Raw genomic sequence first — 144,179 nt, forward strand, 5'->3', positions numbered from 1 at the left:
TACTTTACCTACAGTATTGTGAAAACATGAAAGGTTTACCAGCTATAAAGTAGCTTCACTGGAGCATCTGGATTTTCTCACTCAAGACAAGAGTGTTAAGTTAATGAATGATCCTTTATGATAATGTATTGTGCCAACCTTGTTTATATAGAACCCTCTCTCGTTTCTCTGTGATGAGGAGGATGCTATTCGTTCACTATTCTCTGTAACTACTTCCTTTCAAAGCTTCACATTCACTTGAACTGTACAGGTGAATACTAGGTTATTTGAGCCACTTCTGAGGAAGAATGTCCCTGTAACTGCTGCAAAATGAACAATGAAAAGTCTTTGTCCTGTTCTTGTAGGAGTGCCAGTCATAAGCAGCCTTGTAAATCCATATTTTTTGAGGTCCTTTTATATGTTTGAAAGCTCAATTTGAATAATAAGATGGAACATGCTCTTTTATGGCTGCCATTTAAAGTATCCATTCCCTAAAGTGATGAAGGAAAGGTAACCTAAATGTCTATGAAGGTGATACCACCATTTATATTTGCATGAATGAGACACGCTGAATGTAAACATGCTCCTATATGAGTCACAGGTGCAATCACACTCAGCACATGGATAATTATACCAGGTTAAAAACATGTACACACGTATGAAATATGCTTCTACTTAGTGCTAAGTAGAACCATATAAAGATGCAAGGCTAAAGCAAGAAAATTAAGCAGCTTGTCCTCCATTTGCTCTATTTGGATTCATCTTGCAAGAGATAGCTATCAGCTCAGTGATGTAGGTAGGATTTATTTATTTATTTTCACCTTTTATTTATTTATATGTAGTTTTAAATACCACCCACGTCTGCTCCACATTCCTCTTGTCTCCTCACTCGTTAAGATCTGAGCACTGCAGCACCGCAGCTGACAGTCTTTTTACCTTTGTGATTCATAGATCCAAAAGCCTTACATACTGCATATTTACTCCTCTAAATGTGGGTTTATGGACATTTAAGGGCTAACAGAGGCTTTATATGGGCCTATGTATAACGTGTATATCTGAGTTTGAAAAATGATTTCTCGATTTCTGAAATAAACAAAACAGCCACAGGTTGTGATATTGTGATTAGTTCCAAATGGGGAATTTCAAACTCTCGTTAGAAAGCAGTTTTTAGTATTTTTATAATGACTTTTGGGCAATTAAAAAAACCTGTCAGAGGCTTTAACATTTGAGATTGTGTGACAGAACTCACACACATTAAATACTCACACACAGTTTGAAACAGTTGGGAAAGCTCTATTAAAAAAAGACTTTAATAGCCCTCTGCTGAGCTGCAGTCAAAATAATGCATAATCGTGACAGCTAATCATACTTGCAAAGTTAAATCTGTTACAGGCAGTCTGGGTCAATTCATTTAAAACACAGAAACTGGGGATTATGATTAAACATTTTTATGTTTCTATAATATGTGTGTGAATCAGAGTGAGACGTTGGCCTTTGTTTTCTTGGATCAACTTGTGTCTCAGATGCTGAAACCTTTTAAGAGGCTACAGAGGAGATGAGTCTGCACTGCAGCTTCCAAAAGGCTTCCCTCTGCAACACACCCTTATTAAGTACTGCAATAAATACAAGTAACACAGGAGAGAGGCTGTAAAACTATAAATTGGACCTAACTGTGACCTGATCTGACTAAAGGCTTGCATATCATATACATCTATATTTATGAAAAATATTTTGGAGAAGGAAATAAAAAGTTAAACACATGCTGATAACCACCTTGAAATCTTTATTTCAGACATACATGCAATGTTGTGTCAGAATAGTCTCTTACTAAAGAAAATATATGCATTTTCATTTTATTCTCTAAAGCAGAGGTAACTTATTTTTAGAACAGGGTCGGTGCAGAATGACTTGCTGAACAAGGACATCTATGGGTCATATAGGATAATGCAAAAATCATGGCAGGCTGATTGTACCTTTTTGTGTGAATGCAATTTTAACAATATCATTTCATAATAATCTAAGTTTGTTTTCAATAATAAATACAAAATGTCACATTTTTAAAGCTTTTTTAATACTATTTATTTGTCACATTAATTATCTGCAAATGCATGATTGTGATATGTATAACATATTGTACCCATCAGAATAAAAGCTCCATATTAAAAAAATTGCCATATTCCATTACATGCATATAGGTCACATCCTGCTGTCCCTTCCACTCATGTCCTTACAGCTCACAGCTTGTATGATAGAAATTATATCATCCTCCAATATAATCTTACACAGTGTGTGGAGGAAGCAGGGATAGTAAACATTAACCTTACTTAAGCTGCTGTTTTTCTCGAGGGGATTTGGAAGGATTTTATTACTTAAAATTGAATGGCACTCCTCAGTAGGAGGAGCGGACATGCATGGGCTTAAGCTACTTACTCAAACTGACACACTAAACTGAAAAAAAGTCATATTAAACGGTTATGAGTGTGCTTTTCTTTGTTTCTGTTTAGATAGACTTTTTCCTTTTCTACTCAGAAATTACATCACACACCACAAAGGCCACTTCATGTCTCTTTAGCCTCTCACTCAAACAGGAAACACTGAGGCACCCTTTTCAGGAACACTAATTTTCCTCATCAGGCTCAATCAGTACGTCGAGTGGTTTTGATTCTGATTCAAGAGGCTGCTTCGACCTTTGAGACCTGAACAAAGAAAGACGAAGGGCTTCTAAAGATAACAATATTAAATGTTGTAGAAAAAAGTTAATGCTATTGCTGTTGGGCCAAGGAAATCACTTTTGAGTCTAGCTTTATGTGTATTGTAATGACAGATTTTAGTACTTAGGTTTGTAAGTGCTGAGTCATAAATGCCAAAAATACACTCTGTTAATAAACACTCCGTTTTCCCTTTTTGCACCATTATGTACACTCAAATTAACATTTCTGTGAGCTTGCCATCTGCAAATGATGTTTCCAATCAAACCTCACTCAAAGCATTTTCTCTTCATTTGCACTCTGACGTTAAACAAACTTACAAGTCTTTTGAGCGCCTGACAGTTGGTGAGACGAATAAATAAAGGAACATATTCTTTTATCCGAGCACATCCCTGTAGATCTGTCTAATGACAGCTGTGGATATTTAACCGTCCTCCTCAAACAGAATTATCTCAGGTCTGCTTGAGCCCGCTCCCTGTCTTCATTACTATTGCATGGCCCATGCACTTTTACTCATCAAGACTGCATTACATTATTTACAAACTGGAAACAATTGAAGGAGCGTTGTATTACTGGACTGGGAGTCACTCATTAAAAACTTAAATTTGAATTATGAATGAGCATTTCATGCACAATGCCATGTTACATTAAGCACCTTTATATGGTGAAGGTGTATTTAAGGGACTTGCCCTTCTCTCCGGCTGCTGTTTGTTTTTGGAAGAAGAGAAGTGGACAGATTTAGGACAAGACTTCTCTATTTGTCTTGATCTGGGTAGACGCTGGGCAAAGAGACACGTGCAAAGCCTGATGGGATTGAAGGATTTCAAGCAGGGTCTACATGGCTGCAGGGATCCCAGAGAAGCAGGGACGGGCTGACAGACAGACGGACTCAATAAATGGCTGGCTGGAGACAACGTCAGTAAGATGAGCTGATATAACCATTGAGGAGATCATGTTAACGCAATTTAAATGACCTAAGTCATGGTTCAGATACTAAATTGGTCTTCCTCCACAATCTGATACTGTAAAATGAAGCAAAATCACATCATACCTTTAATAGCTTTTGTTTCTCTGCATCATGCTGGCATCTGACATTAAAGTGCTGATTAATAACCGAACATGAGATGAAAATCAGCTGGTGAAGAGATGCACTTGTGCTGTATATCTACAAGTTTTAGGCACTGGCCAATATATTCCCTCACAATTCCTTTCAGTTTGGATCTAATTTTAAAAGACTTCCCTCCAGGCCCACTTTCAAGCCAGCTACCCGTGTGTGCTTGTTCAGATTTACATCAATGTTGGAGATAGAGCCCGCTCCTCTGATCTCCTCCATCAGAGGGGAGAAAACTGTGTACACAGAGGATAAACACTTTATTTTAAAGGGCAGGCCCAACCACATTACAAAGTAACATAGTTTCCCCTTTTAACTCTAGTGGTATCTAGGGAGAGACCTAGAGATATCCACTGCTGTTTACTGACACCACTCTGATACAATGGAAGAGATTTGAATTTTTGTTCGTGATGGTTAAAGCATTGTCCCAGTTACTGTAGATAATAGACCTCACTGTGGATACTTTTCGTTGCATCTAAATAGTTACTTTAACAAGACTAAGAGTCTACAGCCTACATGTATTTAACAGAGTCAGCTAAATGTTAAAATGCTCACAATATAAATGCATATATGATTAAGCATGTTAAGCATGTTAGCATGCAAATGTTTGATAATGTGTTAGAGGAAGAGTTGGATAATTCAACGTCTGTTGGATTCATCCTCTGGAGACCATGAAAGCCTGTATAACATGGCATGGCAATCCACACAATAGTTATTGAGATATTTCAGTCTGGACCAAAGTGTTGGAGCCATGCCATAGCTAATGGCTAATAAACACAGAGACAAAGAACATTATTTTGAGTTAACAGTTTAAGCAGTGAAAGAAAGAAAGGGTACCACTTGTAGATTTGCATCATGCACGTTTTCAGTATCATCAATCATATTTCTTTTAGAGATGTTGCTTTAAATGTACTCCTATGCATACTGACATAATGTAATCAAGGTTCATTTAAGGGATAGAAGTTTGTCAAAATTCCTGTCAAATGTCTTGGGTATGTGTAAATGAGACAAGAGAGTATCTAGCCAAAAAGAAAATATATACTTAAGCATGCTATATTTACATAGATTATGAACAGTTGAGAACAATAAACTGAGAATATTCTAATGAATAGGAAACAACAAAAAGCGTGTGTCTTGGGCACCAAAAGAACACACTAAAGATTTTAGTTCATCCCTAGAAGTTGCTACTCTCTAAAGAATTTATTTAGCTTTTGATATTTTGATGAATATCAGCCACTGATGTAAAGCAGCACAATTAGCATACATCTGAGTGATTGGACTGAATGCAGTCATCCTGAAGTTGTGACTAAAGAGGTAAAATCTGTGAGCCTCACTGCCACGTAGACTAAAAATGATAGATACCCATTTTACTTGAGAAAATACCACATCTGGGAAGATAAATTACATCTGTGGCTTAATTGTCTGGTATGTAATTAAATAAAGAGTGGATATAAGCATATGCAAAGAGAATTAGGATGTCTTTCTTTCAGCTACATTGGACTGAGGCTCTATTTGAAAGTCACAAAGCTCGTCACGCTTGCTGTGTGGCAGGCAGGTGCAATGTACCAGAGGTCTGGTGGACTGAGAGATTGAGCTCATTATTGCACTAGAGGTTCAAAAGGCCCTGAGCTTCTGTAGCCAACGCATTAGGTGCTGCAGGAGAAAAGGATATGGCAGCAGAGGCGGACGGGGCCCTGCTGAGTAATGCACGTTCAGAGGTGAGGGAGCTGTTAATTGCCATGCAACATCTCAGCTGAGGGAGCACTTGTGGGACAGTGGCAGTTCAAAGAGTGGGGAGTGTGACTGCAATTCAATCAAAGTACAAAATAATGGCAGGTTGGCCCTTGACCAAAGACAGATTGGAGGCAGGTATGTCATTAATTACATATTGTTCATTGTCTTCTGGCAGTGCAAAATAATCCAAATCAGCAGTGTACAGTGTTAGCTTTCTGTGTGAAGCTCTTTTGTTTTGGATGCAGTGTGAAGCCCATTGAGGCCTGCGAGCAGTAGGGTAGCGTAGTCCATACTGCTCTATTGGCTGTGCTTTCTCCAGATGATCTACAGGGGAACTCCGTTCCCCGTTAAACGACAAACCACCACCTGTTCTCATTTCATCTCTCCCGTCCTCGCTGTGGCTCTTGGACCACTGCGAAGGGCAGACACCCAGGTACTCCGTGAGGAATGGAGGCAAGTTTCCCATTCAAAACCTTCCCCATCCATTTACTGATGGCCACCACCTGTTCACATCACCCTCCCCGCCCTTCTACCACTACACCACATCCACACACACACACACACACACACACACCTTGCTCCCGCGTGAGGGATGGGCAGATTGCTGGGGGATGAGATTTGATTGTCACTGTCACAGGGGGCAAAGGAGGAAAGGAGGTGGATACTCTGTTACTCGATGGCCCCCAAGTTCCAGATGCCACTCTTTTTAATGACATAATTATGACCGTCTTACGACTCCCCTTGGCCTTTAGTCTGTACTGGAGGCTATGCACGCTGCACAAGCACACAGGCACATAAACACATAAAATTCCTGCATATTATTATCATTCAAATCCTATGTGCCTATGCCATTCCTAAATATAAAGATATCTTTCTGAAAGGTAGTTTATTGGCAGCTCAAGTTGCTGTTTACATTTCCTCCTGCTGTCAAATAATATCACAAAGAACACTATAATAGATCATATAAAATCATACATTAATCATATAAAATGTGATCTTGACAGATTATCAATCATATATCAAGCTGGCCAGCTTCTTCTTTGCTGACACCCTGGAGCTGAGGCCATCTGGATCGGCCATTTTCTGGTCATTAACCATGCTCGCTTTTTAGGAATTGTGAAGTATTTGCTCTTTCCTGAAAGAGGGACTGAGACTGGTAACTCTGTATTCACAGTTTGAACCACTTTGTTTGCTAAATTCTATCTTTGCTTGGTGTGGGAGAGATGCTGCTTTTGGAAGTAGACCATGATGAAAGGCGTTTTGATCTGGAAGCCATACAGCCCAACAGTGTGAGACACACAAAGTGGTCGCTACCAAGCTGAACTTCAACAAACATGCACTCCACGAATACACAGGAAACTGTGAAGAACGATCGCAACGAATACCACAATGAGCTGTTGTTTCAGTGGGGACCTGATAATGATAAAGGCAGTCCCTTCTCTAATAGGGCTAATTGGGGTTCAGAGGCATCTAATGCATGATAGATGGAGAAGGAGAGGTTCTCAGTGGTGAATGGCACTGCTGGCACGAGATCACAAGCATTAATAGAGCTGAACCTTTCACTCTGGGCTCAAAGACATCTGTTGCCAGCAGGTAACCTCGGCTTTATCATTACCAGTTAGACCCACCGATGTTTCCCTGGCATGACAATTTAAAGCGATATATATGTTTGCTGGCTAATTCAAGCTGTCAACATCATCCCTGTTTGTAGGTGAAAAATGGGTGCACCACGCAGCGCACCAGATGGCAGGAATGGATCATCAGTCTGAGACAGCAGACGTGTGATGGATGGATTCTCCAGAGTAAACAGTTTCGAACTAAGAACCACACTGAGAAGAAATTTGCTCACAAATGAGCACTTTTGTGTTGACATTATGCACTGAAAGAAATGCAAACGCTGTCTTTGACCATTCATGTTTTTGAATTACAATCTACAGGCATAATGCATGATCCAAATGCAAATAAGAATCCTTCCCACCAGAAAAAATTAAACAAGGAGGATCCACTTTTTGGATTTCATGGTCAATAAACCTAATTTATAAATGGAATTATACCTATTCCTTGAGATAAAAAAGCTGAAATTATGAATTATTTAGACTAATATTAAAGGAAGGATAATCACAGAAGGGGTCAACGTTCAGTCAGGATACTGTTTCGAAACATTTCAATTTCTTTTTCAAATGCAAAAAAATTTAACAAAACACTCCAAATTCAGTGAAAGTAGAGATCCGATCTTTTGTTGTACTTGTGAAGCCGTTGTGTGGAATCATCCATCCGTGTTATTTTTGGGTAATCAAAACTAGGTTGTTAAAAAGAAACTCATGTTTCTGATAGATATATTTCCCGAAGACAACAGGGTTAAAGCAAATATAATCAACATTTATTTTACAATAATGTATCAAAGGGCAATGTTTTAAACAGGGGTCACTCGTAGGGATGGGCCTATACCACCTGAAAGCTTCCTACACCTTCAGCTTTATGGAGCTTTATAGTGAGTTTCAGCTCATTGTTAAGCTTTCTGGCCCGCAACTTTACTGTTTAGGTTCACTCTCACCGCTCTCGTAAAGTCTTTTTTCTGCCGCAGAAGCCAGCTGTCGTCAGCATAAAAACAACCATCCAGACAGACACAGTTAGCTTCTAGCTGGTGAACATAGTGGAGCATTTAATAAAATAGAAATAAAATACCCAATACCCAAAAATAATATAAAAAAAATAGAAAGCAATAATGTTAACCACATTTATCGAGGAGGTAGGCCATTCTGGTAGACATTTCCTGCCTGACAGAATGAGCTACCCTCCTTTTAATCATCCTGTTACACTCACAGATACTAATATCATTTATCCTTGGGGTCAATTTGACCCCAGCAATTTAAGCATCCAGAAAATGATTGTAATTACAATTATCACCCAATTTTGTGTGTCAGGTACTTTATGTCTTCTTTTTGACTACCTAAATACCCCTTTAGATGAAACATAACATAACTAGCTACTGGCGGCAGCTTCATATTTAACGGAAAGATAGTAGTCTAGTATTAATCTATTCAACTAACTCTTGGCAAGTAAGTATATAGGCGAGTATATAAGCGCATTTCCCAACATGTTGAACTGAAGTTAAAATGCTGTCTCCTAAATCCCTATACTACCTTGGCACACTCTTCATATTCAAATTGCTCTGTGTCCCAAACACACTGACACAAGACCCTGCGTAGCCTATATACTTCTGTATATAATTGTTAATAAATATACTGACATGACAGTTGGCCCGGCCATACTGCGTACGTAGCATTTCATGCACATGATGAATTATTAATACGATTTAAACTGAGGGGACAAAATATGCAGACATTTCCGTTGAATTTGTTAAGATTTGTTTTGTTGTTGATGTTTGCTGAAACGGCAACAGATTTGACATTTTGTCACCTTACAGCTTCCCTTCAAAAACAAGAGAAGCACTCTGGGTAAGTAGGCAACATCCTGGGTACGTGGTTGCAAAGTGAGCGCGCTGAGTATCACAATGTCTGCAAATTCAAACCTGCTGACATGCCGTGTCACGTCATGACAAGTTGCACTTTCCAAGCAAAGTAAAATCTCTCCCACTAAATTCTGAGTATAAATAGTTTGGAAAGCTGCAATTAAAAAAAATAAAAATAACAGTGGAAGGCAGAGATGAGTGTTTTTATGATGGAGGCATCTCCATACGACATGCGACCACCAGTGTGTGCCATGAATAAATCATCCTGAACCGGGCAGAGAGTAAACACTTGTGTTTCTTCACCTCAGATGCCTGGAGAGGCCTGTCAGACACAGTAGTTAACAAAGCCTACCTCCTCATCATCATGCAGACCGTGTTTCCACAGATCCAAGTCTAAACCTGACACCATTACCCCACCCCCATCTTCTCCTCTCCCCTCTACAACCCAGGAACTCACTCCGTTTCTCCAGAGTCGATTTAAAGTTAAAGCAAGGATGGTAGCAATGCTAATCTTTCCCCAGAGTCTCCGCTTCACTGAGTTGGATTTAAAAACCGCCTGAATTGTCTTTGTAAATTAGGCAACCAGAGCTATGGGATTAGCTGCCAATTTGTACCCACTGCGGAGAGAAACTCATTGAGACCTCCATGATTTTATCTATTAACACAATGGCAAGCATGATCAGGATCTTGTCAAGTGCATCATTGACTCCAAGCTTTGGCATGACTCAAATTCTGCATGTATGGTGCTTAATCTACAGTAGTCTGTGAGTGATGATGGTGTAATGCATGAGACAACTAAGTGTACACATTTTTTTTTTAGAATATAGTTTTTATTTATAATTTATAATTGGCAGATACAAAAAAAAAAAAAAAAAAAAACTCTTGAACTGTATCCAAAGTGTGCAATAAATCACTGTTGATTTTCTTTCCAAAAGAAAAATACAAAAAGACCATCTACTTTGGAAAGTTGACAACCAATGTAAACTGGAGTGAACTGGTAATTCTACAGAGGGTTTACTAATCACTACTAATGCTCTTTTAACTGACTACAGATGTTAACAAATTGAAAATCTGCTTTGCTCTCCCAAGATGATAACCAAAGTCATTAAGTGTACATACATCTACATTGGTGACATTCTATTTCCCCATTTTAAATACAACAAAAGGCAATCATATCCATAAGCAGCACAAATGTGTATAACACATTAAAATGAAAGAGTTTTCAAATTGTACCAAGATGTTCATGTGAGAGAGGGTAAACAAAAAGGGAAGGGGTGGCCATGTTGAAACATAATATTGTAAACGATCACCTTCACTCACGGAGATGCACAAAAAAATAAAAAAAATAAAAAACAAACAGTTGGAGCTTGTTAAGTGCTAAACAGCTGTTACTAATTCAAAATGCTTCAGCAGTCTGAACAAGCATCACAACCTCTGGAATCAAACATTGAAGGCAAGAATGATTAATGATGAACTAAATAAGTATTTAGAAAACTCACAGCAGCAACACCATATAAAACTGGTTCCTGCTTGTCAAAAATCTGATGACAATTTGCAAATTAAAATGGAAATACAATTAAAAAGACATTGTATTAAAAACAGACTAACATTTTACGTTCACATTTTAACTCAAACACGCATACACACAGCCCCCCCCCCAAAAAAAGAAGTAAAATTTACATCCACGTTCTTGCCATGATCCCATTCCTTGACAGCCCATGAGCATTAGCAGGCTTTGATATGGCGCTGGTGCCTTACCCTTTATTTCCCACAGATATGACAAAAACAAAACAATCTTGTTTTAATCTAAACAGTTATATGAACACAAATATGTGACTTTATTTATTTTTAAACGCCATCTGAAGGACAACTCTAGGCAGGGGAGGATCCAAGCACGTCAGAGAATATTCAAGTGCAAAAATGTGACAATGTTTTTTTTTTTTTACAATTCCCATGCTTTCTGAAACGGGTCTGCAGGCAGATAAAATGGATACCTCAAACAAGCGTACATTCTTTTTGTACAGCCCCATCCCCCAGATAGCAAATGTCACAAAATAAACTCACATAAGGATTCTAAAAAGAAAAATACATGTCTTGTACAGAATGTCCAGCCAATGTTTATGACAGAAAAAAAAAAAACATCCCTCTACACAGCCAAACACACAACCTAGATCCTTCATTCCTATACAACTCAAAGCTTTACAATGCTAAGTCTTTAAACATGCAACACCATTCAAAATTCCTATCTAATTTCTGCTGTGCTAGATTCATGGTAACTTCCTCAGACTCCGACATTTCCAGCTAACTAAAACTAGAACTATGCGCTAACGACCTACCAAAGATGTCCGAGAGACCATTTTCCAAATACTTTTAAAAAAGGACAGTGATGTCAAAAAAGATGCTCATTCATAATGTGAAAACAATTCCCTGTCAAAGTATCCATATAAAGCACTTATGTAGCATACTGTGTGCTCTTCCCTTTACTCTGGCACAAACAGCCAAGTAGAGACAATCTGTGGAGTAGTGCAGCTCTGTGTGAATTTGCAATGGCAAAAATCGTATGTTTCTTTATGTCCTTGAAACCCATACGACACTAATGATGCCATGCAGCTGTGATGGAACTTTTGTCGTATGCTGAAACCGTGGTGTCACGCCAACATGGCTAGGAAAACTTAACCCTGGCTTTCCCCACATCCTTTTACCTAAGCTCACACCATTTCTGGGATTCTTTTGATCTGGATCCAGCACATTGTTGACATTAAGAGACTTAGAAACAACCACCACTACATACAGATTCAGGTCAATTGACTAGAGGTCTGTTTTCAGTTGCAGGTTAACTCAGGGCAATGCAATTGTGCATTAAACAGGCTTTTCCTCAGAGTTGCACTTAAACAACCCAGCCAAGCTCTTTCACCCTTTTACAGTGACATCCTCTCTCATTTAGAGTAACTCTACAGTGCCCATTATCGACTGTCTTAAAGCCTTTACTACATGCAGATTCAAGCATTACAGATAGAGACAAAGCTGTTAGGCCTGAGCTGTGGTGCAGTTTTTTTAACATTCCTAATGCAAATTTTAAATTTTATGGTAACATATTTCGAAAATGGTTCATACATCAACTTGATGCTGTTTCTACAAACAGCACATTCAAATCCAGCATTGTCAGTACCTTTAGACTTGCACATTATTTATTGGCTACATGCAGCCATACAATTTAAAGTTACTTTCTCTGAAAAAACTGTTAAACCCCTCTCACAGACTGGCACATTTTGGACATCTTTTGCAACAAAATGCTGTGGACCTTGTGACTCTGAGTGGGATTTATAAGATTGTATACATTTCTTTTTTTTTTTTTTTTTTTTTTTATTGATATGGTGCCGTGCTTAGTGTTAGAACTAGACAAATGCAAAAATAAAGCCTGCACCAGTCTAAGAATACAAATGTATTTGTAGTATGTCAGCTGTAACATGCCATGACAGAGTCAGATAATACCTGAGGATAAGTTTTTAAGTTTGTAAATTAGCAAAAATCTGGTTAACATGTAATAGGTTTGCCATCATCATTTACTTTACGATGAAACTTTGCTGTTTGACTAATTGCATAGAATGGATGCAGATGTTCTAATTCTCCATCATGTCATGCTGACAAAGATGGTAACATTGAAGGGTAACAAAAAGCAAAAGATGATCCAAATTGGTCAGTTTGCAGAAAGCTTAACATTTGATTTAAAAACTTTGTTGTAGCAATACGCTTACGTATTTGAAATGTACAATTTAGTGGAAATAAATTAAAAGGATTATTAACTTTAGAGTGGAATTTTGTTTTTCCGACAGGCCCATCCTTGAAGCAGATAGCTCTACATGCACAGCTGGATGTTACATCCCAATGCATGTCTAATGTCTGCACTTAGTGTAATCAACTTGGCTGTATACCTCTTCTATATTTTTGCAATAGATTATGTGCTGGCCTAAGTTTCTGGAATTAGAGCATTCTAAAACCAGCAGAAAAAACCCAGAACAGTGGAATGGAGGACTGGACAGTGACGGAGTCACCTGGACACAAATCAAGAGCCACCAGAACCAATTGTTGCAAAACTGTGGTTGTTTGTAAACCTTGTTTAAATCTCTTAACTGAACACAAAAGTGCAAATTGCTGCCACTGTCCTATCTCTGTGTCCTCAGTAGTGCTTCTCCTGCAGATAATCTTTCATCTTGTTAGGCAAGGGCAGTTTCTGGATCAGGTCTATCCTCGTGTACTGTCTAATGACAAAGCGACAGAGATACTGCAGGGAGCGCACTTGCATAAACCGAGATACTGGGTTGGTTAGTCTGACGGGGTAGGTTGCAGACCCTGGTAAGCGAGACCTGGAGTAGCAAAAAGCTCCATTCTCCGAGTCTCTGATAGAGTGTTCGATTAAGTCAACGATGGATGTGTGTCCCTCCACATCGGGCTGCTCATAGAAGCTAAAGCGTCCATTGGAGTGTTCAATGCGGGTGTGGAGGGTTTTGCCTTGGGACCTGAAACTCAGGCTGAGCAGGTACCTGTCATCTGAGCTGTCTCTGACCAGGAATGAGCCATCAGCCAAGTTGACCAGCTTTTCCTCGGCCTCCCAGCGTGTGATGGGGCCCCAGTACCAGCCCTGCCGCGCCAGCTTCTTCAGCTCCTCTGTCAGACTGGTGACGATCATGGGCCCGCTGCTCTGGACCGAGTCGTACACCCGACTGACCCCAGGAGCTGAATTTGGGTCAAAGTTGAGGTGGTGCCTTACCCTCTCAGCTACCTGGCTGTCTGAAGAGCTGAACCCTGAAAAAGTCCTGGGAATAAGTGCGTTACTTATCATGGGCGGTAGGAGTGGAGAGAGGGGAGGTGGGACCTCTACTCTAGAGCTTTGGAGCAACACACCAGCAGAACCGATGAGAAGACTATTAACTGAGGTTTCCATAAAGAGATCTGGAGGCATCCCACTAACCAGTTCATGTTCCTCCTGTCCCTGGTCTGTGTGGAGGGACCCGTTGTCTGCTTCAGTCACCACCTCCATAGGAGAGGAGCTGTCCAGGCAGAAGGAGTGGGACCCTTCTGGGTACATTCCCTCATCTAAAGGCATTGTGTACTGGATGTAGTCCTGGGGAGTCAACCCCAGCACCACAGGCACATCATTTTCATCAATATTTAGATGCAACTCCCCATTTTGTGGCTGCTGGAAATTCTTTAAGGATTCTGCTTGGTCCTGAAAGAGCCCTTCCATTTGGAAATCGTGAAAATCTTTCCGGACACCATTTAAGTTGGGACTTGGGCTGGGAGAGTGGACCATGGCTTTAACTTTTACCTCCATCTTGATACACGCCTCATCCGAGTTGACTGAGCGCAGGGGCCATGGTGAAGGGCTATAATGGTGACTCCGTAGGGATGCAGATCTGAGGGGTCTCTGGGCTTTCACCTCGTTGAAACTGACGGGCACAGAAGATGATGAGAAGGTGTCATCATCATCCACTGAGCCAATGGCAGAGGAGCTGCCTTTCACTTTCGCCTTCTGCTTGGCAGACAGTCTCCTCTTTAGCGAGCCCATCAGGCCCTCGCTCTTTGAGCGGCCCTTATTCGGGCCTCCTTTGTCCTCTTCACCACCGAGGTCGCAGCCAGAAAGCTCTTTGGTGTAGCAGCCCCCAAAAAGTGACTCTTCCTTAGAAAACTCTGTAGTGAGCGAGGGCTGCTGGAGCATGACAAAGTCACCCTCCTCTTTGCCTGACTTTATGCTGAGGGACTTGCGGATGGTCTTAAGGCTTATCTTCTTCATTCTGACGGGCCCTCCAAAGTGGGGGCATGGGTTGGCTCTCCTTGTATCCTGATGAAAGTACTATCCACAGTGTCCTCCCATCAGGCCGCACCAAACAAGTCATACATACAGTGGAGCCATTAAACCCTGCAGAAAGAAAAACACAAGATTATAGATATTATAATTATGTTTGTTCCAAAAAATACTTGAGGGTTTTGCATGCATGCATGCATGTCGTGAATACGCATTGTGGAAGTAGCCTACGTGCTAACGCTGCTGGAGTGATGGCTCAGCCAGCTCCTTCTTGTCTGTTATTGGCTGGAACGCTGTTTGTTATGGTTCGTGGGGCAGGTTGGCCAGTTTGTTTTTGTTGGCGTTTGTGGAGCCTGGGCTGTCTTCAGAGACCGCATTTTTTTACAGTGTGTTCAAGGGACAGGCAGCTAGTGGAAAAATGCTGTAGCCTAAAATACGCATCACATCACTTAGAGCACCTTTAAAATCGCTTAACACATTATTTTTTGGTTGACCAAGTTACAATGGATTTGAAAAAAAAACAATGACTACAAGTGCTGACTTTTTTTTTTTACATTCATACTGGGTGAACAGTGTACTAAATACCCCATTTTAAGTAGGCTAGATTTAATTAGACAAATTACACAAATATAAACAAAATCATTTTGTTTAATATCTGGTTGGAAATCCTTTATTTCATTGACGGCTTGAAGTGTATAATCCATAAACATTAAAGGATGCTTGGTATTTTCCCTGGTCATGCACGGTTAAGCTAAGCTTGTGCTGTTGCCACCATTTTGCCATAAAACATCTTGGTTGTCTGGCTGTGCGTTTAGGAGCACAGCCCTGCAGCATTGTTGACTATGGATCATACAATAGGGGCTAGACTTGGTACACTGCTGCCCCAATATGAACACCTTCCAACAGCCTTCCAACTGAAAGCCAGCACTTAATAAACCTAGTAAATATTTAATTTTAAATCCAATGTGCTAGTATGTAGTGCCAAACAATAAATGTATCACTGTCCAAATATTCACCGACCACACCATATTATAAATCAGGATTTTATGAAATGAATAACAATCATTGCCTTGTCATCTGTCAAATAAAAGCTGTGACAGTTCTGGCAAACCAAGATTAAAACAGTATCTAGAGACATGTGCCACTTAGAGCACCTAAATAAAGCTGCTTTATAATCAAGACAGCTGCAATCTGATTACTCACCATTATGTTCAGGAAAATGGTGACTCAGTTGGATGGGTCAAGTTCCACTTCCACCACCTTTCATTTGATGCTGTGAACAACAAAGCCATCTTATTTGAAAGGTTCTACACATTTAAATACACTTGATTTTATGATCGAATATTGCACAATATTTACCTATATAATCACGTAACATAAAACAGTGTGTATAAATAAAGTCAACGTTAGCAGGGTTTGTCCTGACCTGGCAAGGCCTACGGACACAACAGCATGCCTTTAGCTTAGCTACGGGTGTTAGTTTGTGACTTTAATGACAATATTCCGAAACTGTCTGCAGAAACTACGATTTAATTAGTACACTTTCACGTAAATATTAAGACCATAAGAAACTAAATAAAGTTGTTCGACATCGCTTGCCAATTTAACAGATGTTGGCTTGCTTGTATGCTAACATCAAATAGCTAACAGCCAGTTAACCAGTTTGTTAGCAGGTCTACTTTCAAAGTAAAGCTGTTATCTTTAAACATCAAAAATATACATGCACATTATATTGTCACTTACCCGGTCACTTCAGCTTGTCTCACTATGCAAAATACCCCAGAGTTGTTGGCATCTGTGTTGTACAACACGTTCATGAAGGTTCGCTCCTTCACGGTTGTTGGCTAGCTAAATCAATCAGCTAGCTTTGTTAACGTTTGCTGTCGAAAACATCAGCGTTACCTTCCCTTTGGTCAGCTTCTGCGCCCAAACGAAAGTATAAAGCGTTTATATGGCCGGATGTTCTTCTCTAAACGTGCGGGTTTACATTTCCGATTAGAATGACACAATTAGGTGGCATGTTTCTGTCTAGGTTGGCTAACACTTAGTAGCTGACGGCCTCTTCCTTTCTTCCTTTGTTGCCTGTTGAATTGTGGGAGCAGATTCAGATGCAGCGAATCTGACGCACAGAAGCTACAGCAAGTTTTTACATCCCAGAGGCAGAGACAACCCAAACACTGAGAAATCATGTGCATAGTGTAACTACATAAATGGAGAGAAAAAAAAATAGACAGATAAATAGAGTTTATTCTGTGGGCTGCAAATAAATAAACAAAAACATGGATTAGGTTATAACCAAAAAACAGTTGACACGCTTCTAATGTTATCATTTGGATACATTTGTGTTTGGAATAATTTTTTGTACTTAATAGTTTTAGGTTATAAAGAGGATTTTTAATCAGATCACCTAAATCACAACTTTTGGGGCAGTGAAGTTAAAATCGCCCGTCCCTAAATAACTCATCACTGAATGCTATTAGTAGTTAATTAGTAGTTTCCAAGCTTTCCAATATATTCTACTCTAATGGCTGCATACCTGCAGTTGCCAAAAGTACAAGGAAGTGGTTGTGCATTGCAGCTCCCAGCCATGAAGCAAGGTGTTGCAAAAAGCTCTGAAGCTCTGAACCTCTGCTGAAAAAGGATGTTGAGTTAAGAAATAAATGAGACATAAAGACATATGGTCAAAGTTATTTGGACTTTTCACGAGAAGACCGCATCATGGGTAGACAGTGGTGGCATGTCTAATAAAATGTCTATTTTTCAATTGTCCTAAATCCCTAATATGTAATCGACTAGTCTTTCATCATCTTGAATGTTTTTTGTTTTTTTGTGGATTAATGCAACACTGAAAACATAGATATTTTCAATATGCATTCATTCATTCAATATTTTGTTTGTATCGTTGTTCTGTAATAGTCGTCAATCTGTGCACATACAGCAACTGCATAACTATACTCAAAAGTAGCCTATGTCAGAATTAAAGCTATTGAATGAAAATGTTTTGTTGTTGTAGGTTTAGGTTACAGCAAATAATTTAGGGTTTGCTTGCTTGCTATTTACACTACAGATCAAATACAGTACATAACTTTTCCACAGTACAATAATCAGGAGTCCATTTTCCACCACAGATATTACATTACTGCAGAAATATCAACCATTACACTTGTTTTCCCTGAAGCTGTGCTAGTCTTTATGCTGAAAGGTCTTTCTAATTTGTATTCCAAGAACATCAAGATGACTCTCCAAGTATTTGATATGACAACTAAAACTTGGGCTCTGAAATGATACATTGGTTACCTAATTAGTGTCAGTACTGTTCTAAAGTAGATTGTGTTTACCACTGCCAGGCTAATTTGGTCCATATACTGAACATTACATTGTTTTTCCACACTGTCAAGTGTATGGCAGTCCATCCCCAACCTGCTTAGGGCAGCTGTGCGCAGACAGGCTCTATGCAAAGACTCTAATTACCAGGCCCTATTAGGGTTGATCAGGCTGCCTTCACTTGATGTGTTGGCACAGGAGGGGAGGGCTGGGGGGGGGGGGGGGAGGAGGGGTGGCAGCTCTTAGATATAGCACCAAGGACACTGGGAAGCAAGGATGCAATGATTTTACAAGCTAAATTAGATCTGACAAACAAACTTTAGTTTGTTGATATTTGTTGCCAGAAAGGAAAAACAAGAACGATTCAGTTGTGGGCATAACCCAAGACTATCTTGTCATGACAGTATAAACAGATCAAATAGTTACTAATAGCAGGCTGTTTATTTACATGAATTAAATCGTAATAGTTTGATAGGAATTGAGTATCTGCATGATTTTGTCAAACACCACATGCAGAGCACAATATATGAGATCCTCTGCAGCACCTCTCTCTCTCTTTCTCTCTCTCTCAAGATCAATATTTTCAAAAGAATTTTAATTTATGTATAAGCACGACTCAAAACACTGAATCTCAAGTCAAGAAGGAACATTGTACACATGGAGTAAAGGCCACGCTGTTTAATGAGATACCTCCACATGTGGGGAAGCTTCTCACTTTTCATCTTAATTTCAAATGAACGCTGTATCAGCCATAAATTATTTGCACAATATGTCTGTGCCTGCTTCAGTCTGACTCAGTTCTTTGACTTGACTCCTTTGCTGATAAGGGGATTACAGGGGCCTCTTGGTGCCCACGTTCACATGCTCAACACTTGCAGTGGAGCGGAAGACGGGTACAGCAGGCATGTCAAACAGTGACAAGGCTAGTGGGACCACTTGGGTTTTGTTTCAGGGATGAATGTGGAATACCATAGGAAGAGTGCGACTAAAAATACAGTCTGAGTATTAATGGGAAGTATGATGACCACACCTCTGCCTTATTGGTTTAGTGTCTATGTGATTTCAGTAGATCCATTCATTCATTTTCCTCATTTTAGTGTTGCAGTATTTTAAAATCAATAAGTTGACTCAGTCCATCATATCAATTTTGGCCTCCTGTAAAAGTTCTTCAAATATAGTGCATTAATTACTGTTACACCCGCTGCATCCATATGCAATGTAATGACTTAGCTATAGAGGCTTGAGCTCAGTCCAAATGGCTGCCTGGATAAAACAATAAATGAATTGCCTATGTGCTTGCTTATGTTCTTCAGGTCTGTTATAACATCACCCTTGATGTCACATTATTAATTGTGGAAGTAACTCCTTGTATTTTGTCGCCATATGGGGTGCTGAATTTTGGACAACTACAATATATTAGCTGATTTGACATTGATTTATGCATGAAATGCCAACCAATCCTTTTGCCCAGCAGCTCTTGTGAAACATTTGGTGAAAGCCTTACTGTACATGGCTTTACTTCAGGTTCCTCGCATTTCAATTTACAGTCACTTTTAAAGTCGTTGAATGTGAAACTGTATGAAAGTTATGAGCAGGTCAGAAAAGGGAGAGGGTTATGTATTTTTTTCTTTTCGCTGAAGGGATTACTTTTTCATACAGTCCCTAATTTGGTGATGTTTTAAGCGTCTTTGGAAAAGCTATACATTTATACTACTTGTACAGCTATACAGTATGTAGTCTCTACCAGAAAGCAGTGCTCCATGATGTCTGTCCAGGACAGGTTGGCCAATATGGTCAGGCACATGATGACTCATGATCAGCTTTAACCTTGTTGAGGGTCCAGAGACTGAGATGCTTCGAGAGTAAATCTGGCTTCAAAGTATTTAAATTGGCATGAGTTCTACTCAGAGATCAGGCTTACATTCATGAACAGCCTGAGGTGGTTTCTGGCATATGAGTAATTTAGCCTGAGGTAAAATAAAAGACAAACTTTGCGTATGATTTACAATATTATAAATCCTTGAATTGCTTTTGAAAGCACAGGCAATTAAAGATTGAAAGTGCAAAACACAAAATGATTCCTTCAAACTAAATATATATAGCTTAGAGTCACATGTTTACAAGGTATATATGAATAAAGGCAAAACTGCAGTGTTTAGGACAAGGGAAACATCTGAAAAGACATATGTGAGAAAAGAATCCCTTATGTCTGATGGTCAAAAATACAGGGCTGAAAGACGTACACCATACCCCATGTTTTTTATTGTATTTATTTAAAGGGAAGTTTTGCTTCCTGTCTGTAGTCTATGCTAACAAATGACACACAGTGGTTGTCAAACGAAATCATGTGATGTACCGTTTGAGGCAAACTCAACAGCTATTAAGACCTCGTAGTCTGAAAACATTCATAAAAACTCAGCCTTATATACTGTACCAGAGCTTGGGCAAACTTGGCAAAATACATTTTTTGACCTCCACAGGTCAATGGACCCTTTGGCAGGTCCATCAATATGACTCATGCTGTGCAGGCAAGCTCTGCTCCAACCCACCAAACTTTGTTTTAAATTCTGGTCAAGGTGCACAGTTTTTCAAACAAATATTTCACACAACATTACAGGGATGTGTGTAAATAATAATTTTCCATTCATCCAAGCATCTTGGATTTGAATATTTGGCTCAGTGTGCAGTAAATATGATATATGAAGCTCTGGAACACGCTTAGATAAGCAGTATGATGTATCTAAAATAAAATTACTTAAGGAGAAAATTATAATATTGGTAAAGTATGTGCTGAAGTAAAACAGTCATGGATTATGAAAGCACAAATTAAGATTTTCCTTCTTTCCCCTCAAACTCTTCTAGGTGACAGTAGAATATACAATACACCGCCAAATTAATTATGGGCTTAAATCCCTCCAGAATTCTCAGAGGCGGTGTCATTATATTATTATCATATCAGATCATCATTCGTTAAGTTTGTTAATTATCACCCTGTCGGCTGATCGTATCCACATCCCATCAAGTATGTGGTCTTGTGCAATTGGATTAACTTACACACAGAGCATGAAAAGAATGTATGCCTGCACTTGCGTTAAGAGGCGATGCAGATCAACTTGAATTTTTTTTAAACATTAGTGTATGAGAAGATTAATTTAATGACTGGATAGATAACGTGGCTGCTGTCAAAACTTATTTTAACATTTATTCAATGCAAAGGCTTTTAATGATTTTGAAACATGCCTTGAAACACTAATGATCCTGGCATCAGCATGTTTACATAACGTTTAAAAAAAATCTGATGACAGAAATATGCCACAAACTGGCACATCAAATATGTCTTGTCACAAACACAGTTGAAAGAAAGGCCCACCTACAGACAGGACTCCTTGGGACATCATCTGGTCAGTTGTGATCTATTCTGCATGTTAGAGGGTCCTTGCCAAATATATATTAAGTCCATGCCATACAAAGGTTTGAGGGATGCTAATGGCATTGTTGATGAAGTGAAGGTAAATTATTTACAACCATCATAGCCCTTTACTTTTTTTAAACTAACTTTTAAGGCCTATGCAGCTGCAATAATTTGTCTCTTTGAACCTTTATTGCTGCATGTTGTTTTTATAGTATTGTTAGCAGATCTCTCTGAAAATGCTGCACTGTTTATATATATATGATTACATTGTATAATAATAATTTTCCTTTAGGTGCTTTGTATCTACACTAACTGTGTAAATGTTTTGTGGAAGCAGTTTGTCCTACACAGTTGTAAGTCATGAACGCACCCTGGTCCTCTACAGGAAGTGGACTGACGCTGGCGCGTTTGTTGAAAACAGAGGGCAGACGTTGTTGACATGACACTGGCAGACAACAACTAATTGAACTGACAAGACTCGGTCGTTTATAAAGCCTTTTACCGGATTTTTACACAGGGAGAAGCAAAACATTGAACATGGAGTTATCTCCCCTTATAAAGAAAATAGGTAGGCTGACTCTGGCTAAGCAAATGTAGCTTAGAAGGCCGACTTTACCTGAACTGATGTTAAGAAAACGCAGAACGCTTGCTAACGTTAGCTAACAATATACAACCTCTCTAGCTAGATGGGCTCTACTTCTACCTGGTGGCTTAGCTTTAAAGTAACTATAACTAACTAACAGTTAGTTCAGTATGCAGAGTTGTAATTAATGTCAACACTAACGTTAACGTAAGCTTAATAACCCAAGTCAATAAAACTTTTCTGGACTCCCACCCAAAGTTAGCTAGCTAACAGTTAGCTGTTGACTAACGTTAGCTGAAAACAAAACGTTGCTAGCTCTCTCTCTTCTTAACTGAATACTTTGTGTTTCTGCAAACCTTAGGCCACTCGTTGATTGAGATACGAGTTCGAGCATTGAAGAGCATCATATGTAAGCTGGACCATTCCCTGATTTCCGTCTCTGACATTGTCCAAGAAAAGATGCTGTTTGTGTATCTTCTTGAATGGTTCAATTTCCCCGAGGTGCCAATGCAGGAAGAGGTCCTTGAGTTGCTCTCAACTTTATCAAAGGTAGATACATTTCTAGCTAGATGATAGATACAATACTAGGTGATCCCTCTCGCGGACAGTGGCTAGAAAGGAGCAGTCAACCAACTGTCATAATATACTGATAAGCTTGAAATGTAATTTTGGCTTTGGCTTCAGCCTTTCTTTAACAAGGCTCACCAGACATGAACTGAAGATAGATCAATATTTATTGTGATAAAGTTTCATGGCAGGTTTACATGTCCTCCACCTCACATACACAATGTACTTCAATATTAGCAGGGGCAAAAATGCAGGAAGATTATCCCAGTGACATTTTTATATCAACACCCATGCTTTGTGATTTGAGTTATAGATTTTTCATTTCATGCCCATTTATTTTGTCATTTTGTCTTCAAAGCATCCAAGTGCAGCCCAGATGCTAAGAGACGTTGGGGCGGTGGACTTCCTCACTCAACTGTCTCCTAATGTGGAACCCAGACTGCGAGCTGTCATCGATGGAACCTTGGACCAGCTGTTCCAGCTACCTGAGCTACTCCCTAGTCATATAATGGTCTACTCGCATGGACAGCGTACAGCAACTCCAACAGGTGTTGCAAGTTAAAGCCAAATGATTGTTTGTTTGGATTCTGTCTTCTACAAACCACTAAATGTTCATCATGATATGTAGGAGAGAGGTGGGAGAGAGTTGTGTTGGTTGTCAGTTTACTTTACACCGTTCTTATAACCGTTTGATCAAATGCTTGCAGTATGTGTAAGAATATTTGAACTAAACAGTTTTGTCTGCTGTAGCACCTACAGTTGTTCCACCTGAAGAGCATTTTCCTCAAATGGGCTATTTCCACAAGAGCATGCCAAGCCAAACAGATGTACCACCTCAGAAGATAGCAGGTACCAGTATTTTTGAATACTCACCTTAAAGGGGCTTTCACACCACGTGTGTTAACTTGCCGCTTTAAGTTATTTCCATGAGGGGAGGCGGCAGAGTTTTTGCCACCCAGAGTTCACCATGCTAAACTTCTGGTGGTAACCGCCTGGCTTTGGCAGTAGCCGCTTTTAAAAACACTTTGCTTTTTGGGGGAACTCTATTGCAGGTAGGCAGTGTCCAGGGTGGCTGCTGCACGGCAGTGTAAAAGCAGCTTTAGCTTTATTAGTGTGCTGCGTCTCATCTTAAATTTCACCTGTAGTTTTGTCTAAAGCAGTGCATGATGTTTTTCTCTAATCTACATGTTTTGCACATTTGATCCCTCTGTGTTGTACAGTGCATGAGTCTGTGAGATGTCTCAAGTTTTCTGTGTTTCCATGGCTGTCTTTGACAAACACAGACAGACACATTCTTTCATCCAATGAGAGGTAAGAGAAAAATATATGTATCTAACACATAATATATGCCTAGTTAAAATTCAGTGTTAAATTAACATTATTATGATTTAATTCAGGAAACAATTTATTAAAGAACAAGGTCTTTTTAAGAATCTTACAAAACATTCTGTGCCAACTTTTGGTACTCAGTAGTTTCAGTTCCAAAAAATTTTTTTTATGTGCAGTGATGTAAAATTACTGAGTATTAAATATATCCAATTTAAATCTTGTGAAACAGTTCTCTAAGGAGCAGCAACCCCAACTTGGTGCGGAGCACGTGTGAACTTCTTTCTGATGTTATTATGCAAGACTTTCCTTCTGAGATCTTCCTGCAAAGGCCCAGTATTGTAAAGGTATCATTACAAATAGCGTGTTCTTGCACTGACAATAATATTGTAAATGAGCATACGTTAATGCTTAGCTATACTGGTATATTTTAGAAATATAAGTAGAAAGATCATACCTAATATTATACCAGAAAGAAAGTGTGCTGTAGAGGTTGCAGTTCCCATGCAGTCACAGGTTTGATATTACGCTATAAAGGTAATGCCATTCAAAATAAATATATAATTATGCTAAGTTTTTAAAGGTCCCATGGCATGAAAATTTTACTTTATGAAGTTTTTTAACATTAATATGAGTTCCCACAGCCTGCCTATGGTCCCCCAGTGGCTAGAAATGGCAATAGGTATAAACCAAGCTCTGGGTATCCTGCTCTGCCTTTGAGAAAATGAAAGCTCAGATGGGCCTCTCTCCTCCTCAATAGCTACAGACACAGAAATGACACATACTAACTTAGGAAAGCTCATTGTGGGACTGGCTCTAGTGGCTGAATTTCGGGAAAGAGACTTCACAGTATTAGGGGACCACTAAGGTCTATATAAAAGCATCCAAAAAGCAGCATGTCATGGGATCTTTAATAGTTTATTTTGAAGCTGGGCATTAGAGTGGCTGTCAGTACCATCACTTTTACTTTACATTATGTATGTTTTTTGTCATACTCAATGCTTATGCTTCAAGCCAAAAGCCTGTATTTGATTTGCTGTCCAGACTTGTTGCTGACCCTAACACTTCTCAATGCTTCATTAAACATGAGTGTCCAAAAAGACAAAATTAAAGATGTTACTGTGGAATTCCAGGGCTTGTTTATGTTGTGCTGGTTCTCGGCCAACTGTTCATAAAGTATTCTTGTTTATTCACATCAATTAGATGACATATTGTTTTGAGTGGCTAGCGTAACCATCCCATAATGGAAGTTATAGTATGGTCACTCAAGCCACTGTCAAAATAATAACCTGTCAAATGGTGTCCTTCATCAAAACACCAATTTATAATTCTGTGTCCCTGATCTTGTAGGAGGTTGTGGAGCCTCTGGAGGCTTGCTTTGCTTGAGCAGGCACTAGATTACTGTGAGGCTACAGTTTGGTCATGATGTACCTCTTGCAGGGTTTGAAAGTCCTTGGTGGAATGTTTTGCTTCTTTCCTTTTAAGGCTCCTTGAATATCAGAGATAACACTGTAAAACCGGTCCAAGTTGTCTGCAGGTGCTCAGACTGTCCTCGTCCTGGTCTTGTTGGCTTTTGAGGAATCTAAACTGGCCTTTGTTGCAAATGAAAAGGTCAATGTGCTTGTGTCAAGTTACATTAAGATATATGCTTTCTCCCTATTTCTGTAAAAAAGTGGCCTGCACTTTTTTATGTATCTACCAGTGTAATGTCGGCAACAAAGATGAGCTACTGTGTGAACATGACTATTTTGGTAATAAAGTGGTGCATTACAGTATGTATCGGTCTCAAGGCAGTATTATTAGCATACTGTCACCCAGCAATCTCATCATCAAAAAGAAATCATTATGGGAAAGTACTTTTCTTCTTGTGGCCCTCCTTTGAGTTACTAGAGCTATTAAGCTGAATTAAAAGACTTGGATTTAGAGACATCATTAGCTGCAGAGGGCAGGGAATTTGAACTTTTAACAAATTGTTGCTTCAATAATTCAATTCCACTTGCCTTTTTTATTTAGCAAACTTTATTACAACTTTTCTATCACTGTCTGAGCTTAGGTCTTCTTTTTACACAGTCTTTGTACATCGTCTCAGCTTGGGCTCTGTTTGTTCTGTTTGTTCACAGAGCAACAATAATATCATAATTGGATGTTAATGGTTGTTAATGATGTCTTCTGAAAAACCTTTCCATAACCCAGCTTCTCAGTAACAATACTGCTGTGATATCTCTGTCTCTTTTCAGAGCCTTCTGTCCCTGTTGAGGCTGGGTTCAGGTAAAGGTGAGGCAAGCTACCTCCACTTGCAGGTTCTTTCCTGCCTGCGGCAGCTTTGTGTGGGGCTGAGGAGGAGACTACGCTTTCATCAAGATCCAAGCTTCTACTCTACAAAGCAAGGTAGCCCACCCTATGAGTTGCAGCTGATGATTAGCATATTTTGGATGCTTATTCTGTTAGTTTACATGCGTTCCTTTATTATAAGGTACATTTTATTTGGTTACAATTTTGAATCCTATACTTTGCATGACCAATTCCCAAACCATACCACATTGTTTGACATTTTTCAAGTGGACACTTCAAACATTCTCAACAATTTATTTCAAGGCAGAATGATTAGGATTTGTCAGTTGCGGTTTTTATTTTGTTTTTATTTGCGTTTACTTTGACGCTGTGTCTGCCATTTTCGTAGCTTCCTCTTGAATGTGTGCTTACATTCTGGCACCTGGTTGCTACTTTTTTTTTATAGCGGTTGAGCACAGAAACTTCCCGAAAACAGCAAAATAAGAAGATACAGGCAGGCTCTCTGCAGATAGCGACACCATCACATGCTTCTACTGGGTCATGATTGAGAAGGATTATATTTTGTGTTTATATATTAATTTCCTGCAATAAGTAAACACCACTACATTAATAATCTATTTGCTTTATTAATAGCTAGTAGTGTAACTAGTTACTTTCAGCAGTGAGTAATATAGTAAAGTAAGGCATTACATTTTTTTTTTTTACTCTATTGCTTTTTTGAGTAACTACCCCAACACTGTTTATCATACAGAGTCTACCTAATGTGCAAGTCTGTCTTCTTTTTTTCTGTTTGTGGTTGGTAGATCCAGTGTCCCAGAACTCGTCCTTTTCCTACTCCCAGGAAGTGCAGGGGACCCAGCGTTCCCAGGCCTCATCTCCAGGGGCAGAGTGCTCTCCTCGACCCTCTGTGGTGGGACGCACAGGCCAGAGAGCTAGGGGTGATGGCCAAGACATAGATGCAGCTTCCACCAGGTGTGTGTGTGTGTGTGTGTGTGTGTGTGTGTGTGTGTGTGTGTGTGTGTGTGTGTGTGTGTGTGTGTGTGTGTGTGTGTGTGTGTGTGTGTGTGTGTGTGTGTGTGTGTGTGTGTGTGTGTGTGTGTGTGTGTGTGTGTGTAACTCCACATTAATGTGTAACTGCATTGAAACAAGCGCTATAGGGATTATAGATGAAAAACGGCATCACTTTCAGTACATCGCTTCTTGCTGTTCTTCTGTCTAGGGTATTGATTCTTTTCATGTCTTCAGCATGCATGTTGGCAGTGAGAGCAGAGATTCACTCAGTTTGGCTTCTGTCACACTTCTGAGGCACAAGTGGTGTCTACTTGCTTGCTTGTAGAAATAACTTTCAGCATTCTTGTCAATTCTGTTCATCAGACTGTACACTTAACAAGAGTGTCTTATACTTTTTAGAAATTTGTGCACAGTAGGATGTTTTTGTGGCTTTGATAATGACAAAATTGCTGGTGACACCAGCAACCCCCACACTAAGATAAAACAAACTGAGACAGACTGTGGAGGATTGTGTTATTCTTTTTAAATATAAATAACACCAGGAGCCCTCTAGCGGCTGGTCTACAGTGCTCAGATTCCTGTAATGGCAGTTTTTATGATCCATCCCTATACAGCTCATACGTCACTCCTTGTATTTGAGGGGTCCAAGTACAGATCATGAATTTACAGTTGTCTTTGATTAATCCAGTGGCAGCTCGCACAGAGGGCGAGCAGCAGTCCAGGCCCCCGGGCAGACGCCCCAGTCCCCTGCAGATGTGGCCAACCTGGAGCTTCCTGACTTGGGTGTAGAAGATGTCTTGGAGCTACAGTTTCAGCAGCTCACTTTGGCTCAGTTCACTGTTGCCATCATGGAACATGCCATACCACTGCTTAAAACAGGTAGGAGCCATTGTTGTCATTTTTTTTTTAAAAGATATTTTTTGGGGCATTTTAGCCTTAAATAGACAGGACAGCTGTAGACAGGAAAAGGGGGGAGAGAGGGGGGGAGAGACATGCAGCAGGCGGCCGCAGGTCGGACCCAAACCCTGAGCCGCTGCATCGAGGACCGAGCCTCTGCACATTGGGTGCCCGCTCCACCAGGTGAGCCACCCAGGCGCCCAGCCATTGTTGTCTTTTAGGTAAAGCGGGGAACAGTTTTTGTAAATTAGATAAATCAGTTACAACTGTCTGTCTGTTTTTTGCTTGAGTAAAGGTCATTGATTGCACATAATCCCCTCAGCTGTTTCATTATATTGATTGTATTCTGTCATTATTTGATCTAGTCTCTCACTCAGTTTCTCTCCTCCTCTCTTCTTTCTCAGAGGGTTTGCATGTGTTCCATCGTGTTCTGGAGCTGCTGTGCGACGCCGTCCTCCTGCTCGGGGACAGTGTTTGTGAGCTGGTCTGGGACGATCGCAGCCTGGTGGGGATGGAGCTGGCAAGTCAAAACACAACTCATGACAGCTTCTTATGTAGATGAATGGATACACTTCACTGAGAGGGAGAACTGTGTTGGCCACCAGACAATTTACCACAGGCATACCGTAGTTAACTGTCAAGGAGAACTGTAGGCATGTGATTGAGCTGAATGAATTATATAAGGTTGCAAAGGCTTTCTTTTGGTTACAAAGAGCTTCTCACACACACATGCAAATCTCACCTGTACCCCTGGGTTTATCCAAGTACAGAATAGTTAAGTTAGTAAATTCTCTGTCTCCATTTACTTTGTGTATAAAGTCCACACAATGGATTGTAATAAACTGGTGTGTGTTTTTTTTTTACTATGCAGAGTCATTTGTTATCCTCCCTGACTGTTTAAACAGCATGTTTCTATGCAGGAGGACTTATACACTTGTCAAGCCCAGGCCCCTATGGCCCTCTGTTGTTTAATACATGCCCAGAGCCTTGCAGCCTGAGAACTGTTTTGTCATCTTCATGTGGAGAGCAGCTTTCGTGTGCCAGACCTATGGTCTTTTCCTATGGGTAATGGGGCCGAACTGTTCATGCCAGCCACAGCAATGCACAGGGCATCTACTGCCCCCTGCTGGTTCAATTCTTCTATTGTTCAATTTCTCCTCCCGAGAACAAAGTGGCTGAGAATAGATTGTTCCAATTTATTCATACCGAGATAGGGTGGATCTGTATCTCGTCCCGAAATAACCCTGAAATCTGATTACATTCAAATCCTAACTCCTGGAACGAGCAATTTTTCTCTTGGCCCCCAGCCACTAGGTGTGTGTTGGTGTGTGCGAACATGCACGTGATGTGAGCGCATGTACGTCTGTTGCTGTGTTTCTGCAGTGTGCTTTTTCCACATTTCTGTCTCTGTGTGTGTTTTTAGAAGGCAAAGCTGCAAGTATGCATGGAACTACTGGGGGATATCCTGAACTACCATCAGAGCTATTCAGCAGACACTCCCCACAGCTGTCAGGTTCATCACAGAATGGCCTACACAGGCACTGCTATATTCACCATTAAACTCCTGCAGACCATCCTCCCTCCTGAGAAGGTGTGTGTGCTAATGTGACCAAATCTCAATACTATTTTGATGTTTTTTTCTGTAATTACTTTACTTTTATTTCAAAAATAGTAGAAAATGAAGGCTTCTTGACCTCACGCAGGCTAGTGACAATCTCCCGGAGAACACAGCAACAGCTATTTTCCACCTGTGCTTGGACACGTTATTGGGAAGTTCATTACCCAGCATGCAAGAGACAGCGGTGGCCTACTTGGAGCAGGTGAACTCAGACAACCACGATCTCTACAGGAGGGTGACCCGCGCTGCCCTCTGGATGGAATCTACTTGCAACTTCCTCAAGGAAACCCAAGCTGAGGTATGAGCTGCATGTCATATAATAACAGTTAGCAAATAGCAAAAGTAGCTCTGCAATCTACAGAGAGAAGGCATCTTTTACATACATATATGCAACCCACATTTCCTAATCTCAATTAAAAACCACTCTGATACAGGCTATAGCAAAACCTTTTTAGCCTGTCACTCATATTAAAGTTTTTGTCTTCATTCATTGATTTATTTCTGCATCAAGGGAGAGAAGAACTGGTTGGAGTTGCTGGAGCTGGCAGACCAAGCCATAGACGGCCTCCCATTTCACCAGCACTTACCCATCATCAAGGAATGTGTTCACATCTGCTCTTACCTGTACGTTAAAAATCTTGCAATGTGAAGTCCGTAGGGGTCAGAAATGGGAGGAAAAAAAACAGAAATCATTATGTGTCGCGATGTTTTTTGCGACGATTTATAAAATTGTATTTTTAATTTTTTAATTTTACCAATGATGCACCTAAATATTTTCTGTTTATACGGTACGGCCAACATCATATCCGTTTCGAGCTAAACAGACCAAAAGCAGAAAATGCTGAAAATACATTATTATGTTCTTCTTTACAAATGAAATAAATGTCAGACTGACTGACATGTGATGTGCATTCTTTTTAGAAAATAATTAGTTTTTAGAAATGTCTCATGATATATTATCTCTGGAGAAGTGTATTTTTCAACTTTTGTTTATTTAAAGAAGGAAAAGAAAATCTCAATACTATCGAATCACAATACTACTAGGATTGCAATAAATGAAAATCGCAGTATAAATCCAATCTGCACCCGTGTATCGTGAAAGAATCGAATTGGGACAAAAGGATATCGTCCCAGCCCTAAAAGTCAGCCACTGCATTTATATATTTTGTATTTCTATGCTAGTATAAATTATTTTGCTTGTCCATCACTAGGTGGAAGTTTGATCAGCCCAGTCCCCTCCTCCAGACAGAGAGCCAGAAACTTCTCCTCAAGCTGCTGTCCCATCCTTCACCGCCTGTCAAGACGGAAACATACAAATGCACTTTAAACCTGGTCAAGGTCAGAGCAAGCCATCTTATATAGACAGTCAGTGTTGAAATGAGGGTGTGCAGGTTCATGGCTTAAATTATGGCTACTAAAGCCACAATGTGGGTCTGTTTGGTGGTGCACCCATATGGAAATAAGTAGGATGAAGATGGATTAATCACAGATCATTGACAGCGTGCTATTAAAAAGAAAAAGAAAAAAGCTTGACATTTGAAATCAGACTCTTCATTTTACTAACCATCGTCTAGACTACATGGCTTCATTTAAAGTGAATTGGAACTCCTGCATGCGAGCGCAAGTGAGAGCGTAGCGATAATTTATGATGGTGCTTTGGTATGATTACATACACCCCTAGGACTGCCTTGGCATCCAGAATGTGTCACGACAGGAGCCAGCAGCGTGCGGTGGAGTCAACTTCCTTATCCACCACAGGGTGCTCTATGAAATAAGTGCTTTTGGACTTCAGGATTCTGCTGAGAAGGTAGGCAAACGTGTGCGTGTACTTCCTGTATTTTTATAGAAGCATTTGACCTACGGAGGAAGGTCATTCTGGCCACTTCTTTAACGTGTTAGTCTAGGTCAGAGTTAAAAAGGAATAAACGTAATCAAAGACAGGTACAGGGATTCACGTGTGTTTTTAAAGTTCTTGTACATTACTCAAAAGTCATGCTAAACTGTCAGGGTTCAGCGGTGCCATGTAATTTAGACGTTTAAAGGTCTGTCACTTACAGCACTTGGTAGTAAATGTTTTGTCAGCAGCGCCTTTGTGAATTCAGCAGTTTACCTGTGATCTATAGGTGAACGTTGCAGCCAAGGATATCCTGCTATTCCTGCTCAAAGGACGATTGATGATGACAGCATCAACCTGGGACAGATTCAATGAAGCACTTTACCCCGTCATGCCCATATTACAGGTGGTGTGCTCTCTGTAGAGGCTGTATTGTGTTTGTACTGCAGAGCTCATAAAGCGGCATCGTGTTTGAAACAATATTACATTATATTTATGGAGTGTGGGGAAATGGTGTGTATGTTCTCCACAATCAACACAGCTATGATCAAAAGTTCAATTTAATCGCTTTCGGACAACAAAGACTGCATATTGCGCTGCCAGTGAGAAAAATGTAGTCATTCCCTCATTTACATATTCTGTGTTATATTGTTTCCTTTTTTGGTGGGAAAAAACAAGCTTTTATTAATTGTTCAGTTTCAGGCAACAGAAAGCCTGGAAATTCTTCATGAATATACATGAGATTTTGACTAGGCTGTCAAGTGTGATTTAATTCAAGGAGGCCGTTCAGAGATGGGCCCGCCATGTCAACAAGAGACGAAATGAAACCACCCATAATCAAAGCGATGCATATTTTATTTACTGTTGTGCTGCTCAGCAGGAATTCCCCATTGTTCGCTCCATTGTCTGCCAAGGCAGTCTGAGAATTGTGTATGCTTCTGTGTGTGTGGCAGGGTTACGCCGGCACCGAAGAGTCACTGGGAAACTGTGTCCTGCTGATAAGTGACATGTCGGACGTGGCAAGAGACAGCGTGTTTCCAAGCACAGCCCAGCTAAAAGCAGCGCTCCGACTCCTTTTTACTAAACAACCCACGTGAGTCTGTGTCTGGGTCTTTCTTTTGTCAATGTTTGTGGAACTCTGTTTGTTTGGTTGTTATGTGCCTGCCCAGATGTGCACCTGTGTATGTCTGTGATGGTATGTTTCTTCTGTGTCTTTGCGTGTGCAAAGTTGTTTGATTAATTGGATGTTAAAGCAGAGAAACTCCTGAGAGCCTAAATATTCTATTTTCCGACACATAATGTGACAGACATATTACCACTATCTGTTGCTGTCAGCTGATGTTCTCATCAAGTCATCTAAGTGTTCTGTGTGAGGCCACTGTAAAACAGCCATCCAGTCCCAGCCTATGAATATTGATAAAGATGGAAATGAACACTAGACACTGGAGACGAGCCCTGGTAAATTTTGGCAACAGCTAATAGATTTGTTTGCCCTGCCAGCCGTTTTTTGACAACCAATCACCAGGATATGTCGTGTAAAAAAAAAAAAACTTAAAAGGCAGGTAACATTTAAACCCTGTATTAGTACTCTAATGCAGACTGAAAGGTTTGTGTTGCCACCTGAATAGAGCTGTTTTCATGTAGTTTTTAATCTGTGTTTTAAATAGTGGGATTTTGAATTAAGTTTTGCATACATTCTGCTCATTGTTTACAGTGTGAGAATAGCAGCAGTGCAACAAATCCTGCCCCACTTAACCAGCGATAATGTTGCTGACACAGCCAGACCAGACCTGGATCAACCACTGATCTCCTCCATCCCCAGTCTCTTCTGCCTCAGAAACCCTTTGGACATCACGCTGGACACCAGAAACCAGTCTGTCCTTAAGGTAGAAATCCACATACAGAGAAAGAACAACACACTTAGATAGACAGGGAGATGTAGCTGCCTACTTAATGTGTTTAATGGTGGCTAGGTGGAGTCGGTGGAGAAGCTGTTTTGTATCCTGTCCTCAGACACTGTCGACATCTCACTGAGAAGATCGGCTGCAGAGCAGCTGTCTGTAGTGCTACAAGGTGAGCGGTCTGTAAAATATACTAACTTTAATATACAGTATTTCTTATAAACTTCTCTATTGTATTGTTTTAATGCATTTCCATGCTAAATCTCTTGGCTCTGGCAGGCTAATATTTTCAAACAACCCTTTAAGTCTACCTCTGTGTGTTTCTCTCTAATGGCTAATGGCTTTCAGAGCAGAGTGCTCATGTAAAGTCATATTTTATAAAAAAAATATAATAAAAAGAAATAAACAACTTTCAAAGTTTGTGATAAGTGAGAGCTCTTTCCTTGTGGGGGAAAAAACTACGTGCAGTGTAGTGTGTGCCCTCCTACCACCATATGTTTTAGACAAGCAGGAAAAAGCAAATAGTTTATGATTATGCAAATGTTCTTTTGTCAGTATATTAAATAGTTCTCTTACTTCCCTGCAGACACAACAATGCACCCAGTGCTGAAGATTCTTGGAATAACAGACAAAGTCATTTCTTTCATTATGGGGAGTGTAAACGGCAACAAGGTAAAACAGACCTGCTTTGGCGAAGTGATAAATGGATGTGTACCGAACGAATTGCTGTTGAAGCCAACTTAAACAAACCCTGTATCTCATAAATGCAGTTCCATGCGCTCCCATCTGGTACATGTCCTTGTTTATATGTGAGTACATGCGTTGCCAGCCTGTGTGGAGGAAACCCACTGATGCGTGCATGATAGAAGGATGAAATGGCCTGTATTAATACTGTCAGACAGGCCCTGGTAAGCAGTGATTTTTGCCCTCTAGTTACTGCAGTCTGCTGATCATACTTGAATCAGAAGCCGCTAACAGGGATAATCGTCCAGCATGTCTGGCTACATGGAGGTGAAGGAACAGGGCCACAGAAAATGATTTGTCTCAACTAACAAGTGTGTGTAAGAGGGATGCCTGCAGGTTGTATTTGTCCCAAGCCTCCATTGCCTGCAACCTGAGCAATCTCAGAATTTGGGTTTAGCTGATGTGAAGAGACAGGAAGGAGACCCTGTGCATTTGTATGTGAGAGACAGAGAGCAGGAGGAGACAGAAATAATATTTGTGTTTGTTTGCATTTTCCCTGCAATTAAACACTGAGTGCCATGTTGCTGTTCTCCCCAGAGCTTAGATTGCCTGCTGGAGCCTTGTGTGTGTATCCTGAGGAAGCTGGTGTATGCTGATCCATCTCTGAGGCACAGTCTGGCACATCGCAACCTTCTGCTCCTCACACTGCTCAGGGGTACATTCACAAGACAACTCATTAAGTAACAGCTATGCACGTTATGTTGTGTAGCCTGGGTGCACATTCTCAAAAAAAAGAAGAAGATGACAAGTCATCCATTGATGCATAGCTTTCAACCATGTTGTCACACTGCAGTAAGTGGCATATTAGTATGATGCAACTTGTTGCCATGAAGCTCATCTTGGCATAATTTATCGCTAAATTATCATCCTTTGGAATTAGGAGAATTAATTTAATATAAATTATAATTATATAACTTTGAGTTTGACAACCTGTACATTTGTAGATTGTTATTGTCTGATTTAGACACAAATGTTTGTTTTTTTATGCAAAAATATGTGCCCAGTTTTTATACATTACAAATGTGATGTTTGTACAACTCAGTTTAAAGCACTCAGGTGTTGCGTCAAAAACGTCAGACGCCAAATTTCAGAGTTATCGTAATGTCAGCAACGCCTGATGTGGGGTGGCAGTCTCATTTGGGGGGTTTCCAGACTTCAATTTTGAAATGAGTCTTTAAGTGTTTGTCACTAATGGAATATCAAATTTTAGTACATAAATTTATTCATGAGGTCGAGTGATAAAGTTTAGGGTGTGGTTGTTATGTAAATTGCCTATGTTGTGTCATCATTATAGCATCCTTGATATTAAAGGAGAACAAAGGCAATGGAAATGAGATTGCTGTCCTGATGAGTTTACTGCTATTTGATGAGATTGCCACCATTGAAATATGGTGAGTTTATTTTTTTCTCTCTTTGAGCTTTCCACGTCTCTAAAATAAAATGTGCATCCATTCAATATTTTGTTGTACTACCTGTTTTTTGCCATATCAGGTCGGACAAATCCAACACAGAGGTGACCCTCGCACCGTTTTCCCTACCACTGTCAGTGATACGCAGGTAAACTGAGCCGTAAAGTTGCCAAGATCAATAGTTAACATTCTTACTTGGGTCGTGGCTTCTTTTAAAGGTCCCTTCCTCTCATCAACAGCACTTCACAACCCATACAAACAACTGTTTTGCTCTTCACCCAAATTTTCTGCCAGGTACAACATCCCATTCCAGGCAGCGACTCATCACGCTGTCAGCCCATACTGCTGCGTCCTGCCCCCCTCCTTGGACCTCCTGACCCTGGCACCCGCCTGCCAAGCCCTGCAGGTAGCCTGGAACACTGCATGGTATTCTGGGATAGACAACCTCCTTGAAGAGCTGCATGGCACATCTACCCATGCTACTGAGTAAGGACCTAAATGGTTCTTATTTGTTGTGTTAAAAAAATATAAGGAGAAAATGATTGGATACAAAGGTTTGTTTCTGTATCAAGAGCACGTAAGTTGTCCTTCTCAGTAGACTATAGGGTAACTATTTGTTGGAGAAACTGAACAGAACAATCATTCCATAGCAGGATATTTTAATTAAAGAAAAATCCTGCAACACATCACTCTTATACAAAGTTTTGTCTAGTGGAGAATTGTAGTAAAAAAATTGTTTTAGAGGCTTAGCATCTCATATTTCATTTACTTGTAATGTGATCTAATTCAAAAAGATGAGAATGCTTCTTGTACAGTTTTAACCAGCTTGATTACAGCAAAGATGTTTTAAAGCACACCATAGATGGATCATTCTAGGGCTGTCCTCGACTAAAGAAATTCTTAGTCGACTAACACTTATAGGATTTAGTCGACTAACCGATTAGTTGATTTAATTGACAGAGCTGTGCACTTTGAGAGGTGGTTAAGACTAGAAAAGCACAATATAAATGTAGTTAATTAACCATCTGTAAAACTGAGTTTCTCCACAATTAATCCTGCAAAAGCACCACTTTAAATCTTGTGTTTACCAGAAATGTGCTCAGAAGTGTCTTGGAAATGAGTAATTAAGCATGAATAAGCATAAAAAATGACTAATTGACTAAAGAAATCTTAGTCGACTAAGACCAAAACAACCGATTAGTCGACTAATCGACTAAGAGGTGGCAGCCCTAGATCATTCCACTAAGTTTCATACAGTGCTAAGATTGGTAGTTTGTTTGAGATGGAGTCAGTCAGTGATTATTGAGAGGTATCTTCCTTGTTGTGTAAAGTACAACTCTGTGCAAGTCCTTATCTCCGGTGATATTTTTGTGTCTTATTACGCAGTTTTTCCTATTGTTTTGATGTTATTTTGACAGTTTTAGGGAGTATTGCTTGTTGATTGTAGCTGGTATGATGCCTGCCTCTGCTTGATTCAGTTACAAGTAATTCTCAGAAAACATCTCTCTTTGGGTGACTCATAAATGTCTCATCCCTCCAGATTGGTGATCAAATATGTTTGTAAATGCAGTCATTAGTATGCCTCTGAGGATGCTACTTATGCAACACACTTTTCAGCACATCAATAGCCATGTAGTCCGATTTTAAATTTATGTATTTTGAAGCATTTACATTTTGCTCCCCACAGATTTCCTCCCAACTTAAAGCTGTCAGAAGCACAGGTTCTGTCGCTACAGGCGGTGCACCTTCCCACGGCGCTGCAGGACTGCATCAAGGCCATCGTCACGGCAGCAGGACACAGCTCTGTAACCTCTGCCCTCTGCAGACTCAGCCTCTATTTACTGATTGAGCGACTGGCCCTTCCTCACATCCCCACCGACAGGTGCAGAGGCACCCTTCACTCCCTCAGTTGGCAGGCAGCAGTGACCAGGTACACTGCATACAAACTCCATTTAACATTCATGTACTTTAGGTCGACATGCTAATATGTCTTGTTAAGGTTTATTAATTAAGCAAAAAGATGGGAGGATTTTATGACATTCCCCAACAGTATGCCATTATTATTACTGCTGCTGTCGAAAGAAACATTACTTGCTGTGAACCAAATGTTTTTCCATGGCTCAGTGAGCTCATTGTGGCTTTGATCTTTTAGTCTTCTTTTGAAGAATTGACTTGAATTAATTAGTGTTAAAAGCCTTTTCTGGTTAAAGTGCTTGATTTGAGTATTTAAGCTTTCCTGAGAAAGTATGACAAACTTATATCTTTCTTCCTCTAACTACTCTAATACCAAAGCGAAACTTTAAAAGAATAAAATGATTAAAATGTAATGCATCAGTATTAATGAAGAAAACAAGAGGAGTCTCCACCAAAGTTTGATTTCAGTTGATTCCATCAGTTTGTCACCACCCCTCTGCCAAAAAGCTAGGTAGCAGCAAGTTTCTTGCAGTTGTCATTGGTTTGAGCAATTCATTTCCACTGTACAATAACGTTTTAAGAATTAAAGAGACAAAGAAGAAAAAGAGAGTAAATAGAACATGTTTCTGATTCTGATTTAGCCTCTTTAGTGGTCAGTATATTAGACAAGTTATGAAAAGTAAGTTATTACTGAGTATTTTCCTTTTAACCATGCTCTCTTCCTCTTGTTGTCATGGTGACTGCGTCTTCGTCCCTGCAGGTTTCTCCAGGTGCGTCCAGCCTGTGTTGAGGATGAGAAGTTGCTAGTGGGAATTGTTGCATTTTTGAATGCCTACTTCAAACTGCACACTGAGACTGCATCTGACCCAGAGGACAAGGACCTGCGCTGGATACTGGAGCTACTTCTCAACCAGGTACAAATAATTACCCTTTCTGGTGAAGCAGGAAAGAAAAACCTCAAGACAATTAGGGCTGCACAATTAATCACAATTTTATCAAAATCGCAATAGGGACCAGTGCAATATCCAAATCGCAGGGGGGGGCGCAATATTTGTTGAAGGCAAAATATGTGTCAAACCATTCTGAATTAGGTATTGTAGTGCCATCCTACACATCATATCCTACAGACTAATGAAAAAATCTTTGTTTGGTATAGATTCTCCCTAGCCTGACGTGGTCATACTCAGATTCTAGTCAGAATGTGAACTTGCCGCCCTCGAATGTTGTGGGCGGGGCTAAGTTCGGCTGGCATCCAGGCTAGATTCTCACATAAATCACACCATAATCATTTAAAAAATATTTTAATATTTTTCAATGAAAATGAGAATAATGATCTAAAAATGATCATTTCCTCCAATATTGTGAATCATATCGCAATCGCAATATCAGTCAAAAAAATCGCGATCGCATATTTTCCTCATATTGTGCAGCCCTAACGACAGTGGTCCTGTATTTTTCTTTTTTAGGTTTTGGCTGAAAGGAATAGTTGAGACTTCTGAATCGGTAAACATTACAGTGCGGTTGTGGTATAGATAAAATATGCTATTTAATCTTATTAATGTGTACTACTGTACTGTAGCTTGTGTATGTGCTTATAAAATAATTGTGTGTGCATCTCTGTTAGCTAGTAATCTGGTTAAACTCTCTCCTCTGCAACACAGAGGGTTATATACCTGTAATCAAAGCCTGAATAAATCACACGCCGTCAGAGAAGCGAACCATATTACTCTCTCATAACGACAGAAAAATAGTATCACAGCGTACCACCTCAGACCTGCGGCAGAGATTACTTTCTGAGCTCTTAAAACAAAGTTGGATTCATATGTTTGCCTGAGGAGAAGAATCACCACACTATTTTAGCAGGGAGAGCTACTTTTAGGATTTAATCAGTCTCACCTTGGCATTCTCATTAATGTGTGTGTAAACAATAAGCCCTCCCCTGGCAGCTAAAGCAGACTCAGATTGAATGCCTGGTAGGGGTGAGCAGCTCTGCTCTGCTCCGACTTTTCTGTAATTACTGAGCTGTTTCAGCAACATCTGTTGCTCCCTACACTTATATTAACTATGCGATCCGTGTGCACCGCTCAACAAGAAATTCTGCGTGTTTGATTTTCTAGATCAGAGTTTTGTAGGGAAATGGTGGGTGGTATTAAAAAGGAGGTGCTTGCTCAAAAACACCTGTCAGCCTTCTCTATATCTTCCCTCCATGGGTCAGTGTGTGTGAATTTGAAAAGGATGGCAGTTAAATTAGATTTGACTATTAATACTAATCTAAGTTAATAGTAATAATAATCCCCCTGAACAAAGGGATGTGCATTTAAGATGTATACTGTATGTATGCAGTTTACAGAGTACAAGAAGGCATACAAAGAACTGGAGAAGAGTTGCCAAAACATTTAAAGGAAAATGAAGTAAAAGAAGAAGAAGCATTAGCACATTTAAAATGGGATAAATCCCGGGCGCCCTTGTAGCACAACCGGTTGAGTGTGTGCCACATGTACTTGGGCTTACTCCTTGCCGCAGCAGCCCGGGTTAAATTTGTCTCTCTCTCTCTCTCTCTCTCTCTCTCTCTCTCTCTCTCTCTCTCTCTCTCTCTCTCTCTCTCCCCTTTCCTGTCTTCAGCTGTCTTATTCAATAAAGGCCGAAAAAGCCCTAAAAAATAATTTGATGAATCCAAAATAATATATACATAATGTACTGTAAACAAAACAAATCAAGAAACAAACCTTCTATCAATCATCCAGGAGACCCCATCGCTTCTTAATTTGCTGCTTGGTGTGGAGACTCAGACCTCAACTCCGAGCCCTGGGGAGCCAGAGGAATTGAAGAACCGTGTCAGCCGGAGACTGCAGAAAGAACTCACTCACTTCTTTAACATCTTACTCCTCCGACTTGCTCAAACCACTGACAGGTAAGGTGATTTCACCCAAAAAAGTGTGTCACTCCACTGGGAAGTCACAAGACACAGCCCTTTATTTTTAGGTCTTAGTGTCTTTTCTTGCAATTTTAATATTGTTTTAAAGTATTTTATCATAAGTTGTTTTAGAATAATGAAAGATAATGTCATTGTAATACTAGAATGGGATTTTGGTTTCATCTACCTAACAAAAAGTAAAGTACTCAATTCTGCATTAACTACACGTATGCAGTATATTGATGCAGAGTATTAATAATTATAGCTCTGTACACTGTATGGGAAAGGTGAGTGCGCTTATGTAATGCTATGTTTGACAATGTATTAGTATCATCAGGAGGAAAAAAGATAGTGAAGTGTTCCTCCGTTGTAAGGGAAGTGCTTATTTCAGTTAATTTGTGATTTAAATCCAAATAGCTTAGTCATTTAGAAAATTAAAATGAAAACCAAAACATTTAAAAAGCCACAGGCTTATGAAAAAGAATTGGAAAGCTTATTGTTAATGTTATCTTGTCTTTTTCCCTCTCGTTCCTGCCGCTTGTCTACCCTCCTGTCTGGTTTGCTTGCTTGTGTATCGCTTTTTCACACTCTGTCCTTTCCTGTCTGTCCAGGCTATGTCTGGCATTAGCAGGCCCATTCAAAAGCCAGCTGGCAGTCCGTTTGCTTCAGAGCCTGCGGGTGTCCGACGCCCCGCGTTTCTATGGCCTTCCTAGCCTGGAGAGGACACTGCAAGGCATGGTCAGCCTGACTGCCCAGCCTGGCTGGAGCTCCCACTGCTCTGACCTGGAACCCATCTTGCTCTGCTCCAAGTATCTCAGTGGCCTATTAGAGGTGCGTGTGCCAGTGTTTGTATGTGGCATGTGTGAAGTTCTGTGTCTTCATAGTACGTGGGCAAATGTTCATGGGTTGTATGGGCATACGCAAGCCTCCTACCCTCTCATCCGAGATGAGACGGCCTACAGAAATGAATAAATGAAAGGCACAGTACTTTCTGAGGAATTAATTAAAATGAAGCAAAACATGGTTACGGGACATGAATTGCAATAGGTAAAAAATCTCATGATTTGATATGCCACACTGTGAAAATGCTGATGAGATTAATCAACCTTGCCTTTTCCATCTGTTCAGTTGTTCAACAGTCCATAAAACAATAGTGTAACACAGTGTAGACCACCTTTGCGCAGCAGTCCTCTGCACAGAGGTGTCCTAACTTTTATTTTTGATTGGGGATGAAGACCCCTGTGGAATAGACCATCCTGTTTGCACAATACCTGTGCTTGTTCATTTGGTTTGTTTTAACGGGCAGCTTTCATGGACATGAATTAAGATTGCATGAAGTTTGAAGGTTAATTTTCTATTTAGTCGAGATCTCTGGTGGCTACTTTGATCTCACTGATAACATTTAGATGGCGAACACTTTAACCCTGTGTCTTCCCAGCCCTCGGACCCACCTCTCACCTGATACTCTTGGCACTGCAGAGCCCTAAAGCTCAGCAGGCCTTGGGCTTCTTTCTCTTCAGTGCAGTCCCACATCCTGATGGCACATCAAAGCAAAAATAATTAGTCTCAGCTGTATTTAGCTTTCATTTGGATGCAGTGAGTTGCATGACAAGCATACAGTAATAATTGACTCAGAAACGAATACTTTTTGTTCAGTCTGCTTCGGCAGAAACGGGGAGCAAAGCGGGATAACGCCCCTTACTGTACCTTTCCAAATAATGTGCAGTTCTGTCAGCTATGTCTTTGCAGGATGAGAATGGATGGGAAACCATGAAACACACTGCAGTGCTCTTTAATTCAATAACCCCAATACGATCTGTGTCCTTTATAAAGGTGATCTCCTCATTTTATGTCGAGTGGGGAGGCAACTCCATGTCTTTCATGGGGAAAGGTGTGACCAAGAATGCTGTCATCTGCTTGCTTCACCTGTCCCATGAGATGATGGTCAAGAACAAGGACAAGGCAAGTGTCAGCCATGTTTATACTGCTGTGACGGCGCTGGTTAGAAAGAAATCAGTGAATAGATGTAAGCACTGAAAGTCAGAGCCAGACACCAGACATCACAGTATTAAAACATTTTCGAATGTAACCATAACAATGTTTTTCTCTCTATTTTGTCTGCATCAGGACTTCATTGGTCAGTGGTCTTTGGGGAATGAGGCAGCTGCTGAGGAGGCTAGTGCCTCTCAGCTTGGTTTGGCCTGGCTCATCCCACTATGGGTCGACCGCGACCAAGAGGTACGAACAGATTCGCATTCTCTTGAATGAATTCATAATAATTTAAACATATGTAAACTTTATATATGACACTCCAGTCTTCAATATTTAGCTGTTCACTATTCATTCTTCAGCTAAACTTCATAAACTATTTCTGTCATGAAATTAAGCTTCTAGATGCTTGACTTTTGGGACAAAATAAAACCCAGAGTTGCGCAAGAACTCGCAGACAAAAAAGAAGCACATGACAGCTAGTCATACCAAATCTCTGTCTGTCTCCAAAAATAAGTCCTCACACAAGTCAGTCTAAGAGCCGCCCCAAGGTAAATTTAGTTTTTGTCATCATCAATGAAATGAGTCTAGTGTTATAAGTCACCAGCCAGGCCAAATTTACATTTAATATTGCAATAGATAGGTGTCCCATAACATTAGCAGCATCCACGTTTTTTTGGCGAGATTCATTATTTTTAATCTGTGGATGGATGTACACCTACACCATATTTCTTTTCCTTTTTCTCCTATTTTTCTTTCCACACACACCCACCTAAATGTGTGTCTCCCCTCTCTTGTCAGGTGAGGTTTGCCAGTTTGGGTTTAGGTGCAGCTCTGTCCTCTGTGCCCAGCGGGTGCCAGGCTCTGTGTGCCAGCTGTCAGAACATCAGCGGAGGTCTGTGGGGCACGTTGCTCAACATCCTCCTGGATCAGCAGGAGAGCAGCATGGTCCGCAGAGAGGTATGACGTTAGTACTGCAACACTGCTCTACCGTCTGTGTAACCCAGAAACATTTTTTTCCTTATTTCTACACAGAAAATAAATAACTTTGTCTAAGAAGTCTTAGACCAAAATATAGAACTGTTTTATTATATATATATGTCCAATAAAACAGTATATATATATATATATATATATATATATATATATATATATACATACATACACACAGTGGGGGAAATAAGTATTTGACCCCTTGCTGATTTTGCAGGTTTGCCCACTTACAAAGAATGCAAAAATCTACAATTGTAATCATATGTACATTCTAACAGTGAAAGACAGAATCCCAAAGAAAATTCCAGAAAATCACATCATATGAATTTATTAAAATTGATAACCATCTGATGAGGAAAAACAAGTATTTGACCCCCTGGACAAACAGCATGTTAATATTTTGTAGAAAAGCCATTATTGGCCAGCACAGATGTCAAACGGTTTTTATAGTTGGTGACAAGGTTTGTGCACATTTCGGCAGGGATGTTGGCCACTCCTCCCTGCAAACAGCCTCCAAATCATTCAGGTTCCGAGGTTGTCGCCTGGCAACTCGAACACCATCCCCACCGTCAAGCATGGTGGTGGCAACATCATGCTTTGGGGGTGCTTTTCAGCCAAGGGGACGGGACAACTCCATCGTATTGAGGGGAGGATGGACGGGGCCATGTATCGTGGAATTCTGGACCGACATCTCCTTCCCTCAGTGAGAGAGCTGAAGATGGGTCGAGGATGGGTGTTTCAGCACGACAACGACCCTAAGCACACCGCCAAAGCAACAAAAGAGTGGCTGAAGAAGAAGCACATCAAGGTTCTGGAGTGGCCTAGCCAGTCTCCAGACCTGAATCCGATTGAAAATCTTTGGAGGGAGCTTAAAATTCGAGTTGCCAGGCGACAACCTCGGAACCTGAATGATTTGGAGGCTGTTTGCAGGGAGGAGTGGCCAACATCCCTGCCGAAATGTGCACAAACCTTGTCACCAACTATAAAAACCGTTTGACATCTGTGCTGGCCAATAATGGCTTTTCTACAAAATATTAACATGCTGTTTGTCCAGGGGGTCAAATACTTGTTTTTCCTCATCAGATGGTTATCAATTTTAATAAATTCATATGATGTGATTTTCTGGAATTTTCTTTGGGATTCTGTCTTTCACTGTTAGAATGTACATATGATTACAATTGTAGATTTTTGCATTCTTTGTAAGTGGGCAAACCTGCAAAATCAGCAAGGGGTCAAATACTTATTTCCCCCACTGTATATATATATATATATATATATATATATATATATATATATATATATATATATATATATATATATATATATATATATATATATATATATATATGTATGTATGTATGTATGTATGTATGTATGTATGTATGTATGTATGTATGTATAAATATGTATGTATGTATGTATATGTGTATATGTGTGTATATAGCTAACCCAATCTAATGTAAATTGTTAAAACTAAGCTCCTACTGTTGTTGCTGTGTCCCACAATCTCCACACACATCAAAACTAGTAAGAGAAAAGCCAATTTCACTTAAATTTCATCTATGGTCAGAAAAAGTGGCTGGACTTTTATGTATTACCTGCCAAATACAGGCAGATGGCACTGTTGCTGATGCAGTCTAACTTGACCCAAAGTGTGCATGTCTCTTTTGTGTGTCCAGGCCGCATTTATCCTGCAAAACTTGCTGGTGATGCCCATGCCTGCCAACGCAGAGGAGGCCAAGGACTCCCACTGGCAGGTCAGCAGCTCTGCCAACCAGTTTAAAAGCTTTTAAAGACCATGGACGGTTTTCTCTTTTCCTCTCTTTCAGTTTCTCTCTGTTTATATCCCGTCTCTGTTCCTCCCTCCCATTCCTAACTCTCCTCCCATTGAGCCCTGCAGGGTTCAGACCAGAGGTGTTGCTAGAATTGAAGCTCTACTGGGGCGCAGGCCTCCAGCGTTCACATCCAAAATAATTAAGTTTAAATCTCTGTCAAAACACCAACAGCATCTTAATTTGGGATGCCATTGCTTGTGAAGGGAGCTGTATGTCAGAGGTGAAAAAATATTATGTATTCTTATCTTTTAAAAGCAAGGCTTGTTGTTTACAAAATCTGATCGAGTTGTAATTGCCAGAAAAAAGTGTAAAGACAGATATACAAAGCTCAAATCAGGATGTAAAAAGAAAACTGCTAGACCTTTTGATCTCCATGCAGGGGCTTTAAAAAAGTTAGTCTTTTATCACTGCCTCAACTAAAGTTTAATTTCAGTTTAATAGTGAATGTTAAAAATACAGATTTAGTGAAGGTTCAGACAAAGTTAGGCCAGCTGGATTTTACTTTCAACCCCTCAGTATTTAGTATTTCTCACCTCGGTTCGCTTTGCCCTGTTCTAATCACGTAACCGTTTGATGTGCACTCATCTCCCTGCGTCTTCCTCGCATTATCTCTCCTCTTCCAGCACCCATGTGTCCATGATGAGGTGTCTGGTGTGTCTCTGGTGGGTCTTCCAGCGCTCCAGGCTCTGCTTTACCACTGTCAGTACTTCCAACATGTGGCTCTCTCTGCCACCAAATGTTACCGAGGCAGGTACACTTTCCACCCGCAACCTGGTGCTGGCGCGACCAGTGGACCTCGTCGTCCCCATGAGAGCAATTCTCTGGGTAGTTTTTTTTTTTTTTTGTGTGTGTGTCTCATCATTTATCAATCTTTTTTCTCTCCAGTGTGTTTAATGTGTCATTATATGCTTGTCTAGATTCTGAGAATTCCCTGTGGTTTTGGAGATGCGACCCACTGGCGCCAACTATGGACTCTAGCAGACCTTGCAGCTCCCTCTCCACATCCAGCACTGTGGTCAGCAACGCCCTTTTACCTTCAGACATACACACGCACTAACATGTTGATAAAATAATCCGCTGCATTAAGTTAAGTGACGTGGATCCTCTCATCTTCATGTTGTCCGTTACAGATAAGAGGCTCAGGGCCTAACACCCCCAAGGGTCCCTCCCCATTGAGCATCACAGAAGATACCCCTGCCAGCAGACTGATAGCTCAAGGTACTAGTATGGAGAGGAATACACAGTGTGTCTGTGTGCACACATGCATTCACAGTAATAGTAACACATCATGGTTTAGTTCTTCATACCATATACACCTTCACATTAGTTTCCTTTAGAAGAAGTGAAAAGGTCTCCAGACACAGGGGCACAACCAGAAAATTTAGCGGCACACACCGTAAATCAACATGCTAACCAAATATTCACATTTCTACTAATTTCCACTGTATTACTGATAAATACTTTGATAATAGATGCTGAAATTACAGTGTGCTGTTTCAAATTCAGTGTCACTTTTGAAGATGCAACATATAAGGTAAACTGACAGCCCCATCGCTGTCATTACAGTAAAAAAAAAATTTTAAAACAGTTTTTAATTGCTCTTTAATGTTTCATGTAAAGCACTTTGAATTGCCTTGATGCTGAAAGGTGCTGTAGAAATAAAGTTGCCTTGCCTTACAACCTCACCCTGTCAGTCAGTCGCCAGGGCATAGAAACCACCATTGTGCCTGCCTGCTCGTCTCTGAGGAAGTGTAAAGTCAACAGCACCGCGACCGCTTTCGGCTCGCCATTAATATCATATCGCAGCAAACGCTGTCTGCGTGAAGTTATGAAAAACTGTAACCACACTTGAAACCACTTTATCGGCATTTCCGTGACTCACTGTGACTTCAACAAAACTTCAGAGCCCACGTAGTTTGCATCGTCCGCCGCTCTGCGAGTGTGTGTGTTTGTGTCGGAGCACCGCTCTCTGTCAATTTTCAGAGAGGACAGATAAGCTTGTGCTTACGCGCTCTCAGGTACCGAAATTTCAACGTTTAACGTGTAAAAAAGGGGGCAAATTTACTGGTCGCACATGTGCGACTGGATGTAAAATGCAACCATTTGGTCGCAGTCTGGAGCCCTGAGTGAACCTCGCTGTGGTCAGTGATAAACAAAAACCATTCCCCCCATGTGTGTATTTATGTTTCTATCTTACATATACAATTTAAAAAGTAGAACATTTCTCTCTGTATTTTACCTCAGATTGATGTTTTTGATTATGTGGTCAGAGTATCTCTAGTCATAGGCAGACACAGCATGTGAACCATTGGGGAGGCGTCTCTATTAGCTGTCTATTGATGTGTCTCACAGGCCAGAGTGACACAGACACCAGCAACTCGCTGGCCTCCCAAGACTCCCGCCAGGGCGAGCCCTCGGCCGTGGAACCCGTTGTCATGGTAACTCCCGACCTCATGACGGCCCACTGTGGCCTGCTGACTAACCTGCTGGCCATCCTGCCAGACTTCACCCTCACTGCCATCCGACACAACCAGCTCCTCCAAGCGCTGGCCAGGTAAGAGGCCACATACCTCAGACCGCGTGAAAACACCCCCCCACTCCCCACCCCTCCAATGTGCTAATGATGAATAAAGCTCAGAATTGTTTGTTGTAATCTTAGTATGAATTTCTTACTTATTATATTCAGTCTGGTACTGAAATGTTCAGTTGATTAATGGAAAAGTAATGTTTATAGTTTTGATAACTGATTAATTGTCAGTAGGAATAGCAAACATTTTCTGCTTGCAGAGAGGTTTTGCAATGTAAATAAAAATCATAAAATCAACACTGAGCTGATGTTTTTGTCATTTTATTTAATGATTAAAGATTATAATATGTATATATTTTATTCAGTAGAGAATTCATGTTAGTTGTAGCTCTTATCCCCTCTAGCCAGTTTCTTACAAACACACATATTCCATAATTTCTCTTCCTCCTCAGTCTGGTGGATATTGGGCCCATCGAGACATGTCTGACTGAGCTGAAGACACCCAACGTCCTACCAGGAGAGAGAGGAGACATCAAGATCCAGGTGAGGAACACTGATAGACAGTTCTGAAGAGTTGTTCAACTTTTTTTGTTTTGTTATTTTTGACTCACCACAAAAAACGTGGGTTGGTACAGTATAGTGCTTCAGTGCAGCGCTACGTTGTCTGAGGGCACCTCCAGATTTTGGTGTGGGTGGAATACTCAGCAAGCTAATACTCAAAGCATACCATTGTTTTTGAAGCCTGGTAAATTAGCTTTTACTATGGAACTTGTTTTAACCATACATTTATTTTTATTTTCTCTAACCTTAGCTGTTCTATAATATTAGTGTGCCATCTGTTTGCCTACATGTGTGGTTATTGTGTAATAATGTCTTCCTGTGTGTATGTGCGTGTGTGTTTCTAGTTTGTCACCCTACTTCAGTTCCTGTCCAGCTTCTTCAAACTGCTGCGGTCATGTGTCATGGTGAGCCAAGAGCTTATTGGCCAGATGGACTTCCTGAAACAGCTGTTGACTGCTCTGGTGGCAGTGCTCACACTGGATACCAAAGGATTAGGTCAGAACAGAGTTCAATTCAAAATGGAAGTCGTCATTTTTAGTCCTTAAAATAGTAGTCCAAAAACTTTTCAAAAGGTTTTCCGTATTCCATATATATACTATTCATACTCCATATATATACTATTGTATATGTCACCATAATTGACCTGAAAAACCGTCAACAATGCTTCAAATGCAACTCCTATACATACAGTTATCCACCTCTCCCTGCAGTATGTTCTACCGTGTGATCTGTGTGTGGCTTTGTGGCTGTCTTGTGTCATAAAATGTGTCACACACTCACTCTTTCCCTTTTCAGATGCAGGTACCCGAGACACGGTTTGTGTGTGCTGGGCAGACGTGTTTATGCTCCTGGCTACTCTGGTGAGGAGGGACAGCTCGGCAGCGTACCCATCTGTCTCTGCTGCGCTGGGGAGACGCTGGCGGTCATTTGCAGGTACACCGATTTTGTGTGTGTGTGTGTTTTAAAGAGCGTGAATGAAAGACACATTTAATTATTCTGGTTTAGCCTGCAGAAGTAGTTCATAATCATCTATTATGGGTAATTTCTCACCATTTATAATAATAGATTGTCTTTTTGGAAACATTTAGGTTTTTCATTTTGTTTGAATAGCCCACTGTGGTTAAAGAATCAATACATGATGAAAGCAACAGAACATTTTTTTTTATTTCTGATAATCCTCATTAGGGTAATAATTGCAGTAACTCACTAAATAATCAGGATTAGCATTTTAAGTTATAATTGTGCAGCTTTAATTCTGGTACCAAAAAAAGAAATTCTATCATATTTACACATTTGTTGCATCATTACTGTGTGTATTAACTTCCCTAAACAGATGCTGGGATAGGATAACTGCATCCTGTCCTTATACTACCTCTACTCCTCCTACTCATCTTCCTCTATGATTAATGGCGCAGCAGGGAAATGTGATGAGTCAAGTAAAAGATGAATGCTCAGCCTTTTGTGCTTGCATTTATGTGTGTGTTATGTCTGTGTGTACTTGTTTATGGTATATGGGTGTCTGCATACACATTCAAATGATTAGTGTGTTCTCCACAAGTGCATACTGCCTCGGTCATGGACAAATATCTGTCATGGATTTGCCATTTTGTCTCGCTGTGATTCAGTATTTATTGCTGTGTTATTAATTAAAAGACCAACGTACTTGTTTTATTTTCCCTGTGTGTCTGCAGGAACATTATCCGTGTGTGTGACTGAGAAGCTCGCAGACCCTCTTCTCCACACAGTGGCTCTGCAGTTTCTTTGTACAATTTTCACAGAGGAGACAAAAAGTGTAGATGTCACAACCTCAAACCCTAAACAGGCTACTGCTTTGTCTGGCATTGTGAATGGTCCCTCAGCCAGCCAGCTGTGTGAACTGTTACTGCAGGTACGTGGAGGTGGTGGGGGCTCGTGGTTGTCTGTCGAGACCTTGGTATACAGTGGGAATTAGAATTGACTAAACTTGACTACTTGTTTTATAGACAATAATGTATGAGCTCCTGGCAAAGTTTCAAGAATTCAAAAAGGTTGATGCTATTTTTCGAGAGCCTGTGATTATGTGTCACGTGTTATAAATTATAATTGCGTCCCTCTTTGACTGTTGATGCCAGAGTTTTGATAAGAGGTCCCTTCAGGACCCTTTGAAGAAGCAGACAGCCAGAGCTCTGATGACACTGCTGGCCTGCAGTCCCACAGCTCAAAACTACGCAGCCAAAGGTAAAAACTCCAAACCTCAGGCTAGTTAGGTTGCCACCTGTTAAGCACTCTTTGAAAATGTAAGAAACGTGTAATGGTTTCTCCACATTAAGCTAACTTTTAAGCCTGGTTCTTAACTGCGAAAAACTCCAAAACACTGCATCTGTTTTGTAAAACAACTATTACCATAAGTTCAGTCATTTAAGTAATCAGGTACTTAATTAACAACATAATTAAGAGCAATTTCTATTCAGTTATGGTGGATATGGTTATTATAACTCTTAATTTAATGTGATGTTGTCCAATACTGAACGCTGACTATCTGTTCTTTTTCCCAGCTGGTCTAATTGACAGCTGTGTGGAACAAATGAAGCGAACTCACTCCCAGCTCCACCTGGAGTCCGTCCGACCCAGCAAGGCTTCCCACCGCAAAAAGGTGAGCAGAGCATGGCTGGAAATTTCCAGTCTCAGTGTTTTTGTACTGCCTGTGTCTTTTCCCCCTTGAATAGAATAGCAGTCTGAATTCAACCTGAATGATTTTTTTTTTTTTTGGGATAAATATTATAAATATCTATGACAGTTCTCAGCAGTTATTCCCGATGCTGTTATGGAGTGGTAAAGATGCAGTGTTTTCATATTTAACATTTAAACATATTGGTCTTCGTTTAATCTTTCTATATTATCAGGGAGAAGGCTATTTAAAGGAAGTCAAGCTGACTGTGGAGATCCTGCGGAGTGCTCTTTACCACAACGATGAATGCAAAGTGAGCCTCTGTTTCTGCCTTTTAATTCCCCACTGCTAATTGGTTTTTAATGGAACCTCAGAGTACCAATGCTGTGCCTGTAAATGAGATCCGCCTAAATGTGCACGGCCCTGCTAACATCTCAGCAAGTTTAGCTTCTTAAACCCTGTAATAGCATTACTTATGGAGCATATTAGCTGGTTTTCATTTCCTAAGTGGCCTTTCAGTCACTGGTGGTTACCTTGGACTAAATAGCCAGGGAGGCTCTACTGCAGTGTTTACCCTGCTATTATTCTCCTCCCCATGTGTTTTTCCTGCACACTTAAGAAAATATTGGAGCATTTTATGTTTATTACTACCATCTGTTTGTGTTGTTGTATAAATCAGGCTTTTTTTGTTGTGTGCATCTGTAATCATGTACATGCCTGTATGTGGGCCTTTACATAGTGTGTGTGTGTGTGTGTGTGTGTGTGTGTGTGTGTGTGTGTGTGTGTGTGTGTGTGTGTGTGTGTGTGTGTGTGTGTGTGTGTGTGTGTGTGTGTGTGTGTGTGTGTGTGTGTGTGTGTGTGTAATTCTATTTGTGTGTGTAGGCGGTTGCCACAGATGCTCGCCTAACACTGGCACTCTATGCTCTTTGGCCTTGGCTCCTATTGGACGACCCCATCATGGAGGCAGTGCTGGAGCTTCTGTGTGTCTATACGGCCAACTGCACCACAGGTCTGTTTGCATGTGTCTGTCTTGTGTGTTTGTGTAGGCACTGTGCCTGGCCCGTGCCTGCCCATCGCCTCTGTCTGCAGTCAGCAATCTGACTGAGTCACACACACGTTACACTAAGAGCCCCATTGTCCTCTCCAGTGACCACTGAACAACATTGTGTCTCACTGCATAAGACCAGCGCCTGCTTGCCTGACAGTCACAATGGGCACGGTTTCAGGATCCAGGGATCAGGCTGCATGGCCGTCTCACTGTTTGTATGGCATCGTGTTTCAGACCAGTGGGAGATGATGTGGTGAAGCACAGCGCATCTCTGTGTTGCCTCAGATATTGGCATTCCGTCATGCAAATGTATGAGCTGTATGAGCTGTAGATGTGTAAATCAGAAAGGCTTTTTGAAGAGAGGAAAGGCAAGATTTGTAGGGAGGACAGTTGGGAAATGTAACTTTGTTAAATGGCTCGTGGTCCCTTTGACCTGTTTGTGTGTGTCATGTAGTTGTAGTAAGCACTGAGTTCCTGAGTGGGTGCGTGTGCTCTGATTTAGACCCCTTATAAACTCAAGCTGTGAAGCACCAGAAATCAGTGAAGTCAGGCACAGTATTTTCCTAAAGGTTAACTGAACAGCAGGTTGTGTTCAGGCTGCACGCAGCCAGGCTTAGTATTACACCATCCGCCCTCAGGCTACCAGTTCTTCTCCTGAGACTGATGTATTTCTACTGAATGTTTCATCTCCAGTCTACCTCCTCCATTCAAGGTTTTGTTTGCACTGCTAGTTCAAGTTAGATTGTTGTTTTCACCTGTGCCACACATATTTTCACAGATATTTTTGTAGCAGCCCCAAAACTCCCCTCCCACAGACAGACAGAAAGTAAAAAAACACACACAAAAAAATTTCTTTGACACGTCTATGGAATGATCCTAAAAAAAATTGACATTTGTAGCAGCAGTGGGAACGCCTTTGAATCACATTAATGAGGTGGATCCATTATAAAGCAGACCTCCCTCGTCAATTCTGTGATCGACAGGTGTGGAGATAACCTTGGGCGTACATCAGCATACGCCTGTTGCTGTATGTTACCATTCCAGGATTAGCATAACCAACAAGCTGTCATGTTCTCCAATAAGTAACATCAATCAGTGTCAGACTATGCCTTGTCAATGCTCTCTGTCTTAAGCTTGTTAGTTTCTGTATGCAATCTACAGCTGCAGCAATTAGTCATGTCAGTCATACTGAGGAACTTAACTGTGAATGTGGCTCCAAAAGAGAGATGTTTTTTTTGTGCATCACTTGTGTGTTATCTATTTGTGTTTACATTTCTAAATGGCCTAAATCGTGACATGCCTGAGTCTGTTGTGCTTTGTAATTACTGTGGATAATGTGTCCTGCCTACACACATTTTACAGTTTGCACATGTGTCTGATTGTGTGTGATGAAGGTGGTTAAATGACTCAAACACATTCACAATATTTGTGAAACCTGAGTTATCGTTGTTACCTTGAATTTTGATCAAATACAAAAAAATATTGTTAATCATAATCAAGTCCTTGTGGTTGTTTTGTTTTTTTTTTTTTTTTTTTTTTTTTTTCCTTTCAGCATGCAGTTGTGTTTGTGGCGGTGGCCCCGGTGTTGCACTAGGACCTAAAGGCACCCCTAGTAACTCTCTGATGCACTCTGTGATGAAGCTGGCCTCAGGGGTCGCAGCAGATAACAGCCCTGTCCAGAAGCTAGCCTTCTGTCTCTTGGCTAACCTCGCCATGTCCCGTGACTGCAGAGGCCTCCTGCAGAAGGTACAAGCCCGGTGCACAGTGTAGGCAACATTATGGACAAGATGTAATGTACATGAATGTAGTGGGCAAGGCAGTGTCTCATTGCTAAGCCAAAGAAACTTAGACTTAGTGATGATTTGTTTTGTCACAGTAAAATATTTAAGGTGCTCTAAGCGATGTCACATGTTTTTTAAGCTACAACATTTTTTTGTCACATACAGCAAACATCTCCTCACTATCTGCGAGCTGCCTGTCCCCTGAACACACTGTAAAAAAAAAAACGCGGTCTCTGTAGACAGCCCAGGCTCCACAAACGGCAACAAAAACAAACTGTGCCGACCTGCACCAAGAAACATAACAAACTTCCAGCTTTCCAGCCAATAACCGACAAGAAGGATTTGGGGGTTAGTGTGCGGAAGGGAGGGGGAGGGGACGGGATGAGGAGGAGGGAGGGGCGAGCTAGTCTCCGTTTTGTTTGACAATACTTTCAACGTCAACAACAAGTGACGTCACCCAACATTGCTTAGAGCACCTTTTTAAGAATTAAGAAGAATCCCTAAATGGTTTAAGAATAATCCTACTCAGATGAGCCAATTCAACAGTTTTCTTAAGTTCCTTGTAGCTGGCTGTGAAAATGTAATTTACGAGTTGAATAAATTTAACTTAAGTGTGAAATGCATTGCTAAAGAATAAATAAATAAATAAAAAAGTATGAAACCTGCTATAAATAAACATGCGTCTCTTGCACTTAGCCTGTCCAAATATTTTCTAAACTGGGGAGCAACTCTTAAGATCTGTTCACATGATGATGCTTAAACTTCCTTTTCTGTCATTTTTAGAATAATTTCCTGCAAGCCTTCCTGTCAGTGCCAATGCCCAAGGCGGGTGGTGTTAAGACCACATCCATAGGTTGTGGTGGTGGAAGCCTACTGGGCCTGTGGCTGAGGCTGCTGGTTAGTCTCTCGTTTGCGGAGGACGGCCAACAGAGTATCCTTAGGGTGACCGGAGCCCTGGAACTGCTGGCGGACCTGGCACCGCACCGGCGCCATGCACTGCTTACCCTTCACAACCTCTGCTTCTGCCCTGCCAACAAGCCACACGTCATCGCCAATGGTATGGAAGGGCCGCAACTTCTTTCATTTTGCTTCTGTGAAAACGACAACAGACAGCGGGAGTTAAGATTGCACCACCGAGTGTGTGGCTGTATTTCTGCTGAAAGTCCAGACAATTTGTTGGCATTGGCAGCCACTCAATTTCTGGTTGGCAGTTTTATCATATACAACAGCTCAAGCTGCTCTGCGATTGCTCCGATTGAAGGCAAAATCATAGCATTTGATGTTAAAGACATTTTTTGAAACCCATTCATTTAGTAGGAAAAATGCAGCAGAAGATGAATGATTCTTAGACCGGTACTGTAGATGAAAAAAGGAGAGCAAGTTGCTCGCCACTTATGCAATGCAAGCTGTAGGTGTGAGTTGTACCACCAGGTGGGTTTCCTGTGGAAAGATCACATTTCCTGTGAATGTTGTGCATGCAATATTATCTTTATCAGTACTGTACATCAATCATCTTACAGGAAATGAGTGATATAACCACACTGCCATTGTCAAATTTCCTCATGAATAGGCAAATCTAATGTCACTGTGAGACATGAGAAAATGACCTAGATAATGACAGTGTGATGAAACTTTTTAGTTTCAGCAATCAGTGATTTGCACGTAAAAATATTAATATCTTGTGTTATCCAGGTCAACAGCTTTCCATATGCTAATATATTTGCGAATATATTCTGTTTTGATAACTAGATTCTTTTTAAAGGGGACTGTTGTCATTTTGAATGAAAAGATTTTTTTTCCCAGCAGACTGATAGCGATCTGACAGTTGTACGCCTCTGTCTAACTGCACATCTTTCTTTCAGACAAAGCCATGAAGGTGTTACTAAGTTGTCTGAACAGTAAAGAGATGGAAACCCGCTCTATGGGAGCATCTGCACTTTGGGCATTGCTCCATAACAATCAGAGGGTACACACACACACACACACACACACACACACACACACACACACACATACACACACACATACACACACAAACACGCACTAAAACTTTATTGTAGTGACGGTGAATTTCACTAGCTGGTATTGGAGTTTATTGGTGATATATGTCAATGGGGTGTCTTCACTCTGTCTGGTCCTATAAATAAATTGGCTTGAAAGCTTCAATGTCCTCTCACATACAAAAGAAATGGCCAACCTTTTTTATCTCCTGATTATAAACCGAAAAAAGAACTCCCCTGATTTCAGGCTCATCACAACTCTTCCTAATCTGTCTTTCTAATTTCCCCTCAAAGGCTAAGACTACTTTGAAGTGTCCCTCTGTTCGATTGAGAATTGAGGAGGCACGTACCATCTCCAAGAAGGGTATGCATTTATTCACTTTGATGAAGACATATCAGCACCTGCCTTGGTGCTGAATGTGAACATTTGCATATCCTATTGTTTACAATAGTTGTTTTTTTTCTTCCTATAAATTGCAGATGCAGAGAACAAGCAGGATCCTATGACTACCTACCTGTTGCAGTGCCTTGAAAACCTTTCGCAGCTGCTAAATAACTGATTGTATTGTTATTGTTTATTTTGTATCATGTTTTATCCTATTAATTAATTTTGATATTAAAGTGCCAAGTGGCAGATTTTAGCTACCGTCTCGTATGGTCTGATTTCACTGGAACAAATTGTACCCACTGGCATGATACTTTGTGGTGTTTTTTTTTCTTAAACATTTCAGTCATTTTTTAAGGGAGTATACCAGCTGTGGCTTTAAACACAGCTGTTGTGGTGGTGTTAAGCTGCTGTTAACAACATGCCACCTTGGGTTAGTCGGTGATAACCAATTGAACTCTTCCACAGACAATGTACAAAATTTCATGGCAATCCATTAAATAAACTTAGCACAAAAAGTAAGGACATTTGTGTTTGGTAGATTATTTCTCTGTGGTAACAATGCTTTTTGGCAATGAATCTTATATCATTGGAAAGCCTGTTTAGTTCCCTTTCAAAGGGTGCCCCATTTGTAAGGAACATGCATTTTGTGGGATGAGCAGCAGCACTGAGTACGTGGGTTGTGCCCATGAAAAATTTGCCAAATCTTCTCTGCCAATGCCAAACTGTTTATCCTCCAAGATGACAACGCTCGCCCCCACAGGGCGGGGTTTATCAGAGACTACCTCCAGAATGTGGGAGTGGAGAGGATGGAATGGCCTGCCAGCGGTCCTGACCTCAACCCAATTTAACACTTGTGGGATCAGCTTGGGCGTGCTGTTCGTGCGAGAGTGACCAACACAACCACGTTGGCTGACTTGCGACAAATGCTGGTTGACGAATGAGATGCCATCCCACAGCAGTGTGTGACCAGGCTGGTGACCAGCATGACGAGGAGGTGCCAGGCTGTTGTGGCTGTGTATGGTTCTTCCACACGCTACTGAGGCTCCTGTTTGTGAAATGAATACATTGAAGAAACAAGGCATATTGTCAGTTTAACAAACTTCAATCATCCAATCCACCAAACACCCAACGAGTCAATGGCAGAATAAACAGTTTGGCAATGGCAGAGAAGATTTGTTAAAATGTTCATGGGCGCAACCCACATACTCAGCGCTGCTGCTCATCCCACAAATGCATTGTTACCACAGAGAAATAATCTACCAAACACAAATGTCCTTACTTTTTGTGCTAAGTTTTATTATATTTCAGAAACTGACATTCTCAGAAATCTTCTTCTTAAAAGTTCTCACAAAACTAAATTGTGATTTTATGTTTTATGAAATGCAACGTCGGAACAATTTAGAAAACATCAGTATGGATCCCAACGTGCCACATTATTCCATAAGCTTTCCTCCCACTCCCGGCCCTGGTGATAAAGTGCCCCTCTGTGTGGAATGAGCCAACAGCGGGCTACCATGAAGTGTGCCCCCGTTGCTCAAGTGTTTCTCTGTAGCCAGAGAGCTAGCAGGAAGTGCAGCTCTGGTGCTTCTCCACTCGTCTCATCAATGCAGCTTTCATTCTCTCTCGGTGGGGCAAGATGGAAGCTGTACAGAAGGACCACTGGTACTTTGTGGTACTCATCTTTCTTCCTTTTCTTAAAGGTATGGTTGATATACATATTTTTAAAGTTTATGGTGGATTAATGTATGGCAAACGCTTTTATTGACTGTTGAAGGTGGCATTCACTTCTCTCTCAGTACTCTGAAAGGCTAATTTATTTAAATATTTTCATGTAGTTTCATCAATTTCTAATCTTTCATTTATAATCCGTAATTTAAACTAAACATTCCTTTATGCCATCATTTGTTTTGATTTAAATTGGAAGATGGTAGAACAGCTTGTTATTTTGAGTTTTGCGAGACATTATTATTCTAAACCTGCCAGAACTCTCCCAAGGGCATCACTGGACTTGAAATCAGTTGTCATTCAGTTCGGATAAAAGGCTTTGAAAACTTGGAAGCTTGATCACCAACTATTGTCAGTTGTGTGTATGTGTACTGGCTTAAATTAGCATAATTACCATTAACCCAAGGATGGCCTCAAAGCTGTGAATGGCTGTGTTAATCTTCAAGTAGAGGAGATTTAGAGGGGGAAACATGGCTTTTTTTGGGGGGGGGGCTGAATCGGTGTAAACTTTTTCTCTAAAGTTTAGGATTCTGATATGATACATGTAAAATATATAAAAATATCAATTTGTTATAATCCTACAACTGGTTGTTGTTGTATGAGATTTACTGGTTTCCAAGGTTTAATGTATTTCGGCACTGTGCCGGATCTAACAAACTGGAAGCTAAAATGAACATACACTGGCTATTAACAAGCTGGGCAAGTCAATCACTGTTAAAAAGGCTCTAATAGTGGTTTCTGATTCTCTTAAATCAACATAATTTTCTTGTTTAAAAAGATGTTTACATATTTGCCAACCAATATTTTCACCGTAAATAAGGACTCCCCCTCCCTACAAAAGCCAATTTAACCACTGGAGCCGGGTGCTTCTGCAGCTCATGTGAAGGAAGGTACTGGATGGCGATAGCGGTAAGACAGGGCTGGCTAGTATGGCGAGTGGATAGTGCCACGGATAACCTACCGAAGGAGACTGTCGTGTGACTCTAACGTGTGGATTGACTACACCGTCGCCAGTGTACATCGTAGTTGATAAGAACGCCGCCACACCTAGCGTCGTCGCCAGACGCGCCCCCCCCCCAAAAAAACAAAATTGATTGAGTGAATTCAAGTTCAATATACAGTAAGCCTATAGGTTTAAATGTATTTCAATTCATTCAATATATGTTCCAGGCCCTTTAGCCATTATACAAGTTGCTCTAAAAGTAGCCTACTGACAGTATAAAAATAATATGATGAATTAAATTGTAGTATCTCATCAGTTTATGTGACCTGCGCACTGTTGGAAGAATGCGTAACTCTAACATTGATTGAACATCGGCGCCATCTACTGGATCATTGGCACTAATTGCCTTACTGTTTATAAGCTTCATAGATCTATTTACATGTAACTTTATGTACGTATGTGTATATGTATGCATGTATACACTTTATTATATACAACTTATATATGTAGCCCATAGTAGTGAAACGTTCATGTTTAACGTTACCTTGTTTATCTTTGTTTTTAGCCATAACGTTATGTCTGTTTCTGTGTTGAAAGCAACACCTAGCCAGACTCAAATTCCCTTGTGTTTACACTTACATGGCCACTAAAGCAGTTTCTAATAAAAATCCGAAATATACTGTAAGTTCTTTATTTAGTATCTTTGCAGAGACCCCCAATTAAAAAAAATTCGATTTGAATCAAAGGCACCACGGTCTCGCTGTGTGTGCTGGCTCTCTGTTCTTTATCTAGCTAGTTGGCCTAGCTAAGACCAGCCAAATCACTGACTTATTTATTATGTAATGGGTAAATGTCAATCAAGCACCTTCATATTTGTTTTATGTTGAATACCCTTAATAGTTAATTTGTTTGTATTTTTTGAGTGAACTGACGTTCATTTTGGGTAACAAGTTGACGCAACTATCCCCAAGGCTGCAAGCTCCCCAGCTATATAAGCTGTTATTTTTATGATTTTGATCATATATCTTGTGACTATACCTTCGTTACGGTCCTAAGGCATAAGACAGTTGATGATTGTTGTTGATTTTGGTTAAATATGCCAAATTGCTATTTTATTTATGATTGTTGTTCAAACGGCATCTGTCTCTTATTGCCATGGAGACATTTCGAGTGTTTATTAATACTTTTTTTATAAGCATGATGATATTATTAGCCACACATTATGAGTAACACATAAGAACCAGAAAGTAAGCAAAAGAACACTAACAAAATGTGAATCTAAACAATGACTCTGTTTCACACGTTTGTAGGGCGACGTACTTAGTTTAGACGTCTTTAGTAGGCGTAAATTTGATGGGAATTCTAAACATACGCCGTCGTCACGTCGCCGCCGGAAAATGTTTGTACATGCACTCGCCGCCTAGTCGCCGCTGGTCTCTCGTCTGCAATCCCTATTAAATCAATTCAAAATTCCACACGGTTTGGCGACGACGGGGAGGGTAACCTGCTCCTTCTCCTTCTCCTGGTTATCCTTTGAATGACACAATCCACTCGCCATAGGCTAGTTCTTAGATGCTAGTCACAAAGCTTCGGTTCGTGTACTCTGTCATACCAGTACGTGTCTGTTTGGAATCAGCATGGCAGGTATTTAAACATAACGGCCTTGTCCCAGAGTTTAGACGTCTAGCTATATGAAAAGCTAAACAATGCGACGTTTTTAATAAATGTAAATAAAGCAGCTAATATCAACATGGACAAAATCATGAATGTACTAATTCTCTTTTTTTGATGGTGACCTGGCCAAAGTAGTAAAGTTTAGTTTTCACAATGATTCATTGTAGGATTAGGATATTATTGCAATATGTAAATCCACATTGACTCTTAATTTAACATATGGTTGGAAGAAGTAAAAATTGATCCAAAACGTTTTAGTTTTTAAAAATTATGACTTTTATTATTGTGTAATGTCAGAAGGACTTTAACTGTTTTGCCAGTCAAATTAACTTTAATGAGTGCTTATTATATTACACTGTTGGCAAAAAATGCATCTCAAAATGCATCAGATCGATGCTTTGAAATATGGAATATTTGAAATTTTCTTTTCCTAGAGGGGAAATATCCTTCTCACCTTTTCACCCCTGACCCATTTTCGTGCATGAGTTAGTTAAACATAATAGCCTTGTCCCAGAGTTTATGAAAAGCTAAACAATGCAAAGTTGGGATTGTGATGTGTAATGTAAGGACTTTACCCCCCCCCCCCCACACACCCCCCCACGCCCCATTCCAAAAAAGTTTCAGGCTCTGGATTTTTTTTCACTTTAAGCCCTGGGTTTCATTTACTGATTTATCAGTTTGCACATTTATAGATGCGTGATTTCTAGATTCTGTCTGAATTAACAGAAAAATGCACTCTGTCCAGTTGCTGTCCAGCAGATGGAGGCTGCTACAGTCCGTCTGGAGGAAGGGATGGTTCTCAACTGTTTGTGTCCCTGGGACGGCAACCTCAGCATGGTGTCCTGGACCAAAGTACCAGACAAAGATCCGGTAGCTATTTTCCATCCAGAGTATGGAGTGGTCTTTTCTCACCGCTACCGGGAAAGGATAGAGTTCCTGAGGACCACGCCTATGGACGGAAGTATTTCCATGAGGAATGTCACTCACCAGGATATCGGGGTTTACCACTGCTCTGTTCAGACCTTCCCTCAAGGCCCCTGGACAAGGAACATTCAGGTGGAAGATTTAGGTAAAAAGAAATGGTAAAAAAAAATACTGAGGTGGAAATTTGAAGCTCCCCCGCTGAATGATGTTGGAAATGAAACTTTTTAGATAGTTTCGTTTCCATCACGCATTAAGATTTCTTTTTTTTTCTTTGACGAGCTATTTCCAGTGTGGCTTGTGTTTACAGATGAGCCCCCAGAGGAAGACAACAGCACAGGGTCCCCCACCCAAGAGGTGATCAAGACGGACACAGAGTTGTTGGCAGAGCCGGACAACAACCTGACCATCAGCTGTAACCACGAGCACAATGGTACCGTTTACAAGGTCATTTTGGAGAAGATGCCACATGGCCAGCCCTGGGGCATTATCGGCGTGTGTAAGAAGGTGGAAGGGGGCCTGTTGAGCGAGGACTACAGCGACAGAGGCAGGGTCAGCTGTGCAGACAGCCTGGATGTCAGTCTGCACCTGATGGGTGTGGTGCAGGAAGATGGTGGTTTCTACCGCTGCACCTTCAGCACAGATGCAGGGGTGCGGACCACCACTGTGCTGCTCACTGTGCCCCCTCCAGGTACAAAGACAGTAATTAACATACACACATATACGGTACGGCCTTATGGCTGGATGATACATCGTTTCTCATACTTAGAATGATTTATGGACGCAAATTTGTCTCACAGAGCACAGTGATTGATGAAACATAATGAATACAATAAAACAATGCTCGTGATGTTAATCTCAAAGAGTTCAGCAGACTCAGAGAGTCCCCCACCTGCTGAAACCACAACATCCTGTGGAACATCTCTGAATAATGTTAGTGTGTGTGTGTGTGTGTGTGTGTGTGTGTGTGTGTGTGTGTGTGTCTGTGTGTCTGTCTGTCTGTGTGCGCACACTATTGTACTGTAATGTTTCCTTTAATGTGATGTTGTATCTGTGAGTCATGAGCAAACAATACAGTAGAATACCTACGCTTTCAGGCTGTTATGGTATTTTTTTTTCATTATTTTCTCTCATTTTCAGGTGGATTCAGCCTATCTGTGTACATAATGTATATTTACATTGGGGCTGGAGCTGCTGGGCTTATTCTACTTATTGCCATCATCATACTAGCAGTGAAGCACAGGTAAGATCCCACACTGTGGTTTCATGTCTTTAGCAAACAAAACTCCCAAACTAAGTAATTGTAAAATATGGGTCTATTTATTTATTTCATCCATTTCATGGAAATCCATCCAGTAGTGGTCCACTGTCAACATCATGGTGGGGCTAGAGAAAAGTCATGGGATCGACAACTTTTCAAGGATTTCTTGTCTGGCACCTATGGATGTCTGAACAAAATGTTGTGCCAATAAAGAAGATGTTGAGATATTTCAGTGGATAAATGAAAATGTTGACCTTCTGGTAGTGCAACTTTTGTATTTATTTTATTTAAATAAAATTACAATACTCCAAACAGCCCGACTTCACCCAGAAAACAACCGCTTATGTTGATTATTCAAGCAGCTCATAACGACCCAGAATTAAGTTTCTAGTTAGGCTGCGACCTCTCTTTGCCGTAGTAATTACCGTAAGAGCAAACAAGAAAGTGAGGTGACAAAGATTCTGCATGAGGAGGCAGGTTGGGGTTGTGGATGGGTCAAACAAAAACACAGGACTTTTACTCAGGAGACCGGGGGTTCGTGTCCCATGTGAAACCAAAAGTCAACGGTCATTTTGAAATTAACCAAGTATTCAAGTATTACAGAGCTTGGTCCGTGATGCAATGGCATCCGTGACGTCAGTAGTTTTATGTGACTCATTTTAAGCAAGTCCATAATGTTTTACTAACCCTAACTAAGGTCGCTTTCACACCTACCTCGTTTGGTCCGTTCAGAACGAACCCTGGAGCGTTTGGTAGGATAGTCCGATTCGTTTGGGCTGGTGTGAAGGCTCATCCGAAACCTCACCTCATCAGGTGAGGATCAAACAAACAAACTCTGGTCTCGGTTTGCTTCCAAATGAATTACATTTCGGTTCACTTCAGGTGAGAATGCGGTCCGACCCAAATACAGGAAGTGAACCAAAAACAGAGCATTACTAGCCTGCATTTTCAACCTTACACGCAATTTACAGATTTATATATTATTTAAGAGATGATAACTTTCAGATCCATAAGCTGTTCTGAGCACACATCACTGGTCGTCTGTGTGACAACACATCATCTCTCTCTCTCTCTCTCTCTCTCTCTCTCTCTCTCTCTCTCTCTCTCTTTCTCTCCTTCACTCGCTGTCTTGTCAGCTGCTTATCGTTCACCTTCTAAAATATTAGAAAGACTAAAGCAGAACCACAAAACCATAGTTAAATATATACATAGTTACCGGTGCAGCAGTAAATAGAACAGTTGCATTGGGAGTCTTTGGAAATTGACCTATAATGTTGTTTAGGTACGAGGTTGTGTTGCACTGAAAGAGGTAAAATTATTGAGTTATTCAAAAGAAAAAGTAAAGATTAGAGGGAAGTCTGTCAGAAATATGTGTTTTTTTGCTTTCCTGTCCTGTTAATCATCTTATGATTTCTGATTTATCCAACTGATCCTCTGGGGACCACGAATGGTTTAAGGTTCAGGGGTTTATGCTTAAGGCAACCCCTAAGCCCCGAACATTTCATGGTAATCCATCCAATAGTTTTTGAGATATTTCAGGCTGAACCAAAATGGTGCACTGGACAACATACCAATACAGCCATCCTTTGAGCATCTAGCTGCTAGCATGGCTAAAAATGGGACTCTATTCTTCTATTGTTTCAATATTGGTGCTTTCAGAAGAAGCTTTCACATAAGAAATAATCAGATAAGTGTGAAGTTGCATCTGAAATTGCCCACTTATGAAAAAGTCCTACATTCCCACAGGAAGAAGAACAGGAGAGAGGAGTACAGAGTCAAACTGCACCCATCTCAAAGACAGGTGAGCCTCACATTAGTCATCATATCTACTGTTGTTTTGACACTTGACATGTTTGAGGCCCTCCCTTACCTTCTCTTCAGACATGCACTTAACTATAAAACTGTTACACGTTACAGTTAATCATGTTTGATACAGCACATCCTGTCACCTGATACATTGTATTTATGCTTGCTGACTTAACTAATGCTGCTTTATGATAACTGACAATGTGATGTCTTTTTGAAGTAATCATATGTAATAAGGTAATTTTATATTATCATAAAATCATATCTCAGCCCATTGATTAGATTTTCTTTTTAACTTTTTGCCAAGCTCAGTCATTACTTCATCATTGGTCACATGTCCTTGTCTAACACTTCATATACTAATAAATTCTACCTCATATTCACAGCCAAACTTCTATGAGAACGTCTTTCTGTGTCCCAGGATGGCAAAGGAGTCCAGGCAGATAAAAAATTGCCCGGTCTATGCCAACCTACAGACTGCACGATCACACAAAACCAAACGTCAGTCTCATAATAAATGAGCATACATAAAATTTGACGCACTGCATAATGTGATGTGTAGGCTTTCACAAACAAAGCAGATTGATTCCCAGTGGCTTAAAAAAACAGTATTTAGACCCCTTCCCTTTTTGCACACATGGTGTTGTAAATGTAATTTTCAATGGATAGAATTGCAATTTCTCAATCTCAGTGTTGGTCATCTTACTTTAAAAAAGTAATTAATTACAGTTATAAATAACTTCTCCCAAAATGTAATTGAGTTAGTAACTCAGTTACCACATTGTAAAAGTAATTAGTTACTCAGCAAAGTAACTGTGACATTATTTTTTATGTTCTATAACGCTATTACGTTCTATAACATCTTTAACGTCAAAGATGTTGCTGACCCGAAAAATCGAGCGTTGCTTGTTTTAACAGAGTGGCTCCGTCTCCTTCGCTGGAGCTCACGCTAGCTGCATTTGGGCTCGGGGTTGGGTTAGCAGCAGCAACAAGTGTCGTGTTAGCATGTGTTGATGTGAGGTGCTTCATAAGATTTGAGTTGCTTGAGGCAGACGTGGATAAAGTCTTTTTTTCCTGGGCATAGCGTGCATGTTACATAAACATTCTTGCCTTTAATTTCAATGAGCGAGAAGTAGTGCCGGTACTTCCAGTTTGAGAACGCTACCTTTGAATTTCCCTGGCTCGTCGCCATTGTCGCTGTCTTGTGTTTAGTGGTAGTCAGAGCGTGCAGTGAGACAGCGTGAGCAGGGCATCCGCCCACCCAGCAATCATCATTGCATTTGCAACGCCGTCATCATCATCATCCCCACCCCTGCTCTCTCCAGGCAGCTGGTGTGTAGCCAAAGCGTGACACTAGTGATGGTCAAATGAAGCTTCGCGAACCACTGTCTTTATTTTCTGAGCTCACTAGATGGCGCTCTCTGTTCAAAGAAAAAGGTTAAAGGAATGGCAACTCGGTGTGTTTTCAAACCTTTGTTGAACAGAGAGCGCCATCTAGTGAGCTGAGAAAATAAAGACAGTTGTTCGCGAAGCTTCATTTGACCAAATTGTAGTAACGCACCACTTTACATTCTCAGTAACGATAACGGCGTTGCAACGATGGGAAAAGTCATTAATTAGATTACTCCGTTACTGAAAAAATAATGCCGTTAGTAACGCCGTTATACTTAAACGCCCAACACTGCTCAATCTACACTCAATAACTCATAATGTCAAAATGAAAATATGTTGTTAGAAATGTTTGCAAATTAATTAAAAATCAAAAACTGACATTTCTTTTCCCTAAGTGTTCAGACCCTTTCCTGTGGCACTCCAAATTGTGGTCAGGTGCATCCTGTTGGCTTTAATTATCCTTGAGATGTGTGTAGAACTTGATTGGAGTCCACCTGTGGTGAACACACCTTTGTAATTAAGGTCCCACAATTCACACTGCATGTCACATCTACACCCAATAAAGTGTGCAAAAAGTGAAAGGGTCTGAATAGTTTCTAAAGCCACTTTATACATAGGCAAAAATAAACTTTTTTTTTAAATTTCTTTTTTAAATAAGATGCAGGGATCATTCTGACACTGATTATTATTCATACTGCGGTTTGAAATGAGTTAACAAGCTGGTGCTCATCTAAGTCTCAGAGAGCTGACGGGTTTGTTTGTGTCCAACCCTGCTCCCACTAATTAAATGTAGTATGTACTTCATAATCACTGTTGAGGAAATATTTGTTTTGGGCAAAACAATATTTGACAGTAACCATCATGCAGAAAGAGCAGACAAAAAGCCTGTATAATCATTCTTTTCACTTCCCTAACCCCCGAGTAAAACGATTGACAAAAGCCTGTGTAATTGCTCTCCTTTTACTTTCATCCCTCCTGGTTTCCATTCAAAGCTTGACAATGGTGTCTAATCATCTAACGGAAAAGAAAAGCAGTCACTCAGCACTGTACCGTCACTTGAGACCGTTGCTTTCCCCAAAGGGCTCTCTGTCTAGGATGGCTGCATTCTAGTTACAGCACGCTCTTATTGTGAAAGCTAAACTCTAATTAGATAATCCTGTGCTTTAGTTTATAGCTCCTTATACTTTGTCTATCTATGGTGTGATGATGAATGTGTTGGTTCTTTCTCTTGTTTTAAAATGTAATTTAAAAATCATTATCCTTTTTATGATAAGCTGTCACAAGTTTTCCGAGTTGTATTAATGATTTTGTATGATTTATAAGCTTGTCTATATGATTCTGTAAACCAAAATGTAAGGTTTATGGTAGTACTATTAAGCTGTGTGTTGTTTATGTGTAATGTGATTCATTTATCTCCATAGAAATGGAGGCAGTGGCAGAGGCCGTAATGGATATGCAGGCTATCCTGCTAGGAAACAAGACAAATGTGGACAAGCTAGAAATGTGGAACATAAAGGGACAATATAGTTTGGAATCACAAGTTTTTGCCTTCATTCTCTCATCTTGCTGTTCGCGGAAAAACAGTAGAAGCTGTAACTATAAATTTGACTGTGATGCGTGTGTATGCCCAGCAATACTGAAAATGATGTGTGTGACTGTAAAAGACTCCCATATGGTATGAATAAAACAATGTCATAGCCACTACCTCTGTGATTTCCTGTGAAGTGGGAGTGTGATAAGAAGAAACTAAACCGAAAGAATCAAGTGTTGACTGAAAACTGTGTCTAGGAAACCAAATGATTTGCTGTGAATTTGAAGAACCTCTTTGTGTTTGTGCTTAAATTCTTCATGGAATAGGTTAAAATTTTTTGAAATATGCTTATCCACTTTCTTGCTGAGAGTTAGATGAGAAGATTGATACCATTAATATGAAGAGTTTTCTAGCAGGCTAGCAGTGGGTTATCTTGGCTTAGCACAAAGACGAAGTAGTAGTTCATCTGCCCAGCCAGTTTAAATGGAACCAAAAAATGTCCAATAAATGTGAATAAACATGCAATTTATCTGCATGAATTAGTCACGTTTGGTCTGAAAGGCTAGCTAAGCTAACCGGCCTGGCTCTAGCTTAAAATTTAGATAGGAGTGGCATTAATCTATTTTTGTACCTCTTGGTAAGAAAGTGAATATGCGTATTTCACAAAATTTCGAATAATTCCTTGAATGTTAATTACCTTTCATTCAACACTCTTGTTAGCGTAAAAAATATGCTGATACATGATAGAACATTCAATTTATTACCTATTTATCATCAAAAACATTACATATGTACATTTAGTGAAAACTGTAGTGCTACACTAAGTATTCAAAGTGCTATCAACATATATTCTGACAGTAACAGAACACAAAACGTGATGGACACAAACACAGTCATATACTGTAGTGACAATAACAGAAATGATGACACGTCATACCTACAAGCAAGTGAATTGCAACAATAATAAAAAAACTAAATTGCAAATGATAAACACAGTCAACTAGAACTTTCTCCAGTCTTATCAGTTAGTACTGCTCTAATGCTCCAGATGTAGTGGAACTATTATACATACATTTATCAACCACACTTGAGCTAAGACTCAGGACAACTAGGGCAGAAATGTGGCCAGATATGTTAACTGTCCATCTACATACTGTTACTATGGGCTAAGTAAAGCAGACACATTTTTAGATGGGCACTTTGTTTGAGGCTCAAATTAATATGAAGTTCTTTTAAATTACAAATATACAAAATAAAGTGACTGACTGCGAAAATTAACTTCAACACAAAATAAATGCTTGTACTTGTATCTCCAGTTCTACAGGAATATTATAACAACAAAACACATTAAAATAAGTGATTAAGTTTGACATTAAAAGACTGTTTTGCTGCCTCAAACTGATTGTCATTGGAATTGTTTTTTTTTCATTTCATAGTTGCTAGAATTTCTGGATTTGTGTCTTGCTTTAACATTTAACAAAAAGCACAATCGTTTTTTTACCAGAAATATTTAACAAAATGAATAATTGTCTGCAGTGCTGACAGCCACCAATGGTCTCGATAGGTAATGCTAAGTGTTTCAGGTGTAACATGACATTTCACAGCTGGGTTGACAGTATTGAAGGAGAACCTAAGACTTTTTAAAATGTTTTGAAGGTACAGAGCTTAACTCTGTCCACAGTGGTAAACTCAAAGCCCAAAGACAATGCCTTGGTTAGGTCTCACACTCTGTGGTCTGTGTCGGAAGGCACTTCTTACTGAGGACAATGCAGAGAACGATAGTTATGTATTGTAACTCCAGATTCTATTTAGTCTTTGCCTTCTAAGAGCTGTTGATATTAAGTTTATTCCTTGTGCATGTGCAGTCTTATCGTAACAGCGGTCATACACTTAGTGACATGTCACTCACATGCTACAGAAAGAATTCATTGAAAATATTTGATACGTTTTCTGCTGATTTTGGCTATTTAGTGACAACGGCCAGTAATATAGACCAGTAATATTTATTTTTTAGTTTCTATACTGTTGCTTGATGGAAAACAAAATTATATATTTTTAAACTTGAAAATACGCTATGTTGTTTCCGATAATGCTAAATACCACCATCAGCTGGTTGGCTTAGTTATCTTAGCACAAACACTGAAACAGCAATCCCCAAAACCTGCCTACCAGGACCTTTAAATCACACTCATTCACTTGTTTTACCTCATTTGTTTATTCTGACAAAAGTGTAAGTTGTTTTACAAGTGTAGGTACACATATTTTGTTAGCTTTGGACGGAGAAAGGGTAGCGGTTTCCCGTTTTTATGCTAAACTAAGCTAACCAGCTGCCAATTTCCCAAAATGTCAAACTATTCCTTTAACAACCTTTGCCTGTTTTTATGTATTTTACTCAGCAGAGATTTCCTCAGTGAACTATAGATTCTAATATTTATTTATTTTTTTAAATCTGAACATAACATACAAGCAGGGCAAATTTTTTGACACCATAATCCACATAAGTCCCATGATGCAATACTTATCGTATACTGTATATGAGGCTGGATAGGAGCTAGGAAGCTACTGAAATCAAATTGCTCTGCTAGTGTAATGTAGAAGTGGAAGTTTAAAGCAGAGGCTGTGAGAAGGTTGCATTCTACTATTTGGGACGTGACAGTCCCCTCCTATATTGTTTAATTACATTCCTGAATGACTTCTTCCCTTTGCTGGTTGTAACCGATTAAGGGCTTTAGCTGATTCATCACTGAATCAAAGACAAGCTGTTTCTGTGTAAGGCATTGATCAATTTTACATTCTAGAGAGGGAGAGAAGTACAGTAGGATTGGGAGGATTATGTGTCAAAAATGGTCGATTTTCCCTTAAAATGGTTGCTAAGGCTGCACATTGTTGGAATGAGTCTTGTGTGATTTCATCAATTTCAGAACAAAAGCCTTTTTACACATTGTTTTACAGCGGCCCTAGTGTGTTTGTACCTTTTACTTCTTGTAAGGTGTTATGCAGTGATTTAAAAAGGTGGTCCTGCTGGCTTCAACAGCATAATGACAACATAAAACATATTAAAACACTTACTTTTTGGTGCAATCTTTGAAACTACTGCTGTTGTTACACAACACACAAAAAGGTCCTTTTTCAGGGTCCTTTTGATGTACCACTCGCTCTACAGTTGACACTATTGTTTAAGTATCACCAGGAAATGATATATTACACATGTCACTATACATATTTCTACATCCTCTCTACAGTGGTGGGGAAAGTGTCCAGTTTTGGTGGAGCAATTCTCTGTCATTGAAGGGGTCTCAGGCTGCAACTGGATTCACAGCCACTAGAGGGCGACGGTGCCTCTTCCTGGTGCTGGCTCTCCTCCTGTTCATCAGACAGAAAGCTGGGGAACGTTTGTGCTCGAGGGATAAAAGTCATTGTCAGCCCGCTTTCTGTGTGGGAAAAAAAGTGGAGAAAAACACTTCACTCACTTTAGCGAGGGATGACGTTTACCTTGTTTCATTTACCTGGACCTTACATCCTGTTTTCTTAGACAATATATTTATGGTACCACTGTTGCTTAGCTACTGTATATGCTATCTTTATATACAAAGGAAAATTACAAGAATAACCCTGGCATTCTTCATTTATGTAAAATTACATTTTAAATAGTGTAGGTGGTTCTCAGATAACCCAAAAGTATAAGCTCCACGTTGTACAATAGTATGATGGACAGATGTAAAAATGGAAAATGGATGGAAAATCAACCTTTCACCTGAAATAAACAACTTCATTTCAGAGTGATCTACACCGTCTCATCCTTTTTGGACTGTGCTGTCTCCCTTTCTTTCCCCGCTTTCACCCTCTCCACCTTAATTTAAATTAATTGGACCAATTTGTTCTGCAGTTCATATTGGTTAACTGCACTGAGACAGAGTAATGGATACTTGTGGGTGGAGGGCTGTTCTGTGCTACTGTGAGACCATTAATAATATATTAGAATGCTGTTTGGAGATGTACACGGCGAGGTAGGTTCAGGATAAAGTTATGTTATCAACTCTAACCTACTCTACATTATGGCACCTGCTGATACAGCTGGCTAAGATAAGTTTCTGCATGTGAATACACTTCAAATCAATTTACCTCTAGAGGTTAACTGAAATTTGATCAACAAAATTTGACTTTCTGTTTTCTATAAGCCGTCTTCTTTCAGGGCCCCATCGACAACATCGACAAAGATATAATTTTCTCTTCTGCTGGTGCTGCTGAAGTACTTATTAACGAGTCAGATGTTAAACTGTGCAAATCATTCATAATATAGCAAACACACGCAGCCTTTTCTGTGTATGTACCTAGCAACACTAGTCACGCTGCCACCACAGGGAATCGGACTCAGGCCGTAAGACGCTCTGCCAACTCACCACAATGTGGAATATAAAACGTGACCCAGTCAGCCTGGCAATCAATGTCAAAGGGGTGTGTGAATGCCTGTTAGAGACACAGAGAGTCTAACAGAAATGTGAGAGAAGGAAAAACAATAAAAAAAACTTTTTTTTCCCAGTGATAGTTAAGGGAACAGCTTGCAGGAGGAAGCACAAAGGGGCTGGTGTGGGTGTGAGGATGAGACCACAGTACAAGCCATAACAGGTGAGTCACACACACACACACCTCTGTCTGCTAGTCTTTCCCTTCCACCATTTTCTGAAATAAAAGCAAAATAAGATAATGCTCCGGCTTAAGGTTTTAAATGCAGCTTAGTCCAGGTTCTAGAAAAATACCCCACTGCAGGTTAAAAAAAGCGGACACTTTCTCTCCTCTCCACGTTGTACTTAATAGATTGCTGAAACGACTGGTGCTCAACCAGGCATATCCTTTTCACATCTTTGCCAAGACAATCCCTCTCCTCAACCAAGGCCAATTTGGACCAGAGAAAAAAAAAAAAAAAAAAAAAAAAAGGCAGGGAGTCCAGTGCAGACAGAGAGGGCGAAGCAGATCTCATCATCTCCTCTGACACAAACAGCAGCGTTTGTTGTGGGATGCCAGACCCCCGACGAGAGCCACACTTTTGGACGGGAGACACAAATGTAGACACGCAAATAAATAGTAATAAAAACACAGAGCGAAGATGGTGACAGCATCCCTCCTCCTCTCCTATCCCTATGAGAAGCAGACAGCGATTTGTCAGTGCCTTTTCATTACCAGGGAAGGTCATGTCATCCTATCTGGCCTGGGGTGGCAGCTGCTGGGCCGGAGCAGACAGGACAGGCAGGGAGGGCACTCTTACACACTGGCAGATACAATGGTGGACCTGAGCACACAAGCAGCTATTCATGCATGCTTGTACACACACACACACACACACACATACACCTGTCTGCACCTTCCTTCCTCACAGTGCTATCGCCCAGATGGCATCCTAGTAACAGCTGTAACCAGAGAAAGAGAGGCTGCGTGTAGCACAGACTCTGGATTATGCAAGGCTGCTGACATCCAGCTTTGTGTCTTTTGAGTGGTATAGCAGCCACAGGAGCAATGATACACTTTAAAAGACCAATTCAATGCAGCCTAAAGATTGGGTCAGTTAATTTCAGTTTCAAATAATGCAAGCTAATGGCTTCAACCAAGAAAGAGTTGAACTCCGTTTTACCTGGCTGCAAAGCATTTTTAATAGGATTCACTTTTTGCATCTGCATCTACTATATTCCTAGTCGCCTGTTGCAGATAAGATAGTGTTATCATCCTGTTCCCCTATCGTCTTGTCCCTGTGCCTTTGATTCTTACTCACCTCTGTAAAATCTCCTCGTATCACTCCCAGTCGATCAAACTAAGAACAGCGCTCCATTCCATTAGAATTGCTAATGCTACGGCACTAAACTGTGGGGCACAATGAAATGCAGAGAGATAGAGAGTGAGAGTATGAGTGAAATGGCAAAATATTACATAAAAATGGGTACCAAGAAGGAATACAAGCATTCTTTTCCCTTTTCCATTCCGCTATTAGAGTTGGTAATTGAACCATTTTCGACAGGCGTGACGCCTTGCTTTTTCAACTCCAAAACTTTAAAGTGCACTTATTTCTATGCATCAGCAAACTCTGAGAACACAGCAGTATCACTGAAATGCAAAAGAGTGAATAACATTAGGGGATTGGGGGTGGAACGGAGTAGAAAGTAGATACAATGTTAGTGTTCCGGAGATTAAAACGTCTATCTTTGCTTTTACTTAAAAAGGTGAATAATGTGGAGGAATTTTGTTTCATATAGCAAGATGATCAAGTGTTATTTTTTCTCTACACCACATCCCTTGGTTTCTTTTAAACAAAACCCATTTGACAATTATTACTTTCAATTATGGCAAACAAGGCTTTCGGGATGTATTTTTGAGACATTTCCAGGCAAATGAAAAGCAGATGTGAAATATATTGAAATAAAGAAGTTAAAGTACTTTACTTCACTGCCAGGTCCCCGGTTAACCGAGGCAAAGAAATAAACAAATAGGTGGAGAAACCTCAACGGGACAGGAAACTGTGTTCCTTAATTATTCCCCCGGACCCGCAGGGTATTTGAAAGCAACCCGAGCATGACTCAGCAAATTGACTGTGCTGATTGGATATTCATCACGCGCGCAGTGATACAGCCAAGGAGCAAATGCAGCCAGCCATCATGGTCTAAACTCCTGATTTCTTACCTCTATTTGCATCCAAATCCTTTTTTGCTAATATCGTCATTATTACAGAAAAATACATTGATGTATCTATTTCTGAATTCCTGTTGAAGCAAACTACTAAGACTAAGACTACTTATATTAAACATATTTTCACATGGTGTTCATTCAAGTTGTATTTGTTGATACACTGTATACATATATACACATATGTATATGTGTGTAAAGACCAAGGGTGTGATGCAAAGCTACTATTTGTATCTGTTTATTTAACAGTAATATATATATATATATATATGTATACACATATTGGTTTTGAGTATTTAGTGTGGATTTGTGCCCTATTTCCCAACATTAACAGTGTTTTAGTTTTTGCTTAATTATTCATTTCAGTCCAATGTGTCACCCCATTGTGTGCATGTGTGCATGTGCATGTGTGTGCGTGTGTGTGTGATGTTTTTCTTTGTTGTTGTTCTGCCTGGATGTCTGGGTAGATCAGCAGCTCAATCAAGGAAAGTGCAAACAGGTTTGCCTAATTATCTTACCTGGACAGGTGGTAGGTTCCAGTTGAGGCTGAGAAGGTAAAATGCCATTGACTAAGGTTGGCAGCTTGCTGTGAGGCTGCAGCTCGGTGCTCTTTTGCTTCAGTTTAATGTAGTTTTATTCAATTTCCCGGGTTCCATTTTGCTCCAGCTACTTTTTTTACTTCTTTTTCGACCTGGTTCTTTAGCATCCCTTTTAAAATGTTCAAGTGCCAAACCCTCCTAATCTGCCCTTAATATGGAGTGGTGGCGCAACAGCAGGAAATCTGCTTCTGCTTCAATTACATTTTTTTCCTACGTCCATTTCTTTATTCATATGTATTTATATATGTTTTAAATAATGTAATTAAGTTTTCCTGCCCCACAAAATAAAATGTATGACATATTTTAACCACGTATACCTAAATTACCTAAATAACGTAATAAATCATGATTTGTATCTCAGCCCCATCTCCAAAAAAAATACAAATCAGTTTAAGAGTCTAAATAAGAGCTGTGTGACTGATAATAAAACAGATGGTTTTAAAAGTAGGAAATTACAAGGGGCCATATTGCATACCAAACTGGAGGTTGTGTATATAACGGGGGGGGTCCAGATTTATGTAAAGTTGGTCTGAAGTGTCTATTAAAAAAACATGAGAAAGCTATTGGCAAAAGCTCTCTTGATATTTTGAGTGCACTTTTAAGTCTCTAATTTCCACTTGTCAGTTTTTGTCCACCTGTACATCGCTCAAGGGCTTCAGTATCTGATCATAAGGTCAAAATAACAGTTGTGTAACATCAGTCAGCTCTAACCTGCCCTGCACAACAAATATGGTGTGGAGTTATTGAGAATGAACCTCAATGAATGTCTGAATACTGAACTTGTGTTTAGCCTTTTTATTTACATTTTGGCAAATGTGCATCCTAAAAGTCATGCTGCTTTGTTCTACTTCCTGTTTACACTGTACAGCCACTGTGTTATGGCGCGTTCATGCCACCAAAAATATTTTTCCAATGTCCATGAACGCACGGTTATCATTGATACTGATGAAAAAATCTGAATCTGATGATTATGAGGCAAGATCTAAAGTTTTTTTTATGATTTCTAAACAGATTTATGGAAATGTATTCTATGTGGACACAATAAATCATATCAATAAAAAGATTGAGTGTATGATATCTGTGTGTTTTAGATTTGACTGAGCTATGACTCTGAGAACATCAGTGAGGGGAGGGTGGGCCACAAATATTACTCTGGGAAAAAGTTATGCTGTTTGTATCTTTTCAGAATAGCTGAAATATTGTTTTATGTCCGAATAATGTATTCATATTTGCTTACCAAAGACACAGCGTGTATTTTGTGCTGTTACAACATATTAGGTTATGCTCAGAATGCAGAGAGCAGAACAGAGAACAGAGGATGGAAAAGAGCTCCAGGGAGGTGGAGACCTTCTGCCAATGAAGAATCAATGCAATTACTCTATATGGCTCTCCTCATCTAAGACTGGCTCGCAGCCATGTTCAAAGCAGCACCAGGACCCTGCCGTGTGTGCGCTTCTCCTGACATGCCTTTCACAGTCCAAACATCCCGTGTCACAACAGGAGTTAAACTCCCGTTGCTCCCCAGAGTCACCTTGTCGTCCCCCTTGTCTGACAAGACCTTTTGCTGCGTCCTCAAACACACTGATGCATTCAATTTATTCATGGGAAGGGGGGGGTGGAGATAACTGCAGCGCTGAATGTGTATGAGAGGGAGAGAGAGGAGGGTTGTTCTGAATTGGACAGACACGGGGAGAAAGTGTGGTAGGACCAGCGGAGATGCCATCATGATGGATGAGAGAGAAGCTGCTCTGCTCACCAGAGTTTGGAGAGTTTACAGAGACTGGGCCTATAAACAATGACCCTGAGGTGGAAGTGCAAATGAGTAACAAACATGTTGATGTTTGGAATAGAAGACACATTTTGCTTTTAAGCTTATCAGGCCACAATTAAATGATAATTTAATTTAAAAAAAAAATCCAGCCTTAGGTTTTCAAAAGAAAATGATGACGTCTGAGCGACTTTCATCTTTGCCTGGTTTTCTGTTTGGCTCTATCAGTGAAAGCCAAAAGGCCCATAATCCTCAGATAAGTCTACTAATCAACTAATACCATGGACAGAGCGTAATCTCATCAGCTCACTTATCACCTTTCTGCCTCTGGTCTACATCTAGACGTTCACACATAAACATGCACACGCACACACAAACTTTTTTACTTTCATGAAAAAAACAAATGATTTGTCCCTCACAATTTAATTTAGATTATAAGTCTGACTCAGTTAAAAAAACTATTTTACAGCAGTTATTTTAGGATTAAACTGAAGACTGAAACTAAAGATTTGCACTAGTCTGTTATGAGATAAATCCCATTAGACTTCGAAGCACATTCAATTTGGAATTCAGAGGTTTCCGTGTTATTCTTGTATTAAAAACATTAAAGACCCATATTTGAAAGATTATTTGTATCTGTAAAGTTCCAAACTGATCTGTGCATGTCCCCGGTTCTAGTACCAGTCTTTCCTCCACCTTATCCAAAGTGCTCCACATATTACCACTTACACAAGCAGGTAAAGAAATAGCAACACCGTGCGCATGATAATTAGCAACTTCATGCCTGTACCTTGGAAACTGTAGAGATCTCCCACGCTGTTCTGACGCGTGATGTGCTGCCAGTAGGCGCTGCGTGGCAGGGAGATGGACTTGGTTAGTGTCTCTCTGGGGTGGATCTGAAACAGACAGAGAAAGCTTACAGTGTCTCTCACTTTCTGTCACTCAGTCAGTCACTCACTACAGGGGGAAATTGCTTTGGGTATGTCAGTAAACAAAGAGTGTGCATAGTACGGTATATTGCTGGTTAAATGGAATGTTTCCACTCTGAATGGCTGTTTGGCGGGCGACCTTGAGGATTTATTTGGGATTATGATGTTGTTGTGCCATTGCATGATGTGTTTTTTTTTTTTGGCTTCATCTTTGAGCCAGGCTACTGCTGGAAATACATGAAATATGTCAATATTTTAAAAAAATAACTTATTTAATACTTATATACTTAGTATTAGCATAACTTAGTAATAACTAAGTAAATTCTCAAGTTTCACCCATTCGGCAACTGCGAGTGGTCAGTTTTGTGTAGCTATCCATGTGATTTATAGAGCTGAGGGTAAATGCTGCTTTTGGAAATGTTCCCAAATGGTGGGGTCCAAGAGCATGGCCATATGGTCAAGGCTCATCAAACACTAGGCAGGCTTACATAAATAAAGAATACAGATGATAGCAGCGTGGTAGGAAAGACGGAAGGAAGGAAGGAGGGAGGAAGAAAGGGATGGACGGGTGTTGTGATGGAAGGAGGGAGCGGAGGCCAAGACCATGGGGTGTCACAGGGGCTCCTGGTCCAAGGCAGCTCTTTGGGGAGAAACCAGGCAGCAATACCTTGAGAGAAATGTGTATTCTGGTGTGTGTATGTGTGAACATCTTGTGTGAAAATCATGATTTATTGCCTTTGTGTTCATTGGTTTCTAAAAATAATTCTGTGAACAGCCTCAATGGCATGCTAGTTTGATCAGCCTTAATCAAACGCTAAAGAAACCATTGAAATAATACAAAAACAATGCATTTTCAAACCAAAACATATTTTTTTGTGAACAGATGCGGTCGTTAAATGATCTTTCTAGTATTAGGTGCAACAGGATATATTGGCTACTGAATGAAAGCGACGCACACTATGCATGCATTAAATAATTATTCTTGGAACAATGGCGTGCTGTCGACACTTGCACTCATTATTAGCTGTTTGTAACGTATGCAGTACTAGAATAAAACGGATGGCCTCATTGTGAGCTGCTGTGGTTACATCAGATAAACAAGCAAAATGTAAAAATGTACCTGGGAGCTCTTCTCCATCTCCTCCATCATCCTCTCATGCTGCTGGGCAATGGCCAGCGTGGCTGAGTGGACCCGCTGGTAGATCATCTCCCCCTCCCGCGTCTGGAACGTGAACAAACCCTCTCCTGTGTCACACATCCTGCGCCAGGGACACACACACAGAGACAGAGAGAAGTGCACACGCTTTGATCGTGCTCACTCTTGGATTGCTGATTTACAAAAAATGCATGGTTGCATGCACACTTACAGAGAGGCGCATTGATATAATAGCCCACTGAAGTCAAAACACACATTCACAGAGACACTTGTCACATCAATGCCTGATGGGCTCTGCGGCACATGCTGATATCCTGGGATGTTTCCTTATCCAAAGTTGCTTTGTTGAAGTTTTTACGACATTTTCAAAACGACAATTTCTTTTCCCTCCCACCGCTAACATTTCAATCACACACACAAGACAACACAAGCACTTATCTTAACACACACACACCTTCCGGACTCAAAAGTGAACCAAGTGGAGTCTCGTCCGTATCTGCGCAGAGAGCTGAGAGGCCACATGACAAGTTTGAGGCGAGCGTTGTGAATGTCCCACAGGTAGATGTTTTCATGGGTGATCTGCATGGTGCACTCCCCGTAGATGTCCAGGTTAGGAGTGGGCATTAGGTACACGTTGAAACGTTCTGGAAAGATTCACAAAAAGTTTATTAAAAAAGGGATCACATTGGTAGAAAGCGTGGAGAACTTTTAATTTAAATAATTACAATAAAACAAGATGTTCTCATTTATAATCTAGTGGTATCTACAGTAGCCATGCAGATAGTTTTGGTTCTGTCCATGTTTTGAGGCATCTGTCTCTATCTCAGTACAATGGAGATGAATAGATTTAATTTGTGGTGCTCGCAGCATTAAAAAGTGGCATTTCAAAGATTTAAAAGCATCTCTTTCCAAAAAACATTGTCCCTGTTACTCTGGATAATCCCCAGGACAGGCTGTTGTTTTGTGGGCTATTTTGTTTTTTATTATATAGTAGTTCCAATAAAATTAGGGCAAAGCAAATCCCAAAATATGTGCATGGCTAAACAGCACAAGGAGTGAGTGAAAAATAAGACAGAACTTCAGAACAGAATATAATTTTATACAGTATAAGCATTGTGCATGCATAAAACAAATGAGTCAGGTTTGCCTCACCTTTTTGGATAGAGTTAGCTATTTTTTTTGCAATTATCCAATTGGCATCTATAATAATACATATTAACGATACACTAAATACATAATAACAATACACCAAATTGACTGTACTTAGCCTTGACTCACTCTTACTTTGTGTATTTTATCCGAGGTGGCAAAAGTAGAGTACAATAACCCTTAAAAAAGGTATTTTAAATAGTGCTTTACCTGACTTCACCTTCAGTGGGTCTAACTAGCCATCCAGTGAGCTGGACTGGAGATCAAGGAGCCAAATGTGCCCATTAACATTAAACTAACTCTCTGAGGCCAGCAGAGAGAGAGGAAGAGAGACAGAGAGGGAGCGAGTTCTCCATAATCTAAATTAGTTCTTACTAATTACGCTTAATGATTCAAAATAAGCCATGTGTCTGCAGTGGATAGAAAATGGCAATGTCATAGTGTGGTGTATTTTTAGGGACAGTGAAAATGAACTCTGATCTAATTATCGGCCCCTGCTGTTCGGGGAGGGCTACTAATTGAAACATGGTTGCAGGACCAAGCCTCTTGTTTCGTTCACTCATACAGGCAGCAGAGAGGCGCTGTGTCAGTCTGTCTCCATAACACACTGCTGCAACTTTTCTAAGAGCACCAAACTTCTGCCAAAACCAAAGGGAGAGGAACTGTGTTCTTACAGTTAAGTTGGTTCAGTCAAAAACTTGTATATTGATATCTAAAAAAAAAAAAAAAAAAAAAAAAGGCCAAGTTATGTTGAAAAATACAATTTTACTTCACGGCTGCAGTGAAATAAAATAGGCTGAAATGATGGCAGATTCCTTTCAATTACTCGCCCTTTTACAACTTTAAACTGCTCTTCTTTGCCTGTTGCCTTTTCAATTTCCTCTGCGAGTTTACAAATTACACAGAGAATGAGCTCCACTGTGATAGGAGCGCCCTGTTGTCTCCTCTCTTTTCCATTTCCATTTCCTGTGAGTGGAATATGTGGAGAAGCACATTTATTTCACATGGCTTTAGGAGCCATAATCTCATCCATCTCTGTGACAAGCTTCATTATGAGGGAAGCCAGTGATGCACAGCACTTCTCATTAGGGCTGGAACAGAGCCCCGACCACAGCCTGTGACCTGTGCTCTAAAGCGCGCACACACACACACACACACACACACACACACAGGTTTCCTTCAACACACACACAGTCAAAACGTACTTCTGAAGTTGAACCAACATGTGCTAATGTAACTAAGAATGCTACATGGGACTTGCGGATAAGATATTGACAAAAATGGCCCTTATTAGCCAGGCCTAATTGGACAGTGGCTGTTCTGCTCCCCTAACCCTCTGAAGACTCAGTTGCATTAACACATACGGGCCCGGACTGCAACTGCTAACTGCTTGGTGGCCAGCTGAGTGTGAGAGATTGACCCTGAATGGCTGTCTGTGTTAGCAGGGACTAATTGGGCACTCACCGTTCTGCTCCCGCTGCACCCCCGCTGCTAACAGGTCTGGCTCTCCCAGGCTGATGTCGTTGAGACGGCTTCCCAGGCACTCCACGCAGAGCAGCTTACACCATTCCTCTGCATCCAGCTCTGCACACAGCCACACAGCGGCACAGCGTTAAGGCATGTCTAACATCAAACACACACACACACACACACACACACACACACACACACACACACACACACACACACACACACACACACCCTCAATATTCAACACTGCAACATAACACACAAATCATACTACCCCAACTGTGCTGCCTTTAGTGTGTTTACACATGCACATAAATCCCCAAAAGGAATTTCCGTATAAAATACTGCATGTACAGGACATGAGTTCAGCTAACAGTAACCAGAGGGGAGAAAAATCTAAATCAATCTGATCGATTCGGTGCAGATTAAAAGAGGAGGTAGGTTCAGCAACAGCCAACGACAGATGAAAGCTAGGTTTCTCCTCCCTCCTTTGCCAATACTCAGTTCCAATGCTGTAATATAAGTAGCTCTGCTAGAACAATATGGCCACAGTCAGAAATTAAACTAGTGATCATGTATTCAGACAATCAATAAGCTATTCTCCAAATCAGAGCTAGTTAATTAAAAAGATAATGTACTCATGAAAAAAAGAAAGTTAAGAATATTTCATCAGCATGAGCTGGTTAAAGGAATAAGCACACTTATTTGTTACTTTCTGAAAACTGATAGTACTCTCATGTTTTGTATGTTAACTATGAAGCTAGCACCAGCAGCCAGTTAGCTTAGCTTCGCACAAAGGCTGAAAACAGGGTGAAACACAGAGAGCTCGGCACTTTACAGAACACATCTGCCCACCAGCAGCAGCTCACTAATTAACACATAACACATTTCTTTTGTTGAATTAATACTAAAACCGACGCACAACATGTTGGGGCTTTTACGAGGGTTAGGGGCTGTTGGCAGTAGATGCATATCTAGCATTGAGACATGAGAGTATATCAATCTATAAAACTCTCAGCAAGAAAGCAAATAAAGCAATGTGGAACTATTTCTTTAAGGGTGTACCGTATTTTGGAATACATCAGAAGAATTATGATTATTGTCTCTTTTTAAATCTGTAGTCTTGGTTTTGGGAACTGAGCTCTGTAGGAAGTTATATCTACAACATGTGACAGCTGGCACCTAAAGGGGGGAGGGCATTCATTGTAAGACTGAATTCTTTAATTGGAGACTAAGTGGAGACAAATGATTTCATGAATCAAATCTGGGAGTCTACGCGGCAATCTGTTGTTAGTGAATACCAATTCACCTCCTTGTTAGGTCAGGAAAAAAATGTGTTTACAATGGAGGAGATTTGCAATTGTCTTATGTGAGCTTTTGCTGAGAGTTACTGAGGTATGAAATGAGGGAAAAGCTGGAGTTGGTTATCTTTCTGAAGGTCCTTAAGTCCACACCCTGTGGAATTCTGGGATATGTAACTATGGTCAGTGATGTGTACAGAGACACATTTGGAAGTGCGGGAACAGCACCGTGTTTCTGTGTCCAATATTCAAGCCGATGCATGCCTTGTGTCAAATCTGTGTGGAGGTATTTTCACTCCATTCACTTTAAGCTAGCTTGTGTGGCAGCTGACAGCATGTTTGTCGGATCAACTGTAGTGTCCAATGGGACAGATCTACACAACTTTGGAGGGTGAAGGAAAGGTCTGCTGCTGCCTGAAGCACTTCATTCACACACAACAGAAAGCAGAAATGCGCGCTCACACACATACACACAAACACACACACACACACACACACACACACACACACACACAGGCAGCAGCAGCTCTGCACTTTAGCTCCTTGCTCATGCCTCCCCAGATTCAGCTTTTCTCATTCAGAGTTACCATCATGGGCTTTGAGTGCCTCTAAACTCCCACACTTTTAAGGCCACTGAGTGGAAAATCGGCTAAACAAACACTTAATCAGCACAGAGGTAGCCTCGCTAGTCTATGTGCCATGCATGAAGAAAAATGGCAGGAGGATGTCTCTGTGTGTGCGGAGGTGTAGGTGTGTGATAGAATAGGATGGAGTAGCGTTTTGTGTTAGAGAAGAGTGCAGGAAATAAACAGGATGAGGTTGGAGTGAGAGAATATGTGAGAATTGAATCAGGAGACACTTGTGATCCTTTTTCTTTTACTGATTTCAGACAACTATAACACATAATAATGTATGCAGTTGATGCATTATTCAGTCTGCAGGTCACACTCTCTCTTTATCTCTTTATGGTGCATATTTGACAGATGCACCCAAAGCACACATCTGTCAACAAATGAAAGATCTGTTACCGTCTTTTCTTCAGTGTTTCATTGACTGAGCACACTAAAAAACATGCCACTGTTTGGATGGAGGCATCAAAGGGGTATATATATATATATACAATATATATATATATATATATATATATAACATTATGAGGCCTTACTTTTGTCTTTTTTCTTTTAAAAAGCGAAAGATATGGGTTCTTTGGATGGCAGCCCTTAAATAAGTTTGAGAATTTGCTTTCTGACTGCCAGGTTCAGTTTTCGGATCCAAACTCCCATTGACATCGCACAGTAGTGGGAAGACCGTATGCCAAATTAGAATCTGATGTACGCTCACATGTAACCTGACCCAGCTGGACCTGGCAAATAATTCAGCTCTGGATTACATTTGTATTTTTTACTAACACCCTAAAAAGACCTATTTTAGTAATAAAAATGGCTGGCAATTTCCTTTCTGGGCTTAAGATGACTTAAAATAAAGTAACCTAAAAATCATTAACATCATGTATTTCTTCATACTGTATATATGTGTATATGTCCACACAGGAAAGTGGGGAGTGAGGGGTGCAAATGTAAGGGGGTTCCAGGAAGTGAAGGACTATGGGAGGTCATGGACACAGGGTGATAGAGACATCCATATGGTGGTGTGAGGGGGGAAGGCCCTGTGCATGGAAATAAGCCAAGAGAGAGAGAGAGAGGCAGAAAGAGTGAGAGATCATGGGAAACAGAGTAAGGCAAGAGAGAGTTCACCGCTCTAAGTTCAATAAGATTTCCCCTGAGGTTTCGCACACGTGTGCACACATCCACGAGGCTGGGAGTAAAGATGGAGATGTTCATCCTCGTCTGTTTAGCGGCACATTAAGGTGCATTCACCTTATCTAGCCCCTGGCTTCCTCTACACCCAGCTCCATTTATTTGCACCTAAAGAATAAGACTGTTGAATCTCAAACCGTGTGCACACCATGTGCCTCTTTGGCTTCCTGTCCACGTATTAGAGGTAATCTCTATTGTTACAGTCTATAATTGGGTTGCAACTCACTGCAAACAATACCCAATATAATTTTTCATACCTGCAGTATAAAAAAAAATCAATATTTCGGAACAGATCCTCCCACTTCCTAATATAGCGGCAAATGAGCATCACTTGGCTAAACTCCAATTCTCCACTGCCTCTTTCACCTCTCTCACTGAAATGGATTCTTCCTCCGCTTCTTGACAAACTTTTCGCTAACCACCCCTCCACTTCTCATGCCGCATCTCCCAACACACATTTATAACTTTGCATGCAAAAACCAAACACACTTGTACTGTAGCCAATGCTTTCCTCCTCTGCTCTTTTGTAGCTGAAAAAGACTTATTTGAATTACCTGATTCACAGGCAAACGTCTTGGATGTGTCGTCACAGAAGATGATCGCCACAGCGTGCTTTTTTGTCTCCCGTGGCATCCGGGTAATGTTCTTGATGTTATGGAGCTCAGTGATCTAAAGAGGAAGAAGAGAAGGGCAGCAGTACATTACCTTGAATGAACAGAGCCAGGAGCACCAGCAGCAGCCATCTTGCACTAACTTTGCTGAAAGTGCAATAGTAGTTAGAGGCTTAGCATATAAACTAGTGTGTATCGTGATAATGTTTTTTGCGAAGATTTTTAAAATTGATTCTTTTCCCTAGAATCTGTATTTTTTTATTTTTATTTACCAATGATTCACCTAAATATTTTCTGTTTATACGGTACGGCCAACAGCAACTACATCATATATGTTTCCAGCAAAACTGAGAGCAAGCAGAAAATGCAGAAAAAACATGTTATGTACTTCTTTACAAATGAAATAATGTGAGACTGACTGACTGACATGTGATATGCATTATTTTTTATAAAACAATTAGTTTTTGATATGTCTCATGATATATTATCTCTAGAAGTGTATTATTTCAACTTTTGTTAAGGAAAAGAAAATTGCAATACTCAATACTACAGAATCGCAACACAAATCAAATCGGAACCCATGTATCGTGAAATAATCAAATCGGGACAAATGCATATCATCCCAGCCCTAATATAAAGGATGGCAAAGTCACTGTTCAAGTGCCTTTCTTTGAAACTGATTTTCCAGTCAATAAGAAAGGAGCATCTAAATCACTTTACCAGGAGATTGATTGTGAATGAAAAAAAGAGAAGATTGCATTTAATTGAATATCACCCGCATTTACAGGCCATTTTGTTCAACAGTCTTCTCTGTGCTCACTCTGCCTGGGAGATAAGGCCCATTACATTATTGTAGTCCATTGTGCACTAACTGTGGGTCCTTTGCCAGACTGTTGGGAATGAATTAGCTTGGCTCACTGCCCATATAGTAAAGCTTGACTGTTTAAGGTTAAAAGACCAGACCTAATAACGCACACAACATATGCAGAATCCAGATTTCTTTGCTCGATAACATTACATATAGTAAATTTCCCCTCTATTGTCAGATATCCCCTTCTCAGCATTCAAGTTACATAGGGAGATTTTTAAGAGCAAGGAAATAAAAAAGAACAGGGAGAAGAGGCTATGGATATTGAAAGATGGCAGATATTTTTCATTTGTAATTTATTATGCTCCTCAAAGATAGTATCTAAATATTTTATAAGAGATGAAGTGTTTCCTTCTTTTTCCCCCTGTGAGGATACAGTATGTAGTATGCAGGCCATTCATACATATAACTGACAAAAAGCAAGCATCAACTGTGGGAATTTTTGAGCCGTGAATTCCACAAGCCTCTCATCTCTTTCTCTGTTTTTGTAACTGTGCAAGTTTTAGTCTCTGTGTGTGTGTGTGTGTGTGTGTGTGTGTGTGTGTGTGTGTGTGTGTGTGTGTGTGTGTGTGTGTGTGTGTGTGTGTGTGTGTGTGGGTGTGTGTAAGGGAAAGATTTAGGTGTATTCCCAGCCTGAGGCGCTCAAGTCCAAGCAAAGTGAATCATTTGTGATAAGACCTATTCCTCATCTCCTCTCCTCTTCTTCCCCCTCCATCTTTCTTCTCGTTTATTCAAAGGTGTGAGTTAAATCTCATATCAAGAAGTCTAAGAGTCATGCTATCTGCTCTGCAAGGCTGTACTTGGGCACCGCAGTGCTTAAAGTTATATGCTAATGCCAGCTTGCTAACATGGTCACAGCTACAATGCTGACATGCTGATGTTTAGCAGGTAATCTTTACACTGTTGGCTCTCTGTTGTTTAGTGTGTTGGCATGCTAACATTTGAAAATTAGCACAAAACACAAGCAACTCAGGCTGATAGAAATGTCATTAGTTTAGCAAGTAGTAAACCAAACCATTGGCCTGATGATGGCATTAGATGAAGGTTAGGGACTATTAAAGTGATTACAATACATTTTGAAGGGTAGGCTACATGAATGTCAGCACCAAATTACATGCCTCCAATAGTTGTTGAGACAAGTCACTAAAAGACATAAATGTCAACCTGCTGGTTGTCAGGGGATCATCAAGTTATTAAGATTCATCCTCTGGGGACTAGGGGTGGGGAGGAAATCAATACAGCATAGTATCGCGGTATTTCCCATGACAATACTGTATAGATACACAAACGCCAAGTATCAATCTTTTTCAATCAATTGCACATAGTAATTTAACTTTTTGGTACTAGAATAATAAAAAGAAAATGCTTTTTCAGTCCATTAGATGAAACATTAAAGTAAGATGAACAAACAGAGAAATGTATCTTTTTAGATAAAACAGAAAAGTTTTCCTTTGGGGACATAATTTGAAGTTGGAAAAAAGATAATAAATTAATATATTGCAGAATATTGCAATATGTTAAAAATAGCAATAATATCACATTGTGACATACTCTAAGTATCCTGGCGATTCCTAACCGATTCCTAAACCGATTCTTGAAAAACTGAAAAATGACATGAAAGAAAGGCTCTTTTATGGAGTTTTTTTTTAAAATAGAAAATTATTTAAATTTAACAATATATTTATGTTTTAAAGATAGCTAGCTAATGGTAGACAACAGAGAAAGTGTGATATTTTTATGTCTTTTCATTTACAAAAAGCCGTCTATCAGCAGTGATTGTAGAGTGCATGTCGGAGAATAGCGCGGACACACGCTCCACACCGCGAGAGGGCAGGTGCGCCACTCGGCAGAAAAGGGAGAAAGAAAAAAAGAGTCTGCTGCTGTCCGGAGATGATAGAGGGAAAATATTTCAGTCGGAACCGAAATGAGGAACCAAAATTTGCATTCTAATCCGGTCCGAATACTACCATTTGCGTAGGAGCTGGTTCCATAGTGGAACCGAGTTTCGGTACCCAACCCTATTCCCACCCCTACTGAGTACCATGAATGTCTGTACACATTTTAATGATCCAATTGGTTTCACTCAAAAGTAAAGTGGTGGACAAACCAGCCGACTGCGCTAGTGTGACTAAAACCATCGCCTATGCACATACTGTGTTAAGGCATTTAAATACAGCTCTATCTCTCCACTTTAGGTGCCTCTGTCAGGAGCTCAGGAGAGCTCGACAAGTGTAGCACACAGGAAAACAACTTTTCCCAGGGCTCAAAATATCGCTAAAAATATTCAGGGTTTGTTTTACTGTGTCGACCAGAGCTTCTAAGACAGAGAAAAAGGCACAGGGAAAGTGAGAGAGAGAGAGAGAGTGGGAGTTGGGTGTGTGTGTGAGAGGAGAGGGGGTGGAGAGAGAGAGAGAGAGAGAAGAGAGAGAGAGAGAGAGAGAGAGAGAGAGAGAGAAAAAAGTGGGATAGAAAGCCAATCCCCTTTGTGTTGATTCTGTAAATCAGCCACCAGTGCAGCCTATTTCCTCCCAAAGCACTGCAGCGTTGAATGAAGCCCTCAGACGGGACCTTTCTTGATCTTTGTGGCGATGCATTACCAGGTGCACTGGTGCATGTATGCACTCATCGCTCACTCCGGCGCTGGGTGTATGAGATGCCTCTGGGAGGGGGTTATACAGCCACACAGGACGCCCCGTGTGACAGCATGATGCAGTAGGCAGGGAGATGCTTCGTTCACAATACATGGCTAATACTGTCGCAGCGAGAGATACTAACAAAGTGGATCTAAACATCTACCTAGCTAGCATGCACTCTGGGAGATTGAGGAAATTTCCACAGTTTTGAGTAACCCCCAACCCCAATTCATAATAACATGGTAGTCGACAGCCTGTTACAGACTACTCAAACTACAACCACGTGGGAAACCTGGTGTCAAAGTACCCTATCATCTGCTCTTATCTCCTCTCATTTCGATAAAACACAGTGCTACTCCTTTAACATCATCTCCTCTCACCATGATAATGAGCCATAATTGGAGAATTTCAAAGGACTTCAGAGGCACGGAGATATATATTTTATACTGGATTATTACTTTCCAAAGGGAGGGAAAGGGCCCCAGATGAGAAGATAAAGTTGCAAAATGTGTCTTAATAGATCCATCTGTGGCCAATGAAAAGAAAGAATATGAAGATGAAAACAAGGTTCTTGGTAGAAGTGTGTAAAACAGCTTAGTAGCATTTATTCCATAGGTTTAATATTCTTTCTTTTTCTTTTCTTGAGTAACCAAATATTATACAATACCTGCTACATTTTAGTGCATCACTTACTTTAAGATTAAATCATATCACAATATTACTGGAACACGTTTTCTCATGTTTTAAGAGAACACATATAATGCCTGAATACAATGCCAGCCTCCTGATTTTTGGTGGGCAAAAATCAGCGTCAGATTTTTATCAGCTAAAGCTAATTAATTCCACCAGTTTGCCAAAATTGCAAAAGGAAACTCTTGGCTGTTGTCTGATGGATGTGCTCTGCATGCCGATGTCAGTAGAATTTACACTCAGCCAGAGACTGTTCCCTTGGGAGTGACACATCAGGTTTGATCTCCTTTTGATATTCAAGAAGATAAACTATAAAATTGAATGCCATATATGGCGTTATATATTAGTCAGGGCTTGACATTAACTTTTTGAGGCACTTGTCCTTCGGACAAGTACATTTACGTTTCACTTGTCCATGAACAAAAGTCACTTGTCCGGGTAAAGATTAATCATTTTATAATTTTTTTTATGTTTTGCTAATGCAGAATTTTAAGAAACCATTGAAAGCATCCAAACACTATCAACATTAATACAATTCAGTTTAAACAGTAGAAACAAATGTGTCCCAAGAATAGATTTCCCCTTCAACAAGAAAAAAGGATCTCCAGACTCATAATACAAAGTTATACTTTGCACGCCGGTGTGCAGAAGTTAATATATTGAGATTCTAAGTGAATATTTTAAAGTTTCTCATTACTTTCAGATTCCTAGTCAATATTCTAAGTTACTATGTCAATCGAGATATTTTGAGATATTGAGTCAATATATTGAGATTGTAAGTCAATATTTTGAATGTTCTCATTGCTTTGAGATTCTTAGTCAATATTCTGAGTTACTAAGTCAATATATTGAGATACTGAACCAATATGTTGAGTTACTAAGTCAATATATTACGATACTTAGCCAATATATTGAGATTAAGTCAATATTTTATAGTTTCTCATTACTTTGATATTCTTTGTTTATATTCTGAGATACTGAGTCAATATATTGAGATACTAATTCAATATTTTGACCAGAGGTAGTGGTGACTTGAACTTATACTATATCTAAAATAATTTTGTAGACATAACAATGGATTTTGCCACTAAATGTTGGTGTCAACGTGTTTTTTTTTTTTTTTTTTCTTTCTACAATTTCACTTACCAAGGGATCCTTTAAAAAGGTGTAGATACTTTACAGTTGATTATTACCTGATATTTAATCCGCTATAAACGAGTAGCGGAGCAGCTAGTAACGTTACGAGGCAGAGAGCCAGCCGTCAACAGTCAAATTAACTTCATGCTTCATCCGCACAAAGCACACTTCTATCGCCACAAGTGACAGCTTTATTCGGCTCGTTTTCTGTGAACGATGTGGGGACGGGGTAACGTTAAAGCGTAGTTAGCATGCTAACGTTAGCTAACTAACACCGGCTGCCTGCCTTGCTAGTTCCGCGGTGCTTTCATGCTGTATCGCTTACAGAGAAGGAGCTGAACAGTGGGCTGGGTCTAACGTCAGCGGTCCGCTCTCCCGCTGCTGCTGGGTCTAACGTTAGGTAATGTATTTGTTTCAAATCGGTAAAGTAAAATATGTAACATAAACGGAATGAGTGGCACATAATAACGTATATAATGCTTCATCCACACAAAGCACATTGCTATCGCCACGAGTGACTTCTGTTTTCAGCTTGTTTTCTGTGAACGATGTGGCGAGGAGGAAACGTTAAGCTGGAGTTAGCAAGCTAACACCGGCTAGCTCGCCGTGCTTTCATGCTGCTTCGCTTTTGGAGAATGCGCTGAACAGCGGGCTGGGTCTAACGTTAGCGACCCGCTGCCCGGGATTGTGGGGTAAAATATGTATTTGTTTCAATTCTGTAACATTGACGAAATAAGTGGCATTTTGATTTGTTTGAGTTTTAACTTGTCCAGTGGGGCAAGTAAATTTCTCTTCCACTTGTCCTACAAAAAATCCACTTGTCCCGGACAAGCGGACAAGCCTTAATGTCGAGCCCTGTATTAGTGACATTATCAGACATGATAACACAAAAGATCAGGGTGTTACCAAATCATTAAGAATCACACTCCAGAGATTATAAATATTAATTCTTGATTTTACTGCAATCTGTTGCATTATCTTGATCGACCAAAAGGAGTGACTGACATCAGTGCCCCTAGGCCTCACCACTAGCGACAAAAATGTCAATGTAAACCCTTTGCTTGAAAAATGGCTTGTATACCACACAGAAAATAAATAACCATAAAGATGCAAAAAGGTTTTCTTTATACTTTTTATATGTTTTTATTTGCTTTTATTGTGAAGCATTTTATAAACTTTGATTTTTGAAAAGTGCTTTACAATAAAACATACTGTTTTGTTTAGGTTTGCAACAAATGACAACTTTTATGATCTATTAATATGCCTTTCGCGAATAATTGTTTAATTTGGTCTGTCCAAAATATCAAAAAATAGGAAAAATGTCCATATTTGATATACTGTAGTTCTTGAAGATGTCACCTTGAACTCTGGGAATATGTGTTTGCATTTATCACTATTTTCTGACATTGATAAATACACTGATTAATAGAGAAAATAACTGGGAGATGAAAATGATGATGATGAAAATACTAGTTGAAGCCATAGATTGATTATAAAAGCAGATGCAGATGAATTATCTGTCAATTAACTAATTCAATAATTGACTAATCATGTCAGGTCTCATATTGTAGTGACTCTAATGATGTGCAGTATTGAAATGGTAAATCAATAGATTCAGAGAAATTGAATGAAAATCAGAACGATCAGAATGTAATGTGTTTCAGTCGCACGTGTGTGTGTGTGTGTGTGTGTGTGTGTGTGTGTGTGTGTGTGTGTGTGTGTGTGTGTGTGTGTGTGTGTGTTTTTTACCTTGTGGAAGCTCCTGAAGTAGGCTGCCTTCTCATCCGGGTACTTCTCTAACCGTCGGGGTCCTTTACTGGAGGCTTTCTTGAACACCAACCAACACCTCCGGAAGATCTGACAACAGAGAACGACAGCAGCCCTGTTACTGAAATAAAACTGTCCCGGAGCAAAGACATAAATAATGGTAACTGGAGATACAGACAACAGCAAAACACAAACTGACTGAGAGGTCGACCCCTTGTAACCACAAAATGATAGACCATGATAACTCAACCTGACATTGTATTAACAGGACAGAAAAATCAACTCCTGCTCTACCAAAAGCAGACAGCAGAGAAATCAATGCAAGCTACCATCCTAGAATTCAAGCGTACTATTAACCATTAAAATCCACCTTTAAGAAAATGCCCAAACATCAAAGCAATTGAACACTTTATTGTAGCTGTGAATGTATCCCCATTAATCAAAATATAGATTGGCCTTAGGGTTCATTCATGTTGTTTAGCCTTGGAAAACAATGACATAAAGTACATGAAAGTAAATCTCACCCTGATTAAATACTTAAAGGGAAATTTCACCGCTGGAAAGCTGAAGATATCTTTAAATTGGGTCACTTATGTAGTAGAAATGTGAAAAAAAAATTTAAATTGGTGCCTTCTAGGCCAAGATAAGACAGAATGGATGGCTGGATTGTCCACAGCAATATTTCCACAACAACAAAAACACAGCACAGCCGTCTCTGAACTTGCGTTGGGAGCTTTGTTGAAGTTGGATGTAGTCCAGTTTGTTTAATGAGCGGACACTTGCAAGCACGATTGGTGAACAGATAGCTGGCTAGCGTTAGCTTTCCACCGGCACGCTCGTTCAACGCTCCCCACTGATGAGGTCACTTTACTGGCCACAGGAATCGAGCACCACCACTGGTCTCCATGCAGGCAAAGTTTGCGTAGTGTGTCGAGTATTGCGTCCGTAATAAAGTCTCCTGCATATTCTCCGATGTGTTCCAATGTATCCCGGTGGTACACGTGTGTGGTAGTTTGAATGCACATAATTGTTGTTCTAAAATTTCCAAGACTGTATGGCTGCAGCCTGGAGCGTCCCATATCATGCCGTCCCGTCTACTTTTCAAAATAAAAGCTTGCGTCCCAAAATTTCCGTCGGGATGAATAGTTTCTGCTCCTGCTGAGAAGTTAAGCGAGGATTCAAGATGGCTGACACTCGTTTTTTCCTCGGCAATCTCCGGAAAAAGCCGACAATACAAGGTGGCAATACAGAGATCTCCCCTCTCAGGGGGACATTAGGGAGGGAAGCATGGTCATTCAAAAATACTACTGGGGTTCTACTGATACAAAGCTTAATGCTAATCGGTGAAGTTTCCCTTTAAGCAAGCTGAATTCTATGTCAAGATGGGAGTAAAAGCACCAAACAGAGGATTTAGGAAAGGAAATGAAACCATTATGCCTCATGAATCAAATACATCTGAAAATACATATTTTTCGAATGTATCTCATTCAAATGTTATGATCTCATTCTTAATGTATTTAGATAATCCACTGCTCCTTATATGACAGCTGATTATGCACAGGGTTAGGGTTAGTTAGTTATCAGAGTTTTAGGACTTGAGTAAACGCTTTTATTTCAGTCAATGGCAACTTTATTTACTTCTCCTTTGATTATATGTATGGGGTTGGCAATGCTGAAAGGGACAATTCAGCGATTTTCAACCTTGTAAGGATATGGTGTGAAAAAAGCCTGCAGTTATCTGTGTCCATGGGGCTCAGCTGGCCGCAGCTGCAAAATCTGCTTCCGTACACCAGTGACAGAAGAACTACAGAGTGCTTCTTCAGCTTGGTAGCTGGGGGCACACTGCAGTTCAGAAACCTTGCTCTCTCTTCTTGTATTGCAAACTAGCTATGTTATGGACGAGATTTTTTTGCAGTGTACATTTTACAGTGTTTTGGCTGACTCAGATGTTCAGCTGTATGCGTATTCAGCCAGAGAGAAGCTGAGGGATGCTGTTGCTACAGCGGAAAAGATATGGCCAGCTACCGGGAGCCTGAAAACACCGAGTGGTGGTGCCTTTGCTCAAATTGCCCACCGATACTAACAGAAACAGAATACTTCTGCTGCAATTATTGTCAGCATGGGCAGTTTTTTAAGCGTTTAGCAAACTCGTTGATTGTGCGCAATGCATCCTGGTACATATTGGCATAGCAGCCACGGCTCAGCAAGCAGGATATCTCGCTTCTTTCAGCCAATATAGCATACACTTGGGAATTTATTTCTTCAATGGACTATGTATACCATCAGTACTGATTGGACATCCACATTAAAGTTGGCCAATTTTCCCTTGAAGTATAATGGGCTCACAAGCTGTTCAGATTGCACCTACTATAGTACATTAACATGTTATTCTCAGTCCTTAACAAATAACTGATGAGATGAAGGATTAGGAAAAATAATTAATTTGTTGAGTGTTTATATTGAAGTCCTAAGGGTTCTCAGTCTTAAAAATAATTAGAATTATTTACAGATTGTGTTAGTTATTAGTTAATATCCTTAATCCTGGATATTTTATGAATCCAGTGATTTAATTTATTTCCCAATTTTCCCTAGTAGGTCAAGACCACACTCTACCGGTGCCGGTTGGGGGTACGATGAACAGTGGCAATTATAGTCACAATAAAGATAATGGAACTATGACTAGAAATAGTAGTTGTTGTAGTAGTTCATGGCGTAGCAGGGCACTTCAGAGCGTAGCAGGGTGTAGCAGGGCATAGCATGACATAGCAGGGCGTAGCTGGGCACTGCAGGGTGTAGCAGGGCATAGCACGGCGTAGCAGAGCACTGCAGGGCATAGCAGGGCACCTAGCAGGACCACGGCAACAGCTACAACCATGATTTAGGTGCCACCCTAATCCAGGGAAAACTGCGGGGCGAAAAAACATAAGGGCTCCAGGGAACAAGCTCCCCAGTCATGTTATTTATTTATTAGCAATAAGCAAAAATGGGCTGCAACTGCAGGCATTGAACGGCATTTACTGCATGTACAGAGAACGTGCTTACACAAACAAATTAAAACTAGAGCAAGTGTTCAAAACATTTCAAATTCACCAAACAACTTGTATTCCCGAGATGCTTTGAACAAACTACACTCTGCTGTACAAGCTTAACAACTTTATAACTTAGTTTTAACTTGGAGTAATGTGCTTCCATTTAGTACAGGTTGTGCTGTGGAGCACACAGTCAGTTTCTCTTTCTTGCCACACAATGTCAACGCACACTCACACAGACACACATAGTATGTTTTTTTTTCTCTCTCTCTCTCTCTCTCTCTCTCTCTCGCTCTCTCTCTCTCTGGTGAAGCAGATTACTGTACATTGTATTGATTACTGGACCACAGTCTGGTCCATCCACCGGCTGAAGATGACACAAATACAGGGTGTTGTATATTGGACAACAAACTTCAAGGGCAAATCATGAATAGTGCCACAAATGAACACACACACACACACACACACACACACACACACACACACACACACACACGTGAACACACAAAATCACTAAAATACACAAGATTCCTCTCTGCAACTTCCTTTTTTTTCATCACAGTCTGACATTTTTATCACAGATAGACTGCATATGCATGTACATGCTTATTTGAACATGTACATGTGTCATTGTAACCCTATATGTGGTGGCAGTCCTGTGAAAATCATGGAATCATCATGAGCTAAGAACTGCCCTGTTTTCTGCTTTGATATGATAAAAGTTTTGGGGTTTTTAATGCTTTACTTGGCTTATGAAGTAGGATAATTCCCTTAACCCCTAAATAAACACTTAATCTCTCAGTTTATATGGAAAATTTTCACCACATTTGGAGGTGGACTTTTTTTGGACAGCAACATCCCTGAGGATTGATAGAGCTGTTAATATCATGCCACTGTATTACCCCATAGCACTACTTTGGAAAAGCCAGAATTCCTCTTTACACAGCCAGTGTCAAGGTGTAAAAAGCCAACACAGACAGGCACAGTGCAGTTGAGAAGCAGAATAAGTGTGACGGTCAATTTCTTATGAGTCCTATGTGGTTGCCTATCTTTAATAGTGGGACCCTTCTACTTCCTGGTGCAGACAGCCGCTATCACTCTGCCTGATGTATGATTGCCCTGGGCTGCATGGTTGTGTTGGGGAACCATGGATGTACGATTAATTTGTTTACTCAACTGGTGTACTTCATAAAAGGCCACTGAGTTGAACTTGGCACTTTGCAGTAATTGACTAGAGTGGATCCCTAGGTCCTTATCGGTCTGCCTTGATGGGCCTCCATTCTATTTAAGTGTTGTCCAGGCCCATTATAAACTGCAAACAACACAAAATAGTGCACAACACACTGTAATGCACAGTAGATCATTCTCAACACACACCATCTATAAAATGCTTTAAAAGACGTAAGGAAACAAAGGCCCAACAAAATCATGCTCAAAATTGAACATACTGTATTTGTTTCCATAATAATGCCTATAAAAATAAAACAAAAATTGCAGCTTTGACAGAAAAACAAGCAAAGATGTGAATCCCTTTTGATAATGGCCATTATCACATTTGTGACTTTTAAACAGTAAAATTAAAGCTAGCCTCAATTCCCCTTTGGGAGCTTGAGTCAAAGCAATGCTGCCTGCTTGCCGCACACAAAGTAATTCACCCTAGGAGTGCTCAGATTAAGTAATTATACCAGCACAAAAGCAAGCTCAGTGAGATAGCTTTTGCATAATAAGAACCAGGGGGTATGAATGGAGAGGGCTTAATTTTGCCTGTTCCACAATTGTCAATGCTTTGTCAAGGCAGTCCTATTCTTGGGCTGCTGGTGGGTCTTATTCAGAAACACTCTAACACTGATCGTAATTACACAGATGTGAATGAGACTCTCTGCCGGTTTGGTGCAATTCATTTCATGCCAATACAGTGAAGAGTACACTGCTTGGCACTGAAATCCAACTCACCAGTTTCAGAAAGACACAAAGTGATGATGAGGACAGTTCTTATGAAAATTAAATTATCCTAGTTTTTGCTTTGAGTTGTCCTCTGATTACAGTTGTGTAAAAGCAGTTCTACCTTTAGTCAACTGCACAAAGTAGGCATTGCAAAGCTTTTACTACACAGAGTTTGTAGAAAAAATACCCCATAGGCATAAAGTGATCTACTACTGAAATTGAATTTGGCATGCTTACATAGGCAAAATGGCAGGCTTGTGACCAAAAAGCCATGCTGCCTTCGGCTTTGATTGCTGGCCAGTCGACCTGGTTTCCATGTCCAGGTCCTGTGTTTCATTTATGTCTTCTTAGCCTTGAATTTTTGATTTATTTCCATCAAGTTATACTACTAAATACAACTAATACTAAAGTATAATGTTGTACTACTTCTTATTTGTTTGTTACTTAATTTGTATTTATTTTGTAGGTTAGACCAGATAGAAGAGCATTACAATAGTCAAGTCTGCCAGAAATAAAAAGCGTGAATTTGTCTCTTTGTGTCACACTGGCTGTTTTTTTGTGAAGTATAGAAAGCTGATTTGATGAGTCTTGAGATTTAGTTCCCAGTCAAAGATTATACCCCTAAAAAAAGCTGTAAAGGTTTCGTGACATCCAGGCACTAAAATACTCAATAAATAAATCAATCTAAAAAAGAGCATTAATTTTAATTTAATTTGTCTGTGTCATCGGGAAACACAACCACATAAAGCAGTGTATCATCAGCCTCTGGGAAGAGTTGTACCACCAGGGGGTATGTCCATATTAAAAAGTACTGCTCACAAAACCTGCCTTGTGCAGTCCCTCCAGGATTTTGCGATGTCGCGATCGCGCCAATTCACACAAATTCATCCATTCACTGTGACTTTGGTGCGACTCGCAATTTTGACCAATCACCACAACTTTTCCGCAAATTTGACCAATAACCAGAGTTTCCCTCGAATCCCAGCAGTCCCACAAGCCACACTTTACGTCAGTATAATGTTACTCTGAGTGCCACTGACCAAGCGGGAGTAAAAGAGAGAGCTTGTTTCCGAAATTCTGATATGAAGACGAGACTCGAACATCTCCCATTTACCAACAAAACGTACAGCGAAAGACCGTGCAAAACATTGCAGACTGTCCTGCCAACCTGTATACATTTTAACATCAATGTACGCTGTAACAATTTTTCCCTCTAAGCCTGTCGGCTGCTGCTCATACAGTTCCCCCCGCTACTGACGCCCACACGCAAACACACACGGTGGATGCAGGAAAAACCGGAGATGAGATGACACAATGACCTAAACTGAGGACAGCTACACTCGTTATTGTAAATGCAATGATAAGTTGAAGTCCAATAAGTACTTTATCGAAACCGTCTGAATGTGTGTCCCAGGCCAGGATAGGAAATTAACAATGTAAAGATAAACAAGCCACTGACACATATGTTCAAATTTGATTCATTCAATAAATTATTATTTTTTGTCTTAAGTCCACCAGCCATTTTCATATTATACCAACATTTGCAACATCCTGAGACTTTTTGGTAAGGTTACTAGGAAAACTCTAAAAAAGTTTTATTCTCCCCAAAACAAGTTATTTTTTATTTTTAAAGAACTATACAAAATAAATCACAACTTTTTTTGCAACTTTCACTATCTCCTGCAACTTCATTGCAACAAACAAACAATAGACATCGCAACTTTTATCGCAATTTTTTACAAAAGCTCCCACAAAATCAGGAATTTTGGGCCGCAACAATCTCAAAAAAAGGCAGCGAAATCCTGGAGGGACTGCTTGCGTGTTTTCCCACCTTTGTGATTATCTGCCCCACCTTAATGTGTTTCACCCGTTCCTCGTCAGCCCTCATGTCACCTGTCCCTCATTACCACCATCCTTTCCTTTTGTATATTAGGCTTGGTGTTGTCTGCTTGTTTCTGGCTCCCGGTGTAATTTTTTCCTATACAGCAGGAGACCGTTTACAGTCTTCGGTAGTGAGAATAATTTGATGAGTAACTGTTTCAAAAGCCGCACTCAAATCAAGTACACAAGCCCCTCCATCTGGCATGGATGACATTAACTGACTATGAGTCACAGTGACTCTGCTGATATTTGAGAATACACCAAGAGCGCATCGCGCATTACTCCCGGACCAGATCCCGCTGGATTGTCCAATCCCACCGTAGTTCAACATCACATCTCCTTAAGTCCTCTAATATTTCCTAATTTATGTCATCAACACATCTATGATTCATGGAAATGTTGCGTAAAACACAACAAGCCACAAAGAATGCTGCAACTTTTTGAGGACTGTACTGTAAAGTGCCTCCTGACCTATCCAAACACCTGAAGCGCATTTTCAGTAATATTTTTCCTTGTAATTATGTATGGTTTGCAAAAATGGGAACTGCTGCGTCCGTGTAGATGAGAGAAGCAAATTGTATGCGCGTTGTGCACACGCTACATTATGGCCAAGCATGCGCCCCTAAGCATCTGAATAACACGCCACTGACTTTAGACTAGCGCCACTGACTTTAGACCAGGATTTTCCTGGTCTGTGGCGGAATTGTTTTCTGAAACTGCAAAATAGGGAACATTTGCGCCTGAACATGCCTACTCTTTTCGCTGAAGCGCCCCCGGGAGCGCAAATACATTCCCTAATTTATCAACGTGCATCTGTGGAGGGAAAAGTCTGCTGTGCGTTGGGTTCAAAATAGGAATGATACATGCGTTGGTGTACAAACGTACATCTATTACGCTGAGTGCAAGATAGGGCCCTAAATATGAACTCTGAAGTCCATACCTTTCCCGTAAGCCTGATTGGCAGGTCTCAGGTTCAAAGTCTGATTAATGAGTGAGAGGCTCAGTGAGTACGTTTACATGCACACCAATATTCCACTATTATTCAGAATATGACAATATTCCAAATACGATACAGGTCATGTAAACTGATATTCCGAATAAGGCCTTTTTCCGAATATAGCATATAGCATTTCTGATCAAGGCATGTGGGATATTCCGGTATTATTCAGGTTATAGAGGCATTCTTCGGACATGTATACAGTGCATTTGGAATATGCGTCTCAATATTTTTTTCTTTTTTTTACTGCAGTTTACGGCCTCTTGCCTGTTTACGGCTTATGGTCAGCTCTGTGCGTTGCTATGGTTGCTGTACACAAACCAACCAGCCAACCTTTTGCAAGGCTGCAGACCTGATAAGAAGGAGAAACACAGCTACTTTTAAACATTATTAAAGACTTGGATATCAACAGGTTTTTGGATATGCGCACACATCGCTACGTCGACCTTTTCTAGAAGCTGGTTGAAGGAATGAAAGAGGGACGCTGTGTTCGCGCGGTCCAACAAGTCCGCCACCGCTGGCAAACTTTGAATAAATCATACTTTGCACGGCTAAATGTAAACAGGAATATTAGTGGAATATTCACTTTCATTAGCCATGTAAACAGCTTAGTCGGATTATCGTCTTTTTAGGAATAAGGGAAAAAAACTGAATATTATGTGCATGTAAATGTAGTAATTGAAAGTTAGTCAGAGAAGGCTGTCTCATATGCACACACACAACCTGTACCTGCTTAGAAACACAAACACACACACAATTACACCCATCGCATCACTTCTCCACAGCGAAGATTAAAATATAGCCTTGATGTGCAAGTTCTCTTGAAGACAAAATTATTAATGTGATCCACTCAAAACAGTGCTTTCAGCGAATGAAAAAATTGAGCAGGACCACAAAAAAATTTTAAGCCAAAACGTAAATAGAAGATTTCAAGTGAGGAGGTAGGATGAACACATGGGGCCACTGGAACCCAAATGAGATTGGGTCATTAAAATGTAACACTTCATTAACACAATCTTGGAATGATTTATTAAAGAAAATTATTTTTCCAACACAAGTTGCCCATTATTGTATGTGTGTGTGTGTGTGTGTGTGTGTGTGTGTGTGTATTTCCTCTTCATTAATAAGTAAACAGACCAAAAACAGAAATCAATGTGAGGAAAACAAATAAAAAACCTTTGCCTTCTCTTTATGGTTTAAAATGGCCTACATGTTTGTGTCTATGTACCTTGTACGTTTGTATGTGAATTAATGCAGCAATACAATACAATCCCACCTTATTCCAACTTTCATTGACACATTGGACACAAAAGGCACTTAGAAACTGGGGGAAACTCTGACAGGAAGAGGTCTGGCAGACCCAAAGCCACAACAGAATCAGAAGACAAGCTTCTGAGAGTCAACAGTTTGCGTGATAGGCGGCTCACAGGACAGCAGCTTCAAGCACAGCTTAATAGTGGTCGTAATAAGCAAGTCTCAGTTTCAACTATAAAGAGAAGACTTCAAGCTGCAAGTTTGATATCGAGTTGCAGCAAGAAAGCCATTGCTAAGACGTCAGAATAAGAAAAAGAGGCTTGCCTGGGCCAAGAAACACTGCCAATGGACTACTGAAGACTGGAAGAAGGTGTTATGGACTGATGAATCAAAATTTGAAATCTTCGGTTCATCACGTAGGATTTTTGTACGCCGTCGAGTAAGCGAAAGGATGGTTCCTCAGTGTGTGACATCAACTGTCAAACATGGAGGAGGAAGCATGATGGTCTGGGGCTGTTTTGCTGGATCCAGGGTCGGCGATTTGTACAGAGTGAAAGGCACCCTCAACCAAAATGGCTACCACAGCATTTTGCAGCACCATGCAGTACCCTTTGGTATGCGCCTAGTTAGTCAGGGGTTCATCCTACAGCAAGATAATGACCCAAAACATAAGTCCAAGCTATGCCAGAAGTACCTTAGCAAAAACGAACAAGATGGTAAGCTTAAAAACATGGGAGTGGCCAGCACAGTCACCAGACTTAAACCCCATTGAGCTGGTTTGGGATGAACTGGACAGAAAAGTGAAAGCAAAGCAACAAGTGCCACACATTTATTGGAACTTCTGCGACAGAGTTGGGAAGAACTTTCTGAACAATATTTGATTGCCATTGTAGAAAGAATGCCACGAGTGTGTTCAGCTGTTATATCTGCCAAAGGGGGCTACTTTGATGAGTCAAAAATTTAGAATACATTTTGGTTTATAAATCATGATTTCTTTTTTAACTTAAATTGTTCATTTGTTCTATTCTTTCATTTCAGAGTACAATAAGACATTGAACTGCATGAATTTCAATAAAAACCTGGAAAAACCTTTGACCAGTAGTGTATGTGATGTTTTGTTTATCCACTGAATCATACAAATGAGCATGATAAATATATGTCCATATGTATATATTAGTTTAAAAAAAGATAACATAAATGTCATATATGTATGACTGGCCAGAGGGAAGCCACTTCTGATAAAAGGCACATGACATGACAACATGCCATGAGTTTGGAAATAAGGCAGATGAAACAAAGACCTGACTCTTCGGTTCTCAAACTTAGTGGTGGTGGCATTAGTTGTAGGCAGTAAAAGAGTGGTAAGGATACAGGACAGAATATGGATTCAAAATGTTGATGAAAACCTGTTTCAAAGCACTCAAGACCTTTGATTATGACAAAGTGAAATCACTACTGAAACGGATGTGAAAATTGGTTTTCATTTTGTGGGGCGGCTGTGGCTCAGTGGTAGAGTGGTTGGCCTGCCAATCGGAAGGTTGGTGGTTCGATCCTTGGCCCTGCAGTCCCATGTCGAAGTGTCCTTGGGCAAGATGCTGAACCCTGAGTTACCCCCGATGCTGCGCATCGGAGTGTAAATGTGTGTGACTGATTATCTGATGAGCAGGTGGCACCTTGTACGGCAGCCTCGGCCACAGTGTATGAATGTGTGTGAATGGTGAGCACAATGGTACAATGTTAAAGCACCTTGAGTAGTCGTTGAGACTAGAAAAGCGCTATATAAGAACAGTCCATTTACATTCACTTTAGCACTGGCAATTCAACATTGAACAAATGTGGAAATTTGAATGTGAAAAAATACCAAAACTTCCAAGAGCATGTTTTCATTTTGTGTGGGCTGAAAAGGGGTTGAATATGTTCTGCAAACACTGTGTAAGATATAAATAAGATACTCTTTCTTCTGTTCTTGGACTGCATCTCTGAATGTATCTATCGAAAAACAGTGAGTGCATTGCCACACATAGCAAGGCAGTGTGTAAACTAGGCAGCAGCAAAAGCAACGAGCGAACATTTCAAGGGCAATCCCTTCACTTTTAGGCAGGTCTGTCGGTGGCAAGGAAAACACTTCAGGAGGTACTTGGCAAGGTGCAGCAAGTTCATCAACACCAGCTCTACTACCACACCCACACTCAGAGTGTTGTTCAGGAGGAACTGGAAGAAGTATTAGAGCCAATATATGATCACAGACAGACAGATGGAAGCAGATGGTTGGATGGGCTCTTATAAAAGGTTCAAAGGGAAACTAAGCACACATCTGTCTACATATAAAATAACCTTCCTTTATGGTGAACAGTGACATTTTATGTAGCAATAAATGCCAGAAAGTTTAATTTGGGTTCCTGACAGGTGGTATTGTCAGACGAGACAGTGTGTAAAATCATGCCTGAGAAGCCTAGTAGAGAATTTTGAAAGCCAGACACCGTGTGGACCTCAGTAATGAGCCATCTTTGAAGCCTCATTTTCTGTAAGTGACCTCAAACACAAAGTCCATTCACTTCACAGAGAATCATCAAACTTCTGATACTATTAAGGAACTGTCTCACTTCTCAATAAAATATGGGCCCTATTTCCCCCACAGGCAAAATCACTTGTCATTTGGATGAACTGAAGAACTCTCTGAAGACATGAAACTGATTTCCAATGACAGCCCGCTTCAGGTAAATGACTAATCACATGGCAGAATAAAAATAGCCGCTTGTTAGATTCTCAGGAGTGAATATTGAAACACAATCATAATACCTCAGAGGCGCACATGCATTCATTATTCTTTGATATGTAATTTAAAAAAAAGAGAGAAATGTGGGAAGGGTTTGTAATCTCTTCATTTTTTTATTTGTCCTACAAACTTAAAATTTAAAAAGATTGCTGCTGCACTTACAGGCAATACAAAACATGAGAGCACTTCAATCAAGGTAGTCCTGCAACACTCAGACATGATGATAATGGAACAGATTTAGCTGGCACAACACAGCCTTTTGAATACTGAGCCATTTCTTTACATGATTCTGAACTAAAGCTATCTGATGTAGCATGGTTCTGTCTTTTTGTGTGTCTAACTCCTAGCAGAAGTGTGGATGAAGTCATCCTCCTCATTCTGCATAAGGTTTAGTGTTCCCCTGGTGATAATGACGCCTGATGGAGTATGACAGACCAAGCCTGACAATATCAGCTCCTGGTGCTGGCAATCAATTTCAGACAGCAGCGAGGTCTGTGCTGCGGTGTCCATCTTTATAATTTGATTTGTTATTCTGTCAGACAGTTGTTACAGCAATCATTGCGGCGATCATTCCGCCAGCCACGACCCTTCTTTCCCCCTCCCCAAATCCTCCCAGGACTTTTCCACCATTTCAATAATCCTCTGCCAAATGCAACGACTAAAAACGCTTGTCTTATTTCCACCGTTGCTCCCTCTGTCACTCTCTTCCCTAGTCGCCCCCTGTCACCTTTGACTTGATAACACACATCCTTACTCAACCTTGTCTCCCCCCCGGAATATATTTCCCGCCGCATCTAAAATGTTTGGACATCCAATAATTTTATGATTTGCCCCTGACTACAGCTGTTGGCAGGGTGGCGAGCCTGCCGCGCCCCAGTTAATCATAGATTACTTTATCTGGGCCATTCCAAATCCTCATGTGTAATGCAGTGCTACCTCAGCAGCAAGTAATCACTGCCCCCCACTCCATCCGAAACACACACACACACACACACACACACACACACACACACACACACCCTCCCCCTCCTCACTTTCTCTCCAAGCCTGATTCGTCTCTGTCTCTCCTCCTGCCCTTCTGTCGTCACCTTCTCTCATTCCTCATCTCTTTCTTGTGTCTATGCATGATTGGACATTCTCATCAAACATTCATGAGCCAAACTGGTCCCAAAATGTAATATTACAGTATTAGTAACCCTTATTTTCACTTGGTAAGGCCCTGGCTGTGACTGTGTGGGTGGCATTAAACCGGGAGTATGGATAGCTAAAAACACTGGATGCCGGCATGAAATATGAAGGACAACAGGTTACAGCTGATTCCTCGCCCAAAAGCAAAGGGACCATCTACCAAATATGACAAAGACTGCAAGGGCAGGTGGCAGGCACAGCGATATGGGTGGGCCTGACGGGCCTAGGCCCACCCAAAACATTTCCTCAAAAAACATTGTGCTAAAATTGTCTAAATGTTTAGTTTTCAAAAACAATTTAAAAAAACTGGTCATGTCTATTTTTATGTTTCTGCGCAAGTTAAGCAGACAGTGAGGTTCGGATCGGATGTAGCTTGTCGGTATGCTAGGCTAGCTCCCAGTGATCTGAGAGTGTGAAAATCATTTCCAGTAAAGGACAAGGTTGCAACAGTCGTTGTTTAGGTACCTTATCTAAGGTACCTTGTTTGTCATCGCTGCAACCAGGAGATGAAGGAGAGCTGAGATCCACAACGCCTAGCACATCTTTGTCTCGGCCACCGCAGGATGCTAACGCGGCTAGCGTGGCTAGGGCTAGCGCGGCTAGGGCTGGCGCGGCTAGGGCTAGCGCGGCCAGCGCGGCCAGCGCGACCAGCGCCGGTGCTAATGCCTTTGCCTCTGCCTTTGCCTCTGCCTCGCGAGTGGATGATATAGCCCCTATGGATATAGTCCTGTGGATCTGTCTTCCGTGGATGACCCCGCAACTCAACCAGTGCTAAAGTATCTGGTCACTTCTTCTGCTGAGTTTAATTGTGAAGGACCGCCAGAGGATAACAGTAAGGTATGTGGCTACTCTACCTGTATTGTATTATGTCGTTATATGAGATATATGGATTAAAATAATCAATTCATAACCCGCTACAGAAGCTGCAGGCGCAGTTCTATTTCTATAACAGCTTGTTACTGTTGTCAAGTTGTTGTTCCCTCATGGTTTTCTCTTGTTATGGCCAATAATGCTTTAGGGCTATTAATGCGATTTATTTACTTTTGTTAAACATGTTTATAACATGAATCATCACACTAATGTAAGGAAATAACGTGAGTCTTGTTTTACATGAAAGATGACGTTGTCAATTAACACGTTCTGTGGCCGAGTATTGATTGAAACTGTCGGGCAGTGTTCTTGATCTGTATTGTTGAAAACTTAAAACAGTTGAAAAGAATTGTGAAATATTGGGCCTCATGTTATACGAGCAGAACTAAACAATGTTTTGGGGAAATATTAGATTCCTGACCACTTTTACAGTCTATAGGCCTGAGGTTAGGAGAGATGCGCTATAGCACAGCCAGGTATGGTGCGTAATGGAGAGTCCAAAGCGCTCTTCTTTTGGGCAGAACCAAGGAGAGCGATTTGACAATTGGTCTGGCCCATCCAAAACTGGAATCCTGGCGCCGTGCCTGGCAGGTGGTATTAAAATGACCATGTAAAGAGAGCCAGCGAGAGATTTAGAGAAGGCCAGGAAGGATGGAATATAAAAGAGAACATGAAAGAAGCAAACAGAAATAGAGACCAAAAGAAAGTTTGGAAGAGTGAAAACAAACATGAGGTTGTGAGAGCAGCTGCTAAAAAAGTAATGTGTCGGAATAGGCCAGAGCTACAGAGGCAACTTGCTGCAGCCCACCATTAGTATTCATGATGAAATAAGCTTGGACTTTTGGTCAGAGCACTGAGGACAGAGCAGAACTACCTTTTTCTGTATTGTTCATAAGAAACCCTCTTCTCCCAACCCCAAATTTCAGGCAGGACATGTACCTTGGAAAGCTACAAGCTGAGTCTTTTTTTTGCTTCCATGCAAATAACATTGTTGAGTTCAGGGAAAGTATAACTACTGTTGTTTCTTATTACTGTGGGGGGTAGACAAGGGAGATGTTTGACCCACGCTGGGCAACGCAGCCTTGAGCAGGAAAACACTGGTTAAAATGTCACACACTGTGCAGAATCCAGTCATCACAGCTACTGTAGCAAGGCTTCTTTTTTTAAAGCACAGCACAAAAATAGCAGCCAAATTATTCTGAAGGAGATGTAGGTCAATATTGAAGTTTCTCTCTCAGGTGTGAGCGAGGGAAGAAGAATAGAGGGAGAACAATGTTTATGGTGTAAACAGGGCGGTATATTGCTCGTGTCGGCTTACACTACTGTGTCACCAGCCTTCTCCCTGGAGTATTTACTGGGCATGTCAAATGGACAAAAGCTAGGACAAATAGATTACAATGCAATCATGATCCTATAATATACCAATACAGATTTATAATGTTGCTTACCTCAGTTATTCCATCATATATTTTCACCACTATTGATTCTAGTGACACTGAGGTTGGCAAGCACTGCTGGCTACAGTATACAAGCCAGTGCATGTGTAAAACATTGTTACAGTGGGACAATTTTGCTTTAAGTCATCATTATTACAACTGCCTTCTCTTTAAACCATCCCTCATCCAAACCTTTATGTATTACAGCTTTAGTCAGCAATCCTCTGCGCACACACACACACACACACACACACACACACACACACACACACACACACACACACACACACACAGAGCAATTTCCATTTAATCCATGTACAAGGCTGAAGCATTCACAGACAATAGCACGCAGACAAAGAAGGATTTGACTATGACAGAATACTGTCGCCGACAAGCATACTGAGAACATCGTAGACAGAAAGCAACAATACAGCAATGTTTATTTTTAATTTTTATTAAACTGGAATGAGTTGTCCAGCACAGTATATCCTCAAGCCAGGTTGAATGTCAAACTGAACTAAATCCATAAATGAAGAGGAATATGGTCTGCATGCACAAAACCCCATTGTAATGTAGGCTAAGCCTTATTACTTAAGTATGTTGGTGCTTGTGCGGCCGCCTGCTTCCAAATGAGCAAAATTAGCATCTAGGCCAACAGGTGAGGGGCTGTTACATGGAAACCAAATGCAGTGCCTCAGAAGTGACCGGCAAGCCTCTGTGGGAAGAGAATACAAAGTAAGAGGATGAAAGGAGCTCTTGCCCACTACCATGATGCAACTCCACAAATTGACAAGCTTAATTACCATTAGTTGACCACTTGATTATCATATCAATAAAGACTGTGAAATTGAATGAGGCACAGAACACTGTGAGGTGTTCTAGCAAATACTTGCATGTTTTGCAGGATATAATGAAATACATTTTTTTCCAGGACCCTTTTATGCAAGCGTTTGTTATTTGAATTTTATCAAAAGCCCTAAAAGCAGTAATCCTCATGCATTGGTGCAGTCATTCCCCCCCGAGGATTAATTCTAAAGAGGTACTCGCTCACTGATGTTCGGGCTGCTTCTCTGATACGGTTAGCTGGGAAAGCAGCAGGCTCTGTGTCTGTAACAGCTATTCCCTCACAACCAGAACGCAGAGATTTTTGCTCCCTGGAACTAACTTGACTCAGCCACATTTGGTGTGCAAATCAAAGAAGGACGCTTGGGAATAAACACGCGTTTGCAATGGAAGGGAATGTGGAAGCGCACTTCTATGTCAAAGAACTGGGTCCGATGGGTTTGGTCATATTGTTTTTGTCTCATTTCCTCCCAAAGAACACACTCCCTTGGATTAAGTGGGCTGTGATTAGGTGTCACTGTGTGTCTCAGCATGAAATCATTGAGGAATGCAATTATCACTTCACCCAACAAACATTTCTCGGAGATGTGAGCGAACAACTGGGAACATTGAGAGGGAGGTGTGCGAGTGAGTTAGGTAACACCAGTTAATGTTGACCCCAATGTGTGCTCGCAACTTCCCAAACTTCCTTTTGTTAAAAGTCCTAATCTACTGGCATACTTATGATTCATGGTGGGTCAAAAGTTTACCATATTAACTTCTCTTTCTTGTATTATATAATTCAATCCAATAACCCTAATGTTTTCAATTGTTTTATGACTCTTAGGAACTATTATTTTCTCCATTATGACCTTTAAATGATCCGCTCAAAGTGCCACTGCCATGATAATATTGTGTGCTCTATTTCCCTTGGCAGACCTTATCCAAAATTCATTCACTGAACAATTATTCTTGGAGAAATATTAAAAGCTGTTTAATAGAAAGGGGATCAGATTGCCTTGGCCTACACTCTAGGTCATTTTGGCTCATTAGAATGGAGTGCGGATTTTAAAAAAGCAGGCAGCTTTGTGTGCAACTTGAGCGAGTCAGCTTTAGCGTTTCATGAGAGCTGGGCAGGTACCAAACTGTCACCCCAGTACTCAGTGAGAGGTAAACTGTCACCTCCTTACTAATAAAAGAACTCCCCTGAGAAAGAAAGAGGGAGGGAAGGAGAGTGGAGTATACAAACTCATCTCCAAACAAACAGAAATAAACAGAGTTCCCACACTGACGGGTGACATGAACTGGCTGCTTCCCCCCACACACACACACACACACACACTTACACAAGGTCAAGATTTTCTTTTTTAACAACACATTAATAATACAGCGCCTGACAATTAGTGCCACATAAAAAAAGCCTTGTTTGCTCAACAGCTAGGACTAATTTACATTATCCAACAAGACTATTTGCTTGCATATAAAGCAGATCAGGTGTAATATTTCATTATTTTTGAGCAAGGCCATAATAATGTTTACCTATACGCCGCATTGAGTAAATTAAGAACCCAGACACAACGACAAGCCCGTTAACACACATAGACACACAGCTGAGGCTATCTTTGGCTGCACACTGTACTGAATGTGCTTGGCAAGCAGGCTGACGAAAGGTAACAGCAGGACAAGAACTTATTATGGATCGTGATTCAAATATAAAAAGGTAGGTGAGAAGAATAACTTCATCTGGTCCCCTTTTGAGAGCATATTTATAAATCTACTCTACTCTACAACTCTTCTTAGTAATTTGATGAAATTTCTCAGACTTGAATTTGGATGCAGTTTGAAAGGGTCGATGATTTTTGTCACAACACTATACATAATGATAATGACATCGGAGGGAATTTTTGATAGATCTTTCTACAATTTTTAGTCCTACATTTAACAGCACAGAAAGAAAAGTGCTCTAGGGGAACTGTATTTTCATATATCTGACACATGAAGACACCCATGCATGTACACATTATGAAAATACACATGAACACAATGCCCACATACTGTATGCATGCACACAAACACACACGCACGCACACGCACACACAGTGAAAGTGAGCTTAGCTGCAGAGTAGAGCCCCGAGGGCTGGTCTGCTGATTAATGAAGGGAGGAAGGCGAGGAGAGGAGGATGAAGCAGAAGTGTTAATGGAGCTATGATAGATTCCTCTCGGCCTGGCGTTTTATAGGTGAGTCTCCAGTGTATCTGCACAATGTAGCAACACAGAACCACAGAGAGCTGTAGGAGGTGTGGATCAGATGGTCTTGAATATGGAGCAAAATGCATTCACCTTTCAAAATCACACAGCTAACATTATTAAGGGAATTCATTAAACTGTGAGTGAACATTTTTAGAATAAGCTAGTCATTTTTTGGTAAGCCACAAGATAGAGAATCAACTTCCAAATAGTATGATTCATTTCAACAACATCTTTACCACAAATCGAAAAAAGGAGCAAAGATTCTCTTGTAAAATACAACTGAGATACATATGCAGGGCTAACCAACTTTGTGTCAGCAACAGGAACATCACATTTGTTCATGACTGATTGTCAATTAACTGAAATGTAATATTTAACAAGAGTCAACAGTCTGTCTTCAGCAGGTGGAGGAAAATATTTCAGTGACATCACATCATAGATAGTATTGAAATAGTCAGAAATAGAAATAGTCTTAGTCTTTCCTAAATAACTACTCACTGACCTGATAGAAAGTGTAAAATAAATGCTGGCTACAAAATGTATCTATAAAAACAAACTGGGTATAATGTATCTCTAGACTCCGTCCCCCATTTAACTACCAGATCACTTAAACAGAATGGAGCGTACAAAACAAAGAAACAGAAAACCTAATCAGAAAAATGAAAAGTCTGTCCTTTGTTTAATATGATTCATGTTAATATGTTAGCTTTTGTTTTGTTACATTTGTTTGTTTGTATGCAATAACGTTTTGGGCAATCTCGGCCATCGGTTTGACGATGATTTAGTCTCTGGGGGAAACGTCAATATTTCAAGGGTTTCTCTGTAGTCAGTGGATACCCGAGCAAAGACTTTCTTTTCCATGCGCTGGGTCCGATTAGTAAGTTGCGACGCAAAAATGGAGTTGGAGTTGAGAGACGACGCCTCTATAGACAGATATCTGCATATGAATGCAGATGCATTTAAAAAAAGGTAATAAAAAGCAAAATTGTCGTCAGACGTTAGCCGATGGGTTCCGTGACTGCATTTCCGCCAATGCATTCTGCTTCTTTTACTCTCCACGTGGACTGTTTACTTGCATGCAACTAAAGCCCACTCAAAATTGATTTGTCAATACTACTCTGACTACAAACGGAAACCAGAACACTTCCGATACCAACATCTTGTTTTGGGCCCCAAGCTGTAAACATGCCACTAATCTATAGCATACAGTTACCTTTTTACACATTCTGCAGATAGAGGGCATTGAGCATTTAATGGAGTTATTATTTGTGTCACCTGGTGCAACATGGCATCATGATTTTGAGCTATCTAAAGCCAAACGTGTTATCTGTACGCATTTTGAGCTATCAACGTGTATGTCTACGCTGTATACAGCAGATGTAAACATACCCACCACGTTGTGTTGCCAGCTGAAAATCGCCGGACGCGATACCGGTTCTCCTGGGTGAAAGTCCTGTGTTTTACCCAACCGCTACCCCGACCAACCTCCTTCCGCGGACCTACGTTTCTTTATACTACTTGCTATGGCGAAAATTTACTCATAATGTAGGTCAATGGCGGGCGAATTGCGTTGATACACTCTAAAAAGCAATTTTGCGTCTTGATAACACGCCAAAATGGCATACGAATTGGCGTATCATACATACACCACTTCATGAGATCAGTCTGCCTGGTGAATGTAAGTCCATATTCACTCTCCTTTTAGCTCCTTTTGGTCTCACCCAACTCATCTTTGTCAACCAATTAACCCTAACCCTAACCACGATCTTTTTCCTAAACTTAACTAGTCATTTTGGTGCCTAAACTTCATTGGCAGCTAAACAACTGCCGCTGGTAGCTGGCGTCCTGGAGCACTGTAGCAGCTAAATACAACCTGCAACTGCTGCTCGGCTTTTATCGTTCAATGGCACTATGTGTTCACGTTACAGCGCCTCACTTAGTTTAAAGCACTTCTATTTTAGGTATATAACATATGGTCTATTGGTGGTATCACTTAGAGTGAAAATAATTCAGCAGAGGCAGGGATACATAGACCAGAAAGGGGGAAATCCCACGCATCCCCCCGGCAAATCGCACCCTGCTTGTTCCCTCTACTTTTTATTTATAGTGTTGTCCTGTCTGTTGTCAGGGGGCAGGGTCTGCAGGGATTGGAAAGATTAAATAGCCATGAAGAGAGTCCTCTCTTCCATTGAGCTGTGACTTCTCCACCAATTGGATTAGAGAACTTTGCACTTTACAAAGCAGCTCATCAGAAAACACTGGGAACACAAAGCTGTTATGGACAGCGCCAGCTTGGTGTGACACGTTTGTGTATGGATTTGAGGCAGAGAGACAGCAGCAAGACAGAGAAGAGAATACAGCGAGAGAGAGAAAAAAGAAAAAGTTGCTGGGATTAAAAGTAAAGTCCTGTCTGGTATTTTTGAGAGCATGACACTTAGTGAGGGCAGAAAAGAGTGTTGATACAATAGGGCATTATTAGCAACCAGTCTTTTTATGGTGCATTACTTAATCAATTGGGTTTTAGACATACAAACTACTAATAACTACATCTGTCCCTGTTGACGACAAAAAGCTTTTCTGATAATTAGGAACAACGGGAATCAATGATGTGAAATGTTCAAGTAGGGTCCGGGCAGAGATTTATTTATGAAAGCGACTATATAATAGAGGCACATTTCTCACCATGAATAACGACTGTTGGGCTGTTGTTCCCATATCCTACTAGAGATGCAATTCATCAGGGCTAATAAGAGCTGGTAATTTGTCTTCAGGTCTTTGTCTGATGGAGGAAACTGATGAAAACCAAAGGAAATGACCACACGATGTATAGCCCTGCATATCTTTGAATTAATGCACCGAGTCGAAAAACATCTATCACAAGAAGAGCTGAAAGTAGGCTACATGCACCCACAAGGCACATATAAAATCAGAAACAAAACAAGGCTTATTAAAAATTTGTGCAAACAGTTTTGATTCTATTCTATTTGGCAAAAATCGGAATCGGAAAAAGATGGAGCAGTGAACACAGCTAATTGTGGCCACTGGATATAAGAATCTAATGATTTGCTAATTGATATACAATTGGATTTCTTTGCACAAGCGTCACATTTATCCATGTTGTTTGGAAGTCTCAATTGCTACAAGTCAAACATAGCTGCCAGTGTCTTTTCTACGCTCCACTGAAAAGTACAGTTTCTGGGGTGAAAGATCTCCTGACATCCACCATTCTGGACTGCCTGTCATTGTTAATAGTGAGTGCATGGAAGTGACAAGAGCCTATCTTAAATGGCTGTGCCATCTTGGACAATGGACACATTGTTCTCCACTTCTTTGCGTCTGCTTTGGTGGGTGCTTGTGCGCCAACAAGGGGGGAACATACCCACACACCATTACAATACACACTGGCCATGTAAAAGGCCACTGGTCACTAAACACAAATACCCAATTGTGAGACAAAAACAGCTGAGTGAGACACGAGGGATTAAACAGTTAATAACCGTTTTATCTGTAGACAGAGATGGGAGGAGGAGAGCACCAATGGGTCCAAAAAAGTACTTAAAGAGTAATAACTCTTGATTTTGTCCTCATATTTAATGGCTATTCATGCTTTATTTGCACCATTAATGTCTTTCTCATTGTAAACTGCAAGCTTAGCATAAGACTGAGGTATCAAAGGTCTCCTAAAACCAAATATTTTAACATTCAACAATCTCTTTCTACAGATGAAAACTTTCTAAATAGTTGTTTTGTCTGACCAACACTCTAAAACACAAACATATGCAGTTTACAAAGATATGATACAGAAAAACAGCAAATCCTCACATTTGAGAAACTGGAACCAGAGAATATTTGGCATTATTGATAAAAGAAAATATGACTTGACTGATTGATTATCAAATCTAATCATTGCTCTCAACTGTAGTATTTACGTACTTAATTTCTTTCCCAATAAAGAAAAGATGGCAAGACACATGAATTTCACATTTATCTCTATTTATAATTAGTGCCCAACCACAGAGCTAGTATGTATTACACCATGTAATTTTTGATTGTGTTCAAACAGTCACAACAAATTACAAGCATTCCATACTGTCAGATTTAGCTGTATTTTGTATATACTGTAGATTGTCATACATTAAACTTCCCTCAAATGTGGCAAGGTTCCAATAAATAACGAGTTACAGTAGTTGTCATTTTTTTCAGTCTTTAAATTACAAAGGGTTATTTGCCCCAAAACAAACTGTAGGCTATTCCCAAGACTGTGAAATGGTTCTTTCATAAAAAAGTAATTTTAAGACCTTCAAATCACTTCTGTAAATCTATAAACAGGAGAGTAACCCATCTTTTTGCAAATGATATCCTTGTGTTTGGATGATGAATAACTTAAACTCTCAGTCTGCAGCCAAGATTATTGGTTTACTGATTATTTGTTTACATCCACACCTTTGCCTGAATGTATTTTCACTCCTCATTCTGGAACAGACATAATGCATTTTTAATGTGTTTTCTACTTTGACATTTCTGGTTTGACCAAGGCGTTTTCATAACTGCACTTTGATGGCAGCAGAACAACTTTGTCCTTTTCAATTGTATTTTTGCTATTATGAAATACATTAGCAGTCTACCAAATATATATTTATCTTTTTAAGATCTAAGTTAGTTTGTTGGTCTTATTTGGGCTTAACTGTTAGACCAACTGTGCAGTCCAGTACAATGAAGTTACACTTTCTGATTTTAAGATGACCAACAGCACCTCCGGATCTCAAAAATGTATTACCGCTCACTGTTGACGTTTAAAAAAAAAAAAGTTTCAAAATATCATCAGTGGGAATTTGATCATTTGGTCTACTATTGGGCACCAAAACAAAATCGGGAGGAGCGCAAAGTAAGGTGGTCTAGCCTTGGAAAATCAACTGTCAACATATTTTTCAAGCTGCTTTAACCAAATATTTTAAAATAACAATTGATTAAATGACTGTGTGTAATGTGAAATGGGTCACATACCCTCAGAGAATCATCAGCCAGCTCACAACTTTCCTTTTAGCTCTGATTATGGTCTCCACCAACTCCTGTGGGAAATACTGTATCTCTCTCTCTAGTGGCTAAGTCCTCTGCTTTCATCAACAGCTAAATGCTAACTTTGTCTGTCTGCTCTTTGATGCTGGGCAAGTGATTTTTTTTTTTAAGAAAACAGTTGCCTACTGTGTATGTAAACAAAGTGAACCAAAAATAAACTAAAATAGTAAAGTTATGGATCATAAAACCAAAACAAGGTAAAAGCTGCTATAACTATAACTATAACTATATATATATATATATATATATATATATACACATATATATATATACACACACACATATATATATATATATATATACTATAAGGGATAATTCTCTGTGGGTTTGTCACTACACATGCGACTCCTTTCACATGAGTATTCATATGATCCATTTTTCATATAGAAATGTTAACTATAGCCACTTTAAATACTGACACTATAGTGCTATCTGTTTTGATGAAAACTACTACTACTGTGGTGGGAAATTTTAACAAGAATAATCTAAGCATGAAGCCTATGTGTGAAGTGCTCTGCGTTCTCCTAACATATTACATATTTTACCTCTGGGCCAACATTTAAACTACAGCTTCTTTGAAGCGTCAAAACATGTTTGTGAATGGAGAGACTGAATAACAGACAGACTTACATGCAGCAAACTGAATGTGATAATTTTTTCTTAAGTCTTTGGAGTAGTTGGAAAGATGAGGGGAAAACAGCTTACCTTTTTTATTTACCACAGTGATGCTTAACCTGGGAAACATGTACCTGGTCTGAGACTGATGCACAAATGACTCAAAGGTCATGTTATTCAGCTGGTCAAGAGGAGTCCATCCCACTGATAGTATCACTGAAAGGGAGTAAGAAAGAGCTGCATGGGTGACGGCAATGTCACTAATGCCAGATTTTATGATTTTCCACAGTGCAGTGGACACTTGTTTCTGGCGCTTGTCAGCATTTACTTTTTTTCTTTATGTAGAAAATAAATACTGTATGGTACAAAGCCACAGGATTAAAATTAATTGAGAATCCACACACTGTTCTCTGGCAGCAGATTGCTTACTTGTTTGTCGGGTGCATGTGTGTGCCAATTCTTCAATGTTGAACCAAGCCAATTTGTGTGTGTGTGTGTGTGTGTGTGTGTGTGTGTGTGTGTGTGTGTGTGTGTGTGTGTGTGTGTGTGTGTGCGTGTTTGCGTGTGAGTGTGCGTGCGTGCCTTTGCACTGTATCAGGGGGAATAGCCTGTTGGGGTTATGGAGGGTGCAGTGTGGGGTGATGAATAGGATGCTTTTGTGCTCAGTCTCTCAGCTGTCTGCAAACCAGTGAAGGAGAGAATAGTGAGAGAGAAAGGGGGATGAGGTGAGGGAGATAAAGGGCCAGATAAAGGGGAAGAAAAGAGGAAGGGAGATAAAAAAGTGGAGGGGGGAGATGAGAGTGAAACTGTGAAGTGTGAGGAGTACAGGTGAGACGCGAGGTAAGAGAATGGGTGGAGAGGTGAGGAAGAGTAGGGAATGTGAGAAGAGAGAGACTACTTGTGCATTCAAGAACACTGCACCGTTGTCTCTTCAGCCAACAAAGAGACAAAGAAGTTGGATAGTGTAGGAAATCGTTGCCATTCATGTTAGTTGAAAAAGAAAACAAATCTCCCAAGAAAAAGAGAAAAAACTGAAGAGAAAGTGCCCCGGTAGGTAATTTTGATCACTCGGCAGAACACAGACCTGACCTCATGGCCTCAACCTTCACACATGGTGTGGTTTGGAAATGAGCCAATCATATTGGCAGATGCTGATGAGTTCAGCCGAAGCTGTTGGTGTGGCCACTTTAATATTGCATAAAGGGAACCATTCGACTGTACTACTTTCTAATAAAAAATAATGTATAATACATTTTAAATGGCACAGCATTACAATAGAGAATTGGGTGGGAGCATTAGAAGGTCAACTGTGATGCAAAGTCTTGATATGTGATATTTGAAAGACCTTTAAAGCACTAAAAAAAAGAAACATTAAAAAACCATCCCATGAGGGAGAAAACACCCAGGACCTTTCTGGCCTAAAACTCCAGACGACAAGGTACAAAGCACATCCAGTTGCTCTAACAGGTAGGGCTGGGTATCGAACCTTAGCACTTTTTTGGTACCAATTGAAAATGTGTGCTGAATATGTAAAAAAGCTTTTAAAAAACTGAAAGCTGCAATCTAAAGCTTAGTCTATTGTAAACTAAAGGTCTCTGGATTTTAGATGTTGATAGTGTGGACTAAACAAGTCATTTGAAGATGTCACATTGGGCTTTAGGAATTTATGACAGTGTATAACAGTGAGTTTTACAAAGCAAACTAAACAATTGATCATGAAAAGCAGATGAATAATCAGCAGATTAATCAGTAATAAAAATAACTGTTAGTTGCAGCTCTACTGGCATCAAATGTTTGGTCAGACTTGTGATCTTGTTTACTCATCCTTTGCGGAGATAGTTCCTTATTTGAATCAGAATAATCTCAGTTTTAAACGGTTTTTGATTTAGGCAACATGTTAAACATTCAAGAACTTTGGTTATAGAGCTAAATGGATTAGTCAATAATCTGTTAATTTGTCAAGCAGAAATGCCTAAAATGCACTGGTTTTAGCTCGTCAAATGTGAAGATTTGCCTTCTATTGCCTTCATTTTTGCTATGTTGAGGTTATTTTTATGATTTTTAAAGTATGGTTCGTTTGTTTGAATAAAATAAATGATTTGAAAATCTCTGCTTTGGAAACTTGTGAGGATAATTTCTTTTTTTTTTTGCTGACATCTTATAGACTAAACATTGAATTAATGAATTAAAAAGGTATTCAATAGATTAATAAATAATGAAAATAATATTGAGTTGCGGTCCTATTTTGTCTATTTTGTCTAAGCAGGAATAGGAATTTGTAGAACTAACTCTTATATTTCTCAGAGTAAGGTGTTAACCGTGGACCATTGAACGGAGATCTACAGTATGTTGCATGTTCGGCTGCATTTTAGTGATGAGGAATCCGAAGAAGCAAAGAGGCCTGAGCATCTCCCTGTCCATTATTCTAAATCTGAGTCTGTATGTATCCAGTATCCATCAGTTCTGACTCTCTGTTCAGCATATCAAGTGTCTCTTCACAGCCATAAACACAGTGAGCTGTTGAGTCAAAAATGAGAAAAATAAAATATGATGTTTGGGTTCATGCTACAAAACAGAACTCTAAATATCATCCCCTCCACCCAGATGTACATTTTTCCAGTCAACCCACGCATATGTCACACATTTGGATTTTCATCTCTCTCACAAAACACAACACAAAACACTTGAAATTAAGCCATTTAGCACTGATGAGGTATTTTCCTCCACAGAAAAAAAGAGGAATAATCACAGAGATGTATCAGTGCCTGTTGATTCAGGCATACAGATACCTTATCCCTGCTCCATTTCATTGCTTCTTTCTCTAACTGATTCAGAATGAGATTCGGCCTGGAATAACTAACCCTAGCGTGGACGGATACTAATACTTTCTGTCTACCCACACAGGGGTCCTCTGCAGCCATCGCAACATGGCTTTTCTATGATGAAACAGCAGCGAGCAGTGAAGGGCTGAGGGAGTGGGCGATCAGGACACAAACAGTTTTTCTCCACAAACAGCAGGATGAGATGTGGAGCTGGCAGAGATATGGCATCCATACCTAGAGCACAGCCAACGCAGCATGCGTCTTCAGTTGCTTTGCAAAGTCATACACTAATAGCATATGCAAGAAGTAAATAAACTGAGCCAACTGTATGCAAGCTAATTTGCATGTTAACAACAACAAATGTATTCCGCTTTTATTTGTTATACCAAGCTAGTGCAAGTCCTTTAGGGGCAGTAAAGGTTTCTCTTACTCAACAAGAATTACTCTTAAAGAGCAATCAAATATAGCCTCAATGGCAGTAAACAGTAGTAGAATAATGTTGATGAAGCCAGGTGATGATGTGAGGAGGCAGACATCATTAGCCTCCATCATCACACTTCATCAGAGGAGAGGGAGTGTACCCGCTCTGTTGGCGTAATGAGCTGGAAGCATGAACAAAAGCAGATGGCTTTATGAGTCAGACAATAAGGCGCTCATAATTGAATATATATCATTCGTTTCAATTTAAGCAGTCAAGCCATTTTTCTACTTGCTGTACCTCGATGGAAATCCATTATCAAGGCGTATTGAAGGGCTGCCATCACACTGAATCAGCTGGAGTTCAATGAGACCTTTCAATACTGGGAATAATTCATCAGGACTTAAAGAGAGTTAAAGTATGAGGCTCTGACTGATAATAGCCAGATGACAATGTGTATAGTGATGAATGGCAATCCCAGTATTCCTATTATGTTGTACATCTGAGAATAAAACAAGGTGTTAATTAGCACCATGCACTATGATAAAGAGACTTATGGCCTTTGGTGCTAAATTGTCAGTGACCTTATTAGAATTAATTATGGTGTGGTTCTTGTATGTTAGTAACACTTTACAGAGTATCTCAGTTAGCTTTTAATTATAGCATTTTTATTTCATCATGGGTAATTTACAATTTCTTTCTTATATAACTACAATTCTGGTTGGGGTATCTGTCTAAAATGTTTGCAACCTAACACAGTCTAGATAAACTAGATGCAGCCTAACTTTCTCAAAGAAAATAAAGTTACAGTCTAGAAGCTGGGAACAAAAGAGGGAATGTGATTTACATCCACATGACACCAACTGTCAATCATCTAGACTTTGCCAACATCTCAGTATGTGCAGAAGTATGTTTTGCACAATACACTAAGAGAAACTTGGCCGCTGCTCGTGCTACTCTAATCTGTTTTTCCTCTTGAAGAGCTCGCAGCAGGACGGCTGCCTATGGAGCAATTAAAGCCTCTTTCTTAATCCAGCCGCCCCTGATGCTAAAAGACCGCAAACAACTGGAACTCCTCCTCCTCCTCCTCCACCACCTCCTCCTTATCCTCCACCGCGCTAGACAGCAAGTGCAACAGTAGCCTACTCACCCCCAGTTTCTTACTCCGTATCCTCACGTATCCCTGTTTGACTATGTCGTTGAAGTTGGAAGCCATGGTGAGGGGAAGCGGGTAGCTTCCTGCCCGAGGTAAAAAAAAAAAAATATATATATATAGGTAAAAAAAAAATATATATATATATATATATATATATATATATATATATAATATAACCTTATTTTCTAGGTAGCGAAATGTTTTACTTGAGGGTCGGTCGGTGAGACATCCAGCAGCAGGAGAGCGGGCGGTGGGCAACCTGCTCCTGTGTCAGCGCTCAGGCTGCCCGGCTTCAGCGGCGCAATCTATCCGCGAGAGGAGGGAGATACCATTCAGCTGATACACTTCAGCCGGAGAGGATAGCAAAGGAGGAGAGGACAGAAGAGGCGCGCTTCCTGGACCACACCATCCCCGAAACTGTGAGGGGTGGGAGACAACTGCTGTGGAGGGAGGGAGGGGGTATCTTTAATGGAAGTGGGAATGCCCGACTTTTCAAAATATTGTTTTCGCCATACTCTCAAATCGTCAGCACTGTAGCTGACAACCACTCATGTCCCCGTTTAACCAGTGGATCTTATTAGAGTTGCCTAATGTTTATAGTGGATTAGTCGTCTTGGTCGACTGCAACCTGATTAGTCATTTGTATATGGAATGAGCTCAGTAGACTATCATATTACCATGGTCACATCTCTGAAATTAAATAATAATGGTGTAATAAAATATAGTTTGGTCGTAAAAGTGACACTATGTAACCTTTAGAAATAATATTCTTCGTTCTACTGATGAAAACAACTTCAGGGTTTTTAGTTTTTGAGCCTTAATTACCAGCTAAGCAACCCTGGTTGCTTATAGTGGCTAATTTTATAGATTAGATATTACTTGACTGTATGACTCTTCTCTACTTTTGCTACTGTGACACTATGTTTTAGCATTTAGAATTATCCCATAGTGGGAACTAGTGGCCACAGCTAAAATTAGGCTCTCTTTAGTTTAGTGAGTTTTTAGTTCTAAATAAAAAAATAAAAAATAGCCTGTATTTTATTATTATATATCCTCATTCATCTGAGTGATACCATATGATAACAAATAGAATGTTGTTGGGTTTTAGAATGTAGGTTGGGCAAAATAATTAATCAAAAGACATCACCTTGGATATTATAAAATTGTAATTTTGAACCGTTCTCTGACATTTATTATTAATCGATTATACAGACTTTTGGTTTTGGTTTTTACCTAAATATGAGACACCCGCTAATAAGGTAATACAATTTGAGATTGCCGGTGTATGAGCACCATGTTTTGTTATTATTAACAGGCCTTGAATTGATTTTTGTTTGATTTCTTGAATAATAAAACCAGTAAAGCATCATATGAATTGTAAGCAAACCAGAGCATACAGCCATCGTCTGCAGCTTGTAAACAATGCTGCAGATTGGCAATCAAAAAGCTCTGAAAATAAAAGCACAGAAAAAAATTTTGATCCCTGCCAAAGCTATAATCCTGATCAGGATGTAGTGAGAGGCGTTGCTCCGGTTGTGCAATTGCAGAGAGTGATATATCCCTATTAGATAGCAGATGGCTCAGGTATAGGGGCTGCCATTACTTACGTTGATTAAAATGTGGAGAAGCCAGATGACTTATGTAACAATAAACAAATATATGATTAAGTGAAGATCATTTTCATCACATCAGATTCCTTTTTTTACACTCTTCAATCTAACAATAAGACAGCACTATAGATGGATGTTGCAGTATCAGAAAGAAGATAGATGAGGACACAAATGTTCTAGCTTTTCTAGCTCTGCACAATTATCCTATTGCTCAGATTGATGTATTTATTTGTTGTGTTGCACTGAAAGAAAATGTCCTCTGCTGAGAAGGAGGGGGGCTTTGTTCAGTGCATATAGATGCCTGTCACTTTGAGAAGTGCTATTCTATCAAGTGTCAGCGTTACACAAAGGTAAAACTCAATGTGCGTATTTTCTTTCCTGTTTATCACATTCACAATTGCACACAAAACAGCAAGCTGCCACCCCTCCAACAAACAGCTTGACTTTGATAGTCTTCATATCTCTCTGGAAGTGTCCTCAAATTTCAGACTTGTCAAAGTTGTTTTGTCTTCATAATCCTCTTTGTACAACATGGCCCCGTTCCATCCCCGCTGCCTTGTCATCCTCTCTCTAAGAAAACAATGCTGACAGCAACAATTACTTTTCATTGCACCAAATATTGTGCTCTGGTGTCATTACCGTGAACTGGCCTAGTTTTGGGGAAGTAATTGCCTGCCGTGATACAAGACCAACAACCAGTTTGGCCTCAGTTGGTCGCAGGTAGAGTGGCAACACAAACCGACATATGGCGCTGACATACATGAACGCTGCCAACTGGGTCAGATGTGTGGAGAGTCACTCATGAGTGGAGAGACCTTCATCAAGGTCCCGAGCAAAGCAGCCAGTATCTGCTGAGGTGTAAAAAACAACTCTTGTCCAATATGGGCAATTTATCAGGTATTGACCTCATAATCATCACCGTTTTTCATAGACATTTAGCATCACGTATTCAAGTCCCTTCACGTCCATAATGATTAATACTGGCAAGACTTCACAGAGACACCATGCCATCCATTAAAGCACTTAGGCATTCCTAAAACAAAAAGCACCCCAGAATTGTTTATTTAGTCACAGCCGAGGCAAACTTTAGATGCTCTGGTGAAATATTAAAATTGCCTTTGCATTGGATGCTTAGTTTGTCTCAGTGGTATTTGGCGAACACTCGTAAGAACAAGCAGCTAAATAATTAACACGTCCTAAAAAGATAAGCAGGGGTGAATGAGTGGAAGAGAGGGAGAGCAAGAGAGAGAGAAATGCCTCTCCACGCTTAGTTGTTTGCCAGGTAAGCATTTTTAGCATGTGGGCGGAGGAGAGAAAATAGAGATCACACAGGCAGAGTTATGGTAATGTTCTGCTCCGGGTTCCTGTACTCCAGCATTTTACAGCAACTCGTATCAGCCTGATATGTTAATAGGCACAATGGGATTTGGGTTTGATTAAATGTCAATGCCTAGAGGAAGAAAAAAAAGCTTGTGCAGAAAGAGAGAAAAAAAAAAGCCCATTTCTCTGAATAAGAGATGTGGGCTGTTCTGGGCTCAGTGGGTTCTTGGCCATCCGAGGAGGACATTGGTTAGTCACACAGTATAGGACAGCAAAGGTTGTGTGTAGTCCCAGAGGATCAGGCCATGACATGTTTGTGATTTACTCCATAACAGCTAGAAGTAGAAGTGGTTGGAGGGCCTTTCTGTCCTTCTCTAGAAGGTGAGTTGTGAGAGTGGGCGATTCGAGAGGGTCCTTTACTTCAATCACAGATGAGCGTATGAGTAAAGAGTATAAGCCTATTACAAGGGGTTCCTCGCATTACCAAATTAACCAACAATGTTATCAGAAGAGTTGAAGATAAGATTTAATTTGCGGCCGCGTGTGAAGCAGATACACCTTTTCATGATTGTCCGTTTTTAAATTCTGGCTTATCTACAATGAGATAAAGTGAACATTTGCATTCAGAGAAGATTTATAATTGTAAATGAGCACATGTGTCGGAAAATGAACTTTAGAAGTAAACTGTGTAGATACGCTAATGATCATTATGGTAATGGGGGAGGATGAATGGTGAGGAAAGTGAGTGAGGGAAAACAGGAAAGACATGCAGACAGATCAGGGTGAAGCAGAGGGGAAAATACAAAAATAGGAAGAAGAGAGGCACATGGTTACGATGACTAGAAAAGGGATATCTCATTCTCAGGGAAAAGGCTATACCTCCTGCTGGTTTGACCCAGTCTTTGTGTCTTAAATTGGGGTCCATCTTATGTCACAGTGAGGCTGAACCCCGGGTTGGATCTCCGGAGACATGTTCTGCTGCTGTGGCGTTTCTCGTAGAAAACGACCGGGGGGGGGGAGGCTGAATCCACAGTTCATCACATTCAGCTCCTCTTGGAAGACAGAGAAGTAAAATAGGTGCCTCTCTGCGCTCCCACAAGAGTGATGAGACGCCTGTTTTTCCTTCCTCTTCTTTAATTTCATGCAGCGCAGCCAATTTGGAGACCAGAGGCTGAATTCATTACCTTTCTAAATGAAAGAGTGACTGGTCTTGGATCACTGACCAGGTCCTTCGTGTGACCATCTCATTCATTTTAGTCATCATAGTCAGAGACACTTAATGAATTATGTTCTCCTGATAAATTCAGATCAGTTTTTTTTTTTTTTTTTGAGTTAGGCTTCATAATTATTTTGTTTAACATTATTAAAACATTATTTTCGTTGTCAACACATTCATTTGAAGTTGTAAGACTGGCATCCTGTTTGGTTTATCTCTCCACAGCCTTCCACTGTGATGGTCAACCACAGACAGTTGCTACAGAAGACCAGACATGAAGCTAGTAGGGATTCTTGCTAAAGGACTCCACAGCAAAGCAGATGCTAAATGTCAAGGGGTTGTAATCCAGGGTCTTGATCTCACGGTGCCACCCTACAGCCCCTGATCCTGAAGCTCTATTAACACTATGTAATTATACATGCATCAACACATGGTGCTGTGTCTCTTTATCTCACTGCCTCTCCCCCTGAAAAAAAGAGTGGAGACAGACAAGCGTGACTAATATGTATGCCCTGTAGAGGGCAATATTGTCTGCTGTGTTAGGGGGAGTAGTTTGAAAGGGCTGTTTAAATGTCTTCATGTTTCTACTGTATGATAATGAGATCTCTATACTTGTTCGATAATTTAATAGGGTGAGTGATGAATGAGCAACATATGAGTTGTGTAACAGACGCTTTGTCTTGCTGCAGAAAAAACAAAAATCTGTTAGTTTCAGTGCAAGTGATTTAACACAAGTTGCATTACCCCAAATAGATACCAAGATGTTTTGTGGTTTGTTGCTAAAAAACAGAAGAAGACTTCTTTATCACCATGCGTCTCATTTAACATGACTCAGATTCATGGATCTCTTTGCAAAAGGTATCTGTCCTGTCCCTCAACTCAGTTTGAAAACAGCTTGAACAAGTAGGATCAGAGTAGCAGAGAGTCAAATTTGTCCAAAACTGCCCTGAGAGCTGCAGGTTATTGGCTTGCTTATTTAATCTGACAGATTTAATATAAAACAGGTGATGCTTGTGCTTTACTCAATGGCCGTGGCTTGTGGGCCCTTCTTCGGGATTGGCAGAAGCACATGACTCCAGTGCTCACCATCCAGATTGGGACAAAGCTACTCTTTTACCTCCAGGGCCCGCTTCACAACGGCTCATGTGTGAGCATGGAAAAAGAGTGAAAATCAAACCTCCTCTGTAAATACACCAAAGGTCAGTGATGACGTCAGAGTCCGGGGACAGCCTCCTCCGTGATTTTGCGGCCCATCCCCGGCGCCTGATTCGTTGTAGCTCTTTATATTTTGCACTCTTTGCTCCCTGACCATAATCCCAACATAAATACAGTAGCACACTTCTGTAATAGAATTGTGTTTGGTGTATTGCCCACTGCTCATAAGTCTGTCTCTCTCCTGTATGTGTTGCAGGTAGCTACAAAAGTAAGAATATATTTTGCTGACTCGTACAAAAACTTGAAAACAAACTTATTCCGGGATTCCTTTTGATGTAGTTTACTATGAACTGTATGTGTTTTTTTCATGCTGTGCTCTTCTCCCACTACCCCTGGGCCCTCTAGGCCTTGGCCCAAGACTCTCCAACTTCCTTTTTCGTGTATAATGACTGACTGCAAAAGAGTGTGTGCGCCCATCTACCATTCATGGCCTTATTGTTCGGCCATGACCCGTTGACTGTGCTGCATGTAGCTTTTCAGAATGTACCTTGAAGTCTTGCCAGGCATCTTACACTTTGTTCCTGTTCTTCCTCAACATTTATTTTCCTTTCCTTTGCAAACAAGTGTTTGTTTTACACGCAGGTTGTCTGATTGCGCCTTGGATAGACAGGGCTCTTTGAAAGTCAATCCATTTCCTCTATTATCCATGGCTTTGTGTGTGAAAGTTTACGCCACATTCCTGAGCTATAGTTTTGTTATTATTGCTATTATTCATGCAATCACATCTAAAGGATAAACAGGAAACCTCCGCCCATTTAGACAGCTCACTTGTAGAAATGTGACTGACTACTATGAAACATTAATAAATTATACCGGAGATAACTGGCAAGCTTAAAATTTGATCCAGGCAATATGACTTACACCCCATATCTACTTACAGGAGATATGAATTGGTTTCTGTAAGTGTCCAGATGATGTGGACTTGTCATTATTTATTCTGAGGGGCAGATCAGTTAGATGGCTAACAGCAGTGCAGTCTGGGAGGCAGCCAGCCCCTCCTGGAGAGGTACTGTAAGCACAACTTTCCCTTCTCCACAGTGCCTGTTTTTGGAAAGGTTTTTACATGTGGCCCACATCTGCATCCAGAGCATAAAACTGCTTCACTGACATCCATTTATACAGGAACAAATGTCAGTGCTAGTGTCTTATGTGTGCAAATATTGTTGACAATAATTCATCTCATGTGTAGTTTTTTTCTCCTCTGGGTAATAAACCGTTTGAAAATCATCCTGCCTGTCACAACAGAAGTAAGATGAATGTATGTTCATCATCATCAGCATACAGACATGCCTGTGTACAACAGGGAGGAACACAGTGAGAGACAACTAACATGTGAATATGTAGATGCACATTATTGTGTTTAGCATAATCTAGAAGGAATAACTTTTCCAGATGTTCTTGATTGGGTTTTCTACTCCTACATATACCTGTGATCAAAATCTCACGGGACCAAAAGCTCAGATGTTTTTTTATTTCCTATATAACAAAGGAGCCTTTTCTCTTGGAAAACGTAATTTATTTGTGTGGGACTGAAAAAAAAGTGTAAAAAGAGTATTTGATCTGTTAAAGTCTCTTGCAATTAACCAGGAACCATGCACTGGCAAAGTCTGAGTTGCTGACATTGTGTAGCTGCTGTTATTTCAGCACTCTCCAGATGGCACTATTTTGTTCCAGGATTCAATGTGCACCACTAAGGCTCGCACATTCACATGACGGTAACCATTGGTTTGACAGTTAAAGGTCACACTGTTCACACCTCAGTAAAACAGTTCAATAAGGGAACCATGTAACAAATGTATTTGCATTTTGAGAGTTTTTAGGATAACCTTTATTCCATGCTCGAGCACAGCTGATTTAGTTGAGAATATCTAATATTTCATTAGAATTCAGCGATGAATGGTCTGGAGCATCAATTTGACTGCATTTTACAAGTTTTTCAATTTCAGTCATGTTGTTGGGTGGGTTGGTCACAGGAGGATCAGTTGGTAATGAATGGTTATTATAAATCAAATGTCTAAGATTTGTCAGAGGTTTGTTTTAAAAGCACAGAGGCCTAAAATAACTCAATAATTATATGAGTCACCTTGCCACCAAAGTACCCACTCCATCTTTGCAAAAACACATTCACAGTGTGGCTATGAACATGTAATATTTTTGGATCATGAGGGGAAAAAACCCACTCCCTGTCAGATTTTATGTTTTGTTCATCTGCCAAAGTAAAGGTTTGACAAGAAGGAACACAGTCATTACCACTGGCAACCATAACTTTTCACCTCGGTGCTGACGGCTTCCCTGACTGCATCACTGCTATCTGATTCCCATCCAACCATAGTGGGACAGGCGGCACAGACATAGCACATAAACAAACAGGTGAGCAAGTGAAAAAATACAATTAAACCCAAACACACACACACACACACACACACACACACACACACACATACATACATACATACATACAAATGCAGAAGTACATTCAAACTCTGTCTGCTTGCCTCTCTCTCTTTCCTTCTCCTCAGGTGTATATGGTCTCTTTGACAGTCTGCTAGTCTGCTGCCATGCAGCGCCACATTTAGCTCTGCAAGAAGCGCCAGACTGCAGCTGAGCAGAGCACAGTGAGGAGGTTATTAATGGCCTTCCTTATTTTAAACGAGCTGCAAGCTTGTCTTTCATCCCATCTGTCTTCACGGCACTCAGTCTCCTTGGTCCTAATGGGCCTATGGCTGTTGCTCTGTCAGTTTGCTCCTAATGCGCCCTGGTCTGTCTGGTGGGTCGCTTATGAAGGCACACAACAATCTATCACCATCAACTGATGTGTTGCACCTCTTCCTTAATTTTAAAGTCATGCAGCATTATGTTTTAATTAACAGTGTCCAACCACTGCTCTTGCAAAACTTTACTTAATGAAACATGTTTTGATTGTTTTTTATAAAAGTTAGGAGAAGTAATTCTGCAGATGCTATCCCAATGTCGTGCCCATGAATGTGTCAGCGAATCAAAACTTCACGCTGTTTTCTCTAGCCTTCAACTTATCTCTTTGCCCTTTTCTCTGTGCCCACTTTCTCCCTTTCACTATCCTCCTCATCCCCTTGCCTTTCATTCTTCAGAGTCTCTGAACGTCACCTATCACCACATCCTGCTGTGAATTTTGACACCTGTCTGATGTATGCCTCTGTTCTCTCTCACAGGACCTGAGCGCACATGGACTGCCTATCAATCACTCCGCAGCCCCTTCTCCTGCAGAGCTCAGCCAATCACAAGTGATTGGGTTTACTGGAAACAGGATGTCTCAGAGAGTAAATGAGTGCATGTATAAATGTGTGAGCATGCACACATATCTAAACATGATGTTGCGTGTCTTTTGGACAACTGAAAGGTCTGAATGAAGTAATATAAGTTGTCAACCTCCTGCGCGCACACACACACACACACACACACACACACACACACACACACACACACACACACACACACACACACACACACACACACACACACACAGTTATTTCCCTTACAACCAACAACTTCTTTTCCATATGTTGTGAGGGTCAATATGCATGTAACATGTACTCTCCCACATGTGCAATTAAATCTGCCAATGCAGATTGATGTTATTTCTATTCCCACATATGTACACCCATAAAACTCATAGAAATTTATTTAAAATAATTGCATTTACAGTATATTGTTTCACATTGGTGTCAGCAGGACAGTATTCAACCTATCATGTTAGATTTAGTACCACTTGTCTGGGAGATAACAAAGACTGGCAGCATGAGTCATAACCTATTGCAGCCCTCCAGACATCATGACACTGTCTGACATGGATGTGGTGGAACCCATTACGGATTGGTCATTTCCCTCCATTGCTGCTCAGAAGCAAATGAGGAGTGACGACTCCGCTCCCTGGTGAAGGACCCTAAGAGGAAAGCTGGGACATTTAAAATCAATCGCTTCCGCTTTCCAAGGTTTCAATAAATAACCGGTATGGATATTGGGGATTCTTCTTCTTCTTCAAAGGGAGCAATGGATTTGGAAGTCTAGGTGATTGGGTTCAATCTTCATCCAACCCACAGAACCTACCACTTCAGTAACTCCCTGAGGTACTATGATCTTTGGCTCTGTATGCTTTTCCATTGGGTTAGAGCAAATGTGAAATGACTCATTGCCAATGAGGTTTTAGAGCAGATTGGCAGCTTTAATATGAGGCTATTATGACCCATATTAGATGGACTGTTCCAGGACCACTAAAAGCCTTCTGTGGACATGGCCTCCAAGTTTCAGAGTGCCAATATATGATCATTTTATGTTATGTATGTGTAGCTATTTCATTTTTAGACTATAAAGAGAGCATTTTCTGTCCAAGTCTGCAACTTCAAAATACTCATCCTAGAATTATCTTTGACTAAGGCTTGAGGTGAAATGAGTCTGAGGCAGGGTGGTGTTTGAGGTTGGGATAAATCAGCAAACGTAAACATGCATCTGAGTTATGATCATGTTTCTTACTTATGAGAAATCTTCAAGATTAGGAATGAAAAGGGAGCGCCGCCCTATCACCACAACCACCACAGATTTACAGCAGAAAATCCAACACTAACAAAAGTTTGAAAGAACACATTTGTCAATTTCTAAACAAAATTTCATGGAATTTCAATTTTTGGGTCAGTGGCTAAAAAGCAGATATTTGAAGTGTTTTCAAATATATTTTGTAATATAGCACCATAGATGTTTAGTTTCAAAGGTGTAGATTTATAGCCTATAAATCTAGATGCACCCCAGTGGCAGCAAATTTTATATTATTTGACTTGCGAGCTGGAAAAACCAAAATCTGGTCAGGACAATCACATCGTGTATAGAGTCGGTGGGCGGGCTTATGGCTGCTGCTGCTAGGAACAGCGGTCTTCTGGAAGACTTGGAGTTAAGCTTTTCTTTGAGAAAAGAACAAAGAATGGCACTGAAGACATTCTTAAAAAAGGAAGATGTGTTCGGAGTTTTGCCGACTGGATATGGCAAAAGTTTAAAGTTTAATCTATCAACTAGCTCCGCTACCTTCTTCGTTGCTCTGCCTGGTTGCAGCGCTATCCTATTGCATGCAGTGTGAATTTGAAAGACAACTGTTTATCCCGCTCCTTGGATTGAGCTCCGTCAATGGTGAGTTCCCAGACCCAACATCTTGATGTGGGTCTGGCTTGTCAGGCTAATAGATTATGATAATATAAAGCCAATTATACAATCAACTGTGTGCAGTGTATATGTATCAGTGTATATAATCAAAATGTGCCTTTTGCAAAGGCATTTTTACATTTTATTACATTGACTTTGAGTGATTTAAATGCCAAAAGCAAATGTCTGAGAAAGAACTGTGGTGGTTGTAATATTTTATTGCAAAATGGACTTTTCCTAACAGCCTGAGGTAGGAAAATATATATAAGGCACAGCGAAACAATGACAAAAATACAATTAATTTCCCATTATATTGATTACAGCTTGAAAGAAAGCTGAGAACTGGTAAAAATATGAGCAAATATATCTGGTGATTAAAAACACCACTCCCCTACATACTGTATGAAATAAAACTGTTGCTTAGGATTGCTTCTGTTTTTCATTGTCAAAGGGAGAGGAATAGATATGACCAGAAAGCATATTTGGGGTAGCAACATCCAGTAAAATGCAATGCATAATGAAGTCTGGCACATAGGTTGTATTTGGAAAATGACAACTCTGAGGAATGAGTGTACTTCCCGACCTGCAGGGAGTTTTAACTAAACCACATTATCTGAAAAAATAACCATACATAAAAAATCCATCACACTGGCAATTACAAAAAACATATAGCAGCATCCTTTATAAATCATATTGATATAAAGCATTATCATATAAAAATAAATGCATAACAACTTGTTTGCCAATCATTAAAAAATTACAAATTATGACACAAACGTTTTCCAGAGCACCAGTAAAAATGTGCCAGACTTAATACAATACAAATGATATTCATCCTTAAGTGCCATTATAATGTTATATAATAGGATTTCTATAATCTGTATTCATACACAGTTATTTGTTAAAAGGGCAAGGTAATGGCACAAAGACAAAACAAGTGAATTTACAAATATACACAACAAAATATTCAGAGATATTTACAATTAATATAAGTTCTTGCTAAAGATAACAAATTGAGAACTCAATGCGAGTTAGTATGAACAGTTTCTCATTGTGTATGTGTCAAGTTTTTGTTGCTAGATTTACGCTGTCATGGAGACGACCTCCAACCCCTGGAGTGTAGCAAAGCAAGAAACATTTCAGTCATTGAGTTTGACAACTGGGCTTGATTTTGCCTATTCAACTGCCCAAGTGGGCTTTTTGTTTGGTGAAGTTACCCTCTGGGGCACTCAAATCACAGCAAACACCCGGAACGCCTTCCCTCCAGGAGGGTTTTGAAGGCTGCAGGGGATGAGAGAAAGAAGAGAGAAGAGTCAGCCTGGGTGCGGCATGTGTTAGATACAGAACATGTCCCAGCCTTTTGGAGAGAGACGTAGTCATGACATGCACACACAAACAGATGGACTTCAGGTTTTTTTTTACGGAGAAACGTCCATGTCAGTGTGTTGTCTGACACTCTGACGACAGATAGGACACAAACAGAGGGTCAGGCTCCCTGAGAAAACAGATAAAGCACCCTTTATCAGGGGGTCTTGATGTGTTATTCCAACAGAGGCAGACATGTTGTGAAGTTAAAGCAGACAGATAAATGATGGGCAGATACTAACAGATGTCAGGCATCTCAGCAAAGTGACAAAGATAAATATGGTGGAGAGTGGCAAGGGAAGACAGGGGGAGGACAGAAATAGAAAGGGAAGGCCATAGAATAAATGAGGCTGTGTGTGTGTTTGTCCTCTACACAGGTCATGTTAACAATAGTCATTCTGCTGACCACAGAACAAGTTTGTGCAATTGAATATCTCTAAAAAAGTAGAACCTACTATACAGTATGTGGGTCACTTAAGCTTACACCAAGGCTGGTACGGAACTGTGACTTTAATGCTGTTGTAAAGTGGTACAGCATGGATCCAACACATGCTCTCACTTCATTAGGATCAGCAAAGTATTTTCCTAGGCAATCACAAGCTAAATTGTCTCCTAATCCAAAAGTTACACCTTCTCAGTCTTCTTGATGCAGAAGAGCTGTATGACCTCCTAGAGAGGTACATGTTTACACTTTGCATAGATTTTGAATTGTGTAGGTATTTTATCGCCTGGTTTAAGCTTCTTAACATTCCAATAGCCACCATACAAACCAATGAGGTATCGTGTTTCCTGCTCTGAGTTAGCAAGTGGTGACAAACAAGGTTGTTGCCCCTCCTCTTCGAAGAAGGTATGGTAAATTGATGGGGCGAATTAAGCAAAGATGTACCTCTATGCCGACGATGCTGTGCTTTATTTGCAAATCCTTTATCCTATACACATTTTTAGCGCTGCCTTTGACTATGAGTGTAACATTGTTAAGGGTTAACTGTTGGGTTAACCTGTAAATGTGCTACTATGTCTGTGAAGGTGGATGTGTTACATATATTCTATCTTATTCAACCCTCACAAATCTCACACCTCCTTATATTTCAGGTGTGATAGGTTTACTTGCAAATATTGTCAGCATCCTATTGTAAATGATCTACATGATCACTATAGCCTCAGGATTTGGTCCCTGTAAAAGGTCAGAAAGTCTGTTTCCCATTAGTAGTGTTTCTCATTATTGTTGACCAACTCTTACTGTATTAGAACAGTTAAACATTTTTTACCAATTTAGAGGTGATTTTAGATAACAAGTAATGCCTACACCTTCTGTTGAAGCTTGATCTGATAATATAGTCTAAACAAGGCTAAAACAAGCTTCTAGTTCAGAATATTCCACCTAAACCTACCTGGACCGTGCTCAGATTATAATAGTCACAAAAAGTTGCCTCTATTCTGCATGGACATTCTATTCCACACCATGTTTGGTGAGACAGTAGTAGTTTTGAAATGCATGTTTTCACAAAAAGAATGGAAAGAGGTCTTATACAGAATTCATCCTTCTCCAAATGCACTTTTGTCAGCCTTATCCATCTTAAAGGTCCCATGACATGGTGCTCTTTGGATGCTTTTATATAGACCTTAGTGGTCCCCCAATACTGTATCTGAAGTCTCTTTCCAGAAATTTAGCCTTGGTGCAGAATTACAGCCACTAGAGCCAGTTCCACAATGAGCGTTCTTTAGTATGTGCCATTTCTGTGTCTGTAGCTATTGAGGAGGAGAGAGAGGGGGGCAAGGTGGAGGGTGGGGGTGTGGCCTTGACCAACTGCCACTTTGCTCGTTTGAAAGCCATGATGTCTCGCTCTCATGGGTGGGCCCAAATTCTCTGGGCGGGAATATTGCTCCTTATGAGGTCATAAGTAGTAGCCATTTCTAGCTACTGGGGGACCATAGGCAGGCTGTGGGAACGCATATTAATGTTAAAAAACCACATAAAGTGAAATTTTCATGCCATGGGACCTTTAAGTGTATCCACCAAATTGGTTGGACTAAGCTAAAGCTGTCTTAAATGTAGCCTTATATTGATCACCTTTGTGTTAGAAGCAGGATCCCTCCTCCTGAATGCATATGCTTTGCATTCATGTTTGTTTTCTTTATCTGAGCAGCTATAGTCACCTTTAGACCCTTGTCTGTTGATTGCCCTTTCTGACTTACTACCAAAAACAAACCCCTCCCAGAACTACATTAAAGCTGCTTACACATATAGCCGACGGCCGACCGTTGACAGAAAAGCCAGTCAAAATGATCAGTCTCCCCGTGTTGGTCCAAAAAGTGCCACAGAACACACCAAAAAGACGAGACGAGACGTAATACAACTCTATAACAGCAGGCTATTGTTGTATTGTTGCCCAAGAAATGAAAACCGGCAGCTGATTGGACGAACGCGTCACATGGGTTTGTTTTCTCCAGAAATTCAAAGCCAGACTGTCATGGCGGCCGTTCAGGATACGATCTCATATTGTACTAAAATAGTTCACTGAAACATGTTTCTGAAAACATTTTAAGCGAGAAATAGGCCATGCAGTTGCTGAATCTGTCTTCATTTCAGCTCAACAAAGGTGAGTTTAAAAGATTTTTTTTTTAGTCCCGACTGCCCTGCCAGCGACTGAACATGTCAGGTCGGCCAAAATGAACGCTGACAGCCCCCCAGACTGACAACGGCGCGGGACACACCGAACAGACTTGAGTCACTGACCTTGCCAGTCCAACGGCCGATAATCTCCTTGGTGTGTCAGCACCTTAAGATGCACTCCTCTTCTCTGCACTAATTGCCAAACAATTAATTATTTTAAACTGGAAGCATGTTAATTGCCCTCCCATGTAAACTGTATAAGAAACTGCCTGCATCTTGAAAAGATTAGGTTCACAAGGGAGGGCAGAGTGGATACGTTTCTCTCTACCTGAGAGCCAATACATTCTCACTCCTTTTCTCTGAGCCCCAGCAAGTTAACCCCTTCACTTTCCAACCATGTTGTAAAACAGAATACTGACATATACCAGTAATCTCCCTAAACAATGGATTTTAGGATAGTATGCAACAACCTCTAATATTTTCTTTGTTGTTGTTGTTTTACACTTTATTTTTATTTTCTGTTTATTCTCTTTTATTGAAATAAAATTATTTTGTGGTCTTATCTTGTAGTCTTTTGTGGTTCATTAAACTGTTTTTCTACCAATACAAGGTACCACTATCTTGAGTGCTGTCACAATAAAAGTGATCATTTTACTGTAAATGTAAAGTTTTTGTTGCATAATTATCCCTGAAAGTTAATACGTTTTCAAAAGTGTGTATTTTCCATACAAATTGCATATGACAATTTGCACACACATAAAATATGCCACTTAGATCAGCTTGGCTCGATTAGGCATTACATACCTCTCTGAGAAAATGCCATTTTGGTATGAGGCAATGTAGTGTTTCCGCTTGTCCACTGGCATCACATCGATGTAACCACCCACGTCACTTCTGATTACTCCAGCGTGGACCGCTGCTCGGCATATACTGGACTTCTACATAGGTATGCAAGAGGAAAGGTAATGGTAGAAATTATCATAAAAAACATGATGACACTGGTGGTGAATTCAGCTTTAAAATCAGGGACTTACATCAGAGTATATTCTGGTACCGATGACTCTAGATATGTGAGGATTCTCTTCTAAACAGTTTCTCGGACAGAATAACCTAAAAATAGAACAGTTGGACATGGGTAATGATGACTTGCACTTATATAAAGCTGGACAACTCAACGTATGCATGCAGGCAGACTTAAACTCAGGTTCATACCTTGGACAATGTTTTGCAGGTTTTTGGTATGAACACATCTGTGCAACTGTCGTTTCACATGTGATGGCTTTGACTATAACAAAAGATTACAGTCAACACACATAGTTGCAGCACAGCTTAATATGAGTCATTTCATACAAAATGTTACATATCTATAATTACAGTGTCACATTATTGTCAGACTAACCTGCTACTTTGGAAACTGTGAAGGAATTAGCGCTCAGATATTTTCTGTCAAGAAGAAACACAACATTGACATGAGACTAGATTATGTTCCATTGAGTGAGTATATTTTACCAATCAAATACTATCAAATATCATCAGTATACATTCCTGATGTGATGTTTCTAATATTATTGCCTCACCCAAGAGACTGGACTCCGTTCTTGTTGGATTTAATGAAAAAGTCCTTTCTGCCTTGTCTTGTTACATCCATCCATCCTCCGTCATTATCTATGACACCAGCATGTAGACCAGCACTGCACACACTGGATTGCTGCAAATAGAATATTTTATATTTTACAACATAATTTACATTGAAGGCCTTTTGTCGACACAGTTGTAAGCAAGTAGCACTTCAAGGACACTTTAACAGGAAACAACTATCAATTGGTGTAATAATGACTTCATAATTTGGATTACTTAGCCTGAGGACTTTAACTTGTGTGCTCACCATTTCATAGTATACTGTCCCAATTACTTTCCCTGTAGCATCTAGACACCCAGCTGGACACTCATATCTGTAGAGTAATATGGCGAAAATTAGGTGAAATTAACTGTATACTCCATTTTGTGTTTTTTTTTTTTAATTGTTATATTTTATCTGAACTGTACCTATTACATGGTGTTCCTTTACACTGATCTCGAAGCTTAGTGTCACAGGTCACAAGCTGAGCTGAAAAACATAAACATAAAGGCCTTTCAGTGTTCGTACAGGAACCAACATGCATGAAGTGGCTGCTCTGATGCAGACGACTAGTTTCTAGAAGCCTGAGTTGAGTGACACCCAGTGAAGACTGTTGTTGTGATGCTTCAAGAACTACTGTATAGAGAAGAATTCCTACAACAAGGTTCAGGGTGGTCAGCAATTCTAGAGGAAGCGTCTCAGCTTACAAGCACAGGCCCGTTTCACTGCAAAGAGGAAGCCATTTAAAAACCGCACCGAGCCCCTTTCACCCCTCAACCCCTCTCAGCCGGCCAAAAGCAAACACACACTCAGGGGATCATGCTAAAATAGATCTCCCCTCCTTGCTCCAAAGAGTGACTTGCAAAATTAAGTACACTTCAGAAACTGTCAGGGTTAATCAGGGAGATGACAGATAAAGGATACAGAACATCAAGGCAATTTAAGATAAATTGCAAGAAAAATATTTCCGGTCAAGGCCTTTTTTGCACTTGTTATTCCTTATTGCTTGTTCATGACAAAATTATCTGGTTTTAACCCCCCCCAAAAAAAAATCTTTTTAGATCATGTCCCATATTTTTTGCCACTCCCACATGCACCTCCCAACCCTAAATCAGATCCTACACCCCCTATTTTGAGATGAAACTAGATCCAGAAAAAACAGTTAAATGGCAGCTTACACATCTGCTGTGTGTTGACCACTTCATTCTTCTGCAGGTTCTCTGTGGGGGGCTTGGTGGGGGCTGGGGCGGGGAGACTGGGAGTCTTGGGCTTGGAGGCCCTAGACCGGGGCTTCTGTGGAGCACGGGGTGCCTCCGGCTCAATGAAGTTGTTTTCTTCCGTTTCCTCTTGTGGAAGGTTAGAGCTGTCATCTTCAAGTAAAGTCACAAAAGCAGGGTATAGTAAGCATATTTTCCCTCAGGTTTCCTTACTCTGACTTTCTCTATTTTCCACCCCCATACCTTTGTAGCAGAGGTTGTCCTTGCAACCTCCTCCGTAGCTGGGAGGACAGGCAGAACATGGGGTCCCATGTTTGTAAGGTGAATGCCCCCACCAGTTTCCTCTGTTCAGGTCATATAACAAGCAAGGCTTATTGAACAGAACACATACTACTTAAGCAAAATTGATAACCTATATTTTTTTCCAACCCCATTGTGTGTGACGATTTTAAACTTCAACCATGAGTGAAAAACCTTCAAAATTCAGTAGCAAATGATTACGAATTATGTTTCAACCTGTGTATCTACCTGTGTCATGCAGTTGTGTAAGAACATCAAAACAAATATGCTTACTTTGGTGAATAGTTGCAGACAAGATAGACGGCTTTGGCCCAAATCTGTCCCCACACATTCATGTTGTAACACATGTTGATGGCACAGCCAATCCGACTGCTGGTGGCCCATACCAGCTGTGAAAGAATGACAAGGCAGACCATGAAAAATGAGTATTAAGTCTTCAATCATTTAAGGATGAAGTCTAAAGAGGATAAAGGGTAAATAAATGGTATGATCCAGATCTAGCTACCTGTGTATAATGAGTACAAACTGGGCCGGAGCATCTGAAGGGGCAATAGGGGTTACACTCCTGAGGGTAAGGGAAGGTGTAGTCTTTGACTTCATTATACCAGGCCTGCACATGGAACGTGGGTGGACGATACCTGGGAAATGAGTAAGTGTACATTTGATGACAATGTTCCAAAAAGCATTTTTATTAGCTATTGTGGTGTGGGAGGTATTATGCATCACAGCTGTTTTCTGCTTACTGCACATCTACATTCCAAAACCTATATGCATATATGATACCCATACAGTTTAATAGTAGAAAACAAAGCAGCTCTTGGAAAAAGACATACTTTACTGATCTCTGGGGGGAAAATATTTTTTTCAAATTGCACGCACACACACACACACACACACACACACACACACACACACACACACACACACACACACACACACAGGCACGAAATACACACACATGCACACATGCACAAACAGGACCTGTGCACATGCATTGATGGACAGATGTCAAAGCGAGGGGATGCCCATGGACCGATGCCCCGAGCAGTTGGGGGTTGCTTGCTCAAGGGCACCTCAGCAGTGCCCAACCTCCAGTTACCAAGCCAATTCCCAACTGACTGAGCTACTGCCGCCCCAAACTATTTACAAAACCACTACGTTGTTGTTCAAAATGTATTCCAAGATGCAGGTGGTAGCTAAAGACATAACATGCAACATGCAGCAAGCACGTCATAACTTCAACTGCTGGTGCTTTGCTTTCTGTACGGGGCTGCAGACCTGTTGGAGAGTAATCAGCAACATGTGACACACCTGGGCCTGGAGTGCCCCATGCATATAAGCCAGAGCAGCAGCCAGTCCTGTGGGGGCAAAGCTACTCACACAACATATAGTTATGTTGTGGCTTTCGGTTCCTTGGCCCTTGTTTTTACAGCATAACACCCATGCAGCACATTTTCACTCATCCACTCCCTAAAAGATTTTACAGATTCCTCCCATCTGTTTATTTGACTTTTTTGTGGCTAATTAAAACATTACTTTATCTGTGAGTTTATTTGTGTGTCTTTCATTTTTGTCCCAGTCTAAGCGTCAGCTATGACAAGGTGACTCAAGACTCAAGTCAGCTATTCAACATATGTAGTTACCATTTGTAGTTTGCAACAATTGGTAACCACAGCAAAGTAAACATATCTGCTGTTATTAAGCTTCTAGCTGGCAATAAAACATTTGTGCTCTCTGAATAAATTGCAGTGACCAAGTCTTGACACTGATTTGGCACCAGGTGTTGCTAGTTAACCTGATTAGAATCAAGCAGACATGTTGACTGTGAAGTGATGTGATTAGATGTGGATCAAGAGTCTCTTATGTAAAGCACTGCTGTTTTCAGGTGCTCTATGGGGGACTAAGTGAACAAATGCGCAAACAAATGAACACATGTAACAAATGTAGTAAATTCATATTAATGTCCTCTGTGTAAACAAATTAGTGTTGGGACTTAAAGAAATGAACAACAATTCACGCAAATTCAGCCAACCACCGTGAATTTGGTGCGATTCGCAATTTTGACCAATCACCGCAACTTAACCGCAAATTTGACCAATAACCGGAGTTTCCTGCGACTTCAACCAATCACAGCAGTCCTACGTGCCAGACTTTGCGTCAGTATGTGACTCTGAGAACCACTGACCAAGCAGGAGTGAGAACGTGTTGACGTCACACACACGTCGCCAAATTAATTTCCTTGTTTCTGATATGAAGACGAGACGTGTGTGACTCAAACATCTCACATTTACCAACAAAATGTACAGTGAAAGACCGTGTAAAACATTTCAGACCGGCCTGCCAACCTGTATACATTTTAACATCAATGTACGGTGTAACGTTTCTTCACTCTAAATTCGCTGAAAACTGCTGCTGTTTCAATCCTGTCGGCTCTCTGCAGCAGGCGGGGCTGCTGCTCAGTTCCCCCGTGCGACTGACGCGCGCACAAAAAGAAAACACATGGTGGATGCAGAAAAACGGAGATAAGAGGTACAGGATGACCTAAATTGAGTACAGCTACGCTCGTTATTGGAAGTGCAATGATAAGTTAAAGTCCAATAAGTACTTTATCAAACCGTATGAATGTGTGTCCCAGGCCAGGATGGAAAATGAACTAACAATATAAAGATCAACAAGCCACTGACACATATGTTCAAATTTGATTCATTCAATAAATTATTATTTTTTGGCTGAAATCCACCAGCCATTTATTATACCAACATTTCCAGCATCCTGAGCCCAAAGTAGTTTTATTCTCCCCGAAACAAGTTTCCTTTTTATTTTTAAAGAAGTATACCAAAAAAAATCGCAACTTTTCTTTGCAATTTTCACTGTCTCTCACAATTTAATTGCAACAAAAATACAAAAGACATCGCAACTTTTATTGCAATTTTTTACAAAAGATTCCGCAAAATCAGGCATTTTGGGCCGCAACAATCTAAAATAAAAAAAGGCTGCGAAATCCTGGAGAGACTGCACATTATACATAAATTCTGTTCCTATCCATGTACAATAATAGGCAACACAGAATTAGATCAACATGACAAAAACATCAAGGGGCTGCTTGGTGTCTGTCATGTTACATACTTAAATGTTTTTAGGAAGGCAATTTTTTAGCCTCAATCTTTGATCAAATAAACATCTATATGCAGAAACTTATTGTTTACCTTCCCCAGTGTGCTCCCAGGTTCTGTCCGATCTGTGGCAGTAAACTGGCAGGTCCGTGCTCCCATAGACAAGTCTCTGCCCACTCCTCTGCCGTACGCTCCAACTCTGTGTCCCACACCTGCACAGGAGATGAGATGGAAAAACAATACAAAGTTGTTTTAAGCATTATATTTGATGAGAAGTGGAAATAAACCCGACACAGGGCAACCGAAAGTTGCTAAAATATTGCTTCTAATGGGCCATAAGATATAGCAAAGTCAGATCATTCAACGGCTAATGTGAAACTGGAGATATTCACTGCCTTATAGGGTTTGTTCAGTTGTCAATGATATGAGGTGGTATTCAAACACATACTGAACAAGGATTACTTATCATATGTCACGATAAGTAATAGGGACTAGGAGCTGCACTGATCTCTAAACTACATGCAGCACTGTGTTGATGTGTTGCTGCTGCTGTATAAAAGAGCTTTTTGACTCTCTTATTGCTGCTCAGCTGATTTTCCCCAGATGGGTTTTCCCGTAGGATCAGGTGTTATTCAAAAAATGCAAAAGCTGTTTTTCCTTAAGTAATACCTTCCATATGTCTCTGGTGAGATGTCTGGGTGCAAGCTTTTGTTTCACTTTACCTCTTTCTGAATTGCTCTCTTAGTTAAGTTTGGCTCTGGTTGGATACTGAGGTATCATATTCCTATTCTGGGGTTTTCTGGGAATGCAAAGAGTATCTTTCCTCTTTCTGCTGACCTACATTCTACCATACATTTTGTTTAGAATAACACCAGCAGCTGTAATTCCTCTGAAGGACACTGTATGTTCCTCTAATTGCACACCTTCACTTTCACCTTCAGTGTGGGATATCTAACAGGTTTCTACAACAAAAGTCAATTAGTTTGCGCGTGTGTGTGCATAAGTGTGTGTTTGTGTGCGTTAGTATAGGTAGTATAGGTATTAGTATACCAGCGGAGGTGTCAGATGTTTTCACATTTCACACATTGGGCTCTGGAAGTCATAGCTTACCCTCACTGAAATCTCATTCAATACCAGACTCTAAAATAACTCCCCCGTTTCCACCACCACCTCCTTCTCCATCGTCCGTCACCCACTTTCAGTCCCACCAGAAACAACTACACACCTACCTAACAACAGGATGTCTGGCAGCGCTGCAAATTAACTCTTAACTCAGACCAGCTCTTTCTGGGAATCCAGCTAACTGTTGAGGATGTTTTTTTTTTTTAAATCAACGCCAAGGTAATATTGGCTGACTCTTCCATGATTACACAGTCTGTTATGTCAGATTTTAACACAGCCTCGTAGAAATGTTACATAACTGGCAAATAGAACAAATAAACTGTCGGAGGTGTGGAGTATATGTTTCATTCATCTCTTCCCTTGCAAAGAGGGAATGTATTCATGTTACAGCAACCTCATCTGGAGTTGCCTGTGGTCTGTCTTGCACAGTAAGGCCAAATGATGACTGACAGAGCCAGTGCTAAAACAGGAAGGAAAATGTGTTTACCTGAAACTCTATCTCTGCTCAGACATGACCTCTGTTGGCAGTGAGCAAGTAAATGTAATTGTCATATCTGTTTTGATTTTTCCCCTGGTTATCCCTTTTTGCCACTACAATAGCTCATGATTCTGAAACAGAAACATTAAAGAGATTTAAGCGTAGTCATCATCAATAATGGAAGACAACAGAAAGAAGCAATTCAGTTATAACCTTACATTTCTGTCTTATACCTCTTCAAGGTTTTCGACTAGTGACCTTGCACAAAAAAATAATCAATGTTTACACTGATGATGAGCAGACACATTTCACTGAGCTGTGGTAACTGCAAAACGATCTGCAAACCACAGCACATAGGACGTATTGTGCTTGAGCGGGGTCAACACAATGTTTTTGACCATTAATCAATGGTTATGGGTCTGAAAACATTTAACTGTGGCCACAATTACAGAAGGTTGCAAGCCAAAAAACGACCAAAACTCTCTCGCTTGCTACAGTGTCAAGCTGAGGAACCCATTCCATCGTCCTCAAACTTGCAAAGAAAGCAGGCAGAGAAAGTGTTGACCGAGACACATATTTTTCAGCTGTTGCATCTGGTGCAGAGTGCAGCCGGCTTGTCAAGCTGCTGTTGTTTGCACAGTTAGCCCAGCAGGTGAAGCCTCGTAACCCCCACCCCACACACACACACACACACACACACACACACACCTCACCCACCACCCACCCTGACCACACTTCTGCTGGGCCCGTAAAGAAAAACACCTCCGCTGCTAAAGCCTTTCAGCACAGTGCACACAGCATTGTGTATTTCGCTTAACACTTCATTTGCGGCCAGGTTTTTTTCTCTTCCTTGGTCATCTGGTTGCATTCCAAAGTGTATAGAGGTGTACTTCCTTTGCTATTTTAGGTTTGCTGTTAATAATCGATGGTGCATGCAGAGAAACATGTATGATATGCGACAGAGAGAAGACAGGGAGGCAAAGAGGTGACTAGGGAAAGTGACCATTAGTTAAATTGCCAGCCCAAACTATCATTTCCCACAGCAATATAGAGTATACAGTGTTTCATGCAGTGCATTCCAGCCCACATTAACTCACATCAGAGATCCTGGGGCTGACCATTGTCTGAAATTTGTCAACCACAAAATACCATTAT

The 144,179-nt window shown here is 40.4% G+C and overlaps 5 protein-coding genes across 10 annotated transcripts in view; 2 read left to right on the plus strand and 3 right to left on the minus strand.

The window, feature by feature from the left end:
• Positions 1–9,860: 9,860 nt before the first annotated feature.
• On the minus strand, positions 9,861–16,945 carry socs6a (suppressor of cytokine signaling 6a). The gene is made up of 3 exons (XM_028569782.1): positions 16,551–16,945; positions 16,011–16,080; positions 9,861–14,921 (listed from the first exon to the last, which is right to left on the minus strand). Exon 3 carries the CDS (start codon positions 14,793–14,795, stop codon positions 13,182–13,184), a length of 1,614 nt encoding a protein of 537 aa, XP_028425583.1. The 5' UTR covers positions 14,796–14,921; positions 16,011–16,080; positions 16,551–16,945; the 3' UTR covers positions 9,861–13,181.
• Positions 16,946–21,944: 4,999 nt separating this feature from the next.
• Positions 21,945–56,575, plus strand: rttn (rotatin). 3 transcript variants are annotated; one of them, XM_028569190.1, is made up of 49 exons: positions 21,945–22,111; positions 22,488–22,675; positions 23,052–23,241; positions 23,444–23,542; positions 23,914–24,004; positions 24,252–24,366; positions 26,257–26,407; positions 27,115–27,283; positions 28,011–28,201; positions 28,624–28,739; positions 29,643–29,810; positions 29,923–30,135; positions 30,349–30,461; positions 31,049–31,175; positions 31,519–31,644; positions 31,961–32,077; positions 32,625–32,764; positions 33,386–33,557; positions 33,645–33,744; positions 34,159–34,244; positions 34,854–34,971; positions 35,611–35,707; positions 35,808–35,873; positions 36,020–36,211; positions 37,413–37,655; positions 38,400–38,553; positions 40,384–40,550; positions 41,165–41,384; positions 42,387–42,515; positions 42,681–42,791; positions 43,344–43,502; positions 45,215–45,292; positions 45,994–46,195; positions 46,288–46,385; positions 46,501–46,588; positions 47,723–47,924; positions 48,350–48,440; positions 48,803–48,953; positions 49,254–49,391; positions 50,150–50,346; positions 50,570–50,675; positions 50,993–51,090; positions 51,341–51,418; positions 51,988–52,114; positions 53,706–53,899; positions 54,718–54,991; positions 55,797–55,900; positions 56,229–56,298; positions 56,415–56,575. In XM_028569190.1, exons 1-49 carry the CDS (start codon positions 22,081–22,083, stop codon positions 56,492–56,494), a joined length of 6,735 nt encoding a protein of 2,244 aa, XP_028424991.1. In that variant the 5' UTR covers positions 21,945–22,080; the 3' UTR covers positions 56,495–56,575. The 3 variants fall into 3 exon arrangements, with proteins under 3 accessions (XP_028424991.1, XP_028424992.1, XP_028424993.1); XM_028569191.1 differs by having other exon boundaries at positions 45,994–46,117; XM_028569192.1 differs by lacking the exon at positions 22,488–22,675.
• A 1,371-nt stretch (positions 56,576–57,946) lies between these two features.
• On the plus strand, positions 57,947–67,748 carry cd226 (CD226 molecule). 3 transcript variants are annotated; one of them, XM_028569563.1, is made up of 7 exons: positions 57,947–58,022; positions 61,410–61,733; positions 61,896–62,276; positions 62,726–62,828; positions 64,593–64,647; positions 65,039–65,153; positions 67,466–67,748. In XM_028569563.1, the coding sequence occupies exons 1-7, from the start codon at positions 57,959–57,961 to the stop codon at positions 67,723–67,725; spliced, it is 1,302 nt and encodes a 433-aa protein (XP_028425364.1). In that variant the 5' UTR covers positions 57,947–57,958; the 3' UTR covers positions 67,726–67,748. The 3 variants fall into 3 exon arrangements, with proteins under 3 accessions (XP_028425364.1, XP_028425366.1, XP_028425365.1); XM_028569564.1 differs by lacking the exon at positions 57,947–58,022 and adding an exon at positions 60,363–60,634; XM_028569565.1 differs by lacking the exon at positions 65,039–65,153 and having other exon boundaries at positions 67,466–67,574.
• A 628-nt stretch (positions 67,749–68,376) lies between these two features.
• dok6 (docking protein 6) lies at positions 68,377–121,289 on the minus strand. Of its 2 annotated transcripts, none has more exons than XM_028569436.1 (9): positions 120,880–121,289; positions 120,668–120,756; positions 92,122–92,229; positions 84,988–85,102; positions 81,310–81,429; positions 79,151–79,340; positions 78,661–78,799; positions 77,402–77,507; positions 68,377–71,006 (listed from the first exon to the last, which is right to left on the minus strand). In XM_028569436.1, exons 2-9 carry the CDS (start codon positions 120,731–120,733, stop codon positions 70,858–70,860), a joined length of 993 nt encoding a protein of 330 aa, XP_028425237.1. In that variant the 5' UTR covers positions 120,734–120,756; positions 120,880–121,289; the 3' UTR covers positions 68,377–70,857. The 2 variants fall into 2 exon arrangements, with proteins under 2 accessions (XP_028425237.1, XP_028425238.1); XM_028569437.1 differs by having other exon boundaries at positions 120,851–121,289.
• A 10,106-nt stretch (positions 121,290–131,395) lies between these two features.
• Positions 131,396–144,179, minus strand: part of crispld1a (cysteine-rich secretory protein LCCL domain containing 1a) — a 17,726-nt gene continuing 4,942 nt past the window's right edge. The window contains exons 3-15 of the mRNA XM_028569533.1: positions 141,518–141,636; positions 138,817–138,949; positions 138,585–138,700; positions 138,255–138,355; positions 137,973–138,164; positions 137,223–137,283; positions 137,062–137,128; positions 136,754–136,884; positions 136,576–136,619; positions 136,389–136,461; positions 136,211–136,286; positions 135,981–136,114; positions 131,396–132,478 (exon numbers count right to left, since the gene is read on the minus strand). Coding sequence (XP_028425334.1) covers positions 132,427–132,478; positions 135,981–136,114; positions 136,211–136,286; positions 136,389–136,461; positions 136,576–136,619; positions 136,754–136,884; positions 137,062–137,128; positions 137,223–137,283; positions 137,973–138,164; positions 138,255–138,355; positions 138,585–138,700; positions 138,817–138,949; positions 141,518–141,636 — 1,299 coding nt within the window. The 3' untranslated portion in view covers positions 131,396–132,426. The remainder of the gene's footprint in view (positions 132,479–135,980; positions 136,115–136,210; positions 136,287–136,388; positions 136,462–136,575; positions 136,620–136,753; positions 136,885–137,061; positions 137,129–137,222; positions 137,284–137,972; positions 138,165–138,254; positions 138,356–138,584; positions 138,701–138,816; positions 138,950–141,517; positions 141,637–144,179) is intronic.

The sequence above is a fragment of the Perca flavescens genome, chromosome 22 (assembly GCF_004354835.1).
Source record: "Perca flavescens isolate YP-PL-M2 chromosome 22, PFLA_1.0, whole genome shotgun sequence".
NCBI classification, from domain to species: domain Eukaryota; kingdom Metazoa; phylum Chordata; class Actinopteri; order Perciformes; family Percidae; genus Perca; species Perca flavescens.

Bases quoted from the DNA above. Each gene is read 5' to 3' on its own strand.
- socs6a (XM_028569782.1), bottom strand. From the start codon at position 14,795: ATGAAGAAGATAAGCCTTAAGACCATCCGCAAGTCCCTCAGCATAAAG.
- rttn (XM_028569190.1), top strand. From the start codon at position 22,081: ATGGAGTTATCTCCCCTTATAAAGAAAATAG. The intron at 31,645-31,960 runs GTAGGCAAACGT...TGTGATCTATAG, and splicing joins TTCAGGATTCTGCTGAGAAG to GTGAACGTTGCAGCCAAGGA. The intron at 36,212-37,412 runs GTAAGGACCTAA...TGCTCCCCACAG, and splicing joins ACATCTACCCATGCTACTGA to ATTTCCTCCCAACTTAAAGC.
- cd226 (XM_028569563.1), top strand. From the start codon at position 57,959: ATGGAAGCTGTACAGAAGGACCACTGGTACTTTGTGGTACTCATCTTT. The intron at 58,023-61,409 runs GTATGGTTGATA...CACTCTGTCCAG, and splicing joins CTTTCTTCCTTTTCTTAAAG to TTGCTGTCCAGCAGATGGAG. The intron at 62,829-64,592 runs GTAAGATCCCAC...ACATTCCCACAG, and splicing joins ATACTAGCAGTGAAGCACAG to GAAGAAGAACAGGAGAGAGG.
- dok6 (XM_028569436.1), bottom strand. From the start codon at position 120,733: ATGGCTTCCAACTTCAACGACATAGTCAAACAGGGATACGTGAGGATA. The intron at 77,508-78,660 runs GTACATTTTTAC...TGTCTGTTTCAG, and splicing joins AGATGGAGAAGAGCTCCCAG to ATCCACCCCAGAGAGACACT. The intron at 71,007-77,401 runs GTACAGGCATGA...TTTCCCACACAG, and splicing joins AGATCTCTACAGTTTCCAAG to AAAGCGGGCTGACAATGACT.